We start from the raw sequence: 144,179 nt of genomic DNA, 5'->3' as shown, positions 1-144,179 counted from the left end.
CACTATTATTTTACATTTAAATTAAACTTTTGTGCATCATACATACTCAATTTTACACGGCAATATGCCCATAAAAATAATGTACCCACAAATGCTTCAAATCCCATGAGTAAATATGTCTTACGCCAACAAAACCTGAATAGCTGTTAAGTACCTTTATAAGAATTAGAAAACTAAATAAAAAGTCAATAGCAAACTCCTATAATCCAAGGTATATATTGCTATCAATAAGAGCCTAAAGCTCAAGGGTTATACAAACACTATTAGAGCACTATTAGGCTCTTAGTGAGAACTTGTCGCACATATGTGTACTTAGAGTGAATATTGAAGCACACCCTGATAAGAGCCCAAAACTGTAGTTTTAACCCTATAACAGTCATACTTTTAGACCAATTATGTGAGTAATAATTAAGAGTTAACACTGATTACGTGTTTTTATGCATTTCAGGTTTCAAAGTCCATTATGTACAAAAATGTGCCACTTTAGTGAGATAAAGGAGCTAAGGTCGGTTACTAAGGAGTTCCGTGATTAAAGGCCAAGATTCAAGAAGACAAAGCCTTTCTAAAGCCCGGTCAAAAGCTGAAAAGTCGACGCGGGCTGAAACAGCACACAAGTCAGCAGAACTTCCGAAGCCGTATCTTTGGACTCAGACCTCGGAATTGAGCCTACCTTATGTCAAAACGACCGGCTCGGAAAGAGATTTCCAATGGTCTAAGCCTTGAACCAATCAGAGGAGCAGAAGTGGACGAAAAGTCTGTTGAAGCCAACTGCAGCTGAAGAGGCCTTTTTGGACTGAAAGAATTGGGTTTTGGACCTGATTCTCATTCTCCCAAAAAACATGGCTCCAAGCCCATGCACGATTTTTGGATCTGGACATATAAAAACAAAAGCTTAGCTCTTTGTTAATGGTAGCTAGTTAGACCTAAACAATATAGATAATTCTAGATCTAGTTTCCAGTATTTTAATTAAGTTTTAGTTCCATTTTCAATTCTTGTTTTAGATTAAGTCTTTGAATCATTGTTCTTGATTGATTAGATAAATAAAATAGTTATTTTGCTAATTTCAATTTTGTCATCTCAATTTATAGATCTAGTTTTAATTATTGTTGGTTACCATTTCTTAGTTGTTAATTAGAATTTAATTATTATTTAATTTAGATTAGTAAATTTCGAATCTTTGATAATATGTTTAGTTTAGATTCATATGGGAATGATTGCGGAATGATTCAAGGCTAAAACCTCCATTAGAGGGGTTGATGAAGCCTTGATGAAAACTTAGTGGTATAATGTAGAAGCATTATAGAATCTATTCCAATCTAGAAGGTCGTGATTCGCCATGAGAATGGGTGGACGACCTCACATGCTAGTTAGTATTCGGTAGAAATTCCATGAACACTAGGGATTAGAACTCGAATTCTTGCCGTAAGAACGTAAGAATCGAGATACAAGAATCTACACTAGGTTATTAAGTTGGATTCGAGGTGGATTCAATTCCCCTCTAATCCTTTATCTAGATTCAAAAACAATCATATTTCCATAGCATTCATAGTTAAATTCAACATAATATATTCCATATAGGTATCGTAGTATAGCACCCTTCGTAAAGCTCTCATTAGACTTAAGACCGACTAATTAGATTAGAAAACATTCCATACTATAGCACTAGGAGTGGAACGAATTTGTTACTCCACTCTATTTCGATAGATTCGAGAGTAGAAACTTTGATAAAAATAGACACGTAGAAAGTTTTAGTTTACTTACGTTTTGAGTTCATCGTTCATTTCGTAGGTAGACTATTCAAATTTTATCTTTTATCAAATGGCAGCTGCCATCTTAGTTCACTTTAGCATTGTTTTCATAGTAGAATTAGTCATTTTTAAGTCCCATTAAACCCACCCACCCTTGTTTGATTCATACTGTGGTTATCTGTTTCATCGTCGAAAAATTCCGCGACAAAATTACACTGAGCGCGACCGCGCCTATAAGGAGCACACCTCGCCTATAGTGCGGAACACGAAGCGACCCGCCCCGAGGCGGCGACCACCAGCTAAGTTCTTGGACCACGAGCGCGACCAGCTAAGTCATGGAACAAGGAGCTGACAAGGCCTATCTTGGCGCACTCGCCCTAAGCCAAAAATCCCGGATTTCAACAGGTTTGTTTCAGACTTCGATTTTTAAGTTTTTCAATGTTCTAACTTGTTATTTACACTGAACATGTGTACACAAGACGCTATTCATAAGCGAAGCAAGGACGCTATCAGGTATTCCTTTCTTCCATACCTCGCATCTCCAGTTAGAGGTTCATACTAATATATCAAGTTTGTTTGGATTGTTGTCGTGTTTAGACTTAGACTTGCATGAGATTAAGGTCTGGTCGGAGAAAAACACCGAACGTAATTAACCGTCAACGTCAACAAACAAATCTATTGAGTATACTAATCACTACACCTTTAACTACTATTCCACCAACCACACCTGACACAATGGCTGAAGAAAGAGAGACTCCTCTCTCCGACTTTTACAAAACCTTGAGCGATAGCCCTAAATCTTGCATCGTTCTAGCGGACCCGTTGGGGATTTTTGAATCCCCAAACATATTTAATTTGTTACCCGTTTTCCATGGTTTAGGCCATGAAAAACCTTACCAACACATGCGTAGGATTGAACAAGTCCTTACAACATTCCATCATCCTACGGTTGGTGCGGAACAAATTAAACTGAGGGTATTTCCCTTCACTTTAGCCGATAAGGCAGCGTCTTGGTTAACTACCCAAGCGCCTAACTCTGTGGACTCGTGGGCTAAACTTGTTCAGCTATTTATGGAACATTTTTACCCACCCCTAAAGACGGATGAGATGCTTTCCAAGATTCATTTCTTCCAACATAACCTTCATGAATCATTTTCTGAGGCTTGGAATCGTTTCACCGATCTGCTTATAGAGTGTCCACACCATAATCTAGCAAAAGACACGTTAGTTCGTGCCTTTTTCAAAGGACTTCAACATCACCATAAAGAAGTCCTTGACATAATGAATGGGGTTGTTTCCTAAGTAAAGGAGCCTCGGAGGCTTACAAATTTTTAGAAGAACAAACTAAACGCAATAACAATTGGGGGAGTGATGATATCCCCGCTTTGCTAGTTCTTCTTCAACAGTTAAGGCCGCCGGTATGTTTGAGATGAAACCCGATCCAGAACTTAAAAATTTAATCGAATCTCTAACTAAAAAGGTAGAGGCTATTTCTATTCAACAAAAGCCTATCCCCATCATGAATGTAAACTCCAACCCATGTAATTTCTGTTTGAGTCCCCGAGCACCCCGACTCTATTGTCCTCTCTTTATGAACAACAACAATTAGAGCAAGATAATGTTTGTTCTATTAATAACTATCCTATTCCTAATGCCCCATGGAGACAACATCCCAACTTTAGTTGGCGAAACAATCAACAAGTTACACCTCCGGGTTTAATAACCAAAATGTTAGGCAAACAAACAACTATAATCAAGCTCCACCTAGGCAAGGGCAGGGGACAAGGTCAAGAAAATTATAATAATTATAACAACCAAAGCCGCTTGACCACGACAAGGTGTAGCACAAGGTCGAAATAATTATAATAGTTATAATACCAATAGAGGTATCGTTTTCGTTAACAATAGTAACTATCACAACCCACCCATTAATAATCAACGTAAGATAGTTCGGTCGCACCACCGCGTGACTACTACACACCTACAACCGGATCGTGTCGGCCTTTATACAGGTTACCCAACAACTTTTCCAATCAATGACTCAATCAAACCAACAAATCTTACAATCCATAAATCGGGGCATACAACGGTTAGCCCAAGAGAAAAGCCCAACCAAAAGGCGTGTTTCGGGGATGAAAGCGATACCAAACCCTAAAACAACAAACCAAACCTTTGAAGTAAACGGTAATACTAGTACGGAAACGACAATAGTAGGTGACCTAAATGCCATCACCACTCTCCGCTCACGGAAGATTGGTTGACAACAAAGTAACTATGCCTATAGTTACCCCATCGATACTCCTACACCGATATCGAACTAGATACGGAAGTAGAAACTGAAAACCCTACCACTGTAGAGGTACCAGTTAAACAACAAACTAAGAAACAGAAAGCCAAGGTAACACATCAAGTCGAGCCATACGCTAAATATAGAGTAAAACCACCATTCCCTCAGAAGTTAGCCATGCTAACCAGGGATACAAACTTTGAGGAGATTAGGAATGTTTTCAAGAATCTAACGATAAACCTTCCTTTTTCTCGAAGCTATTAAAAAGCTCCCTAACCACGCTACGTTTCTTAAAGAGTTGTGCACTACTAGGCGTAAGACCAACATACCTAAAGACGCCTTTTTAACTTAACAATTCCCAACTTTATCCGAAAATAATGGAATCGTTAAGTATAAGGACCACAATTCGATCCCTCTTGTAAAATGCACCTTAGGAGATTCCCACACGACGACCGCTTTATTAGACCTGGGGGCGAGTGTTAACTTACTCCCGTATTACTTGTATAAACAAATAGGTCTACAGGAAATGCAACCTACAAAAATAACGTTGCAATTAGCGGACAGGTCAATTAAGTATCCTAAGGGTGTAGTGGAAAACGTGCTTGTTAAGGTTCAGGATTTCTACTATCCTGCTGATTTTGTTATCCTCGATACAGAAGTCGCCAACGACTCTGTACAGATCATCTTAGGGCGCCCCTTCTTAGCAACTGCCAATGCACTTATAAATTGCCGCGATGGTAAGATGTCCTTATCTTTTGGCCATCTTACAGTTGAGGTAAATGTTTTTAAAATGATGAAACAATTACCAGATTCGTCTATAGATGGGGAGGTTAGCATGATTGAGAGCTTAGCTCAAGATTATTTTAACAACACGTTTCCTGAAAACAATATGTACAAATTCCTTTCTTTTGGAACTTCAGATTTTGTAAATGACTCCTACTTAGAGGAAGTCAACACCATCCTTGAGTCCACACCAATTGTAGACACTTCGGTTGCTCCACATATTGAGTATGAAGACTTGCTATCTAAGCAAGTATTCATTATGCAAAAGGAGGACCCGGACGAAACATCTATTGATTTTCCTTTCACCCGGTGCTTAAACCCCTTCCCCGAGTTAAAATATATTCAACTTGATCCGGATGGTAGTCATCCGGTAATTATATCTTCTCTGTTATCTAAGAATGAAGAGACACGTTTAATCCGGGTGATTAGGGAACATCGGTTGGCGATTGGTTGGTCCCTAGCTGACATTAAGGGAATTGACCCTAATGTTTGCACTCATCGTATCCATTTGGAGGATAACGCGAAGACTTCTCGCGAACCTCGTCGCTTGAACCCCGCCATGAAAGAGGTGGTTAGAGAAGAAGTCTTCACGATTACTTTCGATCTTGGGTATCATATACCCCATCTCTCGATAGCGAATGGGTAAGCCCCATTCATGTAGTTCCTAAGAAATCGGGAGTTACCATGGTACAAAATGGGAAGGGTGACTATGTTGTCACACAAGGTCCTATGAAATGGAGGATCGTATTGATTACGAGACGGTTAAATGCTATGACACGAAAAGGTTCACTTTCCCTTACCTTTTATAGATCAAATGCTCGAGCGCCTAGCTGGTCATGCTTTTATTGTTTTACGGATGGCTACTCGGCTATTTTTCAGATTATTATTGATATTGATGACCAAGAAAAGACTACCTTCACATGTCCCTTTGGAGCGTATGCCTATAAACGAATGCCTTTTGGCCTTTGTAATGCTCCCCGGAACCTTCCAAATGTATGCTTCATATATTTAGTGACATGGTAGAGCTTTATGGAAGTTTTCATGGATGATTTTTCTATCTATGGAGACTCCTTCACGGATCGCTTGTTTAACTACCTTTGTCTAAGGTTTTGACCGCGGTGTGAAGAAAAGAGCCTCGTTTTAAAAGCTGGGAAAAGTGTCATTTCATGGTGAAAAAAGGCATAGTACTAGGTCACATTGTATCTAGTGATGGCATCGAAGTAGATAAGGCCAAACTAGATAAGATAGCGACTCTACCTAAACCACGGACTGTCCGCGATATTAGAAACCTTTCTAGGCCATGCGGGTTTTATAGGCGGTTTATTAAAGACTTCTCCGAAAATAGCTAGGCCTTTAACTAATCTGCTTTTGAAAGAGGCAATCTTTGATTTTAATTTTAACTGTATGCAAGCTTTTGAAACTTTAAAAGCCACCTAAACCACTGCACCCATTATCAACCTCCGATTGGTCTAAACCTTTCGAACTCATGTGTGATGCTAGTGACTATCACGGTTAGTGCGATCTTGGGACAAAACTAGATAATAAGTCCACTGTTATTTATTATGCTAGTAAAACATTAAACGATGCTCAACGGAATTATTCAACTACCAAAAAGAATTCTTAGCCATCATTTATGCTTTAGATAAGTTTTGTCCTTATTTGGTTGGTTCTAAAATCTTAGTTTACACGGACCATGCATGCCATTTTAAGTACCTTTTTGCGAAGAAGGATGCTAAGCGAGATTAATCGATGGATCCTTCTCCCGCAAGAGTTCACATTAGAAATAAAGGACAAAAAGGGGCGAAAACGTGTTGCCGACCACTTATCTAGACTTCAAAACGGCGATCGGTGATTACGAGTCCATACCGGACTCTTTTCCTGATGAGCATCTGTATGCCATTTTTTCAGCACCATGGTATGCTGACATTGTAAATTATTTAGTGGCTGATGTTATGCCTTATAATTGGTCAAGAAATGAACGTAAGGAGTTTTTGGCCAGAGTTAAGTTATATTACTGGGATGAGCCCTACCTTTTTAAGTATTGTGCGGATCAGATTATTCGTCGTTGTATTCCCCAGTGGGAATATAATGAAGTTTTATCGTTCTGCCATGACAAAGAGTGTGGTGGCCATTTTAGTGGGATGAAAACAGCCGCTAAAGTTCTTCAATGTGGTTTTTATTGGCCTACTCTTTTTAAGGATGCCCAAGTGCATTGCAAGACGTGTATTCGTTGCCAAAACTTGGGTGAATCCGCGGCGTAATATGATGCCATTAAATCCAATCTTGATAGTAGAAATTTTTGGCGTTTGGGGCATTGATTTCATGGGTCCTTTCCGGTTTCCCACGGTTTCATTTATATTCTAGTTATGTCGTGGACTACGTGTCTAAATGGATAGAGGCCCTAGCTTGCCGTAGCAATGACCATAAGACCGTTGTATTTTTTATTAAAGAATATATTTTCTGTCGGTTTGGCATTCGAAAGCCATCATTAGTGATGGTGGAACACATTTTGCAACAGAGTTGTTGCATCCATAGTGAAAAAGTATGGAGTTACACACAAAAGTAACAACTCCTTATCATCCACAAACTAGCGGACAAGTAGAAGTTTCTAATAGGAAAATCAAAAGATTTTAGAAACAACTGTAAACCCCGATAGGAAAGATCGGTCAAAGCGTCTATCGGATGCCTTATGGGCGGTATAGAACTGCTTTCAAAACTCCTATAGGTATGTCTCCCTTTAGACTTGTATTTGGGAAACCATGTCATTTGCCCGTTGAATTAGAGCACCGTGCTCGTGGGCTATAAAAAAAAACTTAACTTCAATATTGATGAGGCAGGTGTCAAACGCAAGTTGCAATTGAATGAGCTTGAAGAAATCCGTGGCGATTATTATGCGATCTCATGAAGGATTATAAAGCTAACATGAAACGTGTTCATGATAAGCATATCTTGCGCAAAGAGTTTGTGGTCGGGTCAAAAGGTCTTGCTTTACAACTCCGCCTACATACATATTTTCCCGGAAAACTAAAACCCGTTGGTGCGGCCCCTTCTCGTTAGTTCTTGAAGTCACCCTTACGGGGCAATCACCTTGGTAAATCCAAATGACAACAATACCTTTCAAGTTAATGGTCAACGGTTAAAACATTTTCACGAACTTCTGTCCCCTGATGTAGAGGAAATCCTTTTACAGGACCCTGTCTATGAGGACTGACCTTGTCATTTGGTGTACTTCCTTTCACTCCCATATAGTGGTAAGTGCACCATTTAGGTAACTGGGCCCTCCTTATGGAGTGTGTGGCTGTAAGTACCGGATCCTAAGTCCACGTTTCACATAATTCACGTTTTCCACTTTTGCATGTTTCCTCGGTTTTTGAGTCATGTTCCTCTATGGGGTGAATTATGTATTTATTGTTTTTCGTGTTTCTTATAATAAACTAATAAAAAATAAAACAAATAAAAATAAAACAAAAATTCTAAAATCATAGAAATAGCAATCCAACAAGTCTTGGGAATCTGACTTTAAACGACCCACGTTTTAAACAAATTTTGTGTTTAAAAATTTGTTTGGGGGTGGGCAATCGATCTTTCCATCTGGATTGCTTTCGAACTTCCATTTGTGTTGTTTAGGCCCATTACTTGTAGTTCAATTGGGTTGGCGTAATCTAAACTTAGATTTCCTTCGTTAAGCGATAACTTACGTCACACACGCGCCGAGGCGTTCTTCCACCCTCTTATACGTCACCCATGGTTGGAATTAAATGTTTTATGGATCATTGGATTGAAAATTCTCTAATGATCATTTCCATAACTCATTAAGCCAAAAATCGGGCCGATAAACGGCGGCAAATTGAATTTGAAATTGCGAAAAATCGAAAAATTTCGATTCACATTGGGCTTGGGCCCAAACCGCGACGCATCGACTTTCGTCTCTCCTTCCTTCCTTCCCAAACCGCGCCGCAGTGTTTCCCTTTCAATCCCGCCCGGTTACAAGTTAAATCAAACTTTGAAAACCAAAAAAAAAAAAAAAAAAAAAAAAACATAAAAACCTAACTACACCCACACCAAGATAATCAAAGCCAACTTAAATCTTCTCTAAACCATTACCACCACCACCCTAACTCGAAAAAACAGCCACCGGTTCAAGTAACCACCGCCACCACCGTGTTTTTTAGTAGTTTTTCTTCACACTCGCCTCCCCCATCCTACAAAACCATTACTTGTCTAAGAAACTTCAATGGCGCTTACGACGTAGAATTTTTCCGAAGCAGCGTTTGCTTCCGGCGGTTTTGAGCCATTTTACTCTGACGCCGAGATGATTAAGAGGCATTGGAGCGGACTGTGGTACTTTCGACCGAGGAGTTCTATCACTATGATTTGGTAGAACGGTTTTATAAAAAGCGAGAATTGGAAGGGATAGGATTTTCATAAAGTTAGGAGGAACGAGGAGGAAATAACGAGGCGGTTGTTGGCGAACTGTTAGGAATTACGGCAGAAAGCAACACAGTAGCGACAATTCAGAATCCCATATCTTGGAGTTCCCGCTTTGATGAAGGATACTGTCCTGGAGGGTGAATACAATCCGACATCTCATTACGTCCGCCAGTCCACCCTGAGAACCAATCAACTGGCTGTAGCTCAGTGGATTGGTAGGAACGTCCTCGGGAAAGACAAAGTCAGTGATATCGGCCTGCAATGTCTGCACATTCTCTGGATTTTGCAAACAAATAAGTATAATTTCTGCATCCTTGATTTAATGTTTAATGTGATTCAAGGAGTGGGGAAGAGCTTGGCGCCTCTTCCCGTATTGATCACTAAGATCATGCTCTCCTTTAGAGCTGTCGCAAGATCTGCTCCTATTAAGATCAAATTGCATTCTAATGCAAGTATCTATACGGATTGCATCCAAGAGACTTGGCCGTTGTCTGAAGAAAAAATGGTTGAGTCAGAGGATGAAAGGGAAGATATGACATGTCTGGATGAAGATGCATTAGATAATTGTAATTCTAATTTAGAACGCATGCAAGTGTTGCAAACTGCCTTCTTGGTGCGTTTATGGTATTTGTGGAAATATCCGAGATAGACAGATTGTAGTTCAAAGAAGCAAGGGAACCTTCATACGAGATTTGAAATGCTCGAAGGGGGTTACGGGCGATATCTTGTCTAACATGGAGACTATCCACCAAAGCATCAACAAACCCAATTATCACGATTACTTCGATGCTTGAGATGGAAGCCCAGTTGTTCGAATAGAGATGCTTCGACGCGTGCCACCGTGGAGGACTCTATTTCAGCCCGAGTCCGACGGCATGAGCCGTCGTCGCCAAAGCGACGATGGTTCAAGCCAATCTCCATCCCAGGGTCCATCATCATCCGCGAACTAAATGTTCACCATCGGTTGTGTTATTTGTTATTTCATAATTTTGTTTTATTAGTTGGATTTTAATTCAGTAGTTAAATTTATATAGTAATGTGTTTATTTAATGTTGTTTGGATTTAAATTTTATTTTTAATATAATTGGTTATTTTCGAGTACTACTTGTTTTATCATTAATCCCACCTTCCCGACTTGTTTGGGGGTGGAAATATTTATACCGAGCATAAGTCGTTATATGATCATCTGCTGTAAAGTTGTATTGGAGGAAAGGTTGATAATTTGGCCGATATCGGCATATCTATGATTTGTGTGGTGGTAGCATGAAATCTATGAGAGTTTAGAAGTTACTATTCTAAATCAAGTATGAAAGATACTAGGATTTATAGAAAATCATGGAAATGGTTTGTTTTCGTTTTGGTTTTGAATTTTTCTATTTCGGAAATTGCCTTCAAACAAATTGGGAACTTGCCGATTCGTTTTGGTAGCTCAGAACATATTTAAACTCCCTTCTTTCTACACTAACAAACCACACTACACCCCACCATCATCCCAGACCTTCCACTCCAAGTTTTTCTTTCTTTTTGCTCTAAACTCCGGGTTCAACACTTACGGCGCTGTGCCCTCTACATTTTCACAAAATTTTGTCGAGCGACCAGCGCTTCAAAACACTTGTAATTCTAAAACCCACGCCGACCAACCACGCCCTATGTGGCGCCCGCCTTCCCTTCGCTAACGCGGAAATTCCAATTTTCAGGGGGTCAGTCCAGGATTTTTTGGAACTGTTCAAAGAGTTGTTGTGATGACATCTCCTATAGTCATACTTGAACAGTCCTTCAAGATGTGTTTGGCACCCGCACCTATGGACATTGGTTCCGGCCACGGGATCCTGCGATTAGGATGGTGTCATCTACCGGTAAGTGATGACGATTCATATTCACCATAGCTTACTTTGCTTATTTCTACAACCATGTTAAATTCTATTGTAATCGGGATGGAGAACAAGAATTCTCCATCGTAGTTGAAGACCACGACACATCAATTCAATAAAAATGTGGTCGCTTTAGTTTGAGGATTACCAATACGATCTTGTTCACACATGGGCATATATGACCGATAATGCATATCTTTATGATTATACATATTTTCATGAGTATTATGGGGGAGGGTATTTCGAGTAATGGACCGAGGCGATATATAGCATTGCCCTTGGTAGCCTTTCCCTAAACGTAGGCACCACCATGTTATTCATCCCGATGAATATTTTGGGGAATGGCGCTTCATTTTGCAAACAAGATCTTGCTGGTGACATTTTCCTCGCTTTAGGCGGGGGCGTCGCCCGATATGACATTCCCCGAAGTTTTAGTCGCTAGTCTTAAGAGAGCCCAAACCATGAGGCATAAGTATCTTCTTATGCCTTTTAGTAAAAGCCGCATCATCGCGTAGTTGTTTACGTGATTACGCGCACAATTCACAGATTGGAAAAGGGTTGAAGTCATGAGACCCACCAATCGGGTGGTTAAACTCGTTCGCGAATAATGACTTGGCGGGATGGCGAGTGCGACCTCATTTGGTTGCCCCGGTACATCCCATCAGACATGATAACACTTAACAGGTTAGCATTAGTAGATGATAACTGGCGGCAAGCTTGGCAAATTACTATGGACTGGCAGGATGCGAAGGAACCTCGTCTCACTAACGAGGAAGAGGATGCTTAAGCGGGAGATAAGGTAAGTTATTAGCTTTATTAGTGTCTGCTTATGTCCCAAGCAATTTAATTATGTTAACCCCATAATGGGTGGAACTCTTATAGAGTTGCGTCAGTTTTTATTTTCTATATTAGTATGTTCTAACCTTGTTTTGCAGATGTTCTAGAATTTCACGCGTTTCCATGGTATTTTTCTACCCTCTTTATTTAAATGCTTCTTGTTTGGGTGGGGGGCATAGAAACACATGTAATTAAGGCATCTGTTAGGATATAGATATGTATAATATGCATTTGTCTCAAGTTAAAAAATTTTTTAAAAAAAATATAAATAAATAAGTTTATGCTATACACTTAGGAATATTGGTATTGTTTTCTTTCTCTATGCTCTCAACAATCTAGAAGTCTCACATAGCTTTTGCATCAGAATAATTGTTAGAAATTTAGGTTAATATGTAGGTAATAATATTTGCATCTATCTATAAATATATTACATGAGTATCTATGATTGTTAGCGATAAGTTTACAAATCTAGGCTAGAGTACTTATTCTACAAATCTGTAAGAATATAGCCTAAAGCCTTATATGAGCGAAATATTTGAGAAATGACACAAGGGAGAAGTAAAATCCGGATAGAGAAATCACACGTCCACTTGCTTGATCACTATGTCATATCCTAAGTGAGAAAATAGACCCTCTTTGGATCGATATAGCCAGAAATTCAAACCTATGAATTATTTTTCCGCTAGTCGCCCCTCTAAGCCTTCCTTTAGCCTTCCATAAACCACAATTCCTTAACCCCCTGTTACAAAAACAAAACAAAATAAAAATTCAACTTACCCAATATAGAATAAGTCCGAGAATAGAATGAGTGAAGAAAGAAGAAGAGAAAAACACGTGTAAAATGAAATTAGTAGTTGCTTGAAAAAGAAAAGAAGTTTCCATCCAAGGAAAAGAAAAAAAATAAAATAAATAAAAACTCCAAAAAAATAGAATAAAAGGGAGTCAAAAGCCAAAGAAAAAAAAAAGAAAAATATGGCTAAGGATGGAAACAAAGTATAGAAGCAAAAGAAAATAACAAGGTTTTCTTTAGTTACATAATATGAAGACTCTATTATCTCGGACTTGTCATTTTTGAATATCTATTTCCTTCCTTCTTAAACCATCTCCTAATCCCATGACACCTAATAAAGACCTCTAGCTCAATTAGAATTAGGTTAGTATGATAGTAAGTGGCGGATGTGTTTGATCGACTCCGCTTCCTTGTTTGTCATTGTTTGTCAAAGTTGAGATTAAACTTGAAAAAATAAAGTTTTGTCTTGACATTTATGTGAGGACCCTACTTAATGACGCTATTCGAAAGTTTTTTGCTGGCTAGGCATTTCATAGTAAACTCGTAGTGGTTATTTTGTATCATAGATGATTTTATGCATGTATTAGGACCTTATTCAATTGCTAGTGAGGATGTATTCGAGGAAACAATAGTTTTATTTCTTAGTCGTTGTAATAGTTGAAGTTTGTGGCATTTCATAGTATTCCTTGTGGTTTTAAGGCCTTGTCATAGATATGGTCAATGCAATCGCACTCAAATAAACGCGAGTAGATAGAACTCCATTTTTGGTCACTTATGCTAATTTCTCATCTTTGCTTGAGGACAAGCAAAATGCTGTTTTGGGGTGGTTTGATAAGAGCCAAAACTGTAGTTTTAACCCTATAACAAATCATACTTTTAGACCAATTATGTGAGTAATAATTAAGAGTTAACATTTCAGGTTTCAAAGTCCATTATGTGCATAAATGTGCCACTTTTAGCGAGATAAAGGAGCTAAAGTCGGTTACTAAGGAGTTCCGTGATTAAAGGCCAAGATTCCCTTTCTAAAGCCCGGTCCAATTGGACCTGAAGACACAAGTCACAGAACAAAACGATCTTTGGACTCAGACTCGGAATTGGACCTACGTTTGTCAAAACGATGGGAAAGAGCTTTCCAATGGTCTAAGCCTTGAACCAATCAGAGGAGCAGAAGTGGACGAAAAGTCTGTTGAAGCCAACTGCAGCTGAAGAGGCCTTTTGGAATTTGAAAAAATTGGGTTTTGGACTGATTCTCGGCCCAAAACATGGCTCCAAGCCCATGCACGATTTTGGATCTGGACATATAAAACAAAAGTTTAGCTCTTTGTTAATGGTAGCTAGTTAGACCTAAACAATATAGATAATTCTAGATCTAGTTTCCAATATTTTAATTAAGTTTTAGTTCCATTTTCAATTCTTGTTTTAGATTAAGTCTTTGAATCATTGTTCTTGATTGATTAGATAAATAAAATAGTTATTTTGTTAATTTCGATTTTGTCATCTCAATTTATAGATCTAGTTTTAATTATTGTTGGTTACCATTTCTTAGTTGTTAATTAGAATTTAATTATTGTTTAATTTAGATTAGTAAATTTCAATCTTTGATAATATGTTTAGTTTAGATTCATATGGGAATGATTCATGGAATGATTCAAGGCTAAAACCTCCATTAGAGGGGTTGATGAAGCCTTGATGAAAACTTAGTGGTATAGTGTAGAAGCATTGTAGAATCTATTCCAATCTAGAAGGTCGTGATTCGCCATGAGAATAGGTGGACGACCTCACATGCTAGTTAGTATTCGGTAGAAATGCCATGAACACTAGGGATTAGAACTCGAATTCTTGCCGTAAGAACATAAGAATCGAGATACAAGAATCTATACTAGGTTATTAAGTTGGATTCGAGGTGGATTCAATTCTCCTCTAATCATTTATCTAGATTCAGAAACAATCATATTTCCATAGCATTCGTAGTTAAATTCAACATAATATATTCCATATAGGTATCGTAGTATAACACCCTTCGTAAAGCTCTCATTAGACTTAAGACCGACTAATTAGATTAGAAAACATTCCATGCTAGAGCACTAGGAGTGGAACGAATTTGTTACTCTACTCTATTTCGATAGATTCGAGAGTAGAAACTTTGATAAAAATAGACACGTAGAAAGTTTTAGTTTACTTACGTTTTGAGTTCATCGTTCATTTCGTAGGTAGACTATTCAAATTTTATCTTTTATGTGCCCCATCTGCGTCGTTAAGTAAGAAAATGCAATTTTTGCCAATGACAATCTTCTTGAGAGAAATTTTGTGGGTATTTTGGCTTACTTGTTTTTAATCTTGCTAAATACATAGCGAGATTAACTTATTCATGAGCACATAATTATTATCATCAATAGTTCTGCAGATAGTCCTGCGGTAGAACATGCTTGGATCAAACAACTAAGATCCCAAATTTATATCAAATGTTTCCTGCTAAAGGACATGTCTGCAAGTCTGCAATCCAATGGACTGCCAAACGAAGTGTCAACAGCCAACAACAAAAGCAATAACTAATATGAATTGCTGAAGTAACAAAAAGTTCTCAAGTTTTTTTTATTTTGTCAACAACAAAAGTTCGAAGACAATAGCTAAATGAATTCAATGCATCTAATTAATTACGTCCATTATACAATTACTACAAAAATGCATAAGAGATCATACGTAAGATGCACTACAAATTATGTCATTACATTAAACAAACAAAGATATTTCAAATGACCAATATAGAGCCCATGGAGCTTCAAATAGGCCCAATTAAAACATGGTTATTGTAAACAAATTTATAAGTATGCTACTCAAAGATGCTACTGTATAGGAAATAGTTTGATCTGTCACTCAAAGATACCACTGGGAATAGGTTTGCTACTCAAATGAACTTCCAAAATTTACTCTTAATGCCTCTAATACCCAATTTGCAAACTTCAATGGGTGGGAAATCTGTTAGTTGCCAAAATATTGTCGTCTTTATTTCCTTCGTTGGATAGTTCCCGCATAAATATAATAATAGTGAAAGTCATAGATCCATTAATAAGTAAAAACAAAATGGATCCTTGCTAAATCCAGCATATATGCAACCAACACTATTGTGTAAGAAGCTAAAGACAGCCCACAACCAATGTTCAAGACAACATGGGGCAGTTTAGTAGCTAGCTATTAAGAAGTGAGCCCAATTGACAATGAAATCTGAATTTCTGTAGCCACTTCTTTCAACTAAATCTTAATCACAAAGTCATAGCCAACCTTTCACAATGTAATAATGAAAATATAATATTTTGTCAATCTGACTACGTTCGTTAGACAATCCAAGGATATAAACCATTAGCTTTCAAACTTCTGACCCAAATATACAACTCAATTGTATCTGATGAAGAGGGTGCTTTCTTGCCTACCTTTATCTACTTGTTCCGATCTTAGTGTGAGGTAGTCTTCATGTGTCACATTCTCAAAATGTTAGTTTCAATTCAACCTACAATCATTTGTATATGAATTTAACATAATTAATAACTGTCAAATGATAATTAAATTCATATACTGTGAGGTACGGTTATGAAGTCCTAATAAGTGCACACAAAGTCACAATACAAAGAGGCTGAAAACATCCAAGAAACTACAACCTTAATATAAAAATTTATCGAAACTAAAATATCATATTATAAATTATGAGGATTCAAAAATCTGATAAAAAGAGAGGATATTGATCCTCGATACTCGAGTGATGATATCATAAGAAGTAGAAGTTCTACTTATGCCTTGACTTATACTCTTTTGGTTGTTGTTGCATCCTTGACCATGCACTTATGCAACACGATAAACATGGGAAATGAGTCCAGCACAAACATTTGGGATTGGGAAACGATACATTCTTCTGCATTTAGTCTCCCACTCAACACATCTTTACAACTACAAAATGCACAAAATGAAGCATACATCTACAGACAAATAAGACGTAGCTTTTCAAATATAAATAGTGGTGGAATGCCCGGATTCGGGTAAAATCACCCATTCCATTCCTTGGTCAAAGGGTTACAGAGGATATAATGAGAACGAGAAGGGACTAAACTAGTTCAGTTCGGCTTCTGGGTGCAAAGAAGAAGCTCATTGTCAGATGTAATTACATAAATAGAGGGGCGTTGAAGAAAACTCAAACTAGTATCCACAACAACTTGACTATCATCAGTCGAATTGGTTTCGTAGAATAAGGGGGTGTTTGGATCCTATTTATTTATTGCCAAAAAGTGTTTATTAGTGAAAAAACATTTTTTGAAAAAATAAATGTGTTTGGTTTCTATTTTTAAAAAAAAAATGTTTTTCATCCAAAAAATATTTTTTGGTCCCAAAAACTTGTTTTATGATAATTAGGTAAATTGTTAGAAATTAAACCGATTTGGAGAGAATACCACACTAACTTAACATGTAGATTGAATCAATAAAAGAGAGAGATTTTTGAGGTCAAACTAAATGGGAAGAGGTTACCTTTATATACAACTAGGTAACCTCCTTTCTAAGATAAAGGGATTAACAGGGATAAACAATGAAGATAGAGGATGATCGTGGATAAATATCAAGATAGAAGGTTATCGGGATAAATACCAAGATAGAGGATTATCGGGATAACACATATCAATGGTGGGCATCCATATAAGCCCATGGATTTCATAACACTCCCCGATGTCCACCATTCTTGTGGAAATTATGGTGGATGCATCTTTTGTAGCATTCTTCCTCGATGCTCTATAACTATCCAATGGCAGTTGCCTCATTAAAACCTTTGCTAAGGAAAACCCGGTTGCTAAGGAAAAAGAGTACAACATTACTTAGAATCATTGTGACTTGCTTAATCTTGCCTCATTAAAACCTTTACTAGGAAAACCCAATGGGATAAAAACCTAGATAAGGAAAAAGAGTACAGTGCATATGTCCCGGGACACATTTCTTGGGAAATTACTCCCTCCGATAAAGACAAGTCTTAATCTGCTTTGGGACTTGCTTTCGACCTTAATCAATCTTCTTCTTCTTAATCATGAGTGTAAAAATTTTTTTTGGCGCAATGTGTTTTGTCATGTCTCCTTTTATAAATCATTCTTGAATCTGGGTTATACAAAATCGGATTATCCTCATAAATAATCTTTAACACTGTTATAGAAGGCAATTGACAAGAACTACTTATGCCCAATTAATAACCTTAGCCATACACATTCACGACTAGCTTCATGAAGAGCTAAAATTTCAGAGTGGTTAGAGAAAGTTGCCACTAAAGTTTGTTTAGTGCAATGCCAACAAATGGCAAAGATTACCACTAAGAAATACATACAATTTGGGAGTGACCCTTATGAGGGTCAGATAGATAACCAAAGACTGCATAGCCAACTAGATCATAGTCATTAGTGGAACCATAAGAATAAAATAGTTTCATACAAGTTAATTCATAAAAATATCTCAATATGTGTTTGACATCATTCCAGTGTCTTTTAGTAGGCGATGAGCTGTACCTGGCTAACAAATATACAGAAAAAGAAATGTCCGGTCTAGTGCATTGTGCTAGATACATTAATGCACCAATTGCACTCAAGTATGCTACTTCAGTACCCAAAACTTTTTCATTTTCTTCTTTGGGGCGATATGGGTCTTTCTCTATATTCAGTGACCGGACGACCATTGGGGTACTTAATGGATGTGCCTTGTCCATATGAAAATATTTCAAAACATTCTCGGTGTAATTAGTCTAGTGGACTAATACACCACTAGAACTTCTCTCGATCTGCAAGCCGAGACAAAGTCTTGTTTCCCCAAGGTCTTTCATATCAAATTCCTTCTTTAGGTATTAAGCAGTTATCTTGAGCTCTTCCGGAGTTCCAATCAAATTTATGTCATCCACATAAACAGCTAGTATTACAAATCCATTTAAGGATTTCTTTATGAAGACACATGGGCAAATTTCAAAATACCCTTCTTAGACAAATATTCACTAAGACGATTGTACCACAATCTTCCGATTGTTTCAAACCATACAATAAACGTCTTAGTTTAATTGAAAGTATCGCATTCTCCTTGATTTTGCTTCGTGCAAACCAAATCCTTCGTGGGGATTTTCATGTAAATATATTTGTCTATGTCCCCATACAAGTTTTACATTCATGAGTATGATTCTTCATAATCAATCCCAAAGTTTCTCGATAAAACCTTGTGCCACAAGACGTTCTTATATCGAAAAATTTCATTTTTCTCGTTTAGTTTCGAAAACACCCATTTGTAACCTCACAAACACCTTTTGGGGTTTGTAAAATAGGTCCAAATACACCACGTTTATTGAAAAGAGTTTAATTATGCTTGAATAGCAAATTCAAGATTGGCCAATCTTTCCTTTGTCGACAAAACACGTGGTTCATTTATTTTTAAACATCTCTTAATAATAGTAAATTAATAGTGATACTAATATCTCTTAATAACAAACATACCCGTAACTTAAAACTCGTTTTTTGTAGTAAAGTTAAATTAAAAACGAATTTAATACCAAAATACTTTATCAATTACAATTTATAACAACAAGTTAAACACATACCTTTAATCCAAAGCTAGAGACTATCGTGCTGATAACGTGTTAGAAATTAAACCGATTTGGAGAGAATACCACACTAACTTAACATGTAGATTGAATCAATAAAAGAGAGAGAGAGAGAGAGAGAGAGAATTCTTATTTCTTGAGGTCAAACTAAATGGGAAGAGGTTACCTTTATATACAACTAGGTAACCTCCTTTCTAAGATAAGGGATTAACAGGATAAACAGTAAGATAGAGGATGATCAGGATAAATATCAAGATAGAAGGTTATCAGGATAAATACCAAGATAGAGGATTATCAGGATAACACATATCAATGGTGGGCATCCATATAAGCCCATGGATTTCATAACATAAATCTTGTTTTTGCAAGTTAAAAAACTATTTTTCTTTGAAGGAAACACTTTGGGTGTTAAAGGCAAATGAGCTCTCCGGATGTTTTAGACTTCAGTGATTTATGCCACGATATGCCAAAATATATCGAGAAACATAATGCGAAATCTGATTTGATAAAATAGTTTTTAAGAAAAATCACAACCAAACATGTTTATTGAAAAACTGTTTTTAGAATAAGTACTTTTTCATAAAAATGTTTTTTAAGAAAAAATGATTTTTTTGAAAAAATGAGAACCAAACACCCACTAAGTTTACATCTTCTTCGTATTCATCCCAATCATGTTCGCCGTAGTAATAACCCAGATATGATTGAAGGGACTTGAAGTGACTTTGATCTCCTTATGAAGCTGTTGATGAAAGTTTGATCAGAAACCAAAATTTGCCACTTTTTGCACACACTTTAATCTGAAAAATGCTTTTTGTGGCACTCGAATGAGTATTTCTGCAATCAAATCATCACTTAGAAACAACAACAACAACAACGAGGCCACTAAGTTCGCCCCCCTGTTAGGAAACTAGTCTTTTATCATTAGGAAACTAAGGCCACAGTAGTTGCTTATTTCTATTTTGAGTCATAGTTGGATAAAGTTGAGTCAATTCTCTTGTTGTAATTTTTTCAGCAGTTCAGAAATAATATTAATAGTTTAAAGTAGTTCAATCTCTAATCAAAAGATCAATTGGTGGTTTGGTTCTCAATTAGTTTTGGTTAAGGATTTTATCACCCTCAGCAATTTGTTATTCAAGAAAACTGCCATTCCGATCCATGATTGATGTAGGTAGCTTAATAGTTGATACTGTGATAGATAGTACCTTGAGAATGAGATCGATCTTTGTGGTTTTGTGATTGTCTATTTTTTTTCGGGTCACATATCTTTGTGATTGATAGTTGGATACAAGTATTCAGTGATCGGGTCTTCGGGTTATAAGATAGTACATAACCAAATATCATTTACGATTCCAGATAATCAATTATACACAACCAGATAGACAGGCTCATTCCTTTGCTGACTTCTGCCTAAACAGGCATGCTCATGTGCTACCACACTATGGACAGTGAAATATGAATGATAATGGGGGGTCTGCACCAAATTTGCACTGTCGCCATGTTGAGGGTTATTTCTCCTCCTCACAAGGCAATGATCTCGGCTACTTCTGGACCTTCAACAGATTTTGTTTCCCTTCCAGCAAAGATGTATAAGGATATGATATATAAGCATTCAACCCACTGAAAACCCCTTGATCCCCCAGGAGCAGATATATTAGAGCTACAACTAAGCTAAAAGTTCTGACAGGAGACAATAGATTTTCTCACTATTTAAGTATCTAAGGCTTAGGCTTCTCATATTGATGTAGGAGGGTGGAGTGTACACACGTTTCCTGAAGAAAGCTAATAAAGTATGCAGTGTTTGCAAACATGCTTGGAGCTTTTATAAATTTTGACTTAACCTTGTTTGGAGTTTAAGGTGTGGGGGACGCAAGCAATACTGTAGCAATATAAGGTCAAGTACTCAAGTTGAAACAGCATGTAAAATAGTTTCAGGAGCTTCATGACATATTTCAAGAGAATTATTACGAGGAAATATTTCTCAAAGAGAAAATTAACATGCTTGGAAGGCAGAGAACCATTAACAAGTTTCCAGAGAACAGGTTACATAGTGGAGAATTTACTTCAAAATATATGTGCGAATATATTCAGGACGTTTGTAATAGAAACCAATGAAGTTTCCCTGACAGCGTTGCGTAAGTCAGTCTAAAATAAATATGCAGGTCCATATTAATTTTCACGAACCCAATTGTCTAGCTTGTCAGATGATATTGAAAGTAATACCTTTGGTAGCGTTTACTTCAGAATCAATTGAGGGGTGTGTGCTTATCAAAAGGGCAAGGAACAAATTCAATGGACTTCAGGCCGCGAGTTTTGCAACATTAAGATCTAGGCAATAGAAGACTTAAAGAAACCACGAAGACATCATTCAAAACAAAAGAAACCTTGTCTCATGCTAGAGCAAAAAATATAATTACAAAGCACAGATGTTGCACCCAATGCGTAAAGCAAAACATGACGGTGATAAAGTATAGCATAAGAGATGTCCTAGAATAAATGGGGAAATTATAAATGTAACACGATGCAATGAAGTTCCATAGCATACACGGTGCGTGTCCTAGAATAAACGGTAATAAAAAATGTAAAGGGTATAGATACAACTTACTAAGTGATCTTTAAGCAAGGAAGCCATGCTGGAAGAGAATAAGGGATGAAAGGGGAGGATAAAGTGGATATAGATTCATTTACGAGTTCTACCCTTCTTGAGTTCATTCGATAGATGAAAACCCTGACACCTCCTATAATCCCCACAGCAAACTCGTCATTTTGTGGATGAAAAGCCAGTGCACGAAACAAATCTCCACATTTTAATATCCCTGAAAACTCTTTTCTCAAGATTTCATCATCAATAAAATGATTCAAAGACCAACCAACTTTGTCGCTAAGGATCCATATTCTGAATTGAGTCCGATTTGTTTAAAAAAAACACAGTGATCCAGATGATACTCCTATGCGTCCACTCCGCCAATAACCGGAAATTGGGGGAAGTTCCATAACATGTATGTCTTCTGTTTCCAAATCACAACGGCACAAATGCGACTGGTTCCAGAAGTAGACAGAACCATTTAACAAAGTTTTACGATTTAGTGGACAGGACCCATTTAGACAATGAGCCATTGTAGACTTCTTCCATTGTCCTAATTCTGAACAATATATATCCACTACTAATTCATTTACTTCCCATGTAATGAAACAAAACACCTTAAACTTGATTCTTCTGAAACTAAACTCTGTTTCATCGTCGTAACAATACAAAACAATTTGTCTAATGGAATGCGAGCGAGCTGGTTCGGGTAAATGCATCCATTCCTTGGTTAAAGGGTTACAGATGATGTAACGAAAGTAGTAAGGAACTAAAACATCACCTAAGTTTAGCTTTTCGGCGCAAAGAACAAACCCACTGTGGGAATCTACTACATAAATAGAGGGGAGTTTAAGAAAGCTCAAACTAGTATCCACACCAATAAGTTGTCCATCATCAGTAGAAGAACTAGTTTCATAGAAGCTCACCTCTGTTTTTTATCCATTACATATACGTGTTGGAGTTATCCCTCACATGAGGAGAGTAATAGAGCTGGAAAGAAACGGAGCTGATTCGGCGTTGGAGATGTCAGAGCGCGACTGCACTCAGATGGGGCACACCTGCGCTCATGGCTCCAGTGTTTGGGCGCGACCCGCATTCATATGAGGCGCACCCACGCTCATAGCTCCAGTGTTTAGGCGATCCGCTCAAAGAAGCACCACCAGCCAGTGTCTAATTTTGTTGGCTTTCGCTATAAGAATCGCAAAATTTGTTTTTTGGTATAAAAACAAAATCAAGGTTTTGGAAAACCTAACCAAGTCAGAAGGATTGGAATCTAGACTAAAACAAAGATTGAGAGATAACCTTTACAGAGATACAACCCTGTAAAGAGATAAGAGTGATCTAGTAAGGTGAGAGACTGAAAGGAGAGATTGTAATCTTCCTTCCCACTTTATAAAGAACTGGCTCTTGTGGAAGTAGGCATCATTGGCCGAACCACGGTAAATCTTTGTGTTGTGGTTTGCCTTTACTGCTTTGCATTATTATTTGTTGTTGATAGTTGTTTAGCAAGTTGGGCATGTTAGTATAGGCTGTAGTTGATATTTAGATTTTGTCCGGAGTTGAATTGTGTTCAAATACAAGTTATCTGTATAGTGGGGGAATCGATTGGTATTGGTATAATCCCCAACAAGTGGTATCAGAGCCAGGTTAGAATAGCCTAGGGTGTTATCCGAATCTTGGTCGGGCGGAAGGTGTTTGACCTAAATTCACGAGAGAATATTTGAGGTTAAATAACTTGTAGAGATGGACCATTCCGTGAACACTCGCATGATGAGTCTGAATAGGAAAAACTACACCATCTGGAAAGCCAAGATGGAAGACTTGCTATACTGCAAGGACTTAATACTTCCCATTGAGAATGAGGGAGTAAAACCGGAAAAAGACCGATGAGGCCGAAAGTGGAAAAAGAAAAACACAAAAAGCGATTGGATACATTCGACAATGGATTGACGACGGTGTCTTTCACCATGTGTCCCAAGAGACTACGACCTTCGGTCACGTGGAAGAAACTTCGAAGACCTTTATGAGAGGAAGTCGGTGTGGAAACAAAGTGCTAGTCGTTAGGAAGTTTGGACCACATTAAAAGTACCAAGAAGGTTCTTCAATGTCCGAAAGCATCTTAATGAAGTGAGAATATCATCAATCGGATGCATTTGATGAAGATCAATTTGGGAGGCGAAGTTGAGGCTTTATTTCCATTAGGCTCTACCCCGAAAGTTGGGAGACATTAGCGGTTTCTCTACCGAGAGCGACCAAAGGATGGAATTGTTACCATGGAGATGGCTACCACGTCTTTGTTGAATGAGGAGACTAGAAGGAGTGCAAGAAGCGCTCTTCTCACTCGAGAGATCCTTTTCACGAGAGAAACAGGGGAGAGGTCGAAAAAGAAAACCATCTCGTTCTAGAGGTGATGACGTATAAATCTAGGGGTGAAGCTAGAACTCCTAAAGGCGGAGAGGCAATGTTACTATTGTGCCACCAAAGGCCACTTCCGGATATGAGTCTGAAACAACAATCAAGAGGGATGAGAAGAATAACCGTGTACATGAAAACATGGTGCAGAGGAACGGAAACACAGGCAGAGATACTACCGCACTAGTCGACGACCTAGTGGGAATTGTGTCAGATTGTGGTGTGTGCTGTCTTAGTACCTCATGTCAAGATACAGAGTGGGTGATAGATACAGGAACATCCTATCACGTCACACCGCACAGGGGATTTTTCACTACCTACAGCTGTGGTGAATATGGTGAAGTAAGGATGGGTAATAGTGGAGTCTCGAAGATTATAGGCATTGGAGATGTTCATGTAGAAACCAATGTCGGCTACACCTTGACACTCAAGGATGTAAGACATGTCCCTGACATACGGTTAAGCCTAATTTTGACTGGGAAATTAGATGATGATGGCTTTGTAAACTCGTTTGGTAACGGGGTATGGAAACTGAGCAGAGGTTCCATTGTAGCAGCCAGAGGAAAGAAAACTTGCTCTCTTTACAAAACACAGGCTAGTTTGTGTAAAGCAGAAGTGAATGCGGCAGAAGAAGAAGCTTCATCTGAACTGTGGCACAAGAGACTGTGTCATATGGGCATAAAAGGGATAGAAGTTCTTGCTAAGAAAAAGGCCGTGCCAGACATTAAAGGTACACATTTAAATACATGTACTCATTGTTTGGTAGGAAAGCAACACAGGGTGTCTTTCCAAAGATTCCCGTCTCACAGAAAGGACACTGTCCTTGAACTAGTGCACACAGACTTATGCGGTCCTATGAGAGTAAAGTCCCACCAGGGAGCTTTACTTCTTGACATTCATTGATGATCGTCAAGAAAGATATGGGCCTATAGTCCGAAGACCAAGGATGAAGTACTTGGCGTGTTTGAAAATTCCACAAAGATGGTGGAAAGAGACCGGAAGTTGTTGAAGTGTATTAAGCTCGGATAATAATGGGGTGAGTGCATTGGGCCATTTGAAGAGTATTGCCCGCGAGTCATGGGATTAGTTATGAAGCGGACCGTTCCCAAGACACCGCAACAAAATGGAATAGCAGAGAATGAACCCGTACCATTGTAGAGAGGATGAGATGCATGCTATCTCACTCTAAGCTACCTAGAAGCTCTTGGGTAGAAGCGCAATACATGCTGGCCGTGCATGTGATCAACCTGTCGCCCGGCAAAAGCCTCGAATAGTGATTATCCGCAGAGAGTATGGTCGGCAGAGATGTTGATTATGGATACTTGAGGTATTTGGGTCAGAGCATTTGTTTGTGCATATTCCGGCGATGAGAGATCCAAGCTTGATGACAAAGCCAAGCAGTGCATTTTTCTAGGTTATGGAGATAAAAAGTTTGGTTACAAACTCTATGATCCGATTAACAAGAAGGTAATCCGAAGTCGAGATGTTGTGTTCTTAGAAGACTAAACCATAGCAGACTTTGAGGAGGGTGAGAAGCTATAGGCTTTCACCAATGATCTTGTTGATTCAAAACCAGAAGTTCCTACTGTGGAACGTGCAAAAGGCATTGAGAATGCAGAGAACCATGAGTTTGAAGCTCATGATGAGAATCCTATTGCTCATGATGGGATAGAACCTATTGGTATAGAAGATGCATGAGATGAGATGCATGAACCACCACCGAGCAAGCGAAGTGCATCCTCCCGAGGCACCCGCCGGATGGGGCAAGGAGGTCCGACAGGGAGGGAGACTAGCTTCACCAGGTATCCACCACATAATGCGTGCGTGCTACTATCGGATGGTGGAGAATCTATATGTACTATCAAGAGGCACTTGAAGGTACGACAAAGAAAAGTGGTTGAAGGTCATGCATGACGAGATGGATTCTTTGCATAAGAATCACACTTATGAGTTAGTTGAGAAACCCACAGAGAGAAAAGTTCTCAAGAATAAGTGGATATACAAAGTCAAGCATAAGGAGAACAATCCTCACCCAAGGCACAAAGCTCGCCTTGTTGTGAAGAGATTCGGTCAAAGGAAAGGGATTGACTTTGATGAGATTTTCTCTCCTGTAGTGAAGATGACTTCTATCTGGGTGGTATTGGGTATGGCCGCAAGTATGAACCTAGAGGTTGAGCGGACTAGATGTTAAGACGCGACTTTTCTTCATGGAGACCTTGAAGAAGATGTCTACATGGACCAGCCAGAGGGGTTTGAGGTCAAAGGCAAGGAGCACCTAGTATGCAAGCTGATAAAGAGCTTGTATGGGTTGAAACAAGCACCGAGACAGTGGTACATAAAGTTTGACTCCTTTATGGCGAAGCAAGGATACAAGAAGTCTGCTTCCGATCATTGTGCGTTTGTTCAGAGATTTTCAGATGGGGATTTCATAGTGCTATTGCTGTATGTGGATGATATGTTGATAGTTGGCCCAAACATCAACAAGATATCAAGCTGAAGAAAAGACTTGAGTAAGTCCTTTTGAGATGAAGGATTTGGGTCAAGCAAAGCAGATACTTGGAATCACGGATCACTCATGACGAAAAAGAGTGGAAAGTTATGGCTTTCTCAAAAAGCTACATTGAGAAAGGTGTTGAAGAGATTCAACATGGATCAAAAAGCCGATCGGTTAATCCGCTTGGTGGCCAGTTCTGCATGACCAATGAGATGTGTCCAAAGGGTGAGCATGAGTAGAGTCGGATGGAAAAGATTCCTTATGCATCCATTATGGGCGCAATGTATGCCATGGTGTGTACTAGACGGATATTGCTTTACGCCTTTGGTGTTGTAAAGCAGATTTCATCAAATCCGGGTAAAGAACATTGGGAAGGTGTTAAGTGGATATTGAGATATCTCAAAGGCACTTCCAAATCGTGTTTGTGCTTTGGTGGAAGTAAGCCCTTTACTTGAAGGCTACATCGATCGGACATGGCGGTGATGTTGACTTCGATGAAGTCCACCTCCGGTTATCCGGTTACTTTTTTGGGGGAGCGATATCTTGGCAATCTAAGTTGCAAAAGTGTGTTGCTCTCTCCACTTCTGAAGCCGAGTATATTGCAGCCACCGAAAGTGTTGCAAAGAGATGCTATGGATGAAGATGTTCTTCGACGAACTAGGGCTAAAGCGTAAAACAGTTTGTAGTTCTATGTGTGATCGAGGCGCCATCCACTTGAGCAAGAATCCAAGTTTTCATTCTAGATCCAAGCACATACATGTGCGTTATCATTGGATTAGAGAAGTACTCGAAGACAAGCATTTGTGTATCGAGAAGATCCATACCGACAAGAACGGGTCGGATATGATGACCAAAGTCTTACCGAAAGGTAAGTTTGATATTTGTTGTGCTACCGCCGGAATGGTAGCAGACTCCTCCTGTTGATTTGGAAATTGCATGGAGGTATCCCCCCTCACTGTTCGGGAGGGGGAGATTGTTGGAGTTATCCCTCACATGAGGAGAGAAACAGAGCTGGAGAGAAACGGAGCTGATTCGGCGTTGGAGATGTCAGAGCGCGCCTGCGCTCAGATGGGGCGCACCTGCGCTCATGGCTCCAGTGTTTAGGCACGACCCGCGCTCATATGAGGCGCACCCACGCTCATAGCTCCAGTGTTTAGGCGCGACCGTGCTTTCCGAAAGTAGCGCACCACCAGCGTGTCTAATTTTGTGGGCTTCGCTACAGTAACCGCAAAATTTGTTTTTTGGTATAAAAACAAAATCAAGGTTTTAGAAAACCTAACCAAGTCAGAAGGATTGGAATCCAGACTAAAACAAAGATTGAGGGATAACCTTTACAGAGATACAACCCTGTAAAGAGATAAGAGTGATCTAGTAAGGTGAGAGACTGAAAGGAGAGATTGTAATCTTCCTTCCCACTCTATAAAGAACTGGCTCTTGTGGAAGTGGGCATCATTGGCCGAACCACGGTAAATCTTTGTGTTGTGGTTTGCCTTTACTGCTTTGCATTATTATTTGTTGTTGATAGTTGTTTAGCGAGTTAGGCATGTTAGTATAGGCTGTAGTTGATATTTAGATTTTGTCCGGAGTTGAATTATGTTCAAATACAAGTTATCTGTGTAGTGGGGGAATCGATTTGTATTGGTATAATCCCCAACAATACGTTTCTCATAATAGTAACTAGTGATGAGTGGAGGGAGTGGTACTGACTTTGATCTTCGTATAAATCTTGTGATAAAAGTTTGATCAGAAATCAAACCATGCCAGTTTTTGCAAACGCATTTTGAGCTGAATAAAGTTTTTGGTGGAACTCTGATGAGTATCTCTGCTATCAAACATCACTGAGGAACAACTCGAGACTAGTTGACTCTGATGAGACTTGTTGTTGCACTAGCTCTTGTTCATCCCTTCCTTTTCGCCATTTGAAAATGTTTTTTAATCCCTTCATCTGGACCTTAAGGCTGCAGCCCAACGCGCCAACTTGAGAACCAACTGGTTTGTCCAAAGTCTTCGTGATTAAAACTCTGAGTTTGCCTTCAAAAAAATAAAAGAATAAAACTGATCAACTGTTTTATAGAGAAGAAGAGGAAACTGAGGGCCTATTTGTTTTTTTTAGTTTAAGTTATAAAAGGGTCTTATAAGACATGGTCTTAGTTTGTTTTTCATTTTAAGTTCCTCTTATAAGCACTTATAAAAAAAAAAAAAAACAAACACACAACATCTTATAGATGGTTATTTGACAAATATAACCCTGTTTTACGTACCATTACATAATTTGTACTTCCAGTCATTATTCAACAAAATGATCTTCTTTCGCGCCTAGTTTCATAACACCAATTCACATACAAGCAACGTTTCAAAATAGAAATCCTCTTATACATTACGTTTAAATCCAAATAGAAATAGAAATACAACATTAAAAACAGTTTTGATATCCTAATAAAACTCATTCCTTATTATTTTTCTTCTCTACATCATTGATCCCAAGTTCATCCATCTTCTTCAAGAAAGCCGCACAAACATCATTTGTTATAGCTTGTTTCATCTCAACAAATGTGCGCAATTTGACAAGCTCTTCCAGTTCACTAGAATCATTCTCTGTTACAACAGACGTAGAGCTTGTGTCACTCGTCTCCCCAAACCATTGGAATAATCCACATCCTGCAAATCCTTCATTAGTTGATTGTGGGCAACTATAGAATTTCCTATTAGGATTTCTTGGGGTATGCGAGGTTCTTATCTTACAAATTCCCTCATTACAAGGACACATTTTCACCTCATCCACCCATTTCCAAAGTCCACACCCTTTAGCACCATTTGGACATGTAATGAATGCTCTCCCAGGGTTCTCTGAGGTTTTCGATACCTTAGTTTTACATGTACCCCCACCACAGATACAAAGAACATCTTTATCTCCTTTTGATGCCATCTTACTTGCTTATAAATATCAACAATAAAGTCTAAACATTCTAAACATAAATATGACAAAAAATTCAAACGCCAAGCAAAAAAGTCTAAACATTCTCATATCAACAATATGTCAGAAAAATAGAGTTTACAAGCCATAAATATAGCAAATCAAACAAGAGTTTACAAGAAGTTAAACATCATAAAACACGACTAACAAGAACATCACTCGGGATTATTAGGCCTAGCCATAAGGATATCTGCAACTTGAGATCGTAAGTTAACCATATAAGCTTGATCTTGTGGCCTGAAAACTTGCTCAACACCATCATTTGTTTCTGGGTCTACTGGAATATGATTATTCACAAGAAGTTCCTCATTACCATATGCTTGGAATAACACATCGTTGAGGGCAACTCTACGAAGGAAGTTATGAAGAGCCATACAAGCAATGACTATGTTCCTCTGAATTGGAAACTTATACCCTGGCATCTTGCTCAAAATAGGGAACCTAGCTTTCAAAACTCCAAAGCTCCTCTCAATCACATTCCTTAGTTTTGAATGGCTATGGTTACACTTCTCCTCCTTAGTCCTAGCACGACTCCCAGGACGTCTATAGTCAGCAAGCCAATATCGTACACCACGATATAGAGCCATAAAGCCCCTGGTATGCGTGTAAGCCGCATCACATAGATAATACTTAACTATATAATAGAAATAGATGACAATTTAATACGCATATACAAGTAATAATTTTGTAGATAACATTACAATAAAACAAAGACTACACATTTACCTCGAGGAGGTAATGGAAACCTGAAAGCTGGATTTCGCACTGAAGTAGTTAACACCCTAGCATCATGGGCAGCCCCTTCCCATCCATCCACATCATATATGAATTTCATGTCAAAGTCACAAATTGCCAACACGTTTTGCCAACAATCTTTTCCACCTCTTCCTCTATAATGGGCCTGTTTACTAGGAGGAATAACTGCATGAATGAGAGTGCCATCTAATGCTCCAACAGCCCCTTTGAATGCTCCTTCTCTAAGTTCCTTATAACTTCTAAGTTCTCCAACTGGGCCATCCCAAGATGGTGGAACAATCATCTCTTTGGAAAACAGAATCATAGCTTTCAACACTTCATGAAAGTACTTGTGAATTGTTTCTCCAGAATGTTGGAATAACCAACTTACATGTGTCATACGAGTGTTATGACTAAGTGTTAACAAGAACATCATCATCTTCTCTTCCAAAAGTAGGTGTTTACTGTTGGCCAAGTACCCTCTCTCTCGAAAATGACTACACAATGCTTGAAAAGATTCTTTTTCCATCCTAAAATATTGGAAAATTTGTTTTGATGGACCATTCAAAGTCTCCCTAACCAAATCTTCTCCACTACGTTTGGAAATGCACATTTTTTGACGGATTCTCCTTGGGAGTGTATTTCTTCTTGCACGTTTGAGCAATATCACTAATGCTATAAGACTCACCAACAATGATAACTTAAAAGAATCTATATAGACCTACATATAAAAAGGATAACCATTTCAATGTATCCATCACATAAAACTATACAAGTCATTTCCTTAACACTATGCTTTTCCACAACAAAACCAACAATGAAAAATTACACAGACACTCAATTACACAAGTAATTAAATAAGTATTTGTCAAATGTGAAGATCCATTCAATTGCACTAGGCAAGGATGATGAAGTCCCCAAGAAATAAAAAAGAGATGCAACATATCTATCATCAATATGTTGGGACCAGTAATAAAAAAGAAGTAGTTCGTCTAGGATGATGAAGTCCACAAGTAATAAAAAAGAAGTACACGTCTAGGATAATGGCATAATTTGGCTAGATAATAATTTGAGGAATATTCAACTCAATATCTAGAAATCCTAAGAAGCAAACAGAAAACAGGTATCATCATTCAACCACTGCTTCATCATTATGCATATCTTGCATATGAGTAGTTCGTGACATTAGTTTTCGAAGGTGGCAAACAAAAATAGAAATATATTGGAAAAACAATCGAGACTTTGAAATAGAACATATCTTAGCTTAGATATTAAACAACTGATTGTACAAGAACTCAAATGTTAAACTCACCTAGAACTTTAGATTCTTCAAGAACTACAACAATATTCAGAGTCACAAAGAACATGGACCACTAATTGCAAAGGCAACCCAACAGAAGAAAACATTCAATAAGATGAGAGAAACCATATCAATTGAGAAACCACTGGGAAAGATTTTGACAGACTGCCAAGATCCTACAAAACCTTATAAAACCACAACTCAAAAAAAAAAAGACGTTCTAAATGAAAAGTCTCTACATACGAGGACATTCAAAAAACAACTCGTTACCATCCACAAGTCACTTCAATTATTAGAAGAAAAAAACCTCGATTCACAACTACATGAAAACACAAGCAAAACTGCTGAAGCACATTGTCTAGTGACTCCCTAATACAGTATAAATCGATAGAACCAACAAGTGCACTTCTTTTGGACATGCTATTTTACAAGTCACTATTCACAATTCATCACTAAGATGAAAGAAAAAAAGGCAGTAGCAGTTGGATCGACATACCAGCACAGCAACGATTGGATCGATAGCAGCAGCAGTAGCAAAGTGCGAGTGCGAGTGGAGGGAGTGCAAGTGCGAGTGGAGCAGTAGCAGCAGGAGTAGCAAAGTGCGACAACAGCAGCAGCTTTGGGGTAGTGTTGTGGCGACAGTTGAAGAAAATGGAGGCAAAGAAGAAATGAGAAAGAAAAGGCAGAAGAGAGAACGAGGGTTTAGGGGTAGTGTGCTTGGGGTGTTTATGTCTTTTTTCAGCTTACAAGACTTGCAGAATTCTAGTAGATCCAATTTTGGTACTTATAGAAATCATGCATCTTATAAGACATTTCTAGTAGAATGCCTCTTATAAGAGGCAAAAAACAAACCAAAAAAATGTCCAAAATCACTGGTCCACATCTTATAAGAGGTTATAAGACATCAATGTCTTATAAGAGGCAAAAACAAATGGCCCCTGAAGATGAGCTTCTTCTGAATGTTGAGGAAGTTTCTGAAATTTTGGTTCTTTTGTCGTGTTAAACTTTTATTCTTTTTTATGTGATGGAGATACTTATCCAACTGGTCACGCTTTCCAATTTAGACCTAATAAAACTGGGGTAAAACCCCTGATTCCAGTCTTTATTAGCCTAAAACCCATTGACTTTTTGAATTACAACTAAAGCCCACCATTTTTTTTTTAATTGTGAATTAAAAGTTTCCGCACGTTAAAATTATGGAATAAGATCATTGACCCAATTAGATCACCTCCTTTAGTTTCTTCTAATACTAAATTTACCCTTTTCTTCTCTTAGTTCTAATAAGGTTAAAATTAGTTCGAAAAATCGCTCTTTTATTGAGTTTGAGATTGTGATATGTGATTTCGTCAATTGAAAATGTTTGGGTAACATAAATTTGTTATCCATGTTTGGGTAATGGAGAAAGGAATCACTAGTGACTTAGCAATAAAAAGGTTAGATTTTTATGATGTTGGGCTTTTGATTTAATGTGTAAATGAGAATTGGTGTTCTTTATTTTTGAGTTTTAAGCTTGGTTTTGTTAAGGTATAGTGTACGTTTGGTTTTGTTAAGCTTCAAATACTTAAAGAAATGAAATTTTTCTGGTTTGTTATTATGTGAAATAGATCTAGATAGAAATGTCAAAGATGCAAGAGCTCTTATTGAAACACAAGATCAATTAGAGATGGTTACAATACTTAATCTTATTGATGCAGCACTTGCACTTTCGCCTAGATATGTAGTAGCATTGGAACTTAATTCTAGAACACTTATTTCAATTTAAGGAAGTGGCTAATATGCTCCAGGAATATACTCACTTGATAAAAAATCACATTGTACGACAATATCTTTCTTACCTTATTCTATTTGCAAGCGATCAGCGAAACCACAGATCTGCCACTGATTAGCTCCTCTTTCCGTCCTAATCAACTCTGAAAAATACTAAATCATGGGCCAGAGATGAACAGTTTTCAGGAGAGAACTGCAGGGATCAATGTATTATGTGTGTGCGAGGAAGGAATGAGTGTTACGACACTTATTTATATTGTATTTTTAATCCACCCTGAATATTCTATTTTAGGGCACCCACTTGACAAATTCGAGATTTCAAATTTCACTAAATTTCGTGACACTGGTTTCTGTGATTGTGTACAATGGCACAAGTATTTACAATTAGTTTAGTTGGGAAGCTACCAAATGAAGGTGGTGGAAATTGTTGATGCTAAACAAATATATGTAGTAATTGGTACATTATTGATGTTCTCCTAGTAGGATGTGATCATGGCAAAGTAGTGAAAGTTCATGGTAATCTTGTGCAGAACTGTGGAATTATGGAGTGGAGAAAATTGAAATATTACTGCTGATTATACTAGAGTTTTCATTGATACACGTAAAGCAATTGACACTAGAGTTCTTTCCACAATGGTTCACCTTTGGATTAGTTCTTTCTGCAAAGAGGACTAAGACAAGGTGATTCACTTTCCTCCTATTTGTTTATTTTAGCTTCTGAAACCTTATCTCGATCGCTGAACAGGATAACAGTATGCAAGGCATTAAGATTAGGAGATATGCTCCACCTATTGCACATCTGCTCTATGCAGATGTCTTGCTTTTGTTCACTAAAGCTTTTCTGAATGAAGTTGGTACTCTTAAAATCATCCTACATGATTACTGTAAGGTTTATGGACAAAAAAATAATTTTGATAAATCTAGTATGTTTTTAGTAAAAATGTTCATCCTAAGCATAGGAAGATTCTCAAAAGATTATGGGGTATGAAGGAATTCACCAATAATGATAAATACCTTGGGGCTCATGTTGCCCTATCAGAAAGTAAGAGAGATGATTTTGACTATCTGGTAGATATAGTACACAAGAAAATAAAAGGTTGGAGAGCCAGATTGCTTTCCCAGGCTGGCAAAACTGTGCTTATTCAAGCTGTAGCCTAAGCTACTCCCCTCTATGCCATGACATCATATTCCCTGCCTACTTATGTATGTGATAGTGTGGACAAAGTCTACAGGGATTTCTAGTGGCATGGACATGAGGAATCTAAAAGTATTCACACTATTAATTGAGTGGGATAAACTTTGCAAACCCAAGTCCCTGGGTGGACTAAGATTTAGGAAATTTTCTGACATGAATAAGGCTTTGCTTGCCAAGCAAGCTTAGAGAGTATTAAAAGATAAGAATTCTATATGGTACCAGACTTTTAATGCTGCTTATGGTAGGAAAGGCATTGGAGTGGAGCAGAAAGCTCTATCTAATGCCTCCTACTTTTGGAGAGGGATCAATAAATGTTTCAAACTGGTGAACAATAGGTCCATATAGAACATTGGGAATGGGAGTAATATTTTTGTCTTTAATTAAAGATCCATGGATTATGATGCATGATAAACTTGTGTTAATTAAAGACTTGCAAAACCCAGTGGGTAACCAAGCATACTGGAAGGTCAAACATCTCATGAGGGAAGATGGTAATGGATGGAACACTGCCTTAATTGAGGAAGTGTTTGACCCTGTAGTTGTTGGGACTATTAAAGGTATCCATATAAGGCCTCAGGAAGGTGAAAAGGATGATCCAACATGGTGCCCTAGCTCTAAAGGAAAGTTCTCGGTCAAGTCAGCTTTCCATATATATGCTCAAAGCTGAAGAGTGGAGAGCTTGTGACTCCACTTTTTAGCTTAAAACCATTTAAAGAATTTGGAGAGTAGAGGTGATAGCCAGAGAACAGATCCTTCCTGTGGAAGATGTACATGAATATACTACTAACTGGGGAAAGAATCCAAAAGAGGAAAAGAAACAAGGGGAACTAGCTGCGCTTTCTGCTACCAAAAGTTGGAAACACATGAACATGTTTTATTTGAATGTGAATGGGCAAGATCCATTTGGTTGGCCTCACCACTGGGGTTTGAGGACTGAAGGTGCATGGTTGGATGAGATTATGAATTGGTGCAACAACACTAACCCTATCATAGCCAGCCTAGGAGTGTATGCATGCACTCTACTCCAGATTATATGGCATAATAGGAACGTACAGAAATTTGAAAAAGGAGCGGCAGCAAGGGAGAGCATTTTGACAATAACAAAATATACAATGGGAGATAATTAAGGCTCAAGGCTTTTGACAGGGAGATTCTTAACTCTATTTTTAACTCTGTTAATACTGTTGTAGATTGAAGTAAGCATAGAAGTAGTAATAGACAAACATCTAGTTCAAGTCTTAATGTGAATAGCAATGATAATGCAAACTTGCATGCCTCTACTTCAAAAAATGTCTGCCAACATCGATCTCTAGCTGGGAGACAACAACTAACTCAACCTTTGGAATGTGTAAATATTAGGTTTGATGCTGCTTTCAACAAAAGAACTAGGGAAGGAGCTGGAGCTGCTATGGCATGGAAGGAGGACGGACGACTGCTAACTGCTGCAGTTAGAAGGTTTGCTGCTAAGTCAGTTGAAGAAAGTGAGCTACTGGCCGCAAAAGTTGCAGTTCAACTGGCAAAACACTTGAAAAGTGGAAATTTTGTTTTTGAGGGAGATAGCCTCAATGTCATAAACACCTTAAAAGGCCAGGAACCCAGTATAAACTGGTCTTTACATAATATTGTTAAAGCTACTATTAGAACCTCCAGTAAGTTTGTGTTTTCCTGTTTTAATTGGCTACACCGTAGTCTTAATGGGGAGGCTCATGACCTTGTAAGATGGGTGGCAAGTAAGGCTAACATGAGTTCTCTACCACAATGTTGTTCAGAGGTCTGTATCCCAATTTTATTATGATATATATAAAGTATGGCTTAGCGGGAAAAAAAAAAGGTAAACACATGAGTTATTTTTTTCAAGGACTACAGCCTACAGGTGCCGTTTGGAAACTATGAGAATTCTCACCGTAACTAAATTTGGTGAGATTTCCAATTCTAATATGTGTGTTAGGGAATGAGAAAAAATTCGCTCATATGTGTTTAGGAGCGAAAAGTCTCATAAACACATCTTCACCGCATATCCACCATCTTTTCAACTATTATTGATTAATTATAGTTAATAAAAAATATAACTAAAAATCTATCTTGTTCTCTCTGAAAATAATTTCGTTTTCACGAATCTTTTTTTTTATATACAAAAAAATGTATATCTTGTGAGACTCCAAATATATTATTCTATCACTCCTATTTCATTCTCTCTATTTATTTTTAGCTTTAACTTGGTGGGAAAAAAACAAAAACAAAAAAAATGTCATGAAAAAACAATGGTGGGAAGAAAAATAATTTGTTTGATTTATTTTTTATTAAAAAAACAAACAACAACAACAACGTCATGATTGTTAAGACAATATAAGAAGCATTTACTAAGTGGAAAGAGTAAATCAGGAAAATATGGAGAGTTCACGCGTGATAGTATTAGCTTGTCAGACATCATATCCTAACAGAAGTGTATGAAGGGATAGAAATGCAACTGCTAATGCACTTAGCAAGTGGAAGAGGGAATATATGACCCTGCAATAGATAGATGAATCTAATGATGACTATGAAATTGGCTCAAGTGAGTTTCATGTGAAATTATATATGATTTCCTTTGGAGAGATGGTTTAGATTATGAAGCTCCCGCCATCAAGTAAGAAGTCTAGTTTATTGTCATTGTTGAAGAATGCAGTTATCGATTTGTCTTAAACGAATGAGTTGGAACTGCCCTGCAAATATTGATAAACAAATATATTGATATATGTACGTATATCTTTGTTTTACTTATATACAAGGTTTTTTTATTATTTTTTTTTTGCCAAATTAAAGGTAAAAAAAAAATGAGGGATAGAAGGATATATTTGGAGTCTCACGAGATATACCATTTTTATGGGGAAGAAAATGAAATATTTGTGAATAAAAAATATTTAGAAAGAGAATGAGTTAGATTTTTATTAATTAGTTAATCAATAGTTTAATTACTTCCAAATTTCCAATAAAGGTGAAACAACCACAAAGAAAATATTGTTCCAAGTATAAAGGTAAAGTCGTCGTGCGCATAAATGCCTCAAAGACAAAAGCTCCATAGACCTCGCCGTAAATAAACCCGTTGGCTTACCACCAATGAGACTATGTCCATAACGTTTTGACGAAACTCTTAAGTAGGGTGTCAAGTTGACTACATGGCTGGTATCTTGAATCAGCCGAATCTCCAAAGATATAGATTTCTTGAACTAAGTCTTCCTAAACCACCACCAAAACAGATGAAACAAAGACTACCCATTGAAGGATTTAAGTAAGGGGATGGACATTAATACTTATTTCTCTCATATAATATATTTGTTTTACCGCAAGGTGACTATGATTGATAAGAACCCTTACAAAGGAATCATATTCTTCCCAGACCAAGATCTGCTCATAAGTATCACCATGTCTTTTAATAATTGTTAGCAAGCTCCTTATAAGATTCCCATTGATGGCCTTCAGTCTTTAAGAGATAAAGTTCACATATGAGATTCTAATGTAAAAGACAACACAAAGGGTTTGAAAACAAACAAATCACCTTAATTCATTTGTTTTCCCACTTTCTGCATGCTATGGTTAGGGGGGGTGGTCTTACTCTTACAACAGACTTGCTTGGCTTGCAACTACATATTCCTACTACACAACCCAGTATGAAACCGTCATCAGTTTTTTGTTTGATTTACTTAGGCGAATGTCTGTGCCAATGACATGTCAGATTCATTCAACAAAATAACACGAACTCATATCAGGTTCTACATGCTTTCTCTAGATTGAAGTTATACACAAAGAAAACCAAATTTATAGAAACATAGAGATAGAGGCGGAGAGATCATAGCTTGAGCAGAGATTGTACTTCATTAGATGTATTTACTTGCCAGAAAGGTATGACCATGTATGTGTGGAAGGTGCAGTGTGCATTGAAGATCATGTTTTGCAAATAGAATAAATAAGGCACTAAGCCACTAAGGTCATTTACCAATTCAGCATACGCCAAAAATTATAACCACTTTGTTTGTTATGCTCAAGTAGGTTAGCATGCGAAAAAAGAACGTGATCAAACGGATTAAGACAAATTAAATAAACAAAACATAATGTTCACCACATTAACAAACAAATTATTAAAATGAAATAGAAAGTATTTTTATTGGTAAACCATTATTTCCAAATATTTCCAATCAAATTGCACATAAACATTGCCCATAATAAAAAGATCAAACTACTTACCCGGTCATAAAATTGAAGACAACCACTATTCATTCAACGATTCTTGCTATATACCATATGAAACTGCTGAACAAACTGTCATAGCACACCTAGCTAGTCATCCATCTGCATCCAAATGGAAAAGTAAAACTCTATCAGTTCAACAGAAAAAATAAAAATTGAAGAGAATAAAATTAAGTTTGAGCAGAGTAAAAGTGTTCTATATAGCTCTAGCTATTAATGGTTTCCGGCAAGATGCCAAGATATATGGCTCTCTACCTCACTCAAAGTAGGGTGAACACATACTAAACCTTCAGGGATACTTTAATTTAGTAAGAAATATGAAGTTCATTCATTTTTTACCTCTGTTTCTCTGAACTCTAGCAATGGGCATTTGGAATAAGATATGCTTGTGTCTTGGCTTGTCTTGCTTGATTTTTCAGATACTCCCTTCTAAAAGATATTTGTTGTTTCCAAGTTTAGAGATATGTCCAAGTTCAAAGCATTGCTTTAAACTTGGCCATAGTCGAAGGAGCTATAGATGCAAAACAGATGACCTGATTCTCTTTTGAGGTTATCAAACGGCGGCCTATGCACTTTTTTGTAATACCATGAAGAAGCTTCAGAAAACTCCATGAAGTTGTTCTTTTTTTAGGCTAAAATGCAGACTCATTGGTCTTGAATCTTGATATCCTAACGAATGGTTCACCACCACCATACCATGTTTACACTACATTGACAAAGAAATTTTGCCAACCACAAACCGACTTGAATGTTTGTCACAGCCATAAAATTAAACCCCACCACCATACAATTTTTTTAGCTTATGGTATCATGAATTTAAGACTCATATCTCCATGATTTTGGAGAAATTGGTCAAAAAATATGAATAAATATAATGAATGCAATTTAAGATTAAAATTTACATAAATATTTTCTTAAATGTTTCTAGAGATGGAGCTAATATTAATGGATGCCAAAAAACAATGCACTATAAACACTTACTAATACACAAATGGATACTCCTACAGATCATACACTATCACATGCACAACGATAGTTATTTTAACCATGACCGACATGGTTACTTTACGCACCATAAGTTGACACAATCCCATCACAACCAACAGAGAAATTACTCAAAAATTAGAATTAAAAGGATACAACGATAAACATTGAAATGGATCAATTCTTAACGATCGATGAAGATAATAGTCATATACTTGTTTGTGGTTCACTTTAAACGGGAAGACAATGGAACAAAATAAACAGTGCTGAAATGAAAACAACCATATGCAACATAAGAATAATACAAAACTCTTGAGTAGGTCAAGTAGTAAGTGAAGTTATAAAAACCACAATGGCATACAATGATACAACGCATACCTCCTTTAAGCACACCAGCAAATGAATACTGCATAAAACCCCATTGATCATTGAGTCATCAAGCTAGCATTTAGTTAAAATTTCTTTGGAAAGATTAGTGAATTCATTCTTTGAAACAAAAGATATAAAGTATAAGTAAGGGTAAAATATGTGCACTTTCGGATGGAGAGAATTGGCGGCGGTTATGAGATAAAAAAAATAAAAGTGTCAAGGTGATCAAGAAATTCTTTAGTACACATGAAAGACACAGTGTATACAATATGTATAATATTCTACTCTTCCCTGCTTCAAGTAAGGCGCCAAAAAGAATCAATGGTGAAACACATAGTTAGCTAGCTAGCTAGCTCATATATAAGAAGAAACTAATGTATAGAAAAAGTATTTGATAGTAATCATTTCCTTTTACCTTTCTTAGGCCTTCACCCTTATCAACAAAGGTGGAGGTATTCCCCTTCCCCTAGGAACTTCAACCAGAATTATCACAAAAGTTGATAAGTAATAGCAGTTTCATACAAACTGTAAAATATGTTACCATATGTAACAATTATTAGATCGACATCTTACCAGAGCTATCTCCTATGCTAAGGACCTACCATTTTGAGAAGTCGATCTTATGAGAAGTCTCAGTGAATGATAATACAGAGTGAATTGTTAGATGGACAAAGAGACAACAAAAATAAGAAATAAATAGAGAGAGCTGAGAAGGCTGAAGAAGAGTCTCAATGTCAAATTCAAGTAAGAGAACTAACTTTGTCTTGACTGAAAAAATGGGAAAATTACAATTCAGAGAACGCGTCACACACCACTCATCTGCCTAAACATTTCCTTATATTTCTCTTTTATAACTTAAAATTCCAATCTACTTAATATGGTATAAAATCTGTCAAGTTTGGACTTTGGAGTACAACCCATATTCACATATATTCTCACATGGTCACATGTCCCTTCAACCCATCATCCATACTCTCTGCCACCAAATTAGGAGATCAGTGGCTGAACATGGGAAGCAGGAGGTGTTGGGGTTATCGGCATACTCTCTTATAGTAAGTTATGGAGTGGATCCACAACGCACTCTTCAACAACGAAGTAACCTCTATTGCAAACAATCACACTTGACAGATAGTCATTTTAAATGCAAGACATCATATGACAGCTGTAAATTAAAGAAACCAACTAATACTCTCTTCAATCGTAGATTAAAACTAATCAAGTAATTGGTAAGAAGGAAAGATGACTTACTGCATATAATGCTTCAGAGTTGTTGTGAAGAATATCGAGAACAGTTCTGTAGGATTCCAATTTTAACTTCAATTTTCTCCATGGAAATGTGAGAAAATTGCTTAATAACTTCCTCTAAAGAACTAACATTGACTTGCTATCAAACGATACAGTACTGAATCAAATCGTCTTTTGTAAATCTATCCTTACGCATATCCACACAAAGCTCTACATACTTGAACATTATCTGTTCAAGCAACTTGTGCCATGCCCGGCCGATTTCTCCTTGACGTAATTACAACATGGAGTGATTGCAAGGCAGCTTGTTTCTGCCCCCAATTTAAAACGTGATAATGACCCGATCAAGGCACTATCTAGTTTTTGGACACAATAACACATAATTTTAATACACCATAGAAGTAGTTCTTCTAGCGATGGAAATAGTGTTCCAGACTATACATAAGTTTTTTTCAAGTTGTAAAAGAAAGAAAGTGCTCGGTGTTACCGCACATGTTGAACTACGTACTTAAATTCAAAAACCCCATGACAAAATAGCGCTCCATTACAAAAAATAGTAGTTTCACGGCTCTTTTTCAGTGGTACATCCTTGGTTAATGTTTTCTGACCATAGACTCTAGACTCTAATATATATATATATATATATATATATATATATATATATATATATATATATATATATATATAGACAAGTTACTGAAGAATACACCTAATTAAGCATTCAGGCGTTCAGTTAGATGGAAGCTAAAACCAAGTAAAAAAATTCACAAAGTCGACAAAGCATATACATTAGATTATTTTAAAGATATAAAAAATGACATGCATACTTGCGAAGGATGTTGTCCTGGACCGTCGCCAGCATTAATAACAGGAATGCCAGCCGTTATCGTTGCTCTTCGGGCAGCACCACTTTCAAAGTGTCTTATCACAATAATATCAGAATATCCTTCCACCATTCTTATAGTATCTGCATGTCAAGTGCTCAAATAAGAATAAATCACAATACAACCTACAACATTGTCGACAAAATGGGAAACGAATAGTAGTACCCTCAAGCGTCTCTCCTTTGCTGCAGATGAAAACTCGCGTGCATTCTCTGTGGTCAAAACTTCCCCACCCAAGTGTTTCATAGCAGACTCAAAAGAAAGCCTAGTCCTCGTCGAGGGCTCATAGAATAGAGTGGCCATGAGGTATCCCTTCAAGATTTGGCTTCCTGGTGAGTTTTTCTCAATATCTTCCATCATCGACGCTTTAAATATAACATTTAGTATATCCCTATCAAATTGTTGAGCATCTAAGATATCTTGAAGCTGAAATTTGTCTCCTGCCGAAAATGAAAATGCCTTATCAGTATTTAAGACCTTTTTAGTTTCTAATGCATGGCATTGGGAGAAGTAGCTTCTCGGATGTGAGAGTTGAGAAAGAAGACATGGAAACTTGGCTACATCTTCCTGGTTTTGGAACAGTCAAACCTGCCCTGCTGCATAGGGTAGAATTGGAAATCGAATATGAAAGTTGGACAGAATAACACATAATTTCAATACACCATAGAAGTAGTTCTTCTAGTGATGGAAATAGTGTTCCAGACTATACATAATCTTTTTTCAAGTTGTAAAAGAAAGAAAGTGATCGGTGTTACTGCACATGTTGAACTACGTACTTAAATTCAAAAACCCCATGACAAAATAGCGCTCCATTACAAAAAATAGTAGTTTCACATCCTTGAATGGATTTTATCCAACCTGAAACAAATCAATTGTATTTCTAATAAAAATAACATTTTGGGGTTTGATAGTAACAAAGAAACAAAATGCAAATGTACTTACTTGTATATCAAAATGGAATCAAATTGAAGTGAGATGGATAGGAATTCGAGGAACAATCTTTTACAACCCAGAAACTTATATCTAAGAGTCTGAAAATAAGAAAGGTGGAGAAGGAGAAGACGAAGTGAGGGAAAGTTTTTTTTTGGGGGGGGGGTTAATTTTACTGTTTGCAAAAGAATGTGGGATACGTAGAGATTGAGAGGAAAGGGAAAGGGAAAGGGAAAGGATTGGTATATTAATGGTAATTAAAGTCTCTATTAAATAACTAATAAATATAGGCGTACAATTCATATATTGCGTGTATTTAGTTTTCAACCTGAATTTACACAAAACTCCTTTGTGAGTGTGTTATAACTTAAGGGTATAAATGAAAATAAAAACTAAAATGACGGAGTAGTCCTTTTTAAAGGTATTGAATAATTTATTTTTATATATAATCAAGGGTATTTAGTGGTAGAAAAAAGGCTGGTCCAATTTAAAGTTACAGGTTAATTATAGTATACTCTACTAATTGAGATATGCTACTAGCAGAGATATTGAGACAGTTATAATCCACTTTTCTTATACCATTTAGAAGCCACGTGTACAACATAGTTTCAAAATGTAATACAATAATTATATATAAACCTACTAATTCCACCTACTATATATATATCTAAACAATAAAACACAACATGATTTGCACTGTGCAACAAATGTCAGATCATGATACAGTTACTTATATATATATAGAAAGAACTATACAACAAATGTCATATCATCTAACAGTTGGTCATGTGTAAAGAAATTATTTTACAGTGCGAAGCATAAAACAACTCACGGCCGTATGAACTCGACGGACACCATGTTCCTCCCAATAAAGTCACCTAAAATAAAAACAAACAATAGCTCTTCAGTGCACATGATTCTGTTTTTAGTGACATTTCATCCATTTTATACACAATGCATAGTTCCACGAATGAAAGTTATTAGAAAAAACTATTTGTATGGGTCAACTTTTTTTGTGTGTTTCTATTCAAATTGTATATGTACCCCATCACAGTCCCTACCTCAGTCACATGTCAACTTTTGCGTCCAGATGCTCTTCTATAACTGCTTCTATCGTAGTGGGTTTGACATCTATTACTTTACCAAACTATATTTTCTTACGCTTTGCCTCAACTTCCAGCATAACAGGTCATTTCTCCTTGCGCAATAATTAAAATAGACACCAAGAAAAATTGATTGCCTCAACGATCGTCAGTGTTGTTCGGTAATGATGTCTTCCATTGAAAATACAAGGTTAGTTTTTATCTTTTTTTTAAAAAAAATTCAGTTCAGACAGAATGGCTTTGACGGATTTAGTAAATGATATTTTCCCTTGATTGGTTTTAAAGTTTCAAGATAACGACTTTATTTAGTTTCAGGTATAAGGTAACAACGACGGTCGGTCGGGTGGTGGTAAGATTCTCCAACTCAATGTCCATGCACTATTTAATTCTGATTGTTTTCGTCGCAACATATAGTCTAACTTCCAATGTATATCTAATATAACCTTATATTTGTTTTTAGTATGCTGATTTAAACAAGCACACAAACTGATTCAAATTTACTCCATAAGTTAAACATGGATTGTGAAATACCAGCTCCAGTGAATCCAGAAATAGTACAAGTGAACATTCAAACGCAAACAGCAGTACAAGTTGAGGTCGACCCACTATCAAAACTTAGTTTTCCTTTCTATAACTTTAACTCATGTTAAATAAAATCATACTGGTTTTAAAGTTACTTCTACTACAGATTCGTCATGGTTCTATTTCCAACCAATTTGTCATAGTAAAACACCCCACTTGCAAATACGACATCAAAGAGCAGATAAGATTGTAACTCCAAAATTATGCCCAACAACAGAACATCCACAACTAGTTGAGGTCGTCACCGTTAATCGTTCTTCCGTTATTGAACGACCAAATCGTTATGAATTAGCTCAACGTGCGCGTCGAGAAAGGGAACGAGCTTTGCGATTGCAGCTAACTTCTCCAGTTGGAACTTCTATTCCTTCATCAGTTACAAACTACGTTTCATGAGGTTCCACACATGATCCCATGCTTATATTACAGTGTCCAAATGAGATGCAATTTGGCAATCAATTGTCAGCATTACATTCTACTTGCGTAGACTAGTCCCACAATTCTCCAAAATCGGTACGTAGTTTTACCTTCGACACCCAACTTGGATCATCTCCCTTGCAAAGTAGCCAGTAAGTCTAATATTACTCCTATAAACTTTTTATATTGTAATTTTATTGTGATTAAAACCTCATTGGTGCCTCTATTTTGAATTTCAGATTATTTAATACTACTCCTGTGAGTACGTCTGAGATAGACTTACATTCTCAAAAAGATATGAATTGTGAAAAAAAACATCAAGGACTTCATCAAGTCATAATGGTCAATCGTTCAAACATAATTAAACCACCCAATCGGTATGCACTAGCTCAACGTGCGCGTAGAGAGCGGGAAAGAACTTCACACTTGCAAGGCGTTTCACAAGTGGCAAGTGTTATACTGACAATGTGTCCAGAAATTCCCAACATTCTATATTGCCACCGTCTCGCCAGAGCGACAAAGGAAAAAATGTCGTTGATGACGAGGCACAAATTTTACAACATCCAAATGATAGGAAATTTGTCAGACAATTGTCTGCATCACATTCTGGCACTGACAATATGTGTTATTATTCTCCGCATTCTACACGTAATCTCGCTTCTCCTTTCCAACTTGGATCTCCGTCGTTGCCTAATAGCCAGTAAGTCTATTATATATTACTATTGGAAACTATTTTTTTTTTTTTGGTGTCTTCTCGTCAATAAAATCTGATTAGTTCTATTTTGAATTTCAGACCAGGTGATACTACTCTTATGAGTACGTCTGATATAGACTTAACCCATTCTCAAAAGGAGGTGGATTTTAACCAAACCTCTGAAGGCGATGTAGAAACATCTGACGAAGAAGATTATGATGTATTTGAGTTTGGGCCTCCATTTGAGCCCTTGCATGTTGTTCCAGATGTGCGCCATGATCTTGGTGAAATGAACGTCCAATGTCAATCTTGCTCTGCCCTCCATTGGAGCGCTAAGCAATTGACCAGGTCTACCAAGAAGAAGCCTTTATTTGGGTCGTGTTGCCTACAAGGAAAAATAAAAGTCCCTTGCCTTCAACCTTTACCCCAACCACTCGAATCACTATTCGAAGGTGGTGATTGGCTAGCAAAAGATTTTCGTAAAAATATTCGAGGGTACAACGCATGCAATGCCTTTACAAGTCTGGGTGTCAAAGCAAATGATCGTGTCCTCAGAGGCCATGGGCCAAAAGCATTCACTATTCATGGAGAAGTGTGTCATAAAATTGGCTCCCTATTACCAAACAGTGATAATGAACCGAAATACACACAATTGTACATTTATGATGCAAGTGCCGCTCTGGAATATAGAAGGCAACGCAATCCACATTTGTTAACAGAGGTGTTAAGTATTATTCAGGGGGTGCTTATTCAAGCGAATGTATGGTCCAAGTTTTTCAAAAATGCAAGTGACATTCTAAGGTCAAATGCAATTGTAAACAATAATATTCCTGCATACATACAATACACTCCTGGTACTAATCGACTTCGGTACAATCTTCCATCGACTTCTGAAATTGTCGTTGTGTTGCCTGGGGATGAAAGTAAATGTGACATGTTACGAGACATCATTCTGCATTATAAAGAAGGTGGACTGCAAAGGATAAGTGAGTGTCACCCAGCATATTCACCTCTACATTATGTGCTGCTTTTTCCTAGAGGAGACCTTGGTTGGGCACCAGATCTGCGCCAATGGGATATTGCTAACAATTGTCCAGGTGAAACCCGTTTGACTCAAGTGCAATATTACGCTTATCGTTTATTCGATCGCCCCACAAAATACTCATCTATTTTGAGGAGAGGTTCTCTATTTCAACAGTGGTTAGTGGATGCCTGGGCTGCAACTGAACAGAACCGTTTGTGTTATGTTGGGATAAACCAAGACCACATTCGTGCGGATTTGTATAAGTGTTTGACGGACATTTCCATGGAAGGGTTGCCTCTAGTAGAGATCGGCCAGCGTTACATTCTCCCGTCGAGTCATACAGGGAGCCCAAGACAAATGTACGAAATTTACTAGGACTCAATGGCCATAACGCGTTACAATAAACATCCGGATGTGTTTCTTACTGCTACAGCAAACCCAAACTGGCCAGAGATTAGAAGAGCACTCAAGCAGCACCAAACTGCTTTGGACCGTCCATAAGTGGTCGCACGTGTATTCGAGTTGAAAAGGAAAGCCATCATGGAAGAAATACTTTCGAAATGGTGTGTTCAAAGAAAGCCGCCGCACATGTATATACAACAGAATTCCAGAAACAAGGTCTCCCACACATGCATGCCCTCATCTTTCTCAAATAGGCTGATAAGGTATGCAATGCAAAACAGGTTGATAAGATAGTGTGCGCAGAATTTCCTGACCCTGTCTCCCAACCAACACTTTTTGAAACTGTTAAGAGGTGTATGGTTCACGGACCCTGTGGCGCCAAGAATCCACAGGCCCCATGCATGGAGAATGGAAAGTGTACCCAACATTATCCACGTGCATTCACCGATGAAACAACAATGGATCAAGTTGGGTATCCTATTTACCGTAGGCGCAATACTGGTAAGGAGTACGAAGTTTGGGATTATCAAGTTGATAACAGGGATGTAGTGCCTTACAACCCATTCTTATCAGAAATGTTCAATTGCCATATAAACGTTGAAGTATGTTCATCAGTTCGTGCCATTAAATACATTCACAAATACATCTACAAAGGTCACGACAGGGCAACTATGGTGATACTTGGCACTGATGACGAGATTCAACAGTATATTAATGCAAGGTATGTGGGACCACCGAAGGCAGCAAGAGTCTGCTTGAATTTCCTTTGCACAAGGAGTACCTAAAAGTTGAAAGATTAGCAGTTTATCTTGAAGGAATGCATCATGTTGTTTTCAATGCAAAAGACTCCAGTGCTGCAGTTCTTGCTAGAGCAGACAAACAGAAATCAACCCTGACAACTTTTTTTGAACAGTGTTCTCGAGATGCAGAGGCCCGTGTATTTACTTATCAGGAATTCCCACAGCACTATGTTTGGAAAAAAAACAAAAAATTCTGGAAGAAGAGAGACCAATGTTGCGCTATTGGGAGAATGCACTTTGTAAATCCAAATGCTGGAGAACGTTTCTACCTCCACTTACTCTTGACAGTAGTCAAAGGTCCTACATCCTTCTGAGATCTTAAATGCGTCAACGGATCTGAATATAGTACATTTAAAGCGGCATGTGTTGCACGTGGTCTTTTAGAAGACGACGATGAATGGAGGCAATGTCTACAAGAGGCGTCCATAATCAACACTGCCTACCAACTGCAAAGATTGTTCAGCATTATGCTTTTGGAATGTTCCCCAACAAGTCCTGTGCTATTGTGGAATGAATTTGCAACAAGTGTTTGTGATGACCTTGCAATGAAAATACGTAACACATTCACAATTCCTTACCCAACCGAAGAACAAGTAGCTTATTATGGGTTATATTTGTTGAACCAATTGCTTTTTGAAGCAGGAAGAACATTATCTGATTTCCCAGACATGCCTAAACCCAGAAGAAACTGGGATGAAGTTACAGAAAACAGACTCATTTGGGAGCAAAGACAGCTCCAGCATGATGGGCTCCATGCAGAGGCCACTTCGAATGTATTGCGTCTGAATGACGAACAACGTGACGCCCATACCAAGGTAACATATTCAGTGGTAAACAACCGGGGAGAAGTTTTTTTCTTGGATGGAGCAACAGGGACTGGTAAAACATTTGTGTACAACACAATTGCTGCAACTTGCCGCAGTCTTGGTCATATAGTAATAACGGTTGCTTCATCTGGAATTGCAGCGTTGTATCTGGCGGAAGAACGGCCCATTCGACTTTTAAAATTCCTTTAAATGTGATGGATGAAACATTCTACAGTTTTACCAAAAACTCAATACATGCTGAACTTTTCAAAGAGACAAGCTTAATAATTTGGGATGAAGTGCTGATGCAACATAGACACTATGTTGAAGCTGTTGAAAGGACGCTTCGAGATATCAGGGATAATTCAAATCCTTTCGGTGGAATAACTGTTGTTCTTGGAGGTGATTTTAGACAAACCCTCCCTATTATACCAAAAGGGGTTCGGGAGCAATTTGTAGGTGCATCGTTGAGGAGATCTCAGCTATGGCGGCATGTTAATGTTGTGTACTTGGTCCAAAACATGCGCGTTGATGTGTCAGACCCTGATAATGCAAACTTTGCCAATTACTTGGTCGAGGTTAGTTGTTAATTTAAACTTTTAGTTATGGTTCTTTACTATAGATATATGTTTAGTCAAAGTTGAGTGACAGCTAATTTTGTTTTTTTCTTGACTTTTAGCTTGGAACGACTCCTGCGGAAATGGTTGATCTGCCTACATACATACGTCAGTGTGGAAATCAAGAAGAACTCATTTCTTCAGTTTATCCAAATTTGGATATGGCGGGCACATCATCACCAGCTTTTCTAAATGAACGAACTATACTCTCTACGCACGAAAGGACGACGTCAGTTTAATCAATGAAGCAACTCTAAATTTGTTTCCTGGAGAAAAGTTTTCTTACTTAGCGGCAGATAAAATCATCGATGATGCTAACAATTCTGAAAACAATGGCTCCCGTTATCCAAGTGAATTTCTTAACTCTCTAGATCCCCCCAGCTTGCCACCTTTTAATCTACAATTGAAGGTCGACTGCCCTATAATGTTGCTTAGGAATATTACACCAAGAGATGGACTCTGCAACGGGACAAGACTAATCGTGCTTCGTTGTGAAAAAAAAGTGATTCAAGCAATTATTTTAACTGGGGCAAAAGCCGGAGAAACTGTGTTTATTCCTAGAATATCTCTATCCCCATCTGCTCTTGAGATGCCATTTCAAATGTCAAGACGTCAATTCCCAGTAAGACTTGCATTTGCTATGACAATAAATAAGTCCCAAGGACAATCGGTGAAGTACGTTGGCATTGACCTACAAACCCCCGCATTCAGTCATGGCCAGCTATATGTCGCACTATCAAGATGCACATCTTCGAAGAGGATTAGTGTTCTCTTACCACCTGATTCAGTACTACCAATATAGTGTACCCAGAAGTTTTGCTTTCATATTGTACAAGGGAAAACAATTTATGTTAATATATTAATTACACAAGTATCATTCAAATAATGAACTGCGTGCTGTCAATTTGAAAGAAGTAAGTCCAATGCTTTACTCCCTATAAGGACCCTTTTCCTTTGACTTTTTCCAATTTTGCCAAACTTTATATTAAATTACATTATGCAATCAACCATGCGTCATAAAGTGGCACGCGGGTTTTTATCCCTTGACCATAATTGATCTGACATTATTTAAAAGTGGCTCCATTATATCAAACCACTGATAGCATTGACACACATGCGCGTGGGTATTTATCCCTTCGCAATAATTGATCTTACATTATTTAAAACTGACTCCATTATATCAAACCAGTGATAGAATTAAAACAAATGCGTTACAAGACTGATTTTATGAAGTTAATGACGTTGTAGTATTTTTTTTTTATATATTATACTTAATATTAAACGCCAAAAAAAAAGTTTGTTTAACAAATTGATTTTTCTTTATTAAATAATTCTTTTAATTACAGTCATATCTACGCACATCTTTTGTTAAATAATTCTCCAACTGCGCTAAACAATGTAACAATTTTTTAAAATTCCTCATGCGACATCCCTCATGCTTAAATTGTAAGAAAAAGTTGTTAAAGAAAAAGAAAATAAGGGACACAGATATGTTTATACAAAAAAACTTGCGACACACGTACAAGTGTAACAATATAAAAAAAAACCCAACCTTCTTATCTCTCCACATCTAAAAAAAATCGGCTCACCTATACACACACCCATCCATCCCCAGCAGTTTTATGCCCTAAAACAATATTTATTTTTCTACATCCATGCTCATTTATCTTTCTTATCAGAAACCTAACTTACCAATGGCCCAAAACAGACGAATTGTTCCCGAGGAGAATTTTATACAAATTTACAATAAAGGCCTGTTCCAACCTTTTTTTTATATTGAACTACAGCGTAGAGGTTGGTTATCTCTTTTACATCGCCCCGATGCTGCATATTCCCCGGAATTAGTTTTAATGTTTTACAATAATGGTAGATTCGAAACTGGCTGTTTTTTCGTTCGTTTGAATGAACGTGAGTTTGAGTTCACTCCGCAACTGGTTTCCGAGAGTACACACATTGCAATGAATGACAATGTACTCACACTCCAAAAGTCACCCTACGATACTATTAAAACATTGATGATTGACACAGTGATTAATGGCGAATACAACCAAGGGGCATGTTGTGTTTACCAGAACTCACTAAGGCGCAACCAACTAGCAGTGACACAGTGGTTGGCTCACAATATAGTCGGTACATGAAAAGCATGCAACATTACGAAGACGATCCTCCACCTACTATGGGTTTTGCAGAACAAAAAAGACGAATTTTGTATGGTGCAGTTTCTTTGGAACACAATTACACGGGCTCGAAAGATTTCTGCTCCCCTACCAACTTTAATCACAAAAATCATGTTCTGTTTTATTTTTATCTTGGTTTTGCTAGGTTGAAAATTTCAACAAACGAGCGTCGCCGGCCTACTGAGAACTTCTTATTTGCGGGGTTTTGGACACCTGTTGAGATGTGCACTACTCGACATGAACAGGAGGAGTCACCTGCAGCCCAAGTAGATTACTTTACTGAAGATGCATTGAGGGAGATAGTTAATCCTACAGTTGGTATTCATTTTCTTTTCCAGCTCATGAGGGCAATGTACAAACGTCAGGGATTCATTCATGCACAATTAATGAATTTGCAAGATCATGTGGAGGTGTATGGTGAAGAACAGTTACAGTTCTTGCATAATCAAGCACAATTTTTAGAAAACCAGACACAGATTTTGGGCAACCAGAGACAAATTTTTGAAAACCAGGGAGACCTTCAGCAGTAGGTTCTACAACGTATTAATGAACTTCAAGCTATTATGACTACTTTGATTCCTCAAATAGCCCGTCGTCAATGCCCACGAGCTCCTTCGTCATCTGATTCTGCATCCAGTTAAGAGTTTACAACTTCTTAATGTTAAATTACTGTTAGTTATGCAATTTGGAAGTGGTGTAATATTTTTATGACATAAATTCAAACTTTCAATTATTCTATGTGGTCTTCATGTAAGTACCAACATCTCTTATTTCGCACCTCCCTCACATTTACAACAGTTCATTTAGCGCTTACATCAACCCTAAGAGGCATAAAACTTCAGTTAGGATAGTTAACAACACAACAACATTCATTACCACACATATAACAATCAAGGACAAGTGTGATTTTCTCTTCATTAGGAAGCATAGGTTTGTTGCAATCAGTATATTGTATTTCCTTACTAAAACATCCAACCCAATTGCATTTTAGCCACATTTCAACTACTTTGCCTGAACGATCCCAAACTTTGACCAGATACATAATGCCTCTGCAATTTTCCTCCCTACATCTTCGATTAAGGTAGGGACAAGTTGGACATGTGTGTCCTTCTTGCTCACAAAGCTGACAAACCTGTAAAAGAAAATAACATTGAAAAAATGTTACAAATCAGTCATAATATCATCATTAAGGATTAATCCTTTCCTTTAAATGGGTCAATTTGGGTTTCATTCGGTTAAGTTTTTTTTTCCAACGATCGATTTTGGAATTAAGTTTTTCTATTACCTTCGGTGGTACAAATGTTCTGACAGGAGCTCCACCCATTTCTGCTTAAGTGATAAACAAGATTGGTAGGTACATGAACAAAGACAATTACTCAAGAATAAATTTTTGATTGAACTCTTATAGTACAACAACTGAGACAACCCCCAGCGATCAACATTTTTTGACCATTGGATGAACATGCACATTTATTACAAATGAAAATTATATTATATATGTAACAGCTTCAGGGAACTATTGTACATTAAAATGTGGTGGGAGTTATACTTTTGTTGTTCGTTCATGAATAGATTCAACTGATTAATCTTCCGATGAAACATACATGATTGTTAAATACAATTGCGTGGATAACAAATGAACAGTTCGAGATGCTTAATTAATTTCTTATCGTGATGTTTTTTAAAAGGCTTTAGGTCTTTGTAATTTACCATACTGTTAAATACATTTACATTTGAAAACATTAAAAAAATATACTTGACGTTTCCTTCGCACGCCTTCTAAAGCTTTGTTAAAGTTTTTACACTGTTCTCCAGTTTACAACGTTCAAATAAATCTGTCCGTACCTTTTTTTTACACCGGTAAACTAAACAATTATGGTTTTCTTGCAGTACAGAATGCTAGACCTAATTTTCCAAGTGGCCTTATGATATCCAATTATTATTGAGGACCAAAACCAAAAAAACATAACAACTTGCTTTAAGAAAATATACAAACTCCCAAACAAAATAAGTTAATTCCTACATGTGTACTCAAATTGTTTCTCAAGCTGACGCTATTTTTCCAAATGAATATCTACTCATCTAAAATTATTATTAGTTTTTACTTGCAAAGTAGGCCTATTTTCTATCTCCAACATCTGATCACTGTGCAACAAATAATATCTCTTCAATGCATAGAATTCTGTTTTGAGCAACTTTTGTGCATTCTATACACAATTCATAGTTCCCGCAAAAAAAAATAGTAGGATAACTATTTGCATAGTCCGGTTATTAATGTTTATTACAAGTTAGTAGCAAAACTATTTATTTAAATTATTTGCATAGGTGGGTGGTTCACATTGACGCACCAAAATAATTTGATTACCTCAACAATGATCAGTTTTGTTTTGTTATGATGTCTTCCATTGCATACTTCTAGAAAAAATCATAGATCCAACAAAGAAAGCTACCAGAAAAACTATTTGCATAGTCCGGTTGTTAGTGTTTATTGAAAGTTAGTAGAAAAACTATTTAATGAAATTATTTGCACAAGTTGGTTGCATAGGTGGGTGGTTTACATTGAGAAACCAAAATAATGTTTCGCATATATCGCTTTAATCAATTTTCAAACAGTTTAAAGGTGGACCATGTTCAAATCAATAATGCTTTTCTTGCAGTACAGACTGATACGTATAATTTTTGAAGTGGACTTACGACATCCAATTATTGTTTAGAAAAAAATGAAAAACGTAACAACCTGCTTTACGAAAATGTACCAACTCCCAAAGAAAATAAGGCAAATCCTACATGTGTCTTTCTCAAGCTAACGCTTTATTTCGAAATGAGTACATGTACATCTAAAATTATTATTACTTCCTGTTGCAAAGTAGGCCTACTTTGTTTATTGGGAACTATTGTACGTTGAAATGTGGTGGGCGTTATAGTTTTGTTGTTCGTTCATGAATAGATTCAACTGACTAATCTTCCCGATGAAACATACATAATTGTTAAATACAATTGCGTCTATAAGAAATCAAACAGATCGATATGCTTAATTAATTTTTTATCGTGATGTTTTTTAAAATGTTTTAGGTCTTTGTAATTTACCATGCTGTTAAATACATTTACATTTGAAAACATAAATAATTGTACTTTGCGTTTCCTTCGCACGCCTTCTAAAGCTTTGATAAAGTTTTAACACTGTTCTCCAGCCTACAAAGTTGAAATTAATCTGTCCGTACCTGTTTTTTATAACCCCCAACGGTAAACATTTTTTAACCGTTGGATGAACATGCAGATTTATTATAAATGAAAATTATATTGTATATGTAACAGCTTCAGGGAACTATTGTACGTTGAAATGTGGTGGGCGTTATACTTTTGTTGTTCGTTCATGAATAGATTCAACTGATTAATCTTTCGATGAAACATACATGATTATTAAATACAATTGTGTGTATAAGAAATGAAACAGTTCAAGATGCTTAATTAATTTCTTATCGTGATATTTTTTAAAATGCTTTAGGTCTTTGTAATTTACCATACTGTTAAATACATTTACATTTGAAAACATTAAAAAAATGTACTTGACGTTTCCTTCGCACGCCTTCTAAAGCTTTGTTAAAGTTTTTACACTGTTCTCCAGTTTACATCGTTCAAATAAATATGTTCGTACCTTTTTTTTGCACCGGTCAACTAAACAATTATGGTTTTCTTGCATGACAGAATGCTAGGCCTAATTTCCCAAGTGACCTTATGATATCCAATTATTGTTGAGGACCAAAACAAAAAAACATAGCAACTTGCTTTAAGAAAATATACAAACTCCCAAACAAAATAAGTTAATTCCTACATGTGTACTCAGATTGTTTCTCAAGCTGACGCTGTTTTTCCAAATGAGTATCCACTCATCTAAAATTGTTATTAGTTTTTACTTGCAAAGTAGGCCTATTTTCTATCTCCAACATCTGGTCACTGTGCAACAAATAATCTCTCTTCAATGCATAGGATTATGTTTTGAGCAACTTTTGTGCATTGTATACACAATGCATAGTTTCCGCAAAAAAAATTAGTAGGATAACTATTTGCATAGTCCGTTTGTTAATGTTTATTACAAATTAGTAGCGGAACTATTTATTTAAATTATTTGCATAGGTTAGTTGCATAGGTGGGTGGTTCCCATTGACGCACCAAAATAATTTGATTATCTCAACAATGATCATTGTTGTTTTGTTATGATGTCTTCCATTGCATACTTCTAGAAAAAATCATAGATCCAACAAAGAAAGCTACTAGAAAAACTATTTGCATAGTCCGGTTGTTAGTGTTTATTGAAAGTTAGTAGAAAAACTATTTAATGAAATTATTTGCACAGGTTGGTTGCATAGGTAGGTGGTTTACATTGAGACCCCAAAATAATGCTTCGCATATATCGCTTTAATCAATTTTCAAACAGTTTAAAGGTGGACCATGTTCAAATCAATAATGCTTTTCTTGCAGTATGGACTGCTACGTATAATTTTTGAAATGGACTTACGACATCCAATTATTGTTTAGAAAAAAATGAAAAACATAACAACCTGCTTTTCGAAAATGTACCAACTCCCAAAGAAAATAAGGCAAATCTTACATGTGTCTTTATCAAGCTAACGCTTTATTTCGAAATGAGTACCTGTACATCTAAAATTATTATTACTTCCTGTTGCAAAGTAGGCCTACTTTGTTTATTGGAAACTATTGTACGTTGAAATGTGGTGGGCGTTATACTTTTGTTGTTCGTTCATAAATAGATTCAACTGATTAATCTTCCCGATGAAACATACATAATTATTAAATACAATTGCGTCTATAAGAAATCAAACAGATCGATATGCTTAATTAATTTTTTATCGTGGTTTTTTATAAAATGTTTTAGGTCTTTGTAATTTACCATGCTGTTAAATATATTTACATTTAAAAGCATAAATAAATGTACTTGGCATTTCCTTCGCACGCCTTCTAAAGCTTTGATAAAGTTTTAACACTGTTCTTCATCCTACAAAGTTGAAATTAATCTGTCCGTACCTGTTTTTTACACGAGTCAACTAAACAATTATGGTTTTCTTGCAGTACAGAATGCTAGTCCTAATTTTCCAAGTGGCCTTATGCTATCCAATTATTGTTGAGGACCAAAACAAAAAAATAAAATAAATAACAACTTGCTTTAAGAAAATGTACAATCTCCCAAACAAAATAAGTTAATTCCTACATGTGTACTCAGATTGTTTCTCAAGCTGACGTTGTTTCTCCAAATGACTATCTATTCATCTAAACATATTCTTAGTTTTTACTTGCAAAGTAGGCCTATTTTGTATCATCGACATCTACTCACTGTGCAACAACTAATATCTCTTCAGTACACCGGATTCTATTTTGAGCCACTTTTGTGCATTCTATACACAATGTATAGTTCCCGCAAAAAAAGTTAGTAAGATAACTATTTGCATAGTCCGGTTGCTAATGTTTAGTACAAGTTAGTAGCATGACTATTTATTTAAATTATTTGCATATGTTAGTTGCATAGGTGGGTGGTTCATATTGACGAACTAAAATAATTTGATTACCTCAATAATGAACAGCGTTGTTTTGTTATGATGTCTTCCATTGCATAGTTCTAGAAAAGACATAGATCCAAAGAAAGAAAGTTAGCAGAAAAACTATTTGCATAGTTTGGTTGTTAGTGCTTTTTGAAAGTTAGTAGAAAAACTATTTAATGAAATTATTTGCACAGGTTGGTTGCATAGGTGGGTAGTTTACATTGAGAAACCAAAATAATGTTTTGCATATATCGCTTTAATCAATTTTCAAACAATTTTAAGATCGGTCATGTTCAAATCAATAATGCTTTCCTTGCAGTACGGACTGCTACATATAATTTTTGAAGTGGGCTTATGACATGCAATTATTGTTTAGAAGATAATGAAAAACAGAACTACCTGCTTTAAGAAAATGTACTAACTCCCAAAGAAAATAAGGTAGATCGTACATGTGTCTTCCTCAAGCTAACGCTTTATTTCGAAATGAGTATCTGTACATCTAAAATTATTATGACTTCCTATTGCAAAGTAGGCCTACTTTGTTTATTAAACCTCTGTTTTTTAAGTAAGAACTACGTTATATTAGTTGTTGTCGCATTAATCAATGCTTGCACTATGCCCTGAAAGGACTACAATGCTTAATTTTTCCTGGGCTCGTCTTCTAATGCCATTTTCGCTTTTTTCAATATCCAAACTATTTTCAAGTCCACAATTTTCAAATCTACACTTCCGAAAGCCTAACACCAACCCATTTTTCTTATGCCATCCCAACACACTGACCCTTGTGGATTCAATAAAATTATTTTGGTTCCTCAATGTGAACCACCCACCTATGCAACTAACCTATGCACATAATTTAAATAAGTAGTTCTGCTACTAACTTTCAATAAACACTAACAACCGGACTATGCAAATAGTTTCCTACTAACTTTTTGTCCTTGAACTATGCATTGTCTATACAAATCACAAAAGTAGCTCAACTTAGTGCACATGTAGGTAACGGTCCCATGACAATAAATAGTTCTGCTACTAACTTTCAATAAACACTAACAACCGGGCTATGCAAATAGTTTTCCTACTAATTTTTTCTCCTTGAACTATACATTGTGTATACAAATCACAAAAGTTGCTCAACTTAGTGCACATGTAGGAAACGGTTCCACGGCATTGTATTAACGATATTACTGCCACTGATGAAAGTTTGAAAATTATTATTAGGGTTAGTAGAATATGGGAAATAACTGATTACTCCACAGATGAATTAAAGTCTTTAGACATGTTACTCACCGACCAACACGTAAGTATATATCACATATCACCATACTTTTACAGTTTTTAGATGATTCAAAAAAAAAAATGACTCACTAATAGTCAAACAAACTTGACGAAAAAGTTGTGCCTACTTTTGATACAACAAGAAAAATAGTATAAACCAATACACACGAAAAAAAAATTGACACTATTACAGAAAAACCCGTTCTTAGGCAAAGGCACTATTTACAAAGAAAATCATTCAAATCTTTGTATGCCAAAAATTGGTTAACTATATAAATAGCAAATTGAATATTAGTTAAGAGTGGTTGACAAAAAATAAGACAGTGAGTTTCTACTTCATTTGGAACATGGTCCATACTAGAATGTAGGCCAACATAATCAGTTGTGAAAAGAAAGCTGCATAGGCTCCCTAATATTACATTCTATACGGATCAAATATACTTTTAAAGTACTTTCTTCCCACTTGCAGAGTGGTTGACAGTAAATAAGACAAAATTCGCCCTGTGTCATTTGGAACATCTCCCATGATAGACCCAACGCTTTCCAGCTCTATTTCTCACAGCAGTTTTTCCCAACTATAAATACTGTGTTACCCCTCCCACCAAACTTCCTATATAATTCAAAAAGCAAGATTTTCCAATCATTCTATAAATAACTTAAGGTATGCAAAACTCCATTTTAGAACTTCCCAATTTTGTTTTTAAGGTTTAACCGCTTCTGCAATTATTGAAACAAATTTCATTTATGGAGTATCACTTCATCCAATGCAAAAGATGCTGAGATAAATAAAGTAGCTATTGAGAGCATAGTGAGAAGCAACAAGCTCGAGAAACAAGAAAATTATAGAACATCGAAAGAAGTGTTTATTTTTTGTCCACTTGCTTTTCATTTCTTTAACTTTTAACACACATATATTAATAAAAAAAAAAATCAAATTTTGATGAATACTTTTTCTCCTTTTTATGTTGACACCCACTTGAGTCGTGTTACCTATGTATCCATTTCTTAAATACAATTTAATAGTGTGTCTTTGATGTTAGTGGATATTTGACTTTGGAAAATGAAATTGACTTTGGAAAACAAAATGTTTTTTAGATGCCTATTTGCATATTTGACTGGGGATAGTTAAAGAAGTAAATTGCGAGATTTTTTTATTTTATCTTACCATTATTTAGTTGAATTAACTTAGTCTATTTGTGATTTATGTTGTATATTGAATAAAAAATAAGAGGGTCAAAGTGATAAATTTTAAAATAATCTTTTGTGGGAAATATTCAGCCTTCCAATTTTTTTTTTGCTAGGTAAGTTTAAATATATTAATAAAGGGAAAAAATACAAAAGAATGGTTTGAGTATGGAAAAACCAAACTCTGATTCTAACCAAGATGTTATGTGTACTCCAACAAGCTGGGTACACAACACACAATACTAGCCTATTCTCACAAATTTGCTATAAGGCTTTTCCCATCGGATAAGCCATGAAGGCTTTCCTTCAGTGATGATCGAAGAATTTTCTTGCAAGCTTGCACCTGTTTTTGACAAGATATCAGCTGCAATGTTGGCCTCTCTCCATGTGTGAGTAATGGAGAGTGATTGAAGCTTCAGCCGACATGCTCTCCATCTTGCTTGTAGTTCCCAAATGATTTCTCCACTAGTGAAAGAAGCCACTGCTGCAGTAGAATCAGACTCTACCCAAATTTTTAACCAACCTCGTGCAATTGCCGTTTCCACGCCCAAAACAATAGCATGACACTCTGCTTTGTAACTGGTGCTGACACCTAAGTTCTTATGAAGGGTAATAAGAAAATCACCAATAAAGTTTTTGAAGGTTACGCCTATACCTGAAGGACCTGGATTGCCAAAAGAGGCACCGTCAGAATTCAACTTTACTATATCCGGCTCAGGAGGGATCCAGAAACAAGATTTCAAGGTAGGTGGTGGCTTGATTATGAAATTAATGTTCCAAAACATACAAAAGTGTCTATCTCTCGCCGTGTCGTCCATGTGGGCCTTGGAGAGATGGTCAGTGCATAATATGTGGGATCTAATTGCTTTTTTACAAATATCCACATTAGGAGTAGAACCTTCAAAAACAATTTTGTTCCGATGCTTCCAAATCGCAACCATACCTGCCAATAATCCTGAGTTCCATCTTTGCTTCAGGTACGAACTCCAGAAAGAAGACAGCATAGACGCTTCCTGGAAATTAATGAGGGGTTGTGACATTTGGAAACAACTTGAAAACCAAGACCACAATTGAACAGCAAAAGTACATTGCCATAAGATGTGGTGAAGAGATTCAACAAATTGAGAACAAAAACGACAACAAGAAGCTAGTCTAATTCCCATTTTTGTACTCTCTCATCAAGAGCCTCACATCCATTGATCAACTTCCAAGCGTGAGCAAAGAACTCTAGGGTGAGTATCACGAGTTCCGGACAAGTTTTGACCACGAAACAATGGGTTTTTTTTTTTCCTTGTATCATTGAATGCTGATTTGGTCGAAATTTTCCTTTGATGTCAGGCACCGACCTTGTAATCGTTGTATTGAGGATTACAAGAGACGTCTGGTGTGATTCCAAAGGACGCAAGCAACTGCATAAAAGGTTGAGGAATGATAATATCATTACCATTGATAATGATACTCAACTTAGAGTTGTAACCTTTTAGCTCTTGATCAGTGAGATCCAACACATGTTGAAGAGAGAAATTGCCTTGCCAATTACCCCTCCAAAAATCAATAGATTCTCCGTTGCCTATAATCCACTTGTACCTTGTACTGATTTCTTCCAAAGCTTTTTTAATTCCATACCAAATCGAGGAGGGTTTATGATATTGTGTCAGAGAGCCATCTCTACTCGTATACTTAAGCTTCATAAACTGTGCAAAATCATCCTCCCCATTGGTTATAGACCATGCCAGTTTCATAAGCATTGCCATATTCACCTCTCTGAGTTTACGAATGCCAAGGCCACCTTCATTTACAGGTTTACAAGTGTTTTCCCATCTCACAGTAGTGGACCTTTTAGAAGAAGGATCCCCAGTCCAGAGAAAGTTACGCATAACTCTTTCAGCTTCTTTAATGATACAGGACGACCATCTATAGATTGACATATTATATATGGGCATACTACAAAGAACAGATTTGATTAGAATTGCTCTACCTTGGAATGAGAGCATCTTTCCTTTCCAACTAGTCAGTTTCTTCCTAATTCTATCGAGAACTGGAGATAGTAGAACACTTGACTTTTCCATATATCATAGGTACCCCAAGATACTTCTCTGGCAGAAAACCTTCAGAGAATTGTAGTTCATTAAGGACCCTATTTTTCCTGAGCATGGTAAAACCTTCAAGGAAGATTCTAGATTTGGCTTTATTAATGTTCTGACCAGATGCCAATTGATATCTATCAAGGAGTTGATTAATACATCTGAGGCTTCTGATGTCACCTTTAGAGAAAATAATCATGTCATCTGCGAAGAGAAGATGACTTGGAGCTGGAAAGCCTTTGAAAATAGTAAGAGGCTTTATAAGATTTTGTTGTCTATCTAAGAGAGTGCATGCCCCTACTAAAAATGTCTTCTGCTATAGCAAAAAGCAATGGAGATAAGGGATCTCCTTGCTTTAAACCCCTACTCATAGGGAAGAAGCCAATAGGTCCGCCATTGAATAGAATAGAAAGATGAGCAGAACTCATAATAACTTTGATCCAATTGATCCAAGTGAGAGAGAAACCCAGTCTACTCATAACCTGAAGGAGGAAAGACCAACTCATAGAGTCATAAGCTTATCTGATGTCGATCTTGATGGCAGCATTGCCTCCTCTTCTTTTAGTCTGCATCTCATTAAAGAGTTCAGAAGCTAGCCCAATATTAGATTGAGAATACCTACCAGGAACAAAACCAGCTTGTTCCTTAGTAATAATTTTTGAGGCTATCGAGTTAAGCCTAAGCTGTAGTAGTTTGGAAATAATTTTCATGAGAAAATTGCCACAACAGATGGGTCTAAACTTACTAAGCTTCTTTGCATCTTTTTCTTTCGAGATCAGAGTTAAGAAGTTCGAGTTTATGCCATTTGGTAATCTGGACTGGATGAAAAAAGATTGAACAACTTCACATATGTCTAGCTTGATGATGGGCCAACATTTGTGGTAAAAGTGCCCCTGGAATCCGTCTGGACCAGGGGAACTGTCAGCTTTCATGGAAAAGACCACTTCTTGTATCTCCACATAATCAGGAATACTAGTGAGAGAGTGATTATCTTCATCAGTAACTAACTTAGGAGTGAGTCCTAAGAGTTGATCATCTTGAATCACATCAGTTTCTGTGAATTTGGCTTCATAGAAACATACTATATAGTCTTGTATATCCTTTTGGTCTGAAAGGAGAGTGTCATCTTCAGTTACAAGCTCTGAAATTAAAGATGCCCCTTGTCTTAACTTACACATGGTGTGAAAGAAAGCAGAGTTCCTATCGAGTTCTTCATCAAAGTTTAATCTACTTTTTTGCCTCCATAGACTTGCTCTGTTATTTCTTGCTGTGGAAAGTTCATTCTCTTTAAGAACAGGTTTGTTGATAAGATTTTCATCATGATTATCTTGGTCTGCAAGAGTTTGAGCTTGAAGAAGTTGTGCCTCTGCCATACGGATATTATTGTCCAAGTTACCAAAAACTTCATGGTTCCATTTCTTCAGGTCCAGCTTGAGTCTCTGAAGCTTTTTTATCACTTTCACCAAGGGTGGTGCAAATAAAGGCTGACTCCAACTACTCTGAATTAATTCCAAAAAGGATGGATGGGACATCCAGATTTTATTGAATCGAAAAGGGATATTTTTTGGTTTAGGCACACAAGGTTGCGCTCCAAGTAGAGGTGCATGATCAGAAGCATGTCTAGGACCCACTTTGTACCTCCACCCATTGCATTTCAAGCTCCAGGTAGCATTAAAGAAGACCCTATCCAACTTAGCAATCACTCTAGAGCCCCCTCTTTGATTATTAGACCAAGTGAAGTGCATACCTTCATAAGGGGATTCAATAAGTTGAGTAGCATTAATAGCATCATGAAAATCTTGCATTGATGATCTATTAGGAAGGTGAACACCCTTTTTTTCTTCATATCTTAAAACTACATTGAAGTCACCTAACACTATCCAAGGAAGAGTAGTGTTAGTAAGTTTCAAATCTGACCATAGTCTCTTTCTTTGCACAATATGACAGTTTGCATGTACAAAAGAGAGAACAACATTATCATATGAAATCGAAATGCACTGATCTGACGCATGAAGAACATCCACATTGAGACCAACTTTGTATAAAATCCATAGATTACCCAATCTAGCAGGTAAGTCATTGTGGATAACGTCAGAATTAAAGTAGTTTATGCCAATAGACTCAGTATAAAAAGACTGAGGCTTGATCATAGGTTCTGCAAGGCATAAGATTTCTGGCTTATGTTGTGAAACAATTTCCTTTAATCTATCCATTGCAGATTCCTTTCTTATTCCCCTAACATTCCAGAAGACTATCTTCATTGAGACGGGTTGGAAGTGGTGACCTTACTGCCATGGGACCTAGTGAAAGGTGGTGAAACCACCATGCCAGTTGCTGGAAAGGAGGATGCACCTTTCTTCTTAATCCCTTTCTTCTTTTGACCAGTTTCAGTTTGCATAGAATTGCCAACTAGATTAGTCCAACTTTCAGTGAAGGCATCTGAGACATGAAAAGCACTATGTTGAACTGTAAGAGCCAACTCCTCCTCAGACGAGAGAGGAGAAGTTATTGTAAGTTTGAATAGGGATTGGGGTAGTCGATTGACCCACCTGAACGCCAATATTAGAGACAGTATGCTCAGCAGCTAAAAGTGTTGGAGAATCAGAGTCAACAATACAATCATAATTAGTCGAGACATTCTGATGCAGAACCACTGAATTGATAGGATGTGGGGTCGATTGACCCAACTGTACGCCAATAAAGGGAGTAACAAGTGCAGCAGGTGGTGGAACAATAAGAGAATCAGAGCCAACTATATGAAAGTTGGTTGATACATTCTGTTCTATATTCACTGGGGGAATAGGAAGCTCCTCAACTCCCAACCCAAGCATAGCATGAGAGTCATTCTCCATCCTGTCATTGTTAGTAGTACATTGACCTTGAAGAATAGAAATGGATGGGACTAAAGTAGTACTATTATCTGCCAGTATAAGATCGAGTTGAGGATTCTGTTACCTGAATAGGAATCTCCTCATTTTGAGCATTTGCAGGTTCTGCACTGGAGTCCAGAACTATAGTTTCAGTAACAAGGACCTCTCTATTTTTCCTTCTCCACCGTTTTTTCTGATTTTTGGACATCCCATCAACTAAGATAGTATCAGGAGTAGAGTCGACTACTACCTCTTTACCTTTAGTTTTAGCCAGATCAATTTTAGACTTAGCTAAATCCAAACTTTTGGCCAAGTCATTTTTTAAATGTTTGTAGTTGGCAACTGTATGGCCGACCCCTTTACAATGAGAGCAAAATTCTGGAGTTTTACCCAACTTTATCGGTTGCCAGAACCCAATATTATACTTCTTGGATTTGATCCAAACTTTCTTTAGGATACTCTTAGAGAGATCGATGTCCACGAGGACGCTGGCATAGTATCCTAGTTCCCTCTTGGCTGTAGTTTCGTCCACGTGGATAGGACGTCCAACAGCTCTGCCCAAAGCTAAAAGATTTCTGATTTCCCAATACTCAAGAGGTAGTCCAGGAAATCTAACCCACACAGCTGCATGAGATTGAGTTTCCTTCTCAGTAGAGAAGTTTGGAGACCATTTGCTTAATCTTAAGATTTGGTTTTCCACTTTCCAAGCACCCTGGTCCCAAACTTTTTGGTAATCCTCCAAGCATTCAAACCTGAACATAATATAGCCCTTCCCAAGAGGAGTCATGAACCAAGTACCTTGTAGACGCCATAAGTTTGTAACAGAAGATCGTACCTTGTCAAGCTTGAGTTTACTAAGATCTAGTCTGCCCACTAAACCTTGTTTGCAAAAGTCACGACCTTTTTCCAAATCTTCATCAAAGAGTTGAATAGAAGGGAAACCTCCTTGCTCACCAGGAGAGGGGAGTAACGAGGTGTCAATGTTACGACCATACCTCGGTTTAACTGCTGCTGCATATGAGAGATCTTTAGGTGTTTCATTTGTAGTGGAAAAAGTACCCGAGACCACAGGTAGGGGTGTTAAAACACTTCCAGGATAAAGACATTGATGTCTACCTCCACCAAGACCGAAAGGAACAACCACCATGGTGAACGATCAGATGTGAAGACGAGACGAAGAAGAAACAACGTTCTAAGTTTTCCCTCCAAAAGTTACTATTTAAGGAAAGAAAAGAAGAGTATTGAGGATAAGGTTAAGAAAGAGCCTTATAAAAGGAGCTAAAAAAAGTAAAAAATAGAACTACGAAATATGTAGAGAGAGAAACGTAGAGCATCTCTCACTAGACATCTTTCTTCGAAAATGTATATGTGAGAAAGGGATGGTTGTTGATAGGTAGGTTTTGGTAGTTCTGGTTAAAACTTGAGAAAGTGTTTTTAATGGCTCTCACTATCTGTTCAAACAATTACATATCATCATTTCTACAATTTTAGCATATTTCCCCCACACTTATACAGCCGGTCTAAACCTCAAGTGATCTCACAAATAGCAACGGTCCCACGACATTGTATTAACGACATTACTGCCACTGACGGAAGTTGGAAAATTATTGTTAGGGTTAGTAGAATATGGGAAGTAACTGATTACTCCACAGATGAATTAAAGTCTTTAGACATGTTACTAATCGACCAACATGTAAGTATATATCGCATATCACCATACTTTTACAATTTTTAGATAATTCATCACAATTTTTTACTTACCAAGGTCATTGTGTATAACAGGGACATTGAATACATGGAAGAGTGCCTAAACAATTGATATCAAAATTCAACCGGCAGTTAGTTGAGATGAACATTTATCAAATTGAACGCTCCATCCAAATTCAAAGGATTATATGGCCTAACATCTCATGCCTATATTATTTACTTCAAATGGAGCACAATGCTAAAAATGATTGAATCCGGATGCATAGAATTGCCAGAATTTGGATTCTCATTTACCAATTTCAGCCAATTGCCAACGAGAGTAGATAACAAGTACTTCACAGGTAACAACATATGCGATTGTTTACAAAAGATTCATCAACTCTTACTTCAAATCCTTATACATACGTTTGTTTGTCTTTTGTAAATATTGTTTTTTAGATGTCGTCGGGCGCCTCTACGCATGTAGCAAACTCAGAAATATAATAAAGAAAAATGCGGAAAAGAGACTGGGCTAAGAGAAATGGAGCTCCAAGATGAAGAGTGGGTCATAATATATTATTTATTTTTATATGCCCTTACTTTTGATACACGCAAATTGATTTGTGAAATTTTGTAGGGGATACGTGCTGAAAGTAACCTTATGGGGAAACTGTGCGGTCCCATTTGATGACCAAACGATCAACAATCATGTCAACAAAACAGTAGTCATAGTGACGGCTTCAACTGTTAAAAGTTTTAATGGTATTTGATTATTTAAGAAAAGAAATTTGACATTATTCCTTATTTTTTTACCATTTTGAATATAATAATAAAAAAACAACAAATTGCAGTTGAATACACAATTTCATCGACAGCTGCTACCAGGATTTACGTTAATCTTCAAATTCTAGAAGTGTTGAATGTTCTAAACAGGTAACACTCAACTAAAAAAAAATTGTAAAGAAACTTCCAAATATGTGCAACAACTAACATTGTTAACAACAATTTTGTTTTCAACAGTCCAATTCGAAATGCAATTCGATTACGAGATGCCACAGAAATAAACCTGCAAAGCATTGAAGAATTCTCAGACATAAACAAGAAAAGTTTGGCTGAAATTATTGCGGCAACAAACGAAATTTCGTCGCAAGTACAATGTTTTTTTTAAAAAAATTTCCAGTTCTTCCATCTCAATTATAGAACACCCTACATGTAACCTTCACCTATGTATGCTCACAGGTGATGAAGTTTACTTGCAGAGTAACAATTTCCAGCGTGCTTCATGGCTACGGGTGGTCCTACGATGCATGTCCACATTGTCAAAAAAAAATAACCGAGGAGAACAATTACGAATGTCCAAAACACGGCGATGTCGACCCTAATAAAAGGTTAAATCCGTTACAAACCAATTATTTCTTCACAACTTAACTTACAAATTTCAAATTATATAATGTGTGTAGGTATCAACTAATGATGGAAATAAAAGATGATACATGTTCTGCACGCGTTATTGCACTAGATCGTGAGGCAACTTTACTATTACAACTACCCACACAAGATCTAATTAATATGGATTTGGAGGTACAATATTTTTTATCTTATGCTCCCTATGCATGTTTTATACTCCCCCATAAATTAAACAACTAGATATATATGTATATATAATTGTGCAGGAAAATAGTACAGAAAAAGTGTTGCAAGTTTTTGACAAAATAGCAGGATATAAAGCTACATTTCAAATCAAAGTCACATACTTCAACAAAAGACAGAAAAACAAATACCTAACTCTTTCAAAAGTGTTGCCCGAGGTGGAAAACGTAAGTCCCAAATTAATCCTGATTCTCTAAACTTTTATGTAACCTAACAGTTATACATGTAAAACTTTCAGACAAGTGTGCAGCCATCCTCAAATGAATCCAAAAGCACAACGGCATTTGATGATGGCAAATCAAATTAATCTGACACAATTGAGCCACTTGGTATGTGTAATACATATTTCATTTTTGCCAGTAACAAAATTCCTAATATACAATTTTTCCCATAACCAGAAACGAGACATTATGGATGCATCGAAAGAGAATCTACCAATGAAGCAAGGCCTCAACCAATAATGCTACTATTGCACGCGAGTAGAACGTGTTACTAAGCTGTCAAATAATATTATGCCAGCTGTTGGCTGCACAAAAATAAATCATCTTTCCAATGTACTGTATTTTCATTGTCGTTAAATTGTATTGTGTCCTATTATAAGTTGTTCAAAAATAAAAGTTATCTCCAATTTGTTAAGCTTCATAATGTAATTTTGTTTATAATCTAAACTACTGCCTATACTTAAGTATTATCTTAATAGCAACCTATTTATAATACAGCTAAAGTCCTCATAACATAAAAAAAACACTTTCTATAAAGTAAATGTTAGTTTTAATAATACAAGCATTACAAATGTCACATCATAACTTGACGTCACAATAGTTTGCAGCCAAAGGAATAGTGTGTTGTCAAAGTTGTATTGTGATACCAATGATTAAAATATATTTTTTTAAATGAACAACTATTTTCTCCTTGGATAGTAGGCACATCTTCCTTATTAGCTATGTTTCAAGACAACACTGTTACGCTACCCAACTTTAAAACAACAACACACATTATTATGTTACATACTTATGCAATATATGTCTTCAAACGAAAACCACTTCAAACCTTGGCCATTATGCTCTAAAAAATGATCAAAGGCATACATCTCGACGTATTAAGTGGTCTTTAATATATAAAAATTTCATTGGTTATAACTTAATCTACATGGAAACCAAAATTTAGACAATAAAATTCCAAAATTACAACATAATAAAAATATGTCCATAACAATAAGCATATATATTAGTTCAGTTCTTCTCTTAGTACAAAAACATAATGTAAATTGTCAACAAATAACCATTAATCATTCTTACCTTTAACAATAATTGGGGCAAAACCTTCTGGATCCATTCCCAATTTTTTCCTGTACAACTCAAACAGCTGGTTGTATGTAACAATGGTACGATTCCTGCTTACCTTTATTTTTTCCAATTGATTCAGACCTCTAACAACCTCGATATCTTTGTTACCCAGGCGAACAACTGAGAGGTCATACATTTCCTTAAGATTGACTACCTCAGTCTCTAACCGCGATATCTCAGACTCCAATTTATGAATCTGCTCTTCACCCCGTGAGCGATACCCATCATACCATTTGAGATTATATTCATGTGCCTCAGTCTCAACTTTCATAGTGGTTATAACTTCTTCCATATCCTCCATACGCATGTGATAATGAGTTAGTGCTTCCTCTAACTTAGTCATGCGATGAATCATCTTCTCCAAATGAGGATCTTCAACTCTCAGTGTTGGGGCTTCTTCGGTATCTTTCGTTGCCGTTTCTTCAGTTTCTTTCATAATGGTGTTACAAACATTGGTTTTCACACCCACCATTTCATTTACAGTCTTCAAACTAACAAGGCAGTCACTCTGAAAATCTGCCGATTCTTTATAAAGGTGTCCCACACCATGAAGAATCAGCTGCACCTAAATAAAATTGATAATTAAAGGAAAGTAAGATCATTTCTCATAAAAAATAGATTGTTATAAAAAATAGGAATTTAAATTAAACTTACAAGGCTTAATCCAATAAGAGCATCAACAAATTTCAAAATTACATTATCAGCGCTTGCTCCACGTCCTAAAACAACTCCATCGGTAAGTAACATCCTCTCTTGATTGATGTTTGATTCCGCAGCAGATACACTACTTCCACCACACCTACTACCAACACATGGATGCTGAAAATGTGTTAAAACCTCTTCCATGACCTTTCGCTTCTTAGACTCTTTAATATCTGAACACTTACCTTTCTCCGTAATAGCAGATGTTACTGCCTCGGATTGAACAATAACAGTACAATCAAACAACGCACCAACGTCACCCATAATTTCATCGTTGTAAGGAGAAACAGACCTGACTACATTTGGAAGATCCATTTTTGCTCTACCAAGGCAACTAGGAAATAAAACAATCTTCCCAACGCATAACACATATAAATAATATTGAAACCAACGTTTCAAATGAAAAGTATACTCAACTTTGTTGTTATTTAAAAATACAATATAACTAAATAGTGTTTGGGTCAAACAATTTTTGCATATGTACTTACACGCTCAATTTTCGAAGCATAGTTATCAAATACTATTAACAGCAACCCCACATGTCTCCTTGGCTCCTTCCCCCAAATCCAATAATTATTCCCACCAGCCCTTCATCGAACACTCGGCTTTTAAAAACCTATAATTTTTTTTAATCATGACTTTGGACTTTCAAATGTGACCACCATGAAAAGCGGCTTTGAACAGACAAAGGACTTTGTTCCTTTGTTCATTAAGATGGTAATGAACATCAAAGTTGGAAAAGTATTTCTTCCAGAAAAACCCACTTTTAACCAGTAATTGCTCAAAGAATCTTGCCCCCCATTAACACCTGTGCAACCTATTAAGTTTATAAGTTAAATTTCTTTTTCTTTTTTGGCATGTTTTTTTCCATGTACAAAAAAAAATATAGTAATAAGTTAATCGACAAAATTGTATATTATGTTATTATTTTACACTTTTTAATTACACCACCATTTTTTTGACTTATCCGAAATTCCAATTTTGTTAGCTTATTGAAAACAATTGATTATATCCGTTAAATAAAGAGTAAGTTGAGGTTTATACAGTTTATTTCTCTGTTTCAATTCTACACAATTGGAAAATACATGATGGTGTTTATTAGGTATCTACAAAGCATTCATTACAACGACAGTTGATGTGCATTTGACCATTACATCTTCCGCAGTTAGTTTATTCTCCAACAAAATATAAACCAATAAAAACAAGTTCATAAACCTTGCTTATTTTCATATATCATTAGTTGTTATAAATAACTTAATGTTAAGAAAAATTCAATGCAATGAAACACAGCTAACATTTCATAAATTTATTGAATTTAGTAGTGAAAAATTACAAATGTGGTTATTTTGGTTCAAAATAAAAGCTACCTTAAACTCTCCAAATGGTTAAGCTAATTGCAAAATTTAATTATAAAATAGTTAAGTTTATTATAGGAAGCACATAAGAAGACCAAAAAAAAAAAAGAAAAGTATATTATCTGCTTTGTCTTCAACACCTGTTCTCTCCCTCCCATCGATCTCTGGTCAGAAGCTCTCGCCAATTCTGGGTTTTCTTCAGAGGCTCCTGAACAGCTACGTTAATTCGTCTCATCTCCTCGACTACAAGCAGCCGTCAACCCCATCAGGTTACTGTTCATTTCTCCTTCCAGATCTGACTTTTCCTCAATGTATGAATAATTCTTTTGCTCTTTCGTCTTATTTATTTATTTCCCATTTTGACCCAATTTCAACTTTGATATTGTAAGCCTCTATAGTTACAACAACGATTTCTGAAAAAAAACATACACCAAACCAAACAAATGAACAACATTATTAATAATGGGTCGTATTTTTTATGTTGTTCTAACTGTTTAATGTAATTTCTTTAACTACTTATTAATATACTTAGTATATATAGCAAAATCGTCTACCAAATATGAATAAATGAGTTAAATCAGAGCCAAGTATTAAATCATTTCGAATCTATTATATATACCGAGTTTTCAATATATACTCTTTAACTTGCACTATTTTTCACAATTTCGTTTTTTTAGTCTTAATGATAATTTTAGACTGTCACAATATAATGTTGTAATATATAAAATAGCTTCTAATATATGTCAGGTAAAAAAAAAATATGCGTTAGTCACCAATAAATATGGATGTTTCCAATAAAAAACAATATTTCTGGTATATATTGCTCTTCAGAGACCTCCAATATATATATACCAAATTTAGATATTGTAGGTCTAAATAGTTGCTTAAAAAAAAATTATAAGTTGTTTTATTTTTTTCCCCAATTATTTAAAGTAATTCATTTCATTACAATCCTGAATGCTTATTACACAAGATTACTGTATTGTCCCTTTCTTTGTTGTTCTGTGTGTGTGTGTGTGTGTGTTTTTAAATTTTTTCAATGTGAAAAAATAGACACATTAATGATTTTATATTGGTAACTATTTGTTTAAATAAATAGTTAACATCAACCATGTGCTACGAAGTTGATATTTATGCTCAGGAGATCGAAGATGCAAAGAGGATTGTCATATTAACTATATTTATTTGTGTTGTTTTACTATTATGGAAGGTAGCAATAGGTGTCTAGACCTAAATAAATGTATGTGAACATTCAAGGAACCTGAGTTTTGTTTTAATTTATTAAAAATAAATCTATTGTATCATGTTAATATATTTAGTTAATTTTTTATTTGTTATTGATAATTTTCTTATATTATTCTGTTGATATAAACATTTTGCTGACTAACTTATTGCAAATAATGTTAAACCCATCTTTAAAAGTTACATGTTAACAACCATTCGTGCCACACATGTCAAAAAAAATTAAACTCGCATTTAATCGTACGCATAAGTTACTATACAACCACGTCATAATTCTACGTCAATGTCATTCATTTTTCAACTAACTGACAAATTATCACATTCTATTTTCCAAATTACATTTCCAAGAACACAAAAAAGTTTGTGAAGAAAGATTATCAAGATATTGGTGCGGCTCACTCAGAATAGCTACATCATTTTCTCCATAATTTGATATATCCCATGTTTGACTGAACTTAGCCAACATCACAATAGCAGTTCAAAATAGTGTATCATCCCGTCTCTTGCATTAAGACTTTCAAAACATAATATAGTAACACCTGAATTTTTAACTTATCAAAATAATTTAAAAAGTACACTTAATTATGTAGATTAGTTAGAATACAATATTGTTCTAATAGATGGAACTCGACAGCTGCTAGAGTAGAAGAGTTGTTTTAAAGGTAAGCAGAATGTTGACTGCCTTTGGTGGAATTTAAGAAGGTTGCGGCGTCAAAGTGCATTTAATACCTATGACTACTATATCACCCCGCGGGACCAAAATATTTGACAAAAAAATAAACCATGAGTCTCTGACCCATTACATTTTTCACGGATGCACACATTCAATTCTCTACGTCCAAATTATACATTAAACCCAACCCAAAAAAAAAACATGTAATAATGAAGAGGATATTTTATGTTGTTATTATTTAATCACTATTAACTATAAATTATTATTTACTTTTCTCATGTAACGTTAAGTTAATTAATGTAATCTACTTAAATAATAATACATATTTCATTAGTTAAAATTTTGGTTTCAATGTTAGATGACAATGAAAGAAACTTCAACTTCATTCCACTCCACTAGAGTTAGGATTGCGTTGAGCTCGAGTTACAATGGGGCCCATATAAGGCAAAAAGTAAAGCACTCACTAAAGTTTTTCTCTCAACAAATTAACAAAGTGGGACTGATACATATCACTTAAAGGCTATAGACACAAGTTTCCCTTTATGTGCCCCGTGAAAATAAAATATTTTTGTTTGACAGATTGAAGTTTCTGTCTAAAAAAATAATATCGTTGCTGTATACAGAAAAATCGAATTGTTGTTAGGTATAAAACTATAATAAAGTAATGTGGAAACAGCTACCAAAACCCTAGCACGTTATGCCTATAAATTGAGGAAATTTCATTTTATCGTAGACATTTTTCTTCCCTAGCAAAAAAATTTCATTTATCTTTGAAGATCATGGAAGAAAGGGTTTTAGAATTAAGCATAGTTCCATTCACGAATACAACAACCGCGTCAAACAACAGTGGATCATTCGTTATATCAGAACCCAAGGTTGTGAGTTATAAAGAGTGCATGAGAAATCATGTTGTTTCAATTGGCGGGCATGCTAAAGATGGATGTGGTCAGTACATACCTATAAGTCATGGTGGTCATGTTGTTGAAAATAGAGATTTTTATCTTAAATGTGCCGCATGTGGGTGCCATAGAAATTTCCACCGTCAACAGCTCTCTGGTCCAGCTGGAAGTGATCAAGCACCCCTATTACAATAACCTGATGATCAAATGTTAGAAGAAGTCGGTGGGGGTGGTGATTATAATAGCGTGAAGAGCAAACGGTTTAGAACAAAATTCACCAAGGTGTAGCAGAGTAGAATGACACAGTTTGCTGATATATGAGGTTGGAGAACACATAAATCTGATGCTACTGCTCTTAGTCAATTTTGTTGGGAAATTGGAGTTAAGAAACATGTTTTTAAAGTGTGGATGTATAACAACAAAAAAAAAAGGTGAAAAATAAGTGACAACTGATCCTGCGTCTTACATTACTGTTATTGTTAAAATAGACGCTACTATTGTGTTGGCCCATTTTTCTCGCCGTGTAAGCTGATGAAATTCTGAGTTATTATTGAATTTGTTCTAAAACATCTTCATATCAAATATAACAACTCCAATTTGATAGACTATAAGTTAGGTCATGCAGGATTAGGGCGTCTTTGATTATTTGTTTTTGTCAGTGCTGATTACTTATTCTAATTGTAAGTGGTTGACAACTTTTTCTGTGTTTTTCCCCAGCAACTTATAAGTACGTGGTAGACATTTTTTTTAATATATATATGTTTACTCTTTATAAGTCTGACAAGAGTAAGTATCAAGGCTTTACTTACACAAACTTATAAGTAACAAGCTCTTATATCCACTAACTTCAACGTATAGTTTGTCTCTAACAATATTACGACAAATTAATTTTGACTAATTTAACTATTTCACAATCAATTAACTATATCCACTAACTTATTTAGTATAAATTTTTCAATTGAAATTGATATACTTCAAATGACTATATTACTCCTAGTATATATATATTGGCAAGCCTATTTTTAAACGATATCAGTAACATTGATGCGGCGGGTTTTGAATCCCAAACCTCCCATATCATCACCCAAAAGTTTTACCAACTTTATTAGTTTTTTTTTTCCTCAAACATTTTTCATATTATTTAAACTAAATGGGGTGTGGAAATACCCATACAGTTGAAAAAGAGATCTTTACAGATGATATCTGGAGGTCTATCATGTCAGCTCATGTGACGAGCTAAATAAATGTCATACTGTGCCAGTGTGTCAGCTGTTGCATTTCCTTCTCTATATATGTGGACGATGGATATGTTTTCGAACAAAGAGAAAAGTTGGCGAGTATCCTCAATGATCCCAACTGCCTCCCATGGACTATCCCTGTCTTCTCCCTTAATGCATTTGATCAAAGCCTGGGAGTCACTTTGGATATGTATGTGGGTGATGCCATAGGAGATTGCTAGGTATAGACCTAGTCTCATGGCCAAAGCTTCGCCCGAAGATGTTCGAAAGGGGCGTAATCCATCGATGCCGCAATAAAACCCCGTCATAGTTCCTTAATACACATCCCATACCTCTGAGGGGCACGGATTTCCGTGACTTGCACCATCGGTGTTTAGAGTTACGTGTAAGGTGAATGAGGCTTCCAGCAGAGATGAAGGAGTTGTTTCGGTCTCTTGGGTTTAAGGAGTAGTGACTGGGCATCCTTTGTGCTTCTCCAGAAAACAAGACTAGCTTTGATTGTGCCTTGAGGAGTGATCCTTTTTTGTTAAAAAATCATTTCATTTATGCTCTTCCAGATGTTCCAGCATATGATTGCAAAGAGTTCCATAGCAAAGGGTATATCTCTGTGTTGATTTCTCAATAATTGTTGAGTCTTTGATATCCATCTCTGCGGTGTGTCATTGAAGGGTGCGTTAAAAATTTGGGGGATTGGGCTGAGTCTCCGTATTGTCTGAGTGAAAGGGCATTCTTTAAACAGGTGTTGTGAGGTATCTGGGTAACTTTTACAGAAGACACAGTCTGGGTTAAAGTTTAAACCTATATTGAATAGGTTAGAGGATGAGTTTAAAGCATCAAGCGCAAGTTTCTACATGAATACCTTTACTCGCGGGGGGCACCGAAGTTTCCAGATGATTCTCCAATCAAAGAGAGCGGGGTTTTGATTGACGGTTATAGCTTGATACTCTGATTTCACCGTGTATTTTCCATTAATTGTTGGCATTTGTAAAATATACAGACACGTGTCATTAATTTACATCGAGATGCGAGTAGTGTATATGTCAATGCAAACCAAAATTATCCAGTCGAAATAATAGGTCGTTAAATAAATCCGAGTAGGCGCTGCTCAAGAATTACTGTGACAACCAAACGATATGCATGTGGCGAAAATATATCGCACGCGACCACGGTTCAGCAATTCTAAAAAAAGACCGAAACTGCCCCTAAAAATTAAGTTTCAGTCACTCCCCAGTTCCCAAATCCCAACACATGCTCAACGCGGATCAGCATTCAGCAGCATAAGAAACAAGAAATATCAGAAACCGGCCCATGTTCCTAAACCCAACACCAACAACAACAACAACTACTCACCACCATTCCCACTTTCCACTCTCTAATTAAAAATTTCCTCAAACCCCCAAACAATAATGAAAGAGAAATGTAATAAATCCCCTTCAGCCAATCCCTCTAAAGTCCATCGTCGTTTCTTCTAAATCAAATGCCACGTCATCACCTCGACTTAAATAATAATAATATGTGGAAAAGGACTAAAGGAGTATGATATTCTCATGGTACCTTGTTCTACTATTTTTATTTTTATTTTTATTCTATAGTAAATTTGTATGTTGGGAAATGTTAAGTGGAAGTGCAAGACAAAAGTGGACAGGAGGTTGTATTGAAAGATAAAAAGGACAGAAACGATTTTGATTGTTCGCAACTAAATTGGGTTTGTATAGGTATATATTATATTCGTTTTGTTTATGATTAACTAAATATCCGAAAGCTGTTGTTGTGAGTTAAGTACAACTGGCAAACTACAGATTTGATTTGGATGATAGAGAGGTAATTTCCTATGTAATGAGCAACATATGTTCTGTAGTAGCGTAAGGGACTTGAATATTCTTTGAACATAGGTATCAACTAAAAAAAAATCCCCAACATGTACAAGTTTTTCTCTCAGTAACAATTGGAAAGTGGCTTCCCTGCTTTTTTGGTGACCATTTTCACAGCATTCTTTCTGTAGAATTATTGACATTCTCAAGAATTGCCAGGTGATCACAAAGCTTGGTCTACAAAGAAGGGTTGATGATTTACTTATAGAATACATGCGTAAGGCGCCTAGAACAGGAACTCTTCCAGTGGTGGCAGTATTTCCAATTATGAAGGATTTTTTGAGCAGCAGGAGCCCCAAACGAGTTTTGGGATGGAGAATCCTTAGGAGGAGAAGTTTGCAGTTACTTGATCAGCAACAAGCTTGGCAGGTATATTCAAGAAATAGGAAGTAACCCAATTTATCTCAGGATTTCCTTTGAGAAACCTCTTCTGGATAAGTTAGTCTACGTGTCTATTTTTGTTGGATTGTGTTATCCTTGTTTTCAAAATTTGCACACCTTAGTTATTCTGTTATGTTTCAAATGTTACTTTGCTTGTTGGAGATTTATTACTTGATAAATAACGTGTGACCATTGGTGGCCTCAGTTTGACCTTTTTACCCTCCAGGACTCTCATTCATTTTGTGAAACCTCCTTTTTCGAGGATGTTGGCATCAGAAGAAAATTTTATGGTTTAATTTGCTTGTAAATGGGGTTGTACTGTGACCCCCTCTGTTACACTGCTAAAATTTATTGTTTAATCGGTAAAAAAAAGAAGATAATTCTATGGATTATTGGCCTAGGGAAGTTCTTAAATGTTTGTTATTATTTCCAATATTACTTACTAGTCAAATCTGATATCAGGGCTGGGTTTGTCATCCAACCTTTTATTTTAATTGCTTTTATCTTTGTGGTGTGGGTCCCCATTACTACCATCATCTTCGGTGTCGTGTTTTCAACTTATCAATGCCGCTTTAGGACTTAATGCTTAGAGCTGTGTGGTCAAAGCCTGCATAGGTGATGACTAACTCTTTGCTCTAGTCTCACCTTTGGGCTTGAGTGGAATATGCCTAGGCTTGCCGCTAGCCCCCAGGCTCACCGAAACATATAGCCTGTGCCTGCATCTATGGAAGAAAGTTCCCCTCTATTTCATTCTTCCCCACTTCACCATATAATAATATTTGTATATCTATCAGAAAGACACACATTTAGTCGAAATAAAGTTAGACATATATAGATAAATGTACTAGTAATACAACACTGCCCACAAGTGGTCCATAGGTTTTTTCGACGTTCCTCAGTGAGTACACCAATCAATTGCTATCTTGTTTTATTGAGCATATTGTACTCACTAGGTACAACATGTCTTCATTTTTTATTTTTTTTTTAATTGTGCATTATTGGAAACTTTCCTTTCTAATCCGCTACTATTGCTGTAATTGTCACTATTTGATAGGAATCTGAAGAAGGTGAAAAAATGCAAAGATTTCGTAGAAGTTTACCATCATACAATGAGAGGGATGCATTATTGACGATGATTTCACAAAATCAGGTAATTTCTTGATGGCTGAAATTGATGTATACTGTTTCATCTTTTTTTGAATTCCCTTCTATTGTATTGATATTGATAGAACTATTAGTCCTCTCTCAAGTGAGAGAGTGGCCCTTTATATATTAAGTCTTAAGAGACTACAGTTTACAAAGAGGCCCTTGGACTATACATGTGCTACTAAGACTAGTAATACTAACTCCCATACTCCCCCTCAAGCTGGTGCGAAGATATCGATAAAGCTCAACTTGACTACATTGGAGTGGAGAACTGTAGGTCCTAAAGACTTTGTGAACATGTCAGCCAACCGATCTGAAGACCGAACAGGAATAGTAATAATGATGCCGCCCTGAACCTTCTCTCTCGCAGGAAGTGAATGTCTACCTCAATATGCTTAGTTATCTCATGGAGAACTGAATCAGATGCTATCCTAATAGCTGCTAGGTTATCACAATGAAGAGGAGACCCTTCAGAGGGGGGGGAACCCAACTCAATTAGGAGAGAGCGCAACCATAAGATTTCACAAGCACCATGGGCCATAGCCCGGTACTCAGCTTCTGCAGAGGAGCGTGAGACAACACGTTGTTTCTTACTTTTCCATGATATGAGACAACCACCATAGAAAGTACACAAACCCGAGGTAGAGTGACGATCAGAAAGAGAACCGGCATAATCAGCATCAGAATAGCTAACTAGATCAGGAGAACCTCCTACTGGATAAAACAAGCCTAGCCCTGGAGCTGACTTGAGATATCTGAGAATACGATCAACTGTATCCATATGAGTAGTACGAGGAGAATGCATGAATTGGCTAACCGTACTAACAACAAATGCAATATATGGCCTCGTGTTAGTCAAGTATATAAGGCGTCCAACCAATCGCTAGTAGCGACTCGGATCAGGGAGTAGATCACCAACCTCAGCGTGAAGGCGATGATTGGGGTCCATAGGAGTCTGAGAGGGACGACAACCCATCATACCAGTATCATGTAATAAATCCAAAGTATACTTCCTTTGGGAGAGGGAAATGCCATGTCTTGAACGAGCAACCTCGATCCCAAGAAAATATCTCATAGGGCCCAAGTCTTTGATGTCAAAAGTCGTTCCCAAGTTTGCTTTCACTTTCGCTATGTACAAGGTGTCATCTCCTGTAATGATAATATAATCTACATAGACTAAAACTATAGTGCGAAGTCCAGATGCACTTCGATGAATAAAACGTGTGTGGTCTGACAGACATTGAGCAAATCCCATGGATAATATAGCAAAGCTGAACCGTTGAAACCATGTTCGTGGAGACTGTTTCAACCTATCAATAAACTTCAGAAGCCGACACACTTTCCTTGAATCCTCTCCTTGAAGCAAAAAACCAGGAGGTGGAGACATAAATCTCCTCGGTCAAATTGCCGTGAAAAAATGCATTCTTCACATCCAACTGGTGAAGTGGCCAATGATGGCAAGCCGCAAGAGAAATAAGGAGCCGAATAGAAGTGAGCTTCACTATAGGAGCAAATGTCTCGCCATAGTCTGTCCGTGGTGTTTGGGTGAAACCCTTTGCTACAAGTCGAGCTTTGTAGTGCTCGACTTATCCTTCCTCCTTGTACTTCACAGTAAATACCCGTTTACATCCAACAAGTTGTTTCCCCAAGGGAAAAGAAGCCATCTCCCAAGTATGACTCTGTTGCAATGCACTCATCTCAGTTTCCATAGCAGCTCTCCAATAAGTATTTTGTAATGCCTCTGAAACAATTCGTGGTATCCAGATATAATCAGTAGACGCAAGGTAAGAGGAATACGAAGAAGAAATACCACTATAAGAAACAAAATGGGCAATGGGATGATTAGTAACACAAGTACGTTTTCTTTTCCGGAGAGCAATAGGAAGCTCAGAATCATTGATATGCATAGGTGTAGGCAAACCAATATCAAGGGAGGAATTACTTGGAGTCGAGGAGGGGGGTGGCAAGGGATGATGCTTGTATCGTTGTCAACTGTAAACCTGCCCATACAACTATCTTGCCGAATCATGATCCTGAAAAACTGGCATAGGTATGACAGGTGGTGAAACCTGTGAAATATTGAAAGGAGTTTCCTCGACAGATGGTAGTGCATAGTAGGGAACACTCTCAAAAAGAGTCACGTCTCTAGAATGAATTACTCGATGTGATATGGGATCGTAACATCGATATCCCTTAGATTGAGAAGAATAACCAAGAAAAAGGCATTTAATGGACTTATCATCCAATTTTGCACGTTGTGGGCAACGATCTTGAACAAAGCACATGCATCCAAAAACATGAGGGGCAAGAGAAAAAAGAGGATATCTAGGCTTAACAAGGTGTATGGGAACCTGACCTCCAAGAATTCTACTAGGAGTCCGATTAATTAAAAAAAGCTGCAGTAATAACAGCCATGCTCTCAAAACATTTTGGAACATTCATGCCTCGATTAAGGCATCTTACAACATTCATGAGATGATGATTTTTACGCTCTGCCACACCATTTTGCTCTGGACTTAGGGACAAGTAAGTTGTTGAAGAACACCCATGGTCAAAAGATGTTGTTTGAAATCACTAGAGACGTACTCTTTGGCATTGTCAGAACGCACACATTTAACAATAACTCCAAATTGTGTTTGAATTATTTTCGTAAAATTGATAAAAGTGGGCAAGACTTCGGTACGAGATTTTAGCAAATATATCTAAGTACACCTAGAAAAATCATCAATAAAGGTAACATAATAGCGATAACCATCAAAAGAAGTAATAGGAGCAGACCCCCAAACATCAGTATGAATTAAATCAAAAAGAGGGGAACATCTACTCATAAGAAGTACGTGTGTGCTTGGCAAGCTCACAAACAACACAATTAAAGTTGTTTGATCTACAAAAGGCTTTTAAAGCAGGAAACAAATGACATAGATGTTGGAAATTAGCGTGTCCCATACGGGCGTGCCATAAGTGTAAAGTTTTGGAGTCAAAATGGTGGTGACTAGAATCAGGAAACTCAAGGGTAATAGTAGTCAAAGCTGATGGAACTTCCCCAAACATATAAAGTCTATCTTTCTTATATCCCCTGCCAAAAATCCTCCTCGTACTCGGCTCCTGAAAAACACAATGATTTGGAAAAAAAGTAACTGAGCACCCAAGAGATTTGGTTAAACGACTTAATAGACAACAAATTCAAAGCAAGTTTTGGAACATGCAAGGCAGAGGATAAAGAGATAGAGGATGATAATGGAATACATCTTGCATTCTGAATTGGTGTATAAGAACCATCAGCAAGACGAACAGATGAAGTGGTAAGAAAAAGCAGGTGATACATCAGAAAAATGGTGGGACTCACCAGTCATATGCTCTGAGGCACCAGAGCCAATAACCCAAGTAGATGGGGAGACAGAAAACGCAGACGAGATACCTGAGTGAACAACGGAAGCTGTAGGTGGTCCTGAAGAAGAGGATGAGGCAGTGCGCTCACGCATCATGGCCTCAAGCTGTCCTTACATTAGTTGAAGTTGACTTGAGTTGACTAAAAACATCAGAAGATGATATACTTGTAGTGTCATTCTGAGCATGCAGGGGGTGCACAACTGCGACTGTAGGGCGGTTCCCATATCCTCTACCAGAATTAGAATGCTGTGACCTCTCAAAATAACCGGGAGGAAAGCCATTCAACTTATAGCATCCACTCATCTAGACCTCTCATGTCCAGGTTTCCCACAATGGGAACAAACAACAGAGCCACGACCTCGACCACCATGGCCACGACCACAACCACGTTTGCTAGGAGATCTATACTGTGAAGAGTCAAAAGCAAGTGTTGAATGATCAGCAAGACCTTGAACCATAAGAGTTGGTGAATTACTATGACGAAGCATTCGTCGTCTGCCTTCATCATCAATAAGAGAAAAGGCAGTCATTAAGGATGGGAAAGGACGAGTACCAAGGACTTGTGAGCACAACAGATCCAATAACCATACTATTGTGTTTCTTCCATTGACTGTATTTTTTCTCCTCTGTCTCACTCGGACGAATATAAGTTCCATCCACCAATCCTTCAACTCCTTTACTAGTCAAATAATGGACAATTGCCCTAGACCATGTCTTGAAGTTATTCCCATTTAATTTGTCTAAGGTGACGGATTGGGCATTAACATTAGTGTTGCTATTAACACTAGGCACAACAACATCAATAGGGGTATCCATAGACATCATCTAGGAACCAAGACCCAAGAGAACACACAACACAAAAACACTCAACAGGTTTTAATAGAATAGAGAGCTGGAAAGCTTAACATGGAATTTATACCCAACTGGAGAGCTGAAATACTTGTCACAAATTGACTCAGCAATTTCATCAAACACAAGGGAGGCTCACAGTTGATTATTGTTGAGAGAGAAATGGATAACTACAGATCCAGAAATAAAGAAATGTTGTGGTTGAAATCAAGAATCAACCTTTATAAACTGAAGAACAACATTCTTCATAGTACTGCTGCTAGAGTCACGGAATAACATACCTAACCCATGAAAGAGAATGAAGGTCGTGGTGGTAATAAATGACTTCCTTTTTCTTTTCTTCAAACTCTTCTTGGTGGTTGCTCTGATACCATATTGATATTGATAGAGCTATTAGTCCTCTCTCAAGTGAGAGAGTGGCCCCTTTATATATTAGGTTTTAAGAGACTACAGTTTACAAAGATGTCCTTGGGCTATACATGTGCACAACATATGCTACTAAGACTAGTAATACTAACTCCCATAGTTTTGTTTAAATTTCAAGAGATTACAAAGATGATACATGTCACGTGTAACTTTGAACTATTACTGATACCTAATGATGGGCACAAAGGCCTAATGTCCATTCTCAAATAATGTTGCTAAATATAGCCTAACTATAATGAAAATGATGGTGAAAACTGATCCCCCCCAATCCCCTTCTTTTGTAATGATTAGCTTATTATCCCAAGTAAAAAATGTCGATAAAGTTTGGCTTCCTTGACTAGTTCTTGTAAGAAAGAATTTGTCGTAATAACTATCACCTTCATTACCTCAAAGCGATAAATGGAATGATTGAATCATTAGTAATAGTTTAGGATACATGATATTCATAACTATTTCCTTTCCAAGAAATAGTCTTCACTTCTCATTTCTCTGGATGTTCTTGAGGATGGGTCAAGACTCAAGAGCAGTCCCAAGCGGCCAGGCTTAGTTCGAGGAAACTTTCCTTCAGTTTAGTCTTCCCTTGGCCACGACAACTTCTGGTCCATTTTCTGAAAGAAGATGAAGGCAAAGATTTTTTATGTGCCGTATCAACGCCTATCTTTTCCTTTGTTCTTTTGGTGGAAGGGTTTCGTTAGTTTTCTTGATAAGTAATATGTAGTGATGGTTGGCTACTTTCTGATGTTTTCAGGTCGTTGTCATCACAGGTGAAACTGGTTGTGGTAAGACCACACAGGTTCCTCAATACATTTTAGAAGCTGAAATCAAAACTGAACGTGGAGCTGCCTGCAGTATTATTTGCACACAACCAAGACGAATATCTGCTATGGCTGTTTCTGAAAGAGTAGCTGTGGAAAGGGGAAAATCTGGGTGAATCTCTCAGTTTCTGCTTCATGATTTCTTATAGAGACAAAGTAATTTTTATTTCTCAATAAATTAAATGTGTATTCTTTGTTTTTCTTTTAAAAGGTTGGTTATAAAGTTCATCTAGAGGGTATAAAAGGAAGGGATACAAGGCTTCTATTTTGCACCACAGGCATTTTGTTAAGAAGATTACTAGTAGACAGAAATTTGAAAGGTGTATCTCATATAATTGTGGATGAGATTCATGAACGGGGAACTAATGAAGGTAGATCCCTGACACAATTCAAGTTTAATGCTCGAGTATTTTATCGTGGATTCTTACTCTTCCTTTGCTTGATGTCAGATTTTCTTCTTGTTGTCCTAAAAGACCTCCTTCCTCGTCGACCAGAACTGAGATTGATTTTGATGAGTGCAACTTTAAATGCTGAACTATTCTCATCCTACTTCGGTGGTGCTCCGATGGTATACATCCCTGTAAGTTTTAGATGCTTTGATAAAATGACAAGTATAATTTATGTGCAGAAGTAACCGAATATTTATTCCTCAGAAATCTCAGTTATTGATATGGTTTGAGTTCTTCTATTACCATTTGTGTGATAGGTCACCATGATGATGTATATATTCATCGTAACTGGATGGACATGGGTCGTGCTTTCTTTCTAGTTATCCTTCACTTTTTTAGTGTCGTTGCTCTTTTCACAGGTTACTATCTGAGACAAAGGAGAGATGAGTATTTTTTTTTTTTTTTTTGGTTGGTAAGCCTGTTTTAAATGAGATCAGTAACTCTTTGATGCTGGTGGGATTCAAGCCCCAGACCTCTGGTATCATCACCCAAAGGTTTTACCGACTTTGCTAGTCGGATGAGTATTTTCTGTGTGCTAGGCTGGTAGTAGGTTCATACTGGAGAAGAACACTAGATAGCATAATACATCGTGGCTGGTGAAAGATAGAGATTGGATAGGGGTTTTATAGATGCAATTGACCTTACCACGAAGTTGTTACTACTGAACTGATTTTTGGAGGTTATATTTTGAAACGTGTCTGAGATGTCTGGAAACTTGGAAAGCATCATCTTGAAGTTGTAGGGCTGTCCCACTCACTTTACATTTAATGGCATCAGATACATATATACAAATAATGTTAGAATAAAGCAAAAAGGCACACTGCAGCATGTGAGGAGACAAAATTTTTTTGTCCCTCCCCCCCTCCCCAGTTGATTGACTCAATAGAGCAGTAACTTTTGACGGTTGTAGCTATTACTTCAAATAGAATCCACTTGTCTTTTTTCGGTCCGTTAAGTGCATAGCTAGCTTCAACATAATGGAAAATATATTGAACTTTAGTTTTCTGCTTCATTTCAGGAATTTACATATCCTGTTCGAACTCATTTTCTGGAGGATGTTCTGGAAGTGACTAGGTATGATTTGACTCCATATAATCAAACAGATGATTATGGTCAAGATAAGTCATGGAAAACACAGAAGCAAACTCTTCGGAAGAGGAAGAGCCAAATCACATTTATTGTTGAGGTATGGTAAACATTTAAGGAAACATGTTTTCCATTATCTGAATCTTTTGTTTTTAAAATAACTAAAAAAAATTATACTCTTTTAAACTTTTGAACAGGATGCACTTGAAGTTGCGAATTTCAAGGACTACAGCCCGCAGACCCAGGATTCTTTATCTTGTTGGAATCCAGATTCTATTGGCTTCAATCTTATAGAAAATGTTTTATGCCATAAATGTAGCAATGAAACGCCTGGAGCCATTTTGGTTTTTATGACTGGGTGGGATGACATAAATGCTCTGAAGGATCAGCTCCAGGCCCACCCACTTTTGGGAGATCCAAGCAGAGTTCTGTTGCTTTCATGTCATGGTTCAATGGCCAGCTCCAAACAGGTAACATTGTTGTTTAATTGGTGATTGCATCAGCAATCATCATCAGTAGTTACCTATCCCTTCTATTGTCGAGTTTTTGTACGTAAACTCCAGTGGCGAGTTTTTGTGTTGATATGTCCCACTTGGAGATACAGATGTTGGTATTTGGAGGAGATGGTCACCACATGTGAAGATCTATCCTCTCCAGTAAGATCAGTCAATTTTACGTCTTCAGGGATTTGAAAACTGATCTCTAAGTTAAAACAATCTAAGTAGTCCATGTCATAAACGTCCTTGTTAAATTCTACCGTCCTAGCAGCAGCTCTTCACTTTTTTCTGAATGATTTCTCTACATCTCATGCCTCAAAAGGCCTCCTGTATATGCTTGCATCAAAATGTATGGAAAACAATTCACAACCTCGAAATATACATGCTTTAAACCACACAGCCTCTAGATAAGGGCATGCGTGATGTGCAAATCCCACCTGGCCTGTGCGGTTTCCTGTGGATGGAGTATAGTATGCAGGATGACACATCACACATGCGTGATAAGGGCATGTGTGATGTGTAAATGGCTAAATGCCTCCTGGCCTGTGCGGTTTCCTGTGGATGGAGTATAAGTATGCAGTGTGTGCGTTCTGTTTGTATCTTTGCCATTTGTCAAGCTATATCATCCTCTTCCTTCCCCTGAACCTGAAGAAGAGGATGACACTGGGTGGCACTGGTTAATATAAGGATAATGTTGGTATTGTCAACATACTAATGCATGGTTAATTGGGGAATGGGGTGTCAAATTTTATTATATGACCATTTTTTTTTTTTTTTTTGGGTTCAGGTTATAAACGTCTTCATCCAATTGGGGGTAAAACCCATAAACAGGGCGGGAGATTAAGAAAATAACTACCACTTAACTATTATTTTATTTTTTTATATATGTATAATCAATGGGGAACTTTACTAGTATTTTAATATGTGAAAAGGTCCACCTAGTGACCTAGACAGGATGGGGGTGTAACGAGCCCAACCTTTCATTAAGTATAAGCCTCCAAGGACAGGACTAATGCCTGAAAAGAGGACCATAAAAATCACACCGACAAAGTTAGATCTGAGTAATCCTAGTAGGTGAGTACCAGTTCTCTCGTGGGACAGGCCAAGGCAGATTGATGACTTTATAAAACCGAGACACGTGAGTCTCTGAATCATCAGAGATTTATAGATCTCTATGATTTAAGCAAATATCATACCAATCCTAAAATTTAAAAAACAACAAATGTGAGGAAGACCATGTGGATGGCGAAATCCCTGCAAGTGAACATCTGAAGAGTATCATTGAACACCTCCACAGCTCCACCGCGTCCCAGCCTCTGATATAAGTATAGTTTATAATTTAGAAATTTTTGTTTTCAGTTTATGTTCAATTTCATTGTGGAGCAGATTATCATTCTATTGATATTGGTTTCAAACATCTACAGTGCGACTTGTTACTTGCCTTCTAATGCTTTGTACTCCTTGTATTTCTCATAATTAGTTATTCCAATGACATGCAGAGGTTAATATTCCATAAGCCTGAAGGTGGAGTGAGGAAGATAGTGCTATCTACAAACATAGCAGAGACAAGCATTACCATTGATGATGTTGTCTTTGTAATTGATTGTGGAAAAGCAAAAGAGATGTCATATGATGCCTTAAATAATACTCCTTGTTTGCTCCCCTCTTGGATCTCGAAGGCTTCTGCTGGACAATTAAGATTGCTTGAATGATCTTCAGGATCTACTTTAGTATTACGAGATACCTTGAAGTATACTTTATATCCATCCATGACTGTTCTCTGACTCTTGAAGTTCCATGAAGTTTGATGTTGAATATATATAGATTAATAAGCGTATCAATATAAATCAATATTCATTTACCTCACCCTCCTCCCTCAATCTCTTGCATTCGATGTTTCTCACTTTACTTCTTGAGGCTAGTTTTTTCTTTTTCTTTCTTGTTGTACTTGTAGGGTTTTTTTACCTACTTATTTCTAACGAAAATTTTCGCTTTAGCGATAAAAAAGAAATCAAGATAAATGGCTCTTTATAAGCCAGACAAGTCTCTTACTTTCACATTGGCCTTGTACGCATCGCCAAATTGCCTCGGGTATGGCTGACTCTTTTTTTTTGGTGATGTGATATGTTTTCTGTTCGTTTAGAGAAGAGGAAGAGCTGGTCGTGTTCAACCAGGTGTATGTTTCCGTCTCTATCCCAGATGTGTATATGATGCCTTTGCAGATAACCAGTTGCCTGAACTCTTAAGGACACCTTTGCAATCTATTTGTCTACAAATTAAGAGTCTGCAGCTTGGAAGTATATCAGAGTTCCTTTCTAGAGCCTTGCAGTCTCCAGAGCTGTTATCTGTAAGTTAGTATATTCCTCAAATTTTTACATGAATCTGGTCCTCTTGTTACTTGTAAGCATTAGAACAAAATGCATAAAGTTTCTCTGTATCAGCTGAAAATTTGAGAAAATCGACATTTGGAATTTCTGTAAAAGTTTGCGAGATACCGGTGTTTTATCTGTCACTGTCCAAGTGTTGTAAAATTTCAAAATTTCAGGGTGCCGATGTTTCACCCCAGAACGACATTTTGTACTATGTTCATATTTGTTTCACTATGTTCAGATAAAAAAGGGTCGTCTCATTATGAAGCTTTGTTTTATAAAACTTATAGTTGCCAATTATTTTCCCGGACGTGAAATTGTCACAATTCCATCATATTTTTCTTTTAATAATCTTTCTTTTAGATTCAAAATGCTATTGAGTATTTGAAAATTATTGGAGCTTTTTCTTTTATCTCTCCAAGTTCATCATTCAATGCATAACATCACGTATAGTCCCCCCCCCCCAAAAAAAAGAATCTACCTTATCCCATCTAACTTCTGTAACAGGACGCCATTTGTCCATACTTCCTGTTGAGCCAAGACTTGGAAAGATGCTTATAATGGGGGCTATATTCAATTGCCTGGACCCTATCTTGACCGTTGTAGCTGGTTTAAGTGTCAGAGATCCATTCTTAATGCCAACTGACAAGAAGGATGTAAGTAAAGCATTCATACATACATCTTAGTGTATTCATTTGATGTCTGTCAACCAACTATTTGTCTATTGCTATCTATTTGTTTTTACTTTTTACTGTGTGTGGCTTGGGTGGGGGGAGAGGGAGTAGGTTACCTTTTAAATTCATTTGTAAGTTTTATTCAGCAAGTGAATTTTACCTGTCAGAAGGGTTTGCCGTTTGCTTAGTGTAGTTACCATCCAATCAGGTGCTGGCACGTTTACACCAGTACAAGACAAAAAAGCTCTTTCAAATTTGGTAATGCCCCCTTTCAGTTGTTTCTTCTGTCCTGTTCTAGACGTTTCTGCACCTAATTGGGTCTTAAACAAACCCTCCTTTCAACAATACATTCCCCAATGTCCGGAAAAACATTTGGCAAAATGATGTTCTTAAAGAGTCAAAACTCAAAACTTAGCTGTTGAAGTGGGATAAGTTTCGATGTGGGTGCCAAAGCTGTATTTTGAAGACAGGCTTAATGCATCTTAAAGTGTTCTATAGAGAGCGTACACGCTAAAACAAAACAATATCTGAAGGAAAGAGGAATACGGCCAGAGATGTAAATCTGGTGTAGGAGAGAGAAGATAATGACGGGTGTGAGGTTTAAATCCTGAAATGGCACACTATAACTATCGGAATAAGGATTAAGCAAAAAAACTGAAGAATACAACCTGAAAATATTGTGTTTGATAACTTTGATTCAGTTTGTATGCATAATGCAATGTATTGTACAAATATGGAGGATGTCAATGTTTAAATGTATTCTGCACGGGTGGAAAAGTGAGATGGTATAATGTCATGTGGAGAGAACTATGTTACTTTTTGAATACCAAATGCGCGAAACTTGGGATCCTGAATTTTTATCAGTATACCGTTTTCCTTGTTATTGACTCCACTTCATCTAGGATTTATAGGTGCCAGATTCATAAACCAATGCCTAGTGTATGTGGACTGTGGATTGTCCCTGGAGACGCTTGTCTCGGTTCCAAGAGTGTTGAAGTGCATTCATCTGGAGAGCATTAGTAGATTGTACTTGTTTGATTCTCTAGTAAAGTGTGGTTGGTTGCGTCGTTGTATTTTCACTTTTTCAGCACAGTATAAAATAAGGAGTGGTGTTGATTCTTGTCACAATCTTTCTTTGTAATCTCATTTCTTCTTTTCTTTCATTTCATTTGAAATTGCTATAGTCAAGTTATCAGGGACTGTTAAAATTCACTTTTGCAGTCTTTCCCTCTTTTAATTTGTTCCATTAGTGCACTTTGTGTCATACTGCATTTAGTGGAGTCATAGAGAAGTTGCCATTTTTTTTGAGAGTAGTTTATTTTTGAGGATTTCTTTTGAGGATATTACATTATCTTCTATAATAGGATAGTTTGAGTTGGGTTTTCGATTGCTACAAAAAGAAATATTGATGGCGAGTTTGTAATGATTGTGTCTTTGGGATGGTTGTTTGCTTTAAATTTGAGTTATGCAATGGTGCTCTCATAAAAGCCAATCCACTAAAATTTTATGCTTGAGCAATAAAGATTCCTTATGTTAATGGTACAATAAACAAGTTGTTACCTCTTCTCTTCAGCTTGCAGAACATGCGAAGGCCCAGTTCGCTGCAGGGGACTACAGTGATCACCACGCCAGTATCCTTGAAGAACTTCCTATCGTCTCCAACGTTAAAAGCTATTGATTCCCTTAGGAAATAATTTATTTGTATCCTCAAGGATACTGGCGTGGTAGACGACGATCTTCACGTCTACAATTTGTGGAGCAATGATGGGTCTCTCATCCGTGCTGTTATATGTGCTGGTCTTTTTCCAGGAATATGCTCAGTTGTGGTGGGTCTCTCCCTGTAAGTTTTACTTTTTGTCTGTTTGTTCTTGCCTGCTGTGTGTCGATACTGTTTACTGACTGTGGCAAATGGCAATGCATTTACTTTAGTGAGCTTTTAGATGCTTTATTACGTTTTCTTAAGTTACATGATGGGTACGTTTTTAATAATTTTCTGTGGTTTCATCTTCCACAAAGGTAGCTTTAGTGAGTGTAACATCAAAGAAAAGTATTCAACTGACTTGGGTTCTTGCACATCATTAGACTGCTATATGGAATTAGGAATTTGGATTTCATTTGATGGAGAAATACCTGTTATATTCAAGCAATATAATTTTGACTTGTGCTCCAAACTGGAAGAGTGGAAGTAATGACTAATGAATGATGGGTGGTTTATTTCTCTTAAAACCGAAGTTCCATGTGCAAATGTCTTGTTCATGATCTTAGACTTTTCTAGGCATTGCAGTTAAGGACTGTGTTTGAATCCAACTTCTGGAGTTGGGATTTTTAGGTACATGTTTAACTCTTTTTAACTTGCTCAAGTTCAAGTTACATCCTAACTCTACCTCTACTCCCTACTTTTAGGATTTTTCTACTGATGAGCTGGAACTGCTCAAGATTAAGGAGTTGGAGTGCGAAACCAGTCCTATCAACTCCGAAATCAGCTTGAAAGTCTCATATATTTTGGGAGTATACAGAAAGAATATGGTGACACTTTATGAAAGTTGAACTTCCGGCTTCAAACACGCGCTAAGAAATATTGGGTTCATTTGAAGAGACTCATAATAGACCATTCAAAAAGTAATAAAATAAGTCAGTACGTCAAGTTACTAGTTCAATTCATAGATAAACAGCAAACTTGGTGAATTATATCTCTCTCAGTTTCTTGCATGCCTTGTTAAAAAAAAAAAGAAAAGAAAACGGAATTTGCTGCATCTAAATTAATTTTCTATTTCCTCATCCAATCCATATTTTTTTTCTATACACTCATTGAAAATCTGCTGCAATAAAATTCTGATGTGGTATTTTTTACAGAACAAGGAAACTTCAGTATCATTGAAGACAATGGAGGATGGGCGTGTGCTTCTCTATTCAGTACGTTTATTTTTCATATTTTCTTCCAGCTGTACTGTTTTTCTTTCCCTGCGTGTTTATCCAAGGCACATTGTGTGCTTTGATACTTGGGACATTCTTTTTTTGGTGGTTACTCAGAAATAGGTACGATTAAGAATCGATGGAAAGAAATTCTATGTATGACTATTTTGTTATGTCGAGCTGCAATTGTTTGTTTATTTATTTCTGCATGCTTATCTCAAGTGCATTGCTGTATCTCTTAGATATTCCTCTATCTTCTCTTGCCTAAAGTACTTAAATGCAAAAAAGTGGGTTCTTTTTTTCTCAAGTTCTTAATTTTGAATGCCTTATTTTATTTAGTAGAACTCAGTTAATGGTCGGGAGTCGAACATTCCATATCCCTGGCTAGTATTTAATGAGAAGGTGAAAGTAAACTCAGTCTTCCTGCGGGATTCAACTGCAATATCTGATTCTATGCTGCTACTATTTGGAGGAAAACTTTCCAGAGGAGACAATGTGAGTTAACTTCTAGGAGAACTCTTTATTGCTGTCCTGTGATATATTGTGCATGTTTGTCTTCGTTCTTCTTTTATCATTTCTTTTCTGAAATCCTTACATTTATACAGGATAGGCACTTGAAAATGTTGGGTGGATATCTAGAATTCTTCATGAAACCTACCTTGGCAGAAACTTATACAAACTTAAAGAGAGGGCTTGAGAAGATCATTCAAATCAAAGTATGTGAAACCATGCACTAAGAGATGGACATTCAGGAACTAAATAAGTCTTTTAATCGTTACATTGCATAATGCCCTAATCTGTTAATGCCAAGTCAAGACTTTGCAGTTTCGGGCTAGCTGTCTTGACTGGATTTTCATGTTAAGTATATGTTTATCGTGTTCTATGTAAATGGTAATTGCTCACTTCAGATTCAAAGAAAGAAGAAAAAACAAAACAGGTATATTAAATAGGTCTACCAGAGCTATTGCCCATGGATTACCAGAAGAAAGAGCTATTCCACATGTAAAGAGTGCAAGTCTGTTGACGTATACCTTTTGTATGTCCCTAAGACACCACACGGTGATAGGTTGTCACTTTGTGATTGGCCTGTTTGAACATTTTACTTTGTTTATTTGTTTGAAAACTTAAACCAAACAATTTCTTAGAGACATTAAAATGTATGTCATAAAATCTAATCTCCATGTCACACTGTAGTGTCAGTTTGCCCCTCCTTCCCTTCCCATTTTGAATCACCCTAGTAACTTGGTATGATGAATTCCTACAAACTTTCTTCGCCAGTCTCCTTATGTAGTATTGAATTTTTATTTGATACAGAATATTTACTGAATGTTTCAACTATTTTATACAGCCTATTTACTTTGATGATAATATTTATGCAGCTTTTGAATCCCAAGATGAATATCGAAATCCACTGAGAGCTGTTGTCAGCAGTGCGGTTACTGATAACTGAAGACCAATGTAATGGTAGGTTTGTCTTTGGTCATCAAATCTTGAAACCCTCCAAGGTGACTCCGGCAGCAGCACCATTGCCACCAGTTGTGATTTCGAGAAATGGCTATGGTACTGGCGGTGGCGGTGACAATGCTAAGAACCAGTTGCAAACATTGGTCACGCGGGCTGGACATGAAAACCCAGTTTACAAGGCTTATCTAGTTAAGAACAACCAGTTCCAAGCAATGGTGATCAATGGGATGCAGTTCACAGGACAGCCTTGCAACAATAGGAAGCTTGCAGAGAAAGATGCGGCACCTCAGCCTCTGCTGTCACTAACTGGTCGTCTACAAGCTTGCCCTGTAGACATTGAGCGTGTATCATTGTTGCTGAAGCAGAAAAGGAAACACCATCAAAGCACTTAATTTATTCCTGACTAAGCCGTGGTCTAGGGGGCTTACTGGATCCTTTTCTCCAAGGACACAGTTTCAGATGCAAATCTACATATGTTGACTTCAGTGCTGTCCTGCTTTCTCTCAGACTTCTTAATACGAGTCCCACTCAGTTATTTGTTTTTTTACTAGCCATTTGGCCCGGCCTATGGCCGGACTTGCTACATAGATGGCTAATTACTCAAAAACCTAAAGTCCACTTGAATAAATAATATATGTATATTGATAGCTAATGATTCATTGCATACTTTGTTTGAAGGATTTATGTTTTTCTAATATTTTTTGAAGGGGATTGCAAGCTCTCAAACCTTGATCTAGTAAGTGTAAAGCATAGATATATCTTTTCTAGCTGATACATCAGCAGTAGCGAAAGACAAATCGATATCAATTTCAAATCTAGATGAGAGTCCTACCTTAGCTTTCTATTGATGAAGCATTTGGACAGCTAACTTGGCGATTATATTGTAGCATCAATCCCATGAATGTATTTGATCTCACTCACCAAATACTCCATTATGACATTGTCAAAGTCCTCCCCACCCAAGAAAGGATCGTGTTTTCCTACAATGTTGAGATCACCATCGGAAATTCGTAGTATGGAGACATCAAAGTTCCTATCACCAAGATCCGCAGTTGCTATTAGACCCTCTTTGTTAATCAACCCATAAGATATTGCGACAATAGGCTCATTAATAAGTAGTAGTGGATGTAGCCTTGCCATTAACCCAACATTCATTATTTCCTTGGCATTAGATACTGACTTTCCGTAGTACTTCTTTGCAGTCTGTTTTATGCCTTTCAGAATCATGGCTGCAATATTTGTTGGAAAATACTGCTTTCCATAGGCAACACACAAATCTCCATTAGGAGCCCTGACTATCTTATAGGAAACCATTTTCATTTTTTTCGACTATCTTATAGGAAACCATTTTCATTTCTTTCGATCTGGACCAGTGGGTCATCGTATTTTCTGCCTAAAAGACGCCAAATCCTAGTAATCGTGTTTGTTGGATCGGTCCCTGCCAAACTCTTTGCTTGCGGTCCAATAATAAAATTCCCCTCATAGTTAGCTTTCGTCTCGCTAGTTCCAAAATTGATACCGAAATCAAGAACAACAGTTTTTGTAGCATATTTCTTCAAAATCCCCAAAGGTCTCTTAGGTTGTCTATGCTAACCTCTTTGTCTTATAAAATTACATTTGAATATTTATTTCAAATACATTTTCAAAGAACAAAATCAACGTTTTGTTTGATGTTGAACAGAAAAATAATACAGGGTTGGTTTGAAGAAGTTACCGACCGATCGATAGCCAAAAGAGTCGATTTCTTGAGAGGTCAATCTTCAGGAACACATTTTATAGTCTGTTTGATATGCAAACAATTGATGTATGGATGAGTTGCCTGCCAAGTTTTGTGAGTGTAAATCCGGATATCAATCTTAGAACTATATCGAACCACTACTTGTATCTAAAATTGAATTCTTCCAAGGTCCACTCAACAGAAGATCATTTAGAGGACCAACGGAGTAGGGAATAACATACAAAGAACTATTCAAGGGAAACTGAGCAAGTGGGCATATAAGTGATATGCCACATATTGCTCTTAAAAAACAAATGGCTAACGACATTTCAATTATGTAATCTGGGATACTCCTACATACTAATGCATCATAATAATTATAAATAAGAATCGAGATCCTATTTTAATCATTAAACAAACTAAACGAGTTAATACACAATTGTTTGTGTTGTGGCGACAATCAATGATTTAATAACATTTATTTACATTCGAGTTCTATACATAGAAATAATGAAATGACTCTTTAGTTACCTAGATGTATATACAATTTTACAATTTATAAAAGATATATTTGAGAGTAGAATCCCAAGTCTCAACACACATTTTACAATGAAACATTCAATACAAAAGCAGTGTAATCTCCTACATTGTGACTATGTCTTTGTAAGCTGTCCCATACACCAGTAGCACAATTACTATGAATAATTAGTTGGATTACAAAGTAAGGTAACCATTATTATTTACTGACACATCTACAAAAGTGTGCATGTTAGTGTGATTATCAACTCTATATCCAATCACAACATTACAAATCAAGTCACAGTAATTCCTATTTCATTCCATAGCTCAAAGTATTAGAAAACCTTAATCTTTGTTTCATCACAGATGTGGACGTTAGTTCAATATCTAAATTTCTCCACAGAGTTACTGTCGGACCAAGTCCATAAAGAGTTAATTGTTTAATTAGGATTATTTAATTGAATAAAGTCGGGGGGTCCTTAATGCCGAAGTGAATTGTTATTAACACTTCACTAAAAATGTTTCATGTACAGGTTTGTGCCTCTATACTATTATTATATTTGGAGATTGTCAATGCACCCTTCGCAAATAACTATTTGGCACAAACTATACAATCCAATTCCAACATTACCATTGGCACTACCTTAACTTACCAAATGAATGTAGATGCAACATATTCATCCCCTAGTTTAATGGGTTATATAGAGTATTTTTTTTATTTTTTTTTTTTTTTTAAACATAAACATTTTTTATGAAGTTGACTTCCTTTCATCAACTCTAGTTTGAAAGGGACGACTATGTTATAAATTAAATATCCAAATGCAACTCCCTTTGAGAACTCAAACAAATCCAAGTATCTATAATGAAATCAAACACCTTTACCGAACTCGCTATCCTCACCAAACTCATCCACAATTTCACTCTCACCTCCACCACAATATAATGGACTATTCCCAAAACTTGTATGATCAAAATCCCTAACCAGATATTGTTCTCTATAACTCCATGGCGGCTGGTTTTGCAAAAACCGACAGCCCAACACGCGCAACTCTTCATTAGAATTCTCCACTTGGGACTGTATCATTATGACTACTTATTCCTATCTCTTCAAAGTAAGGCATGTTCAACCAAATCAGTTTGTTTTCATATTTAAATTTGCTTGGATTTAAATATGAAAACCAAAACCGACCACAGTTCCACATGCTTTTTCATTCTTCTTTCTGTTCTTATTATTTTTATTAGTGAAGCCATCTCTTTCACATAATCACATTAATATTGACAACCAAGAAAACACAATCCGCGATGGCTAATGTTGCTCCCAACTTTAAGGTCAATTAGACCAGATAATGCACAATATGATATCCCATTTGGTTATAAATTAAAGTAGATATATGATAACTGCCTTTTCATTAGAATCATTTCGACACTTTGCCATTGGGCAAATCTAAAATATTTGATGACCCAAAATCAATTCGATCAATGATAACCACGCGGTTGTTGTTTAGCAAAACCGCATGTGCGATCTTTGCTATCCCAATGTTGTTCTCACGTAAAGCGTCCATTGGCCCCTCCGGCTGCATAGGCCGGTTTACGATGATGCAATGCTTTGCAATAAATAGAAGATGCCATAGTAAGCAAGAAAGAATGAGAGTTGTCCTATCCAACCGCTCGACGCCATAATCCAACCGTTGAAGCATATCTATGCTCTATGTATTGTTTATATATAATATATATGAGTTCACCTTTTTTTTTTTTTTTTTTTTTTGTGCAGCTTTTAGGTTTGATCTTGGTAGAAGTGGCGTTGGCAAAAATACTCTCCCTCGCATGTCCGTTTTATTCATCTCATTATAAGAATAATAATAATATTATTACTAACTGCTCTTTTTCCATAGCTTCTTGCTGGATTGTCGAAACCAACATCAGGGACTATTGATATTCAAAGATATGGAGAAGACGGGAAGCCTAACCAAGCTCCTATACAATTACCACCTGAAAGAGTTGGGATTGTATTTCAGTTTCCGGAGAGGTATGAGATACAATCTGCATTTTAGTCTTTTTGATGTTTTCATGTGAGTACGTTATCTAAAGCGATGTAAATGGTAAAAAGTATAACTTCTAGATAGGAAACTTCAATCTGTAATAGATTTGACTGTATAATTCACTTTAAACTCCATAGGGTATAAGTAGGTCAAGGTCACTCTAATCATCCCAAGGAATTGGTCAGCAATCAAGTAAAAGCACTGATGATGTGTGATCATTGGTGAGTTGTGTATCAGTATCTTGGTTGCTTTGCTCCTGAAGGAATCTAAATGTACTTGGCTAAGCTTAATTATGGTTTGAGGACACAAACTATTTTGAGTTGATTCAACATATCAAACATTACAGGGACAACGGCTTTTGTCATAAAAATGTTGAAAGAAAAACATAGAATATCTAGATCCTAAATATGTTGTGCCTTGGAATAGATACATATATCACTTTGTACTTTCCTTCTAATGACTTACCCAACATGCTATACAACTCCAATACAATTTATCTCAGAACTCACCGTGGCATCGAGGGCGGGGCAAGTTTATGCACTTGTGGTGAGACCAGTTTACGATGTCGAAACCGATCTTTGTGTGGCTCTTTTGCTTTAGAAGATTGATAGGAAAGTTTGCTCTCATCAGTAATTGTATCAGAACTCTCCTTAGCTTAAGAAACCTGCAATTTATATCTTCATTATTAGTTTCAAGTTTTGATGGATGTATCATATAAATCAATCCCTTATAGCTTGGTGGGTAAGTCTTATCTATGTTGTGAAAGGTGATGCTGAGACAGCCAAGGCGGACACGGTGGGAATTTGTATTGATAATAGTTGCAGGTTGTTGTCAAAGGCGATCCAAGGGCGGCAGGTAGGAAATGCAAAGCCTTGTGTTTTTCCTCGCCCCTGCCAAAGTAGGTTCTTACCTCAGACCTGGTTCCAAACCTATGTTACATGGACACGGCATATTTCAAAAATAATCCGTGTCGGATACGTATCACGTGTCCGTGTCAGACACACACGGACACATATTGTATGTAATATACCTCAGTTTTTTGTGAAAAGCAGTGCTGAGACAGCCAAGGGGGACACATATACCTCACCGTGTCAGACAGTTTGTATCCGTATTGGATACGGACACACGTATCCGTGTCATTGTAACTTAGTTCCAAACCCACTGGCTTCCGTACTCCTCCTACCTAACAAAATAAAAAAAATTTGGAAAACCTAGTTAGCTTCTGGTTGGACCATATTTAAATTAGTACTTATTATGGATATAACTAAACGCTTGAACTATTAGTCTTCGTCATCATTGTCCACGCCATCACTTTCTTGATCTGATTCTATTTCTGGTCCTATGTACCCAGACATTTGATAGAAGGAACACCGACCTCACCCGGTATGGCCTTTGCCACCAAGGTCTGAGCAAAACACAATTAATGGTCAATCTTTAAGAAAACTTACTAACTGACTAACTTGGTCATTGCAAAGCAGTTTCAAAAGTAACACTAACCTTTCCACATCCAGGAGGTCCCTCTAAAAGGACGCCGTGAGGCGGTTTTATTCCCATTTTATCAAATAGTTTTGGATTCTTCAGGTACCTCACCAACTAATTGGTAGAATATATAAACAAAATTAGATCGCTTTTTAGAATACAGCTTTACATTGTAACCCTTAAAACATCCACATTACCTTCAGTTCAGGAATATGCTGCAACATGCAAGTCCATGCGCAATATCCTACTTGACTTCAATGAGCTCTGTAGACAACCAAATCGACAAACAGTAAATTTGACACTATTATCTTAGAACGTGTTCTAATTTAATAGTTGTAATAATCATAAAACAGTAATGAAAGATTTTCACCTAGGGGGTTTGGAGTTGATAGTTATACCTTGTTCAGAAGGTCAAAGCGTAAAATCAAAAGTGAAGTAGATTAAACAAAAAGTAACTTACCGGGGCTCTCACTTTTCAGGTTTTCTTTTGTTTAAGAATGGAGATAAGATTTAAGAATAGAGTAAGAATGGAGATAAAATTTAAGAATGGAGATAAAATTTAAGAAAGAGGTTTTTATATACTTATCTATTTTGGGTTTTTATGTATTTTGGGCTACGAACAATTGAAATCGCCAAAAAAGAGCGTAGAATTCATTTTTTAGGTAAAATCTGATGTGTCGGTCTCGAGAGAAAAAAGGAGCTGACGTGGGTCACCGGAGACCCAAACTAACATAATAATATCTCTCTTCATTCTTATCAAAACAATATAGTAATACAATTATTTTATTGTTTATCACAATGTAGTGAGATTATTCCCTTAATTAAGGTAGTCCGCGAGAGATTAATTGAGAGGAAGAGGAAGTATCACTGATCATTAGTCATGATTTCTCTTGTAGAAGAAATCCACAGGAGTTACATATGAGGAAATAAATATAATTGAATTAAGAAATTGAGGAAAACAAAAGCTAGGGGAATTACTGTCGGGTCTCTTCAAGAAAAAAAACGATCAATTTGACTTGGAGTAATATAACGTTTAGGCATATAGAGTTGGAGCGAGCAGTTCAATTCGAACTTCGAAAGCACGGGGAATCATTGCAACGGTTCAGAAGGCTAGATGATTTTTTTCCTTTTTCTTTTAGAGAGTTTGGGGTTTTTCGGTGGATGGCGAACAATTGAAAAACCAAAGAAAGACAATTAAAACACCGTGGATCAACATTAAGATTAAGTATATTTTCAACATGCTACAACACATCCACATTTTACTTGAGGGCTCAATAACAAACGAGGGTGCAAAGAAAAGAAAAAGAGAACTTCAAAGTTCGGGCAATGGGTGAAGCAAAATGAGCATAAAATTATTTGTACAATCAAATTGTTCAGCTGACCAATTTAAATTCAAACAATATTGTAATGGTTGTTTAACTCCACACACACACACACACACACAGAAAAGAGAGTACTGTGTCAACGCCGACCGGCTTTCCATCCTCCGGGAGTACCTCAACTCACGGTTCCCCGACCGATCGGCTGAAGTAAAAAAGAAACAAAAGGTAGAGTTACACAACAAAGCCCCAGACATGACATGATTTACAAATTTTCGGTAGAACCACAACTTGTTAAGCAGGAATTTAAAGAAAATACAATCATTGTCTAAAGGAACTCTCTTCCCTTGCCGGTCACTAAAGTCACAATCAGAATGGTTTCAAAGGCAAAAAAATGGGAAGAGGAAAAGAAGAATAAGCGGTGGATTGAGCAATATTCTCCAATAGTAAAACTTGCACTCATTGACCTTATCTTATCTTTACTTGGGAATCTCACTCATCCAGGTATCTAGTACAGTTGGAAATATTGTGTTCCAACCGTCTAGAGGCCATTCACTGGCCATGGCCTCACTAACTTAAATTTCCACAACTACACATAGCCACATCATGCAATATAAACTTGTAAATGACATTGAAAGTAAGAAGAAGAACCAAAAGTACCTTCACTGTCAGGCTCAACAATTCCTTGCTCTTGCACATTGGACACACCAGCCCCATCGTCCATTATCTTCTCATTCATAGTACTACTAATATCTTCATTCATTTGTGGGGTCATGCAGTTTCTACCATATCTTTTTAGATGAACTGGTGCCTAAGAAGATGAATAGAGTAGATTCTATCAAAATAAGTATTGCCTTTCAGAGATTATTTACAGTAAACAAAGATAAGTAATGAAAGATTTTCACCAAGACGACTATTTTTCTCAATCTGAAATTTGTTTTTCAGTAAATGTTGTTTATTGCTTCCAAAGCTTTCTATCTTGCCAGAGATATAGTGTTGGATTTCACCGTTTACTTCAATAGTTTGGAGCTTCTAATAAGTAGGAAAATGGACGGTTCTTGGGAAGTTGCCTTGTTCTAAATTGTTGTTGTTACTTACTATTATTATTTTTCTATTTTGTTTGGTAAACTTTATTTCATCAGGATCACCTTCCTTTCCTGGTTATTGTTATTGCTACTGCTGGTAACTTGATATTATCATGCATGTTTCATGACCCTCGTAGTATCTTCTTCTTCTATTCATCTTCCAGCAAATGATGAAATTATTAGTCATATAGTGGGGATACGACCTTGGGTCATGGGTCACACCTCCCCCACCCAAAAAAAAAAATGGACTCAACTACTCAAGTAAAATTTGTGAAACACTAACATATAGATTTTACTCCTCTTCTCGCACCAATAATTTCTATTTGGTGTATCATTTTCCGAATCAGTGTAAACTTATTATTGTAAATTACTTCAGCACTTCTACTAAATGTTGCCTCTAATACCACCTTAGTAAAGGTGAGTAGTTAGTAAATCCCTGGTTAGGCAAGATGACTTCAAGTGCATAATCGTTTTTTTTTTCTTGCCTTCCATCAAGCTATTTCTTTCGTTACATTGCTAGATAACTTGTTTGATGATGATGTAAGTCATTAAATCCTGGCATGTGGTACTCGTACTTCACCAACTGGGCAAAAGTCATTTTTAGTAGTATAATGTACATAAATCCCTTGGGGAACATGCAAACCAAATTACAACATTGGGAAATTTATAGCCATCTGATGACTTTTTTTTTGGTACCTACATCAAGCCTATCTCAATTGATTGCTAAAAAACAGTAGGGCATTAGAATGGTGTTGCTCAACGTGGGGGGCACAAACATGCAATTGAGATGGTCCATGTGCTTCTGGGTTTCGGGTCCTAGCATGTGGTACTCATACTTCACCAATTGGGCAAAAGTCAATTTTTAGTAATATACTGTACATATATCTCTTGCTGGACATAGAAAATACTGTATTTGGAAAATTAAGGCATCGATGAGTTGATCCATGTGGCTACCTTAAACTCATCTCTCGGTTGATTATTAAAATATATGCAGAAAAACAATAGGGCGATGAGAGTGGTATAGCTCGATGTGGAGGGCACAAACCTGAAATTGGGCTGAAAAATGTGAAAAATGCTTTGTAATGCGAATTTTCTAACCTGAAAAGCTCAAAGCCATTTTGTTTTTGATGTCTTATCGAAATGGGGTTTGGCCTGCTTGGCCTGCATATGATGATCTATAATCTTCAAAAATCTTTGTTTAGTCTGGGTATAGTTCCAACCCTTCATAGGTGTTTTTAGTATGTTCTATGTCCTTCGAAAAGTTATGAGTGTGTTTGTAACTTTTTTACAATTGCGTGCAAGCACAATTTAGTTTTTTTGGAACCGAAAAAGGAAGATGTGAGTATGTAACATACTGGTTCATGCTGAGCATCTATATTATACTTGAATATTTTTATTGTTGTAGTATGCATTTTCTCAATACCTCTATTTGATAACAATCAAATCTACATTTATGTTTTATGATGCATGCACATATTACAACTTGTGCATTGTACGCTGCTGGATAATATTATACATAGGCTTCCTCGTTTACCAAGGTTGTCAGCCCAAAAAAGAAAAAAGGTTTACTCTGCTTCACTGATGAAGTTTGTTCCATATCTAAGAATGAAGACATTCAACATTTCTACTTTTAAGTAGTTCGTATGAACTTTCTTGATTCATGGTATATGTGTATGAAAACCAGGACTCTCAAACCGCTATTGCAATTGGATCAAAGTCGTACAACACTCTTATGGGCGAGCTTGTTGCGCTATGGGCGAGCTTGTTGCGCTCGAAACAACTTGGTTATATGGATCTTTACTTCTTGGAATGGGGAAATCTCTAAGAAAATGGATCAAAACTGTGCTTTTTGGCAAGAAAGCATCGAGATCGAAGGTCAAAGCGTAAAATCAAAAGTGAAGTAGATTAAACAAAAAGTAACTTACTGGGGTTAAATAATTCAATTGTTGTTTGTTGGTTTCTCCACTTGTGGCTTTCAAATCCGATCCAATTATTTTTCGGATGACAATTTTTCTTCCGAATTCGAAAAGTTCGGAAAATCGGAAAATTTTCAAAAATTTCAGAATTCACAAAATATAGAAGTAAAATTATATAATTGGATTCTCTCCAGGATAACCATTTTTTATCCAATTAATATATTCATTTAGCAATTATTTTAAAATGTATTAATTCAATAAACAAATTAGACTTTTTAATACATTCATTCAGTAAGTTTTTTCTTCATGTTAATACATTAATTCAATAAATAGAAAAATGGGAGAAATTCTAGGATTTTTATTTAGTTTGTAAACTATCTGCAGTTTTAATTTAGTAACTATATAAAATAAATAGTTATATATTAAAATTTTAGAAATTAATTAATTCCGATCCAATTATTTTTTGAAAAAATCGAATATCAAAATTTCAGATATTGAAACACAAATATCTTGGCTAAATTCGAAAAAATATCAAATCGAATTTTGGAAAAATTGGGTTTTCGGAAAAAAGAGACGCCCTAACCTTCACACAATCGCCCAGCCTAGATATTTGCAATGTTTAGGGGGAGAGCTACAGATCACACATACAGTGATTGCAAGTCCATGCCACAATCATTGCAAATATGGCACCAAATGTGCATAATGCAGCCACATTAAGTTGGGATACGATATGCTCCTTATTGTCTAGACGTCTGGCACAAAAATGACTAAATACTGCATATAGTGAGAGCAGTAAGGCAAATGTGTTTGATATCACAAACGTTTTGAATGCTATCTCATTGGATAATACTGCTCTGCCTTGATTTGGCCCACCATCACTTATGTATCCTCCTGGTACTGTAATTCCTGCTGTGAATGAGACTGTGGCTATGAGTGCGCCGACCACTAAATCAAAATCGGTTTGATCCTTCAATTCTTTCTCACCCATTCTTCCCCTAAGACCATAAACGCCAGCCTTTGCATGGTCATAGCCAAAATTTATCTTCAAAAAAAGGGAAAAGAAGGTGTTAGAATTCTCAAAGTAATATTCATAGAATTTGGGTTATGAAAAAAAAGCGGAGCAAAGAACCACACTTATACTGCTGTGTGTTTGATTCAGAGCATTAAGAGTTAAGGAAAATCAATGGTGTTCTCATACACAGAACATAATTCAAGTCTGCAAGTATAGTCCCTGACTCCTGTAGATTACAACAACAATCACAAACTGAGTACAGTGTAGTGGTGTACTATCCATTTTAAACACTAAATTTTGTCTACACGTGGATTAGTTAGATGGATTTAGTAATAGTGTGGTTCTTGGGGTAATGATGGAAGAGATCATATATATACAATCAAAAGAGTTATATAATAGTCAAATCAAACATTTTTAAGTTGGAAAAAGTTCACTTTTAAGAGTGGGTAACTTTAGAGTCGCTATAAGAGTATAAGGTGAGTTCATATAACCATTCTCCTTAAATAATGTAAACGTTAGAGTATAGGTATGCCAAGCTCATCCTAATATCACTACCTTAATAATTATAGGAGTTGAGATGTGTAATGCTGATACCTCAATAACTTTTCATACAATTGTAGTGGTATAGAAGTATATTTCGTTTTGACATATTTAATTCTCTCACAAATGGTTTACCCCACCACATAGAATTGAAAATTTGGACAAATAAAAATGAATGAAATGATAACAACAAAATAATAAAAAATTGAAATTGAGTGAAGATATTCTTGTAATTTCATTTAAAACCCCATCAGATAACCACACCCATTGAAGTTACAAAACAAACACAATTAAGCACGTTCGCCTCGAATCCTTCTAGCAAGTTGAATGTCATTAGGCATTATAGTGACCCTCTTGGCATGAATTGCACAAAGATTAGTATCCTCAAACAAACCAACCAAATAAGCTTCTGCTGCTTCTTGAAGTGCAGCAACAGCTGAACTCTGAAACCTCAAATCTGTTACCTCAAATCTGTTACCTCAAATCTGTTTTGAAATCTTGTGCTATTTCACGAACCAATCTTTGGAACGGGAGTTTTCGGATTAAAAGCTCAGTGCTTTTTTGATATTTCTGGATTTCTCGCTTATCGACGGCCAGGTTCTGGCTTTGAAGCGGGGTTTCTTGACCTTTGTTGTGTTTTAATCACGGCGGTTCGGCCCGAAACGTGGTAGGTGGGAGGGATCGTGACCTTTGTTGTGTTTTGAGTCTTATCAAAGGCCGTTATAGATTTTGCGGGATTCACTAAGATTTAAGTGAATGTCTACTTAAATAGACATGGCCAGCGATGATTCGGTGACATGGCCAGCGATGATTCGGCTACATCAAAAATAAGATTTAAGTATATGTCCACTTAAATATTTAAGAAAAGGGGGAAAGATAAGATTTAAGAATGGAGATAAGATTTAAGAAAGATGTTGTGTTTTGAGTCTTATCAAAGGCCGTTATAGATTTTGCGGACATGGCCAGCGATGATTCGGCTACATCAAAAATAAGATTTAAGTATATGTCTACTTAAATATTTAAGAAAAGGGGGAAAGATAAGATTTAAGAATGGAGATAAGATTTAAGAAAGAGGTTTTTATCTACTTATCTATTTTGGGTTTTTATATATTTTGGACTACGAACAATTGAAATTGCCAAAAAAAAGTGCGTAGAATTCATTTTTTTATATAAAATCTGATGTGTCAGTCTGAGAGAAAAAAATGGGGCTGACGTGGGTCACTGGGAGCATTCTCAACTACTCAGTATTAATGGTCTTTGATTTTATTTTTTTATTTTTGTGAAAGAAATAGAAGTGGGATTTCTATGAGGCCAATGATACAGATATAAACTGAAATTGGGATGATACGTATATCTCATGGCATCACGTTGGTTGTAACCTGCTTTTATGTATCAGTCGTTACTGATTGTGAATACTTAAGTTCTCATGAAATCAAGAGATAGATACAATATTACCTATTAAAATGAAATTGCCTAATCCTAGATTGTTTGTCATTCTTTTTTCTTGCACTATGAAACAGAAGTTTTACCATCACAGAAGCAGTAAAAAAATTAGACTATTGTTTTTGGAGAGGATAAATATGGACTAGAAGTTTTTCCTAGCCACCTGATCCCCTCCTTAGTATGAAGTTTGAATAGAATCAACTGAATGAGTTGCAAAATGTTGATTAAAAGGGGCACTGATAATCAACCTTTGGTTTACGAAAACGTGTGGAGAGCAGCACTTCCAGGGAGAAAATTGAATGAAACTAACTTAACATGCAAGTAATATGTTATCTTTGAAGTCATTAGTGAAATCACTTCAGGGGGTTCATAGAACCTCTGAGGAGAATATGGGATCTCTATCCTGCACCGTGGTTTGACGTGTTAAGAACTCCAAAAGATATTTCATTTTTTGTCTCTTGGCCTCTTCGAGCCAAAAACGTTCTATTTAGACGGTAGTTTGGTGCGCATTGTGCCTAGAAGAGTTGAAGACGACTAGTTATGACTTGTGAGAGAAAAGTTGAGCTTTTTGATGTTTTTAAAGTACGCTAAACTGCTAAAGTACCTCGTTGGTAAGAATAAGGCAAGATGCGAAAAAAATAGATTGAAAGAGAATAGATAGAGAATGCAACTTGTACTCTCTAGTCTTTACTTCTTCTGGACTTGCAGGGAACAAAGCTGAGTAGAGAGGCTTTGAGTTTTTACAAGGACCTAAGGCAATTAACCTCGAGTCTCATTAACCTTTAAATTGGGACCCTAAGAAGAATTCCACAGGCCACAGCACACTCACAAACCACAATTGAGTAGAAAAGGAAGAGCCAAAAAATCCACCAATAAGGATCCACTACCAAAATCAGAGCTACAAAGTTTGTTGAGAATTCAAACTTTAGTAATATGCTTGTTCTACTTAAATTAATAATACCTTTTCACAAACTTATAAAATTGAGAGACATGAAAGGAGAAAAAGATAGTCGAAGACCAAGCCCGAGAGAAGATCTAGACGTAGATTCCATTTTATTCCTCAAGTTTCAACCAATTGGTAAAATGTCGTACTTGTGAAAAATTCTACCAAATATCATCACGCTTCAGATGAAAATACATGTTTACAATTGGACAGTTGGTAAGTTGAATACATAGCAAGGGCTGGCGCCGACCTCTACGTCTCTAACTAGCGTCCAATCTTTTTAGTCAAATGTCACTCGACTTTCTGCAACTCATCTATGTTAGATATTGATTACTGCACTATGGTCCCTTATTTCTAATTTTCCATCACCATATCCTAAAGATCACTCTTTATGCATCCTCACTGCTAACTACCTACCAACAAAAACCTAAATGGCTGAACGGGCACAAAAAAGTCATTGCAAGATCCCTGTGTCAAGATCTCCAAAACATGTGGAAATGTATAACGGTTTTATAATAAATATAGGGAGAGTAAAACTTAGAGCATCTCTAGGTGGTGGTAGCATACTCTTCAAATTTGAAGAATGCTACCACAAAATTTGATAGCAAATTTCGACCAACTCTAGGTGGTCGCAAATTCGTGGTCGCAAAATTTATTGGGGACCCACCTGCGCGACATTAGTATATGGCTAGCGCCGATTACTTATTAATGCGGTGCGGCGGTGGTAATGCGCCCGAGATAATGTCGCGTGCTATGTTTTTTATTAATGTCGCTACGACGATCGGACTTTTGTCATTTTACAATTTTTTTTTTCAACTCATTCACTCTAGTTAGTAGGAAAAAAAAATGAGTTCCGACGCAACGAATCCGTCTATAATAACCAAACACGATGGAGTGGTGGCGGTGGAAGAAGAAAAGCAGTGCATACATTTGGGATAATCCCAAAGGGTGATCTAGATGATGAACCAACCACTTCCTGAGTTGGAAATCAAGGAGTCGAGGTCGACGATCCATTCTTTGATTCAATATCGCCAAAGTCGATTTTGAATTTCTACCGGAGGCTATTGATTTCAGCCATCTTAGGCCGGTGTCTAAGAGGTTTCATGAAAGGCATGTCTCAAGAGTTGTTCTTGAACAACAGGTATGTATTTTAATTTCATAAATTAGTAGTAGTAGTAGTTAATTTTAGTAGTTCAATACAATACGTATATTTTTATTTTTATTTTTTTAATTTTAGTTTCATTTTCGTTACATCGAGATGTGTTATGTATCGGGTTCGATTGCACTCCATGCTTAGGAAGTGGTGGGATGATATTAAGAAAGTCGGTGCACTTGACCATGTTAGAGATGCAATTTTAGCGACTCCTTTTGCTCATCTAGTTGACATCCCTTACAATAAGACTGACATTCAGGGAGTTATTAATGGTTTAGTTGAGAGATGGTGGGATAGTACACATACTTTTCACTTCCCTCAGGGAGAGTTGGGCTTCACTCCATTAGATTTTTGCATGATATCTGGTTTGAGTATAGGATTAGGTAATCCGTTGAGATGTAGCACTGAATTCCAGAGTTGTGCCCAAATGATGACTTTCTTCCCTTGTCTGACCGAGGAGTCGTATGACAGTGCTGGTGTTAGGATTTATGGTATCAAGGCTGCATACATTACACCGTTGACTACTGATTCAGGATTGCAGTTTTTGATAGATTATTTGTCACTTGATTCCGATGATGGTCAAACACATGTTGATGAGTATGTAAGAGCTTTCTGTATGTATTTGATGGGTGTCTTCTTTTTTCCTTCTGGCCATTCCACGATTAACTTGGGATTTCTAGCTAACTTTGAGCACTTGCATGAGTTGGGCGGTATTGATTTTTTGGTGGAGCCATATCTTGTCATTTGTTCGTTGTTTAAATAGGGCGCCTCGACATCTTGGTGTTGTCGGTAGTCCCCGGATGGGAGGGTTTGTCATTCTCTTAGAGGTATGGTTTTATGAGTATTTCCGTCGTCGCAAATCCTATCCTCACAGAGTATACCGATGAGAGGCCTAGGCTCGAGGGGCTTGCACGGACCTTGTCGAAAGTCGACCCGGTGAGATCGGTCATAACATAACCCCGTCCGAACCCGGATCGAGCTTAGCACACACGGGCTTCTATTGTTTGGAGGCCTTGGAGGACATCTGTGCACATCGGTAGCGAATGATTGTAGATATGCATTGTTCATTTCTCATAGGAGGATGGTATTCACTTGTGGGAGTGATATGGAGTGGTATTTAGGGGATAGATGTTACTGCATGGCACTCTCACACCATACTTTGGTATCCCTCCCGATCCGCTACCCATGTATCGAGAGGCTAAGGACATGACCTTAGAGCAAGTCATCGAGTAACGTGCATTGGACTTGGCTACGGAGCTTCCGACCTAGTTACATTGCGGACTTATGAGCGATTACTACCGCATTGGTTCGGGGTGTCTATTGGTCATTTGCTCCCACCGTAGGTCGTCATGAGGCAACATTCATACGGTTAGCAATTTGGGTGTCGGGCGTGAATTCAGTTATTGGCCCGTCACGGTACCGACGTTTTCAAAGATGGACACATGCACACATTTGTTCCAAAGACCGGATCCCCCCCGCCAGAGTGGCCTTGGGTTTTCGGTTTGAGCGATCCGAGTGGCGGGCGATTTACCAGCCCATTTCTTCTATTGATGCCACTTTCGCGTCGATGCTTAGAGCGACCTTGGACATCTATCTCCGGTAATTAGTTTTATTGATTTTGTTTTATTATTTTGGTTTATTATGAAAATGTCATAAATTATTAATGAATAATTATTTCGGGATGACCTACGCATGAGATATGAGACAAGCATTCGTGTAAATGATGGCTTACGCTCCTCGGTATTCTTCTTCGATGTTGAGAGAGAGAGAGACTTCTTTCCCTGCTCATGTGGATTATGACGATTTGCAACGCCAGATTGATGAGTTCTGAGCTCGGATTGATCGCACAAGGGTGAGTTCATCCGCAAAGATGGACCGGACGGAGAGTTCAAAGACAAGGACGGTCGAGAGGAGGAGTTCACGCAGAGGAGGCGATGTAGGATAGTCTAGGAGGTTGTTGTATGACGATTATTATTATGTTGTGTGATTTAGAATTGTTCATTTGATCATTTTGATATGTTGTGTGATTATTATTATGTTGTGTGATTTAGAATTTATTTTCTTTGATTTAGCAAATGAATTACAATTTTTATTAATAGAACGACAACTAATACATGATTGCAAAACATAAAATAAAAAATAAATAAATAAAAGATAACTATTACATATCACCCTTATTACATACTACTAGAGTTACTCTAATTATCAAGCCAGTCATCATTTTCTTCATCATTGGCTTCTTCGTTGTTGGAAGCTTCATTTGTACTACTTGCTCCAGCCTTTTTTTCATATTTAGCTACAATTGCATCTTGTTTTAGCTCTAAAACCCTTCGCAAACGAGGATTGACATTGTCGAGTGACATTGCCAACAACCTAGTCTCATTTTCCTCCTCTCTAACACGGAGTTTTTCTTGCTTCAAAAATAACTTTTTTTGTGTCTTCTCTTGCTTCAATTTCATCATACTTTGAAATTGCTCATTTTGAATCTCTTCTTTATTTCTTCGACTTTCTTTAAAAGCTTCAAGAAAATCATCCATATTTTTAGCAGTGGATGCAACATTACCCTCAACAGTAGAAGCAACTTTCTTGTTCTTCTCAATTTCTTTGCTCTGCTTCCTACCGACTGACCTCTCCAAAAAACCTTCGGTACTGCTAGGATCGTACTCCGAGTACAGTGAAGGTGAAGGGGTAGAGTAAGGCGTTGAAGGGGTTGGGGTTGAGGGTGAAGAATCGAAACCTTCAACATCTCCGGATCTTGCTTTCTTCTTTGGTCTTGGAGCAAGCGTTTCGTTGCGTAACTGAGTTCTTTGCCACTTTGGCGTATTTTTGACTAGATTATAACAATCTTGCCATATCCAAGGTTTTCCAGTAGTAGCCGCATAAGTTGTTGCTGCGTCTGAAAGCTACGTTTATTAAAAAAAAAAAAAAAAAAATCAATATCAAGTAGTATATAAAATGAAGTATAAATTAAACGAAGTATAAACGAATCTTACAATGTCTTCACGTCCCCACCCGCTTGGAGGTTGTTCTTCAAGCTTTCTGAGTATAGCATGATATTTGTTGAAGAACGGTAAAATAATCGCCCAACGTTGTGAAACTCCCTTCCACTTACGGTTGCGGTCAAAACCTTGAATTTGATTCATTCTAGCCATAATTCGTTCCCAATAAACTTGACCCGATTGATCATTCCCTACTATAGGATCTTCTCCAATCTCAATCCATGCTCTAGTAAGAGCAATATTTTCTTCATTTGTCCAACTTGGACCCCTTCCTTGTTTTGGTTGTGACATTGAGAGTGTTATGTGTGAAAGGTTGAGAGTGTTGTGTGTGAAATGGTTGAGAGTGTTGTGTGTGAAAATGAAGAAGGAGATGAGTGTAGATATAGAAGGTAGAAATCCGGCCGTTTTTTGCCCGTTGAAGCACGCGACATTAGGAGTGGCGCGCGCCAGTAGTAGTGGCGCGCGACAGTGGTAATGGCGCCTCCTTGTTTGTGGTCAAAGTCAAAAAAGTTGAGCGACATTAGTAATGGCGCGCGACATTACTATTGTCGCTCCGCATCCGCATCCAAATTGCCAAATTTGCGAACAAGAATGCGAACAAGCAGGTGATGCGACCACGAATGCGACCACCTAGAGTTGGAATTCCGGGAAATTCCGACGCATTTCTTCAAATTTGAAGAATGCGACCACGGATACGTCCACCTAGAGATGCTCTTACCCAAAAAAAAGACTAAAAGACAAAATAATACACAAAGGAGGGTCCTGATCATATTTAATTGTTGGAATATGACATTAACGGAACGAATCCCACTTCGTTTTTACGGGCTTTTCTCACACCAAGTCGCGGTTCCAGTTAGAGCCCAGCATCAATTTCATTTTTTTTGGGCACTCATTTTTTTCACTCACTAGAAATATAAAAAATTTCCCTCAAACAAAAAAACACCTCCTGGTATCCAAACTTTGTTACAAAGTTTAAGGACTATTTGTTTGAGAATGTTCAAGGGATTGTAGCTAATGAGGCTAATAAGGTTAAGGTTTATGGGAAGGACTTTATAAGGTTGGCAAAGGGGGAGGCGGCGGATGATTTTTGATTTGGGAGAGTGTAGAAGATGGGGGTGGGTCGGCGAGGCTACTCAGAATTTGATGGAGGAGTTTGAGGAGGCAGCACAAGGAGGAGGAATACAAAGTTTGACATTGGGTGCTTGGAGAATAGTTTTTTGGTTGGTGGTTTTAGTGTTGAAGTTGTTAAGAATTTTAGTGATGGGATTCAAGGGAAGGGTGTTTATGTGAAGTTTGATAATGGGAGTTCTAGATTTGGTTCACATTTTGGCCATTGGCCGAGATTAATACGCTGCATATGAACTCGATTACGAGTGAGGTTAGTTCTCATTCGACTGGGCTTCATCAGTTTGATATTGAAATGAGGAGGATAGTTTTGAAATGGAAGTTTGAGAAAGAGGGGATTGATATTACAGTGAGTGATATAACTAACAATAATAAGGGGTCTCAGTTGGACTCTTCGGCATCGACATTCTTGAGTTTGGATGATAATAGGATTTGTAGGTGGGATAAGCGTGAGAATACATCCATCTTGAATTGGACTCAAGGACATCAGTTTTCTAGAGGGACAAACTTTCAGTGTTTTTCCATTACTGGTGGACTGGTGGTGGTTCAATGTGTCATGAGTGTGGTTCAATGTGTCATGAGTGCCGTCTGTCACGGGCATCGAATAGTATAAAAACAAGAGACGGCAAGACTTACTAAGCCTAACAACAATCACTTCTTATTTCCCTGGGAAATTCAATTCCCATTATCATTATTTTCTCATTGTTACTTTGTTCACAATCTTTCAACATCCTCAATCTCTAGAAATACCCGAATTTCTTAGTGGCCATGGCAACTTTGTAACTTGTTTCTATGTTACATTCAACACAACAATGTATAGCGGGTCTTACATGACACATCTAGATCAAATAAAATTCTGAAATAAAGTAAAAACAAAAGACATGCATGAACTCCATGCTTAAGTCATGCCAGGAGACTCAATATTCTTACCCAAATAAATTACGATGGTGGCTATCTAATTATTTAGAGGCCATCAAAAAATCTCATGTAATCATCAAAAGTCTCCCCATGCCTAATTTTTTCCACTGATCCATCTTCTTCCACCTGCATAAATTCCAAAAAGAAAATGTAAGTACGCATTAAGAATAAATATCTTTTAGGGTTAACTAGTATTACCCCCCCGCCCCCCCCACTAGATGAGCCAATTAGGATTCCCCCACACTAGATGGGAAATTAGGGTCTTCCCCCTAAATACACACAAAAAAAAAGTCAAAGTGGGTTGACCGAATTTTTTTTGTGTGTATTTAGAGAGGAGACCCTAATTTTCCATCTAGTGGGGGGGAAGTCCTAATTGGCTCATCTAGTGGGGGGTAATACTAGTTCACCCTATCTTTTATGTATCTAAGGAGACATACCAACTCTAACTGAAATAGAAGAAATTTAAAGGCAACTTATAAACATCATGCAGATGGAAGAGTAAAAGGAGAAATGTATCAAGGCGCATCAATTTAAATAAATAAAAGAACAGTAAGTGTAAAGAGAACGAAATGCCATACCCAATACTCAGGTGGCCGCATTTTGAGATTGTAAGTGGACGCCATGCTCATGCAATAGGCTCCCGCATCATGAACTACCAAACCAGCTCCCCTAAAGAATCACTGCCTCATGAGCACCGAATGAAATTTTCTTTCTTTTCTATCAGTAGAAGCTAAATATAACAAGAAGGTAATAGCTAACCTTTCCTGGTGTTGGCAATTCTCTATCCTTCCCCAAGAAATCTGCTGACTCGCAAACAGGTCCAACGACATCAAAGGTAGAAACCTCAGCATCAGGCATCGAGGGGGAGATCAGCTCTATGTGCTGCACCATATACCAAGTTTGAGAATCAAAGACAAAGAATAAAGAAATTTTTTAAGCAAAGGTCTTCTCCTCTAGATCAGTAAAAATAAAAGAAAGATGGACTTTCATGTACTTGACTCTGGATTTTGGGTGAGAAAACTTTCAAGAGCATAAATATAAGCTGTCTACTTCAAAAAAAAAATAGAACAACATCAAAGCAATGGACTTTAAACAGTTGACTTTTTGCTCTTATAGAGGAACCTTTAATTTTTCTGCATGTAAGTAAATCTGAAAACTCTTCACCTCGTTCCGACTTCTGAGAGAGCTACTAAATCATGTCACGGTGCATTTACAAAGTTTGCAGAGCTGACTTGAGCTCTTCCTTTTTCTTTCTATTTTTTTTAATTCTATTTCTTGGTCTTTTTTATTTGTGACAGAAAAGTGAGAAAACAACCAAAGAATTTCATAATGAGTAAATGACATAGCTCCTTAGGCTTCAGTAACTTACTTGATACGCTCCGTAAAGACTTGGTCTAATGAGTTCAGCCATGCTCCCATCAATAACAACAAAATTTTTCGTTCCATTTGTCTTGACCCCAGTGACTCAATTGACCAGGCAACAAGTGTTGGCAATTAGCGACCTTCCAGGTTTAATGATTAGATGAAGATTACGAGAAATAACTAACTCTCGGACCTGCAACAACACTGATATATCAAATGCCAATCACCAAGATACCAAAAAACAAGAAACAGGAAATTTCAATTTCAAGGTACAATTACCGACTACACTACCAATTTAATACAGGGGGCGGGAAATAAATTGGCAGAATGTAAACGCCACATCTAAGTGATCTCATCTATGAAGCACGGACACAGACACTTAACTAGCTATACACTTTGAAGTTTGAACTAGGAATATAAACTAATATCGTTGTGTATCACAGGCATAAAAACAGAAAAGAGTGTGCATATTAAATGAAATATAGCTCACAGTGTTGATGAGATCCATAGGCGTAGGAAGGACTGCGCCGGTGTGATGATAATCTATCCCAAGACCACCTCCAATGTTCAAGTATTCAATTTCAAAACCTTGGGCTCGGATCTGATCGATATAGTTCACCATAAGAACTGCGGCATCCCTGAAGATGTCCACCTAGACAAAAGACAAGTACCAAACAGTAAAAAAATCATAAAAATAAGTGCTGAAAAATGGAATTAGGTGCAAGCCCACAATGAAATGGAATTAGGTGCAAGCCCAAAATGTAAACTATTTGATCATCTCATAGCCCCATATCTATATAATAAGCTAGGGTTTTTTGGGTACTAGAAGACAAATAACAAATAGGCAAATACAAACAACGGCCTAGATTAATTTTAACACCCATCGGATGGCCAATAAGTTTTTTAATTTCCAGAGATGTCTGTTTGTAGATACTAATTTACTGTGCGCCATCAAATTTCATGCAGTGTAATGAGGCCGGCCCATTTGCATGTTTTTGTATCTGTCAAGTTGGTCAATGGTTCGAACCATGCCATTGTCCATTTTGTTTGTTTTATTATTTTAAGTTGCAGAAGCTTAAAATCAAAATAAAAAACTGCTGATAATAGCCTCTATATAAAACTGTGGTGACTTGAACCTAAACCCAAATCGTTACTGATGCGTGGTCATTCCAGTTTGCGGAATTTTTTCAAAGTTAAGGTATTAGTGTATTAAGCAATAAAAGATGATACAATGGAGTTTATAGGCCATTTTCTTCTTGGAACCTAGGTAGCTCTGGTGGGGTGCTGCTCTGGTGCATGCCAAAGCATGAGTGCCCTAGGGAAACAAAGTGGAAAATCGTAAGGACCATTCCTCTACGCAACTTTGTTCAGAAACCGTGCTGATGAGTGCCTTAAGGGCTTTAAGGCACAGGGCATTATCTAGTTTATATAATAAGGGATAAAATTTTGTAAGTGGTGCTTGAAGGTTGACGTACAAGTGGCATCAACTCTCCCAGTCGCCTAATCAGTCCCGTAAGCAAAAACCAAGTTATAGGTGCTAATGAAGAAAATAAGATAGCAAAAACCGCAATATGCACAAGGGGTAGAGAAAATCTGTGCATCTGTAGAGATAAAAGTGTTCTTTTTTGTTCTCAAATTTAAAAGATAGCACCATTTTTATAGACAAGTATTTTCCCATCAAATTGTGAAATAGAATTTGAAGAGGAATATCCTTTTATTACCAGAATATGTACTTGTTCAATTGCATACCACAGATGAATGCAGTATAAAATCTTAAACAAGGGAATACTTTCAATCATTCTTTCCCGGCAAAGATAATTAGTTTGAGTCTATTATTACACACAAAAGCAGATAACTAAGGGACAAGATGGTAAAAACATAATGTCCTCGAGTTACCTTTGTAATTGTAGACCCAAGATGCCATTGGGATGTGCTTTCACTTCATTTAGGCTGAGTCCAATGGCTCTCTATCCCTTTAAAAGTAGTGTTAAAGTCAATAAAGTAGAGGCTAAAAAGTCAATAAAGTAGCTCTAAAATGAGGGCTAAAAAGTAGATTTAAAATTCAATTAAAGTGAGCTAAAAGTCATACATATTTCAATATGTTGATTTTTAGCTCTCTATTAATATTGACTTTTAGCCTCAAAAATTAGCCCCTATTTTAGCTCTACTTTATTGACTTTAGCTCTACTTTATTGACTTTAACACTACTTTTAAAGGGATAGAGAGCCATTGGACTCAGCCTTAGAAGCCATTCCAACTTCTCATTTCTGATACCAAACTTGGAGTTCTTGTTCCCGGTGGCAACATATGCATGTACCTTAATAGTAAAACCCAGAATAACATAAGTCAATAACAAATGAACTCTTACATAACATCATATAAAAAACGTCATTATGCCTGAGGATCAACATCAGGATCTTCTTTCCAGTAATCCTTGCAGCAGTCACAATATTCTTCTTGGGCAGCTAATACCAAGTCCTCCAACAGCTTCCCATTTCCATTAAATATACACCTAGTTTTCAAACACGTTAAACTAAAACTCAGTTTCTAGCATTGTACCATAATACCTCGTGGGATCGAACCCGGCGCGAAGAGCTAAGCGCAACTCGTTCCCACTGACAAGAACAGCACCACGGCCCAATGTTCTCAAATGTTGTAATATTTTCAAATTATTATTCGCTTTTATTGCGTAGCCAATAATTGAGTCCAGTCCCTGTAATGCCTCTTGATACGCGTCAAAGTTACGCGTAATTTTTCAAGTGTTTCTAAAATGTCTTGCACTTTAAGACTCTCACAATGTAGATACCCATCCTCAGATTTCTTGAAACAGTGGTCGAAATTGTTGGGGGTAGTTTTGGTAATTCGGGTGAGGGGTGGAAAGTGGTTTGAAGAGGAGTGAAGAGTTGGGATTTGAGGAGAAGTTGAGGGTAGTTTTGGAAAATGATGTAGGTGAGATAGTGAGTGGAAGTTGCCATTGCTTGGCGGTAGTTTTTACTTTTTAGGTTGTGGATACAAAGTTTTCGGCATACGACTAAAATATCGGAACTGTCTTCTTAAATTAGTGCGAAATTTGGTTATCTCTAGGTTAGGACTAAAATATCTCGTGTTGAGTTGACCCACCGGTGGCCGGTACCGGTTGTTCTGTTCTATCAGAACAGGAGAACCAAGACCCAAGAAACTTCCTTCTCTATTTAAAAATTAAAATAATACTCAAACTAACGCTTTGCCTAAATAAACAAAGTCAGCTTTTAGATCAAGAGATTTAAGTTTGAATTTGAAATGGTAGGGGGAGGGAAAGACAAGACACACTGCTATCACTCGCGATCAAGCTTCTCTCATACCCAACCAACACCATTGAGGGTTGATGATTCTTGTGTGACTCTGTCAACCAATAGGAGGTTGGGGTTTGGGGAAGAACAGTTGGGTAGAGGCAGTAAAGGAAACGATAAAAGATTTGAGGCAAGGCATATTTCAGAAGAGATGGGGATATCTAGTGGGTATAATTTGTATGATAATAGCAAGTAAGGAACATCTAACTCATTTGAAGGGTTCGCGGTGGCTGTCCCAGAACAGCTAGCTAGGTCTCCATGACAATACACGCCTGGAATTGCCGGGGTATTGGTACCACCACGGCAATTCAACAACTAAAGGACCTAGTGGGGAAGTTTGAAGTGGATATCATCTGTATGGCTGAAACTAAGGCTAGTAGTAGTAGTAGTAGTATAAGTAGATTAAGTAAGGAAAAAAAATTCAGTGGTTGCTTTTTTGTTCCTGCAAAGGGCTAAGTGGTGGGTTGGCTGTCTTGTGGAGGGAAGGAGTGGAGTTGCAGATTCTTGGGGCGTCTCAGAATCAAATTACAGGTAAATTGTCTAAGTATTTTCATAATGATGATTGGTTTTTTACTTTTGTGTATGGGGAGCCTTTAGCTTGTAACAGGAGTAAGGTCTGGGATGAGCTTAGAGCTCTGGCCCCTTATGTCCTTGGACCTTGGTGCCTATTTGGAGACTTCAATACAATCTCCTCGCTGGACAAGAAGATTGGGGGTAGAAGTAAATTCACAAAAAGCATGGTGGCCTTTAATGATATGATAGCTTATCTGGGGCTGGTTGACCTTAGGTTCAAGAGACCCAAGTTCACATGGAGTAATAATAGGAAGCATAAGGACCATATATTAGAAAGACTGGACAGGGGTTTGGCAAGCCCTGATTGGATTGTTTTATTCCCCCATGTGCATGTCAGGACTTTCTCTAATGCTACTTCGGATCATTTGTCTCTTATCATGAATCTTGAGAAAAAAAAAAAGAGAAACAGCCTAGACCTTTTAGATTTTACAACATGTGGTTGCATGATAGTTATTGTCTTAATCTTATTGATAAAGCTTGGCAGTCCACTTCACATGTGTTATGTGATTTAAATGTGGTCCATAAACATGCTGCTACTAAAAGAGATTTGCTTCAATGGAATAAGCATGTGTTCGGCAACATTTTCACTAATCAACAAGGTGCAGCAGGAGTTAGTTAAGGTTATGACCTTACCTTTCTCCAATCAGACCTATGAAAAAGTTGTGGCTTTAAAAGCTCTTCTTTTTTATTGGTATGAGAAGGAAGAGCTTTACTGGAAACAAAATTCCACTAATCATATGATTAAGGAAGGAGGTAGGAACACTAGGTTCTTCCATCTTTCAACTATATATAGGAGAAGGAAAAATCAAATTGAAAAGATTAAAGATGATGAGCAAAACTGGCAAGAAGGGAGAGCAGAGGTGGGAGCCACTATGAATAAGTATTTTGTTGATATTTATACCTTTGAGACTCCCCTTGTCAATAATAATATTATGGATCTGTTTAGCCTTTGCATAACCACTAGGGAAAATGAGCTGTTAACTGCTACCCCCTCTAATAGTGATGTTTGGCATTTCGTGAATAAAATGGGGAGTTTGAAGGCACATGGCCCTGATAGTTACCAGGGTGTCTTCTATCAGAAGTGTTGGGACATTGTTGGGGCAAGTATCTGTGCCTTTGTTAAGAATTTCTTTCTAACAGGACACCTAAATCCTAGTTATAATGAAATATTTATTGCTCTGATCCCTAAAGTCTCCAATCCTAACCATGTGGCAAAGTTTAGGCCAATCAGCCTGTGTAACTTTAGCTATAAGATCATTTCCAAGATCCTAGCTAACAGATTGAAAAAGCATATCAATAAGATTGTTTCCCCTTTTCAAGGGGCCTTTATTAAAGGCCGGAGTATTGGGGATAACATTGGGTTGGCTTGTGAGGTATTCCATAATATGAAAAATATGAGAGATAAGAAAAGATGATGGATTGCCTTGAAACTGGATATGGCCCAAGCTTATGATATGGTGGAATGGTCCTTTTTGGATGGGCTATTTGAAAGGCTTGGGTTTAGTACAAAGTGGAGAGAGCTGATCTTACAATGCCTCTCTACTGCGTCCTTCCAAGTTCTTTCAAATGACCCCCTTTTGGAGAAATTCTGTCCTAAGAGGGGGCTGAGGCAAGGGGACCCCCTTTCCCCATATTTGTTCATTCTGGTCACTGAGGCCTTGTCCAGGATGATCACATGTGCTGAAAATATCAATAAGTTACATGGTATCAAGATTCGGAGGAACTCTCCTGCTATTTCTCACCTGTTATATGCTAATGATCTCATTTTGTTTACCAAAGCTAATTTGGAAGAGGGTAACAAGTTGAAGAGTATCTTGGATGACTTCTATGAGACTTCTGGCCAAAGCATTAGTTACAATAAATCTAGTATTTTCTTTAGTAGGAATGTTAAGTTTATAAATAAATTGAAACTAAAAAGGTTTTGGAAACTCAAACTGTTTGATCCTAAGGAAAAAATATTTGGGTGTGCCTATCATGCTATCCAAAAAGAAGTCCGAGGATTTTGAATATCTTGTCGATAGAGTGAATAATAAGATTAAGGGTTGGAGGGCTAAGGTTTTGTCCCAAGCTGGTAAGACCACTTTGATTCAATCAGTGGTCCAAGCCACTCCTCTCTATGCTATGTCAACTTATCTGCTTCCTGTGAGTACTTGTGACAAACTAGATAGAGCTTGCAGGAAGTTTTGGTGACATGGGTGTGATTCTTCAAAAAGTGTCCATACCACTGGGTGGGACAACTTGTGTAAACCAAAAAGTATGGGTGGCCTGGGGTTCAAGAAGGCCAGAGACATGAATTGGGGTATGATAGTCAAGTTGGCTTAGAAAGCTGCTATTGACATTGAGTCCTTATGGACAAAATCTCTGTTTAGTATTTATGGGAAACAATGGATAGGGGATATTGAAATCCCACCTGATAAATCCTCCTTTTTTTGGAAAGGGATCCACAGAGCTTATAACCTAATAAGTTCAGGACTTATATGGAATATAGGCAATAGGCATGCAACATCCATCCTGCATGACCCTTGTCGCTGTGCAATGGCACCCCTAAAACTCTCACTGAGCTAGGGGTCGAGAGCCCTCAGCTGGAACATTTGAAAGTTAGTCATCAATCTCTTCATGCCTAATGGAAGTGGGTGGAATATGAGTCTTCTAAATGAATGCTTCCACCCCTTCATAAGCAAGGAGATACAAGGGGGTGATGGTAAGGCCTCAAGGGGCTCGGGAAGGATGCCATGAAATGGTGTGTAGATAAGTTGGGTGTTATGACAGTGAAATCTGCCTATAAATTCTTGCAAATCAAGAAGCTATAAGGGGAGCACATTTTGTGTTTGAAGGAGATTGTCAGGAGGTGGTTAAGGCAATTAATGAACACATTTGTTGTTGGAAACTCCTGAGTTTGAAAAACTCTATTAATGTTAGATGTAATAGAATGCCAATGGGGATGCTCACTTGCTGGCTAGGTGGATGTACTACCAGCAAGATATAGATGAGCTTCCAAACTGTTTGTCTGTAATTAAGCCTGTGATGCTTTGATTATTAATATAAGTAGGGCGGTTATCGAAAAAAATATATATATATTGTGAACCTTCATGTCAAACGACATGGAATGAGTAGATATAAAATCAAGATTGAGTGTGAATGTGAAATTCTGATTGTGGAAGGTAGGGTTTGCACATCTACACTGATAGAGTGAGGATGAGAGAAAAATTATTTTGCCAAATGAGTGAGATATTAGAAGAAACTGAAAAAAACCGTTTGTCCTTACTTGCAGCTCAGGACATTTTACAAGAAATTGGGCCGAAGGCCTAATTTCAATTCAAAACAACTGTAGAGGACAATGTTTTGTGATAATGACTCACAAAACCATTTTCATCAATGAAATAACTCACGGACCCAATTTCTTGATTTTAATAACCCTCAAAGACAAAATAAGTTGGCCCGGTTTATTTTATATTTCTTAAATACCACTTTTACCCTTTCCTTCTGTTAATAAGCAAAATTACGAGTGAGAAAACCCAAAACCCCTTTATTCTCCAACTGACCTGACTTTTTGATTCATGACGCACCTCATCAAACTACAAATCTAATCCCTTCCCTGTTTTAATCAAGCGAAATTACGAGAGAAAAAACCTAAAACCAAAGTCGAGAAATAGACGAAGTTGTGCGAAGCTTCAGTTATTTTAAAGAGAACAAAGATGGCAACCATTATCCAAAAAATCAAAGACATTGAAGATGAAGTATCACACCATTATCTTTTTTTTTTTTTTAATTAAACCCTGGTGGATCTTTAGCTCAAATGGGCGAGCACTTTGGAGATATCCAAAGGTGATGGTGGTTCGTTTCCACCAAGATCCTCTAAAATTTTAATGTTAATCAAACAATGATTGTTCATTTTTACTGTTGAACACGTATTATTCATACCTACTTTAAGTATGAACACGTATTGTTCATATCTGTTTTGGGTATAAATATTTATTGTTCATATCTGCTTTGGGTTCATGTTTTTTTGTTGGTATGAACACGTATTTTTCATATCTGTTTTGGGTATGAACAATCAATGTTCATATATGTTTTTGGTTAATGTTTTTTTTAAGTAGGTATGAACAATCAATGTTCATATATGTTTTGGGTATGAACAATCAATGTTCATGTCTGTTTTGGGTATGAACAATCAATGTTCATATTTGTTTTGGGTTCATGTTTTTTTTTTTTGTATGAACAATCAATGTTCTTACCTAAAGAAGGTACGAACAATCAATGTTCATATCTGTTTTGGGTGTGAACATTTATTGTTCATATCTGTTTTGTTCATACATATTGTTCATATATAATTTGGGGTATGAACAATTATTGTTCATATCTGTTTTGGGTTCATGTTTTCATAGCCACAATCAATGTTCATAGCTGATGTTCAGCATGGGTAGGTATGAATACCTATTGTAGTATGAACAATCAATGTTCATAACTGGATCAATGTTCATACATGGGTAGGTATGAATACCTATTTGAGCTATGAACACTCATTGTTCATAGATAATGTTCATAATTGGGGATATGAACAATCAATGTTCATAGCTATTGTTCATACCTATTGTGGGTATGAACAATCAATATTCATAACCGGGTTGTTTTAGTTGGGTCGGGCCATTTATTTTTTTTCTTCAGGGGTATACTTGACCTTTCATCTACCCGAACCGTTTTATTCATAACCGGGTTGTTTTAGTTGGGTCGGGCCATTTATTTTTTTTCTTCAGGGGTATACTTGACCTTTCATCTACCCGAACCGTTTTTATTTCGCGTCAAGGGTAAACTTGAACTTTCATCCACCCGGTCCTTGTGAGTGATTACAAAAATAACGTGTCCTCTCGAGTTCTTTTTTTCGGCCGATTTGTCCTCTAGAGTCACTCCCTGGAAATTTTAAACTTCTGTCCGATTTCTATTCAATGTCTAGTTCCAGAAAAACGGGATCTATAGCCGAACAAATTTGTCACTCATCTCCAAAGCTGGTTGTGGAGAGCTACAAACCCAGTGATTTCCTTGTTTCCGACTATTGATGATGCCCACGAAGCTCCATTTCTGGTATTCGATTCTAACAATCCAAAAGAATAGCAACTCACAATTCTAATCACACATTTGATGATAATACTACATCCGAAAAATAAATAATTTCTATTTTGATCAACAAAATCATATTTCCGTGTTCAATTTTTCAGATTTTTATTGTATCAATTGTCTAAATTTATACAATAAATTGTCACGACGATTATTTGAATCATTTTCTTGATGAAAATGTTTGTCTCCAATAAACTAATGCACAGCCAATACCCCATAATTGGATAATCTAAGGCAGACAACGTTGTCTAGGACTTGCATTGTTAATCTCTGTTACAACAGACTGACTATCTACGTAGCAGCAATTGAAGATAAAACATAGGAATTGAAACCAAACAGAAAACATAAGAATTGAAACCAAACAGATTAGGGTGACAAAGCCTTCAATCAGACAAACTATCCATGTTCGTAGATCATAGGCAAATTTTTTTAAAAAAAAAAACATAAACTAAAGAAAAGAAACAGCGAACACCCATATTCGGGTTACACTTTATCATAAGGTTCACCATTAATAAACAATGAGCACCAATTTTCACTTTGTTTTACTACGAGATTTTTTCTCGTTCTTCTTATGCCCTGCATGCCCCCGGAAAGTCAGAGTGGGTGCAAATTCTCCCAATTTGTGACCTACCATACCTTCTGTTATCTTACGACGCAAATGTTTCCTTCCATTATGAACAATTGTATGGCCGACCATTGTGGGTATAATGGTAGATGCCCGAGACCAAGTTACAATTTTCTCTTTTTCTGCCCCCATGCCGAGCTTCGCAAATTTTCGCATTAAATGATTAGCTACAAAAGGAAATCTAGCCAAGTTCTGCATACCACCACGCAGACGCAGAACCAAGTGAAGGGTAGACTCCTTTTGAATATTGTAATCTGCAAGAGTTCGACCATCCTCCAACTGCTTCCCAGCGAAAATCAACCTCTGCTGGTCTGGTGGAATCCCCTCCTTATCCTGAATCTTGGCCTTCACATTGTCAATGGTGTCTGAACTTTCAACCTCCAGTGTAATAGTCTTCCCAGTAAGAGTCTTAACAAAAATTTGCATCTGTAAACACACAAGTAACAAGTATTTACTATGTATATTTTATCAACAAAACAAACATAGATAACGTTAATAATAAGTGTAATGAACAAAAATAAGGAAAGATTAAAAACTGAGATGGATAGAATCTATATAGCCTCTCATCAAACAGACAGTGGACAGAAGTAAATCTAACGTAGTAACATCAAAGACACAACCAAAGTAGTAAAGATATCAACGCCAAAACTTTTCATAATGATTAATACCAATCGAACAATTGATGAAGAACGACAAGAGGAAATGGGACACACCTTGAACCAGAGCTATGGAAGGGGACGGCTGAAGCGAAGTGAAGAGTGAGAAGTGAGGAGAACTTCTTTAGTAGACTTTAATTCGGGCTTCACCAAATTATTCGTGGACGTTCGGCCCATGCGCATGTGTCTTTGCCACATAATTTTTATGCACATTGAATAGAGATTCAAAACCTAAATGTTGTTTAGAAAAAAAAAACTTAATAAAAAAAATATTAATGATTGGATGTACATATTCGGGTATGTGATATTGTAATGAGTTGATTTTTTGTGGAGATTATATCCATGTGAGAAGACTATATCCACAAAATAATCAACCATTAATTCATTGTTGAAGACTTGAAGTACACTCTTTAGTGAATCACATTTTTTTGCAATCATTTTTGGGATTAAGAAGCATGCCATTTGATAAGTAGGAATGGCAGAAGTTACAGATTTAATTAAAACAGTTTTGCCAGCTTGAGATAGAAATTTACTTTTCCATCCATCATTCCTTGATTCAACCTTAGGAATAAGGGAATCAAACATTTGCATTTTCATTTTACCCTAGAAAAGAGGGCAACCAAGATACTTATCTGATGAAGAGATGATGGTCATGCCAAGAATTCGTCGGATCGAATCTTTGTGGGCATGATTGAGATTAGCACTAAAATGGACACCCGATTTTTCAAAATTTATAGTTTGCCCCGTGATTTTAGAAAACTCATCAAGGGTGTCCATTAACTCAATCGCCTCTTTAGGTGTAGCCCGACATAACATGAAACTATCATCTGCAAACAGAAGGTGAGATATTTCAAGACTACGTCGAGCTGCATGAATGCCATGCAACTTACCTTGTTCTTGTTTGACATTTAAAAGACGAGTAAGAACCTCCATGCAGAGAATAAAGAGGAGAGGTGACATGGGGTCACCCTGTCTTAATCCTCTAGAGGACTTGAAAAAACCGAATGGAGAGCCATTAAGAAGGATATAATAATTTATGGTTTTGATGCAATTAGAAATCAGAGATATCCATTTACTATTAAACCCCAAGTTATTCATAATCTTAATTCTTAAGTAATGGATCCCATTCGATTCGATCAAAGGCTTTGGACGTGTCCAACTTAATGGACATGAGACCACTTCGACCCTGTTTATGTTTTATGGTATGCAAGAGCTCGTGAGCAATGATGATATTATTAGTAATTTGACGTTAAGGGAGGAAAGCACTCTGTAGAGGGGAGATGATGGTTTGAAGAATGGGTTTTAGTCTGGCCGCTAAGATTTTAGTTATTATCTTGTAGGCAACATTACAGAGACTAATGGGATGAAAGTGAGATAGTGTAGTTGGGTGTTGAATTTTAGGAATGAGAACAATGTTGGTGGAGTTAATGGATGCAAGAGAGATATTGTTGTGGAAAAAAATCTAACTAAATTACAAATGTCAGACCCTACGATGTCCCAAGAGTGGTGGTAGAAAAGACTTGGGAAGTCGTCAAGACCAAGGGCTTTCATAGCCCCAATGTTGAAGACATCAGATCGGATTTCATTGTCATCAGGGCAGTTGATCAAGGACAAGTTGACTTCATCAGTAATCAACTGATGGAACAAGTGTGAGAGGTCAAGGTGTTCGGGGTGGACGGTTTCAAGAATATTTGAGAAGTGCTTCTCAAGAAGGTTACCTAAATCAGTTCTACCCGAAACCCAGGTGCATGTTTCATCTTTGAGCCATTCAATCCTATTATGTTTCCTCCTATATGCCGTTTTCATAAGAAAGTAACGAGTGTTACGGTCACCTTCTTTAACAATTTGATCACTAGATTTTTGTTTCCAATGAATTTCTTCACGTTTATAGTTTTCATCTAGTTGTGAGTGGAGGCTTTTAAGATTAAGGATCGAACTAGGGGTAGGATCCAAGTTTTGTGCAATCTGAATATCTTTTTTGAGTGTTTCTTTTGCTGTGAAAATATTCCCAAAATGATTTTTATTCCATATTTTCAAAGCTTTTTTTGTTTTGTTGAGATTGAAACCTAAGTAAGAGGTTGGGTTGGTGAAGTGAGATGGGCGCCACGTAGAAGAGATCACCTCAGGGTAAGTGTCATCTCGAATCCACATTGCCCAAAAATGGAAGGGACAAGAAAGACTAAGAGTAGTTGGTAGAGTGGCAAGGAGGATGGCTATATGATCAGATGAGATGGCAGGGATGTGGATGAGTTTAGCTTCAAGGAAGATGAGTAGCCATTTAGCATTAACAAAGACTCCGATCCAAACGTTTTTTAACAGAACCTAGTCCTGCTTGTTTATTCCGCCAAGTGAAAAGGTTACTAGAGAATCCTATATCAATGAGACCAGCTTCTTGGATTAGGTCGTTGTTAGCTATGACACTCTCATTTGGGGTATAAGGATCACCCCCACATTTTTCAGACTTATCCAGTATCATGTTTAGATCACCTATGATAACCCAATGGTGGGCGTAGTCGTCTAAAAGAGTGTGAAAGAATTCCCAGCTATGAGGTTTAAGATTCGGGTATGGACTTCCATAGAAGCAAGAGAGAATCCAGGGATGTCCATACGGGTCAGAAGTGACCATCATAGAAATCATGTATTTTCCTTTAAAAATGAGCAAGAGATGCATATTATCTTTCCAAAAAATGCATAAGCTACCTACAGTACCTATTGGGTCTGCTATGTTTGAGTTGGGGAAGTTTAATTTGAATTTGAGGAATAGTATATGTGCCTGGGGGCATTTCGGGGCTAAGAGAAAAAGAAAGTCTGGTTTATGGGTTGAAGTAAGGTTCGTTAATTCGTTGATTGTAAAGGCACCCCCGCTGCCTCTACAGTTCCAAGAAAGGATTTTCATAATGATCTTGGGGGCTATTCTGGTACAGTCACCAAACCACGAGAGTTATGTAAATACAAATAACAAGAGTTATGTAAATATAAATAACAAGAATATGTACGAATTCTAGAAAAGGTAGGTTGTGAATGTACCTCAGTATTTCCTTGTAGATTTGCAATGTTCATCCGCACAAAAAATTCCGAAGAAAGAGCCGTACTAGCTTCTTCAAGACCGGTAAAAACATTGCTGATATCGCCCTGGTTAAAGTGGTCGTGCCTAAGAACCCGAGAGCCATGTTGGTAGTAGTTATTTGTTTCTTGAGTATGTTCTAGACTCTTTATACCATGTTCCACGTTTACAATGACTTCATGAGCATTTCTGGGAGTAGTTTGCTGATTGTAAGGATGGCTAGTTATATTTGAAGTTGTTCCCATAGTGAAGTTGTTTGGAATGATTGAGGTATATGGACCCAAAACCCATAGTTCAGTGCAACTATACCAGTGGTCATCCCAAGTGACTCAATATTTATATTAAAGTTGGGCGATCTAGTAGGAGCAGAGCGGTCATGCTGCTGGAGCCTTGGTGAGACAAAGCTCACGTAAGTGGTTTACAACACATTTTGAGCTGAGACATAGTTGGCAACAAAGGGTGAATTGAGAAATTGATTGAGACTTGTGCTTGTGAAGTTGTGATCTTGCATGAAATTGCGTGGATTGGTATTGTTACTGTATAGTGGCCACTCTAGTGGAGGTGGTTGATTGATGAAATATGGTTGCAAGACGAAGCAGTGAATCGTGCTTTTTTCCCCATTGCAGCTCGGTCATGTGGTAACACAATCGTTTTCCTGGGCGTTCATTAATGGGTGTTGGATTTATGAGAGGCAGTGGTTGAGGCCTAATGCGAAGTGATCGGTGGATTGGGGTTCGTATTGCTTCTTGTGCTAGAGGAATAGTAGTTGGACTGTTTTAGGGGGTGGACTAGATTAGGTCCTAGAATAAATGATGATAATGGAGTGGTGTGGGTGGGGGGAGGAGTCATGGTTGCTGGGTTGGTGATATGATGGTTAATGGGTTGAATGAAGTGGTGTGGTTAATGTTGTCAATATTTGGAACGATTTGCGGTGGAGAGCTTAGGACGGCTATAAATAAAGAGGAGTTTGCAGGATTCGGTGGTTCAACAGATTGAAGAGTGTTTTGAAGCGTGTCTGTGTTTGGGGAAGATTGTCCAGGGAGAGATGGGGATGAATTAGGGCATGTTTGTTCTGGAGGAAATGTCAGGGAAAGAAAAAGAAAAGAGGTGTGGTCCACCTTTTCCATAGTTTTTTAGTTGTTTGTTTGCCTATGGAAAGAAAAGGTTGATTTCCATGCGGAAACAAAACTAGGGAAATGGAAATGGTTTTGAGTCCGTGCTCCAGACCTAAAAATTTTAGGGAAAGGAAAGGAAAAAAAAAAATTAGACACAATTTACTTTCCTTTCCAACGTTTACCAAACAGACACAATTTTAAATTTGTTTTCATTCCATTCCATTCCTTTCCATATTGGACCACTCTATTTTTTCCTTTCCTTTCCATTAGTTAAAATTTTGACAAACAGGCCCTTGGTATTATGTGGGTTAGTATTTGGGGAATTAAGAGGTGAGGAGTGTGGGCTTGGATTAGGGGTTGGGTTGGTTTGGTTATGAAGTTGATCTGTAAGTGTATCTTGGCCTATAGATGGTAGGTCCAATTCCATATTAGTAGCAAAGAGCCTGTAGAGGTACATTTTAGTCATGACCTTACAATCTCGAAGAATAGGGTTTGTATAAGATGCTTGACTGAACTCAGGTCGGTGTTCTGAGCTGCGTACGTATCCAGTTATCTGATGAACTGGAATCAAGTCAGATGTAGTTCATCTTGAGTAATTGAGTTGGAGATGGAAAGAATGTGACCCTCCCTCCCCCTTTGGCGAATGGAGAAGACGCCTCTTTTTATAGGCGTAGATCCCCCTTTTGCGTTGTCTTGATGATTACTTTTACTCCTTCCGTTACGAAGTAATGATCTGTCATTAATGATGTTGTTGACTGGCTTGCAGCGGTTATGTTTCCTAGGACGAGCTAACCTTAGGGCGTAGTGCTTGTAGGTCATGGTGCCGACCTGTGATTGGAATCTGGACACGTGGTCTGCCACGAGTGGTTGAGAGTGGAGGGTACTGACATAGCCCTCTTTCTTTATATCACTGTTTGTAGAATAGTGGTGTAAAGAAAGATAATAAAGGAGACCGCATGTCTTACTTGGTTGATAATGGAGATTGTTGCGAATTGAATTTTCTGTGTTTGTAGGCTGGATGTCGCTTGTTGCTTAGAGCTTTGTTGTGAGTTGATGTGGTAGATTGTATGTCGTAGTGCGCAAGTCGTAGCTCGTGGTGCGTAGATTGTAAGTTTGTAATGTGTAGATCGTAGTTCGTAGCTCATAGTTCATAGATTGGATTTGACTGATAATTAGCCTTTGAGTGGTAATTACAGTTGAATCAAGCTTAACCCTGGCGTTGGTATTAAGTTGATTTATACGCCTTTTGGGGGCGTTTTTGTTGATAGTTAGCCTTTTGGGGGCATCACTATGGTTGATATCTAGCTTTTGGGGGCATCACTATGGTTGAATCAAGCTTAACCCTGGCGTTGGTGTTAAATTGATTTGTACTCCTTTTGGGGGCATTTTTGTTGATAGTTAGCCTTTTGGGGGCGTCACTATGGTTGATAGCTAGCCTTTTAGGGGCGTCACTATGGTTGTTTCTTGTTGAGCATCCTTGATTGTGATCTGACATCATAGTGTGTGGTTCGAAGTTGATCCTTAGCAGGGCGTCAAGCTGATTGGTTGATAGCTAGCCTTTTGGGGGTGCTATTGTTGTCGTAGATGCCATTTGAGTTGGTTGATTAGTAAGCCTTTTAGGGGCGTTACTATGATTGTAGATGCCAATTTGGTTGGCTGATAGTAAGCCTTTTGGGGGCATTACTATGATTGATAGTTATCCTTGAGCTGGCGTGCTTGTAGCTAGCCCCCAGTTCGTAGTAGAAACAACTATTTGTGAGTGTTAATGTTGTTTATTTAGCCCTAGTGTTAGAGCTTAGTTGACATGTTTAGATGGCAATAACTTGTCCCAATTCGAGAGATGGCTATGGCTAGCCCCCAACTTGATTGGCTTGCAATAAACTGCAAGGGAGTGAGCTTCCATTTTGCAATTCGAACGACTCATTGGTTTGTTCTGATAGTTGGAATATTGGTTGTTTCTTCTAGGTTGTAAACCTACTTTGACCTAACTTGAAGATAACCTGAGCTGAGGATGACCTAAGCTGAGGATGACCTAAGCTAAGGATGAGCTGATATGAGGATGAGCTGGCTTGAGGACGACCTGAGTTGAGGACGACCTAACTTGAGGATGAGCTAATCTGAGGATGAGCTGGCTTGAGGACGACCTGAGTTGAGGATGACCTGAGTTGAGGATGAGCTGGCTTGAGGACGACCTGAGCTGAGAATGACCTGAGCTGAAGCTAAGACCTGAGCTGAGGATGACCTAAGCTGAGGATGAGCTAGCTTGAGGACAACCTAGCTGAGGACGACCTGGATGAGGATGACCTAGCTAAGGACAACCTGGATGAGGACGACCTGGCTGAGGACAACCTGGCTGAGGACGACCTGGAGGAGGACTACCTAGCTGAGGATGACCTGGCGGAGGTCTTTGCATGAGATTTGGTTAAGGTTTTGATATAGCTAGCTCTGTGATGAGTTGTGCTGGTGTGCGCTTCTCCTCATTGATATAGGTCCATAAATTATCATGCTCTGAAATTTCTATTTGAGATTGGTTGAACTAGGGGTGTCAATGGGTACTCGATTACCCAAAATCGAACCAAAACTGAAACCGAATGTTCCGGTTCTGAGTCTTAAAAAGTTAGACCCATTTAAAATGGGTCATTAAAAACCGAACTGATAAAAACCGAAACCATTGAACCGAATAGTAAAAAACTCGTGGGTACCCGAACCGAAACCGGAACCGATTATTATGATTTTGATATTTAAAAGTTAGTATTATATTATATTTAAGATAATCAAACTCATACATTATAATATAAAATATATTTTTTACGTGTAAAAGTATATTAAATATATATAGCATAATAGTGAATGTGTATTGTTAAATGTATGTATATTTTATAACTATACGTTAAACAAGTGTATCATAGATGTTAATAATAATGTCAACGTGTATATTATGGATTAATTAATACATTTTATATTTATTAACTTATGCACGTGTATATTTAAATATGATATACATGTTTGATATATTGTGGTACACACACTTATTATAAACCAATATATAGTGTTCATGTTAAAAATTAGTGATGAGATGTAATTGTAAGACGCATGTACTCACATGTTCGATTTAAAATGCGAGTTAATACACGTGTACAAATATATGTGTGTGCACGTAAAATATATCAAGGTAACAAATATATATGATTGCACGTGTACACGATCGAGTTAATACAAAATATATCAAGGTAACAAATATATGTGATTGCACGTGTACACGATCGAGTTAATACAAGAAAACAAATATATGTGTATGCACGTAAAAAAAATCAAAATTATAAAGTTAGATATTTGATTATTTTAATTTCTATATCAAAGGTTTAAATTATCACATGAATTGTAAATGTTTTAACGTGTATGATTGATACGTATTCATAAATTGATGTAAATATGATTGTTGATACATCACTAATTATATATAAAATATTATAATGTAGGAAAAAAAAAAAAAAAAAAAATAAGTTTTAGTGTTTAAATCATTGAAATTGTTTAATAATCATAATAAACAATAAATACCCGAATTAGAACCGAAACCGATAAAAACCCATAGGTTTTTATGGTTTTGGGTTGGGTTCTATAATTCTCATACTAAAACCGTTGAGAACCGAAACCGATAAAACCGCAAATAATAAAACCCAAACCGAAACCACTAAGACTTGACCCAAAACCGACCCGTTGGCACCCCTAGGTTGAACCAACACCTTAGTTGACCTGGTAAGGAGAGACCTGTAGGCTAGATTCCTAGATCTGTATTGTCACCGATTCGCCGTAAAGGAACGTGTGACATGGTGATAGTTGCAGCCCTTGGGTCGGTACTGGATCGACTACAAGTGATCTGTAAGTAAGAAGTGTATCTTGCAACATAGAAGTGTGCACAATTTATCCAAATTGATCCAAAGATTAAAGATTAGTATAAATGAATGATATTTGAATGTAGACTTATCTCTTAGAATGCTGACTTTTCGCTTGCCACCATTGGTAATCCACACCAGCGTCATGGAAACTTCAATGACGTGTTTGTCGTAAAAGAATCTTGGAAAGTTTTCATTTGATCGGCTGAAGCTTTGAGTTGTCCTTCCATGGTGGTTTTACCAAGTTTCGTGGGCTTGAGAAAATGGTTTGAATGTTTTTTTTTCTCAAGAAGACGAACCGTAGTCAGTGCCAATGTAGAGGTACATTTTAGTCATAACCTTACAATCTCAAAGAATAGGGTTTGTATAAGATGTTTGACTGGACTCAAATCGGTGTTCTGAGCTGCCTACGTATCCAGTTCTCTGATGAACTGGTATCAAGTCAGACGTAGTTCATCTTGAGTGATTGAGTTGGAGATGGAGAGAATGTGAGCCTCCTCCCCTTTTGGCGAATGGAGAAGACGCCTCTTTTTATTGGCATAGATCCCCCTTTTGCGCTGTCTTGATGATTGTTTTTACTCATTCCGTTACGAAGTAATGATTTGTCATTAATGATGCTGTTGATTGGCTTGCAGCGGTTATGTTTCCTAGGACGAGCTGACCTTAGGGTGTAGTGCTTGTAGGTCATGGTGCCGACTTGTGATTGGAATCTGGACACGTGGTCTGCCACGAGTGGTTGAGAGTGGAGGGTACTGACAAAGCCCAATAGGATTTGGGAGAGAGTTGTTGGACCCCTGTAAACCAAGTGTTGAAGATATTTGTTTTGTGAGGTTGGGAGAACCTACAACACGTGTCTATTTTGTGGTGGCATGCTAGTCCATGTCTCCATTTTCTTCCATGGGAGAACCTGCAGCACGTGTCTCTTTTGTGGTGTCATGTTGGTCCACGTCTTCATCATCTTTTACAATTTTGTAAGGATTGTTGTTGGAACAATGACTTGACAGTGGCTACCGGAAACAACAACATTAAGCATTTCAAAATCCCTTAAGTCACCATGATGAGTTGGGGTATTGACTGGTGTTAGATTGGTGGTATGGTTGGATGTGGGTGGTGTGATGGTGTCTGAGAGTAATGCCAGGGTTGTGTTGGGTATTTTGAAAGATTGGTTTTTGCAATTAATAACCCTGTGCCCAATCCTTCGACACTTAGAACAGAAGGGATATGACATGTTTTCAGGAACCAATGTGACATAGACATATTCACCATGCAAGGTTGCAGCTTCTATACTCGGTATGATTGGTTCATTAACATCAATCTCGATTTGCACCCTGTAACCAATTGTTTTGTAAGGGAAACCGTCTTTGGGATCAATTTCTATAACAGTACCAGCATTCGGTGTTATATTAGCAACTGCTAGCTTGTTGGTCGTAATGATCGAAGTGCAGATTTTTTAAGTGAAACCATAGCGAAACAGTATTAAAAGCAATTTCCTTTGGAATTAGTTGAGCATGGAATTCAGTGATCAGGAAAAGGTGACCAAGAACATGGATCGATTGAGAGTCCAGAATTCTTTGCCTCTCTGTGTAGCTAGGAAAGCTTAAGACAAAGAGATTGTCTTCTATGATGAGGATATTCATACCTTGGTGGCGTTTGAGTTGAGATCGGATTGCCGTTAGAATCACCTTTGTGTTTTGAGGAGTGTCTGTGTTAACTCTACCAACAAGACTGAAGTTCCATTGTTTGTAGTTCTTTTGTAATGTTTCTTTCCGGATCATGGTTTCTTTTTGGTTTTTTTTTTCTTTATGTTGAAACCTTGTGCAAAAGAATTTGAAAGCTCTTCTATATTGTGATCCATCTTCAGTGACAATGATTGTGGCTACCACGTACCAGATAGGTCTATGTAGTAGAAGCTAGTACAACCGATTTCTTAAGATCTTGTGTGGAGGAATTTGCAAAACAATCAAGGAAATAAAGGGTTAAAAAAGAAACTGGAAGTAATTGTAAAGTTTGTAAGGGACAAATCCAGGTTTGATGTTAGAAGAGGATATTTGTTGCTCAGCTAGTGAGTGGCGGTGAGGAGTTTAGGACTAGGTAGGATTTTCCAGAGCTTGACCTCCCCTCTGTAGCTGTCTCTTGGGAGATGAAAATAATGGAGATACAAACAATCAAAACCATGGTCTATATCTTAAAAGCTGGAAATTTATTTGCAAAGCAAAAAGTAATGGGGGTTAGGCATTAGAAACTTCGAAAATGCAAACTTGGCTATGATTTCAAAATTAGCTTGGCGTTTAATAAAAGAGCCCAACTCTCTTTGGGCTACAGTTCTGAAAGCTAAGTATTTTTCTAATGTAGATGCATTGCACTCTAACACTAAGCAAGGAGCTTCTTGGCTATGTAAAAGTGTTAGTACAGGTCTAAATCTTGTAAAAAACAACTCCATTTGGCCTTGGAGAGTTGGTAATGGCTCCAATATCTCCATTTGGGACGATAACTGGATACCAGGTCTTCCTCCTACCACTAGGGAAAATGCTACTACCATCCACCTTCCAACCTCATTCGTTCAAGACCTCATTCATCCCACTCAAGCAACATGGAATGTCCCCCTCATTCGCACGCTCTTTGATGCACGCACTACTCAACAAATCACTACCATTCATCTAAGTCAACATGGCTTAACAAATAAGCTCCAATGGTCACTCACAAAAAAAGGAGTCTTTACAAAAAAATCAATTTATAAAAAACTCTTAGATTATGATCCTCCTCTCCATGTTCATGACCACCCCATTGGCCCTAAGATTTGGCACGTGAAAAGCTCACCAAGAGCTCTTAACTTCACCTGAAAATGCTATCACGAATTTGCACCGACAAGAGCTAAAATCAGCACTCACATAACCATCCATACCACATTTTGTCCCATCTGTAACTACCACAATGAGACCCTTCATCATATACTTCTTGAATGCCCTTTCACCAGGGCATGTTGGTATGCTTCTAAGTGGACTTTCCAACTTGATCGAGTACGTCATCTAAGTCCTCAAATTGGATAAGAGTTTGGCTTTCCCCTCCAAAAAATTGGGGTTTCTGCTTTAATGCGTGGAGTACCTTCTATGTTGACATCACTTGGCTAATATGGAAAGAAAGATGCAAAGCTGCTTTTGAAAAAAAGATTCCAAACATGGTCCGCATAATGCAAATAACTAATTCAACTCACACAACTAAATCACTAACTACACAACTACCCATTTCCCGATCAATCAAAACCACCTACATAGCACACCATTCCTTAATATCAATATAGATGCTTCATTCATAATCAATACACTCTCATTTGGTATAGGCTTTATTATGCGCGACTCTCACATAAACATCTTAGCAACAGGTACTTGGACAGGACATGCCACCACCGTAGAGGAGGCTGAATAATGCCGAGGGGTTCTTCTGGCCACCCAATGGGCCATAGAAAGACAACTCACTCACCTAGAATTGGAGATCGATGCTCAAGAAGTTTCAATAGAATGGGTAACCCAATCATCCAATCTCTCTTGGAGCTCTAAAGACATCATCAGGGATCAGAGACCAAATCTCTCGCAACTAATTTTGTATATTTTGATATTATCTTTTGTAGTCGTAACATAAACGACATTGTAGACATAATTTCAAAGAAAGCAATATCGTTAGGAGAATCATTCCTCTAGGAAGATCCACTCCTTCAATGGCTTATGGATGCTGATAAGAGCCCAAAACTGTAGTTTTAATTCCTTAATAATACTACTTTTAGACCAATTATGCGAGTAATAAATAAGAGTTAATGCTAATTACGTGCTTTTATGTGTTTCAGGCATGGAACTCAATTATGTGCAAAATGTGCCACTTTGGCAATATAAAGGAGCAAAGGGTTGGTTGCTAAGAAGTTATGTGATAAAGGCCAAGATTCAAGGAGACAAAGCCTTATGAAGCCCGATCAAAAGCTGAAAAGTCAACACGTGATTAAACAAGTCAAGTCGTGAGAACTTCCGAAGACCATATCTTTGGACTCAAGCCTCGGATTTAGGCCTACCTTACGTCAAAACGACCGACTCGGAAAGAATTTTCCAATGGTTTAAGCCTTGACCCAATCAGAGGAGCAAAAGTGGATGAAAAGTTTGCTGAAGTTAAAGTCAGCTGAAACGGGCTCTGTGGACTGAAGAAATTGGACTTTGGGCTCGATTTTCCGGCCCAAAACATGGCTCCTCTGCCCATGCACGAAATTGTGGATCTAGTCTCCTCATTTACATAAAACAAGACTTAGTTCTTAAGAAAGATATAGTTAGAGAATCTGGAATAGGAAGTAGCCATTAAATTAGCTTGTAGATCTAGTTTTTTAATTCAATTAGTTAAATTAATTAGTTTCATACATTGTTTTAGATTAATTCTTTGAATTATAGTTCTTCATTGATTAGATAAATAAAATAGTTATTTCTTGTTCATTTCGATTTTGTCATTTAAAATTGTTAGATCTAATTTCAGTTATTGTTATTCAATTCTTAGTTATTAATTTAGAATTCAATTATTGTTTAGTTAAATTTAATAAAGTTATAATCTTTATATTACGTCTAGTTTTAATTCACATCGTAGTATAATTCCCACCATTGCTCTCATTAGACTTTGAATAGATTAGTCAATCTAGGAAACTTGAATGCTAAAGAACTAAGAGTGGAACGAACTTTTTATTCCACTCTATTTCGATAGAATTGAGAGTATAGAAATCTTTGATAGCAACGCGAAATTAAGTTTAGTTTCCCTTGCGTTTTGAGTTTCATCGTTCATTTCGTAGATAAATTATTCAAGTTTACGTTTATCAAATGGCGCCACTGCCATCTTAGTACTCTTTAGTATTGTTTTTTGTAGACTTGATAGTTTTTCAAAGTCCCATAACCCACCCACCCTTGTTTGGATTCTCACTGTGGTTGTCTGTTTCAGCTTTGCAAGTTTCCACGAAAAATTACTTTCGGGCCTTTTCAACACAGGAAAGCCAAAGTAGAGCCCACCCTAGCCCTGCGCTGAATCCCACCCTTTGCCTAAGCGCCACCTGCGCCCTACCAAGGCCAACTTTAAGCGTTACCTGCGCTCACACGCCTGGAATTCCAACTTTTGCCTGAGCGCGACCTGCGCCCTTCCTAGGCCTATTCTGAGAGCACCTGCGCCCTCTGCTGAAACTGCCTGATTTCCATAGGTTTGTTTCAAACTTCCATTTCTTTTAAGTTTTCAGTGTTCTAACTTGTTATATACACTGAGCACGCGTACACAAGACGCTATTCATAAGCGAAGCAAGGAGGCTTTCAGGTACTCTTTTCTTCCACACCCCACATCTTCTGTTAGAGGTTCATACTAGCATATTAGGATTGTTTGGAGTGTTGTTATTTTGCATTAAGATTGGTCTTAGCCTTGTATGAGATTAAGGTCAGGCTGAAGAAAAACACCAAATATAATTAACCGACAACGTCAACAAACACGTTTTTCTAGTATACCACTCACTTCACCTCTATCTAGCACACCACACACCACACACCATGATATATGCTTGTTTACTACTACTTAGAGGTTTGAACTCTCTAAATTGATGCAAAAGCACTCAAAGTTCCTTACTCACGATCTTCGTTTCGTAGAGTTAGAATAAGGATTCGAACTAACCTAAAGTTTAGAACAACTACAAATTGGATGTAAAGGAACTAAGGAGTAAGGTTATAATATTAATGCTAGGTTTTCCTTCCTACACAAACATTAAGAAAGACATTAAAGTTTGAAAACATGCACTTAATACCAAAATAGAGATTTGAAAGAAATGGTGGAGAGTTAATCCTCCTCATGTGAAACTATCATTAGTTGTTGATTTGAAAAAGGTTATTTGATCCTTCCTAGACTCATAGACAAGCCCCTAATGGAAGTAAAGATTTGATCCCTAGCATGTATGGCTCACTTAAGAGCTCACACATGCTAGCAAGTGGAACTAAGCAATGACTTATCTCTAAGCTCATTGCTTTGATTCCTAACTAGACACTACACCAACTATCATTTTGGGATAGGGTGTAAAGCTAGTTGTTCTTCCTAACAACCTACCAAACCAACAAAAATTGATTTACCCTCACATGAGTTGGATTAACTCCCCAAAAGGGAAGTTAGCTCATGATCCTTGGGACAAGGATTTATAAACTAAAAAACAAAAGAGAGATAGAGAAAGGAAGAAGATAAACAATCAAACTCACTGATATATTTATTTTCTAGAAGAAAGCAAGTGTTTCCTCCATTAAAACTATTACAAGCTTCTTACAAAAACTAAAAACTAACTTATGATTTTTTTTCACTAAGGAACTAAAATAATGTCATGTGAGGAAAATAAGTCAAGGGAGTAAATGGAGTGTCCCCCACCCTTGTCTAATTTCTTCTCCATTCCCTTGTCTAATTTCTTCTCCATTTGAGAGAAATCTCATTTCCTCCCACGTGAATCATCAAACCACATTAATTCATTTTTATCCACCACATTAAAACAAAGTGACACCTTGCCTTTTTTTCACTATTAACACCTAATCTAATTTATTACATGCAAGGTGTCAACTTTGCACCAATAATTTGTTATTTTTGTCTTGACATGCTCCATGATTGATGACTCATCCAATCTTGTGGCCCCGCATAGTGGGCCCATGTGCAGTCCAGTGGCGGTCTAGTATTTTGGGCAATTTTACAACTTCCCGCCTATCGTAGAGTTCATCGCCTCGATTGTCCGAAGCAGCTCTCTTTGTCGATTCGAGTCCCGGTTCGAGAGGTAGGAGCTTTGGAAGTTTGATGCTTCGTATGGATTTGGGAGAATTCATATATCGCCGTTCCTCGCGGCTTTATTGCGAGTTTAACCAATATTTCCATGTTTACTGCAAATACCGCAAAAGTATGAAAACATATTTATTTTATGATTATTAAACACATAATTAACCAAATTTATATGTCTCAATGGGGTTTCATAATACACTTTTGGGTGCTTATCACACTACCCCCAAAGCAAAGACTTTGCTTGTCCTCGCAAAAAGAAGAGACATAAAAATAGATAAGTGGCCAAAATGTGTAGTCCTAAACTAATTCTCGTTTAGAGAGCGGTTGCATTGACCATATGCAACAAGGCCTTAAACCACTAGGAATTCCCTAGTGGGCGAGTTATAGCCTCGTGAGAGTTTTCCAAAAAAGATACTCACAAACTTCATTTATACTACAACGACTCGATGATTAAACTCGTTTCCTAAATTAATCTCGGATATCCATACATCTCCTTAGCGAGGAACGAGGATTGATTTCTTTGAAACTCAAGTTAATATGTATTCAATAATTAAAACATCTACATATGATTATTCATGCAGTGAACTTTTCATTGAAATATACTAGCAGGGTTGTTTCTGGATCCCTTGGAGAGCGTACCTAAATGGGTTCTCACAAGTATTACTGCTATTTTTCTTTCCTGAAGCAAGTAACTGACTTTTATTTGGGACAAGTCTTTCTCTTTATTCTTTCCACATTTCATCCTATTTCTCATACTCATCACTTAGGTAGGTTCTTTTATTTGGTTTAATAAATGGGTAAGGAATTTTTGGTGAAAGTGAAAGGTTTGAAGAACGGTTCAGTGGAGTGACTAGCGGTAAAATTTGTAACAGGTAAGAATTTTTAGCTATGTCATCCAAAGAAGGCCTAAATTCTCGCCTAGGGTTCGGGTGGTGATCAAGTAAGTAGACGCGTGATTTCTCTAATCAGAAAAACGACTCCTCTGTGTCATCACACACAAATCACTCATGTCAAGGTTTTTGGTTAGATTCTCACAGGATTTATAGTTTAAGTAACTAACCGTTGGTTCCAGAAACTTACTGCTATGTACAATCGATGATATTCAGTACATGAATATTCATGAAAAGATGTATAAACTATTGCATACGTATTATCTAAAGTTTCTTAAAAACAAATCCTAATTCAGATACTAATGTTAGATTTCTAGACAATTTTCATCATTGAAAAGGAAACAAAACTTTGTCACTAAGTACAATTATTAATATGAAAATAAAAACTATATATAGGCTACAAGATGCCTAATTTTTGCTACAGGTTTAAAGCACCCCCAAACAGAATGATGCTTAGTCCTCGAAGGATCAATAATTAAAGAGAGAAAATACCTGAGAACCGTGAGCAAAATTAGGGCTAGATTGCTGGAGCAGAGAGGTTGGAGATCATAATATATTATTCAGAAAGAACAAGAAAATGTTCAATAGCACACTAAACATAGCACACGATACATAGCACACGAAATAATGAACCATAGCATACGAAACATGAAAAACAATAGCACACCAAACATAAGGTTTAGCTAGATATATGTACAATGGCAAACTCAAGTTTACCATCCAAAGACGATGAAGAAGGTCGCCCTCTTTAAGGAAATGCATCTCCTTAGCATCGCCAATAGATAATAGTCCGCCAAATTTCTGCCCATTCTTTGTCTCCTGATTCCCTCAAATTGGTCTTCATCTTTTTAGTCCTTTTGGTAACATCAACATGCCTCGTGTCGAAGCGGGGCCTTCCATTGACGAAAAAACCTCAATGAGCGAATGATTCCGCTTTCTTTGGGCACATGGAATCTACCTTGACCCGATCATGAAAAGTGGCTGCAAACCGTGGGAAATGTGTCTTCATGATTCGCAAGCGGCGGACTCGGTAAAAGTATATACCGATCCTAAAAGTGCGAGCTCGTTTCAGCCGGAGATAACACAACCTAAAATGTTAAATAATGCATGACCCCGAGCTAGTGCAATCAATACCACGCAGCCTCATTGGCGTGAGAAAAATGTCAATCTCCCATAATGTTTAGAGTACAAATAACATTGCAGTCCCCATGTTCATGGTCATGCTTGCTAATGGAATGGTGATGTTGCGCCATGGCACATGGCCATCTCCTTCTCGTTTGATCTCAAGACTATCACCATAAGAGTCGCGCTTGCCACACCGAAAGGAACAAAGTAAGAATTATGATAGATGTACCGCCAAGATCACGGCCGGGTTAGTGGTATGGAAGGTCCAAAGATAGGGCAAGTTGTTGTTCAAAAAGATATGAGGTGTGTCACCAACTCGGATTGTGAACCCGTCTAAGTAGAAACCATGTGCATGGTTGAATGCTTTGGTGTGTCTTCCATATTAGCATAAAAGTATGCACGCCAAACTCGGAGAATAAGTTTGTTCAGTTGAAGAATTAGGGAAGACCACCCAATGTTTGTGATGTAGTTATGGAAGAGATGGCCATAGGCATTGGAATCCATCATAGACTGAAAGGATTACTCAGGAATGAGTTTGGGAGGTACCATGGATGATGAAGATGCCATGGTGGATGAAGTAAAGAAATGGGTAACGATCAAGAACAACCGGATGGAAAAATGAATATGTAAGAAAATAGACCCTCCCAGAGCACATGTTAAAATTATATTAGTCACAATGGAAATGATGACAATCCTATTAAGCATTGCATACAAAAGAAGACAAAAAGATAAGACAAAATACATAGTAAGACGGAAAACGTAATAACATAGATGATTATATACTTATTGACTTAGTAATATCATGGATTCTTATATTGATTTTGGAGATGCATATTTTGCACCAAACTTTTTAGGTCTACTATTTGTTGAAATGCATCCAATGTCCCCTTTACCGGGAGAGAGTACACATTTGATTTTCCATTAGGAGAGGCGTGATTTTGCAAGGATTGAGAATGATTTTCCAAGATCTCCTCCTATTCAACATCATGCTGCTTGGCGATCTTAGAAATCTGAAGAGTTGTGATGATGATATTCCCCGACGAAGCGTGTAGTTCCCTCAAACCCTGATGAAGAAGTTTAATGCCTTCCATGGGATTAATAATATTCAGCATGGCATTATCATCAAATAAATGGTCAGAATTTGAGCTTGGGGTGTTCTGCTCATCTATCAGAGTATCAGGGGTCCAAAAACCAACGGAGTAGTCTGTTTGAAGTACCTTTATATATGCTCTTTGAAGGGGTGTCTCTGGAGAAATTATTGGATAACCCCAACGC

General features: G+C 37.2%; 5 protein-coding genes, 2 long non-coding RNA genes and 3 pseudogenes across 9 annotated transcripts; 3 read left to right on the top strand and 7 right to left on the bottom strand.

The window, feature by feature from the left end:
- Positions 1 to 39,032: 39,032 nt before the first annotated feature.
- On the bottom strand, positions 39,033 to 42,862 carry LOC147505333 (aspartate carbamoyltransferase 1, chloroplastic-like). The gene is given in 4 exon segments (XM_086604125.1): positions 39,033 to 39,133; positions 42,457 to 42,596; positions 42,679 to 42,699; positions 42,702 to 42,862. Coding segments are annotated over 4 exon segments (288 nt in total). The 5' UTR covers positions 42,817 to 42,862; the 3' UTR covers positions 39,033 to 39,121.
- Positions 42,863 to 48,120: 5,258 nt separating this feature from the next.
- On the top strand, positions 48,121 to 49,478 carry LOC147505332 (uncharacterized). Its single transcript, XM_086605516.1, has 2 exons — positions 48,121 to 48,383; positions 48,809 to 49,478. The coding sequence occupies exons 1-2, from the start codon at positions 48,121 to 48,123 to the stop codon at positions 49,476 to 49,478; spliced, it is 933 nt and encodes a 310-aa protein (XP_086461642.1).
- Positions 49,479 to 49,789: 311 nt separating this feature from the next.
- LOC147505331 (uncharacterized) lies at positions 49,790 to 50,687 on the top strand (annotated as a pseudogene).
- An 18,905-nt stretch (positions 50,688 to 69,592) lies between these two features.
- Positions 69,593 to 70,729, bottom strand: LOC147505330 (uncharacterized). The gene is made up of 2 exons (XM_086604124.1): positions 70,368 to 70,729; positions 69,593 to 70,278 (listed from the first exon to the last, which is right to left on the bottom strand). Exons 1-2 carry the CDS (start codon positions 70,677 to 70,679, stop codon positions 69,652 to 69,654), a joined length of 939 nt encoding a protein of 312 aa, XP_086460250.1. The 5' UTR covers positions 70,680 to 70,729; the 3' UTR covers positions 69,593 to 69,651.
- A 3,735-nt stretch (positions 70,730 to 74,464) lies between these two features.
- Positions 74,465 to 94,804, top strand: LOC147505328 (DExH-box ATP-dependent RNA helicase DExH3-like; annotated as a pseudogene). The gene is made up of 19 exons (XR_015221063.1): positions 74,465 to 74,753; positions 76,380 to 76,419; positions 77,825 to 78,062; positions 79,129 to 79,224; positions 84,634 to 84,812; positions 84,850 to 84,856; positions 84,912 to 85,071; positions 85,150 to 85,280; positions 86,168 to 86,335; positions 86,433 to 86,705; positions 88,232 to 88,424; positions 88,874 to 89,079; positions 89,465 to 89,522; positions 89,576 to 89,757; positions 91,349 to 91,601; positions 92,629 to 92,688; positions 93,031 to 93,183; positions 93,294 to 93,404; positions 94,068 to 94,804. The product of XR_015221063.1 is annotated as a DExH-box ATP-dependent RNA helicase DExH3-like (transcript).
- On the bottom strand, positions 79,324 to 83,975 carry LOC147505329 (uncharacterized). The gene is made up of 2 exons (XR_015220579.1): positions 82,567 to 83,975; positions 79,324 to 82,325 (listed from the first exon to the last, which is right to left on the bottom strand). It is a non-coding gene; the product is annotated as an uncharacterized LOC147505329 (long non-coding RNA).
- An 11,127-nt stretch (positions 94,805 to 105,931) lies between the features above and the next one.
- On the bottom strand, positions 105,932 to 110,907 carry LOC147505327 (histone H3.2-like). The gene is made up of 3 exons (XM_086605515.1): positions 110,849 to 110,907; positions 106,264 to 106,382; positions 105,932 to 106,232 (listed from the first exon to the last, which is right to left on the bottom strand). The coding sequence occupies exons 1-3, from the start codon at positions 110,905 to 110,907 to the stop codon at positions 106,069 to 106,071; spliced, it is 342 nt and encodes a 113-aa protein (XP_086461641.1). The 3' UTR covers positions 105,932 to 106,068.
- A 584-nt stretch (positions 110,908 to 111,491) lies between these two features.
- Positions 111,492 to 113,028, bottom strand: LOC147505326 (uncharacterized). The gene is made up of 2 exons (XM_086557908.1): positions 112,311 to 113,028; positions 111,492 to 112,220 (listed from the first exon to the last, which is right to left on the bottom strand). Exons 1-2 carry the CDS (start codon positions 112,605 to 112,607, stop codon positions 111,516 to 111,518), a joined length of 1,002 nt encoding a protein of 333 aa, XP_086414034.1. The 5' UTR covers positions 112,608 to 113,028; the 3' UTR covers positions 111,492 to 111,515.
- A 1,152-nt stretch (positions 113,029 to 114,180) lies between these two features.
- LOC147505325 (putative diaminopimelate decarboxylase, chloroplastic) lies at positions 114,181 to 117,812 on the bottom strand (annotated as a pseudogene). Its single transcript, XR_015221062.1, has 7 exons — positions 117,799 to 117,812; positions 117,618 to 117,660; positions 116,212 to 116,373; positions 115,729 to 115,914; positions 115,119 to 115,241; positions 114,938 to 115,028; positions 114,181 to 114,485 (listed from the first exon to the last, which is right to left on the bottom strand). The product of XR_015221062.1 is annotated as a putative diaminopimelate decarboxylase, chloroplastic (transcript).
- A 7,248-nt stretch (positions 117,813 to 125,060) lies between these two features.
- On the bottom strand, positions 125,061 to 126,230 carry LOC147505324 (uncharacterized). Its single transcript, XR_015220578.1, has 2 exons — positions 126,074 to 126,230; positions 125,061 to 125,786 (listed from the first exon to the last, which is right to left on the bottom strand). It is a non-coding gene; the product is annotated as an uncharacterized LOC147505324 (long non-coding RNA).
- Between the last annotated feature and the right edge of the window lie 17,949 nt (positions 126,231 to 144,179).

The sequence above is a fragment of the Coptis chinensis genome, chromosome 4 (assembly GCF_015680905.1).
Source record: "Coptis chinensis isolate HL-2020 chromosome 4, ASM1568090v1, whole genome shotgun sequence".
NCBI classification, from domain to species: domain Eukaryota; kingdom Viridiplantae; phylum Streptophyta; class Magnoliopsida; order Ranunculales; family Ranunculaceae; genus Coptis; species Coptis chinensis.
This window is presented reverse-complemented; position numbering and strand designations above follow the sequence as displayed.

Bases quoted from the DNA above. Each gene is read 5' to 3' on its own strand.
- LOC147505332 (XM_086605516.1), top strand. From the start codon at position 48,121: ATGGATCAAGTTGGGTATCCTATTTACCGTAGGCGCAATACTGGTAAG. The intron at 48,384-48,808 runs GTATGTGGGACC...ATCTGAATATAG, and splicing joins CAACAGTATATTAATGCAAG to TACATTTAAAGCGGCATGTG.
- LOC147505330 (XM_086604124.1), bottom strand. From the start codon at position 70,679: ATGGGTGACGTTGGTGCGTTGTTTGATTGTACTGTTATTGTTCAATCC. The intron at 70,279-70,367 runs GTAAGTTTAATT...AATTTTATTTAG, and splicing joins CTCTTATTGGATTAAGCCTT to GTGCAGCTGATTCTTCATGG.
- LOC147505327 (XM_086605515.1), bottom strand. From the start codon at position 110,907: ATGTCCAAGGTCGCTCTAAGCATCGACGCGAAAGTGGCATCAATAGAA. The intron at 106,383-110,848 runs GTAAATCGCCCG...CCCGCTTCAAAG, and splicing joins TCAATAGAAGAAATGGGCTG to CCAGAACCTGGCCGTCGATA. The intron at 106,233-106,263 runs ATTTGAGGTAAC...AGGTAACAGATT, and splicing joins AGCACAAGATTTCAAAACAG to TGAGGTTTCAGAGTTCAGCT.
- LOC147505326 (XM_086557908.1), bottom strand. From the start codon at position 112,607: ATGTCACAACCAAAACAAGGAAGGGGTCCAAGTTGGACAAATGAAGAA. The intron at 112,221-112,310 runs GTAAGATTCGTT...TAATAAACGTAG, and splicing joins GGTGGGGACGTGAAGACATT to CTTTCAGACGCAGCAACAAC.